The 104489-nt window shown below is 39.9% G+C and overlaps 3 protein-coding genes and 1 long non-coding RNA gene across 8 annotated transcripts; 2 read left to right on the top strand and 2 right to left on the bottom strand.

Annotated features, from left to right (window-relative positions):
- The first annotated feature begins 12913 nt into the window (after positions 1–12913).
- CENPU (centromere protein U) lies at positions 12914–40371 on the top strand. Its single transcript, XM_069493249.1, has 12 exons — positions 12914–12963; positions 15203–15320; positions 19210–19315; positions 20686–20746; positions 21268–21501; positions 24328–24397; positions 29507–29615; positions 35911–35989; positions 36223–36270; positions 37491–37552; positions 38051–38207; positions 40258–40371. Exons 6-12 carry the CDS (start codon positions 24349–24351, stop codon positions 40369–40371), a joined length of 618 nt encoding a protein of 205 aa, XP_069349350.1. The 5' UTR covers positions 12914–12963; positions 15203–15320; positions 19210–19315; positions 20686–20746; positions 21268–21501; positions 24328–24348.
- A 322-nt stretch (positions 40372–40693) lies between these two features.
- On the bottom strand, positions 40694–72636 carry PRIMPOL (primase and DNA directed polymerase). Of its 2 annotated transcripts, XM_069493527.1 has the most exons (15): positions 72521–72636; positions 72253–72299; positions 71500–71575; positions 67036–67274; positions 65296–65393; positions 63012–63141; positions 61657–61804; positions 56761–57048; positions 54091–54253; positions 51245–51333; positions 49369–49458; positions 49183–49291; positions 44177–44259; positions 44049–44095; positions 40694–41128 (listed from the first exon to the last, which is right to left on the bottom strand). In XM_069493527.1, the coding sequence occupies exons 4-15, from the start codon at positions 67213–67215 to the stop codon at positions 40877–40879; spliced, it is 1677 nt and encodes a 558-aa protein (XP_069349628.1). In that variant the 5' UTR covers positions 67216–67274; positions 71500–71575; positions 72253–72299; positions 72521–72636; the 3' UTR covers positions 40694–40876. The 2 variants fall into 2 exon arrangements, with proteins under 2 accessions (XP_069349628.1, XP_069349627.1); XM_069493526.1 differs by lacking the exon at positions 72521–72636 and having other exon boundaries at positions 67036–67271; positions 72253–72500.
- Positions 72637–72806: 170 nt separating this feature from the next.
- Positions 72807–97209, top strand: CASP3 (caspase 3). 4 transcript variants are annotated; one of them, XM_069493530.1, is made up of 8 exons: positions 72814–72829; positions 87600–87673; positions 88372–88439; positions 90609–90733; positions 93471–93599; positions 93794–93969; positions 94262–94382; positions 95529–97209. In XM_069493530.1, the coding sequence occupies exons 2-8, from the start codon at positions 87614–87616 to the stop codon at positions 95756–95758; spliced, it is 909 nt and encodes a 302-aa protein (XP_069349631.1). In that variant the 5' UTR covers positions 72814–72829; positions 87600–87613; the 3' UTR covers positions 95759–97209. The 4 variants fall into 4 exon arrangements, with proteins under 4 accessions (XP_069349629.1, XP_069349631.1, XP_069349630.1 ...); XM_069493528.1 differs by lacking the exon at positions 87600–87673 and having other exon boundaries at positions 72807–72829; XM_069493529.1 differs by lacking the exons at positions 72814–72829; positions 87600–87673 and having other exon boundaries at positions 90613–90733.
- Positions 82244–92494, bottom strand: LOC138399058 (uncharacterized). Its single transcript, XR_011236081.1, has 3 exons — positions 92317–92494; positions 90355–90427; positions 82244–82367 (listed from the first exon to the last, which is right to left on the bottom strand). It is a non-coding gene; the product is annotated as an uncharacterized lncRNA (long non-coding RNA).
- Positions 97210–104489: the final 7280 nt, after the last annotated feature.

The raw sequence follows: 104489 nt of genomic DNA, 5'->3' as shown, positions 1-104489 counted from the left end.
GCTGTCATTTATACATTTAAAGCAAATGTTTTTGGATATGTGAGAGTACATGTATTATACAAGCACAACAGGGTTTGCACTAAAGAATTGTCATTGTAATAACACTATTTGGTAGCCTAACTTCATATGTATTCTTAATTGCACAAAAGTCAATAATTTGTCACATTGGGGTTTTGAATGTTTGCTTTAAGTGTTGGCTATTTCTATGTTTTATAAACCAAAACAGAATTTCCAAAAACAATGAAGGAAACCAAAATAAATATTTCTGCATTTCAAGTGAGTGAAGCATCTCTTTTAATGTCAGGTTTAATATTCCAGACAGCCTGTGATGTGAGCAAAGAGCAAGAATGGCCCTCAGCCTCCAAATTTTCCCCACTGTGTCCTCCCCTTACTTAGGTCACCCTCTTCCAACTCGGTCATCTCTGACACCAACAGACAGTGTTGTCTCTGGGCAACAGGCCTAAAGTTTCGTGGAGAAGAAAATCATGATGTGAATAATAGGGATAGTCCTAGAAATGCATCTTCTTTGCTGGAAAGCTACAATTCAGGAGACATTGGCTATAATTGGTGGTTCTGTGGTAGATTGAATTCTACTATATCTTAGTAATTCTCTTACCATAGAACTGTTCTTAGACGGTGTCTCGTTTATATTAGGCAACTTTTTCTTTTCCTCTATCCCTATGCTACTCCTCGTGTTATCATTTTAAAGATTTTCTTTTCCATAAGTATTAATCAATCCCCCAGTTTCTTCCAAGCCTGTCATAGTTAGATCTGTTGTCTTCTCTTAAATTTATGTTTGATATGGTGATGTTTGTTTTCTTCCTCCAAAGCCCAAGCCCTGTGGACATACAGTATGTCCAGTAAGGCTTCCAGTCCTTTCTGCCTTTTTTATTTATTAAGATCCTTATCTTAGCCGGGTAGGGAGCCTGTTTCACTCCCGGGGAGTCAGGAAGAAGGGTGGGCGGCTCTTTTTGACTGTGAAGGAAGCTGGGTGAATGGGTGGTTTAACTGGAGAGAGGTGAGTTTTTGCTTGCAGGTAGTGGCGGTTTCTAGGATGGGAGGTACTGGAGCATAATGACACGCTGATGGGAACGATCTAGAGAGACAGAAAGTGATGATTTGGGAAAGAGGGTGGGAGGGTTGGAATTGAAGTTAAGTGGGGAGATTGGCCATTGATAAGACACTTGAGTTGAAACAGGAGAGAAAGTGGAAAATGTGGGTTAGATGCAGGCAGACCCGTGGTGATTAGGGTGGGAGATTAGGGAGCTTCTATCTGAATACTTGTGTTTCTTCAGCTAAGTATTATCTTCTTGTTACGGGTGAGGAAATGACAACTTGGAGAGATCAGCTAACTACCCAAGTTCAGACGCCTAGTAAGTGGCTGAGCTGGATTTTGCTGGACTCCAGGGCCTCTCCGTGCCTGGGTCACCTTTTTTGCTGTCCCTTCCCCTCTGTGGTGTGATGCCCAGTGCCCTGAGCATCCAGTCACTGTTGAATAAGTTTTCTTAATTAGCCAATCCTCAGGTGCAGTTAAACTTTCCCTTGCAGATATACCTGTTTGCAGTTTTAAGTGAGTCATGCCATAATGGGAAGGAAGATAAATGCCAGGGACTCTGGAATTTCCTTTTTATGTTCTAATCCACATCTCCAGCTGCTGTTTCCTTTCATGGCAGCATAAGCGGAAGGGAAGTCTGCCAATCCTTCCCTGTCACGGGTGCAGAGCAGGTGGATGGAGGGAAGGTCTTGGCAGCACGTTGGCAGGCGAGGGCCGTGGGTCCGCTAGGCTGGCCCCCGTGCCTCCCAACCCTCAGCCTCAGCCTCCACTTTTACTACAGAAAGTGGCTGCAGCTGAGTCTGAGTGGAGGGGACTCTCCCGAGGTTCCCAGCACCGAAACAACCTGTGCCGACGCCCGGTGCTGGGAAGCCTCAGCTCCAGGTTGTCGCGGAGCCTGCAGAACGGGAGACCACACCCCCACCCTGGCTGACTTTGCACCCCCGTGGCCTGGAGCAGATGCCTCGGTATGTGTCGGTGCAGATTAAAAGCACTTCTTCCCTCAGCTTGGGTGATTAGGAAAATTGACCCAACCCACTCATTATCCATACATTTAGCATAGAAACAAATTCAGGTTTTCCTTTGGACTCTAAATTCCTTCACACTGTTGACTTTCTCAAAGAATAGAAGTCTTGCTAGGCGGATTTTGCTTCTAAGCAGCTTTCTTCAGGTGTAGAGAGATTCTGTTCTTGGCCTAAAACAAGATTTTTTTTTTTTTTCCCCCACAAATATGTTTTGCAGGTAACTTCTTAACTACTCTTGTTTGCTGAGATTTTTACTGGGGAAGGGGAACGGTTTTGACTGTCAAATTTCTCTGACCAAAATTGTCCTTGCTCAGTACCAAGACTGCTGGATTTCCCTCCAAAAACACGAGGCAGGCTTCCTGCTTTCCATGTGGCTTGTTCCAAACCACAGAGTGAGTAATGCCACAGGGGCGGCTGAGCGCCTTGCACCAAATGGGACGCACACTGAGCATGTGCGAAAACCAGTTCCCTCACATTCTGCGTAGGTGACGTGTGCAGACACAGAGGGACTCTGGTTTTGGAGGCTCTTGCATTCCCACACCCACTGATACTGCCCTCCCCCACGCTGCTGCGCTGCTGCCAGCTCCTCAGCCCCGCCTGGCTCAGCTGTCAGTGGGCCGTGCATTTGGGAGCCGTTCCAGGCCTGCCCCAGGCAGCCTCAGCCACCAGCTCCTGCCCATGCCTGCTCCTATTGTCTAGCAGCTCTGGCCATGCTCTCCACTCCTCATGCCCGCTACTCAGTCAGGGCAGAGGCCATCTCTTGCCAGGACAACTACACCAGCCTCTTATTAGCTGGCCTCCCTGTCACCTGTGCTGATCTCTGCTAACTTACCCACTTTGCAGCAGGAATGATTTTCCTAAATCACAAGTCTTACCAAGTGATTCTCCTGCTTAATCTCTCAGAGGCTTCCCATGGCTCTTGAGTCTGAACTGTAGTTAGAGGAGGGCTTCGCACACTTTACTGTGCATCACATCCCCTGGGGATTTGAAAATGCAGGTTCTGGTTCCATAAATCTAGAATCGGGTCTGCAACTCTGCATTGCTCACAAACTGCAGGCAACACCAGGGCTGCCTGTTTGTGTACCGCACTTGAAGGAGCAAGAACTGAGAGGACCCCTGCTTGGATGCCTGGTGTCATCTTTTGCCCCCTCCCAACTCTGTTCCAGCCACACTGAACTGATTCATCCTGCTCTCTGCAAAGCACCCTGGCCTGGTGGCTCCTACTCCTTCAGTAGGATTGTAGGTGGCACTTCCTCTAGGAAGCTGCCTCTGATTCTCCAAGCCCTGGAAACAGAGTTGAGCCCGACTGTGGCCCAGCAGTGATGTGAGGTGGGAGTAGGGTGGTAATGATATTTATGCTAAGTGACAAGGACCACTGGGTGAGAGGAGCTGGCCAGAGGCTTTCCTTCTAGAGAGGTGTCTATGAAGTTTTCTGCATCACCTGGAAGTCTGTCTGACGGACACCATCTGCTGATTGCATTCGTGCCTGGGCAGAGAGGGTTCCAGAGGAAAGGACGCCGGTTGCTGGGAACCCTTCACACAAGGTCAGCCTCACAGCTGTGTGGGTTTTCAGGCCAACCAGAAGTCATATCAGGCCGGGAGCAGTGGCTCACATCTATAATCCCAGCACTTTGGCAGGCTGCGGCAAGAGGATCACTTGAAGCCAGGAGTTCAAGACTAGCCTGGGCAATATTGAGACCCTGTCTCTACAAAATAAATATTAAAAATTTGCTGGGCGTGGTGTCGTGGACCTGTCCCAACTACTCGGGAGGCTGAGGCAGGAAGATCGCTTGAGCCCAGGACTTTGAGGTTGCTGTGAGCTATGATGACGCCAATGCACGCTAGCCTGGGCTGACAGAGTGAGACCCCGTCTAAAAAAAAGAAAAAGCGACGTCAGAGTGAGCAAGCTCATTCAAAAGATGAAAACGTTTTCCAGAAAGTTCTTTTCTAACCACAGCTTGAGGGAAAGTTATGGAGACAAAGTCTCTACTGTAGAAATTTTATTTCTTTCCTTATTTTTCTCTCCTTAAGAAAATCTTTTTCTTTGGGATATCCTTTCATTTTCTCTTTCTCAGCTTATGCACTCACTGGGTTCTTTTATATCAGTCTGAGGTATACAATGATTTCCTGTGCAGGTTGGGAGTCTGCCATTCCTTGGCTAAAGAAATCCTGAATTTTGCTAGAATGCTTCTGCCAGGATTCCAGTACCAGACTCTCTTAGCCCTTCAGGCAGCTGGGAATGGAATCTGAAACATGTGACATTGCTTGGTCATGATGTACTCAGACCTAGTTAGCCATGTGATCTCAGCTTGGGTAGGAGCAGTGCCAGTTAGGTCTGGAAAAAGTAGAGCAACATTAGTTACAGAGCAAATAAGTTTAGCAGTTGGGTAACAGTGCCAGGGAAATGTTGAGAATCACGTGACATTGGAAGGGATCTAATGTCAATGCAGTTTGCTACAGTGGAAAAATCTCTGCCCTCTAACTTTAAAAGACACCGAGGCATACTTCCTTTCTGGATTTTATTTCTTCTTTTCCTTTTCTTTTGAGATAGGGTCTCACTTTGTCACCCGGTCTAGAGTGCAGTGGTGTCATCACAGCTCACTGCAATCTCAAACTCCTGGGCTCAAACAATCCTCCTGCCTCAGCCTCCCAAGTAGCTGGGACTACAGGTGCATACCACCATGCCTGGTTTATTTTTCTATTTTTTATAGAGACAGGGTCTTTCTCTTGCTCAGGCTGGTCTCCAACTTCTGGCCTTAAGTGATCTTGGATCTTCCAGCCTCCGCCTCCCACAGCGCCTGGCCTTTATTTCCTCTTTTTCTTCAAGAAAACATCCAAGAGAAAGTTTCCTCCCCTGCTCCTCACCCTTACCCTCCTGGGACGTTTCAAGTTTGTTTTTCAGTGTCATAGTTACAGATGTTGAGTACTTGGCCTGTTTAAAACAGATAATGACTTTTGTTTGATAAACTGCTAAGTTTAGTGAGATATTCCTGTGTACCCAATAATTAGGAGGTGCTGTAGGAAGTTAAATAAGAAAGTAGGAAAATTTGAGAAATAAATTATTTTCCCCTCCACAATAGAAAATCATATTCTTTGCCTTAAGGGAAGCTTATAGGAATGGATTTGATAAATTATGGAAGAATATCATTTACATGAAGGGAAAAAATTTGTTAAGCAAGAACAGTTAAAATATCTAGTCTTGGCTGGGCACAGAGGCTCACACCTGTAATCTTAGCACTCTGGGAGGCCGAGGCAGGACAATCACTTGAGGCCAGGAGTTCAAGACCAGCCTGAGCAAGAGTGAGACCCCATCTTTACAAAAAATGGAAAAATTAGCTGGATGTGGTGGCAAAAATCTACAGTCCCAGCTTCTTGGGAGGCTGAGGCAGGAGGATTGAATGAGCCCAGGAGTTTGAAGTTGCAGTGAGCTATGATGACACCACCGCACTCTAGCCCGGGTGACAGAGCGAGACTCTGTCTCAAAAAAAAAAAAAAAAAAATTTCTAGTCTTATTAACTTTCTTGAACTGAATCAATATTTACCCTGTCTGAAAATGAGTGTCTCTGTTCTCCAATTACATTTTCAGATCTTCATTCCTTTTCTTAATCTGCCCTCTGGTGGACACAGTGCTGAACAGAAAATTCTACAGAAACGCTCACTAGAAAAAAGCTAAGAGGCACACTAAGGAATGATAAGCCCTTAGCTGTATCTAGGGACCTCCATATTCTTTGCCTCATCTTTATAATAATCCTGTAAGATAAAGAATAATATTCTCATTTAAAATCAAACTAATAATTAAAAAATATGGAACTAATATATACATCAACCCTCTCCACAGGGAAGATATATTTCCATAGGGAAGTGTCCATGCCCGATCACGCAATTTCTCCCAAGCATCCAAGAAGTTTTGTAATTTCTTATTTTCTGTAGTTTGTATTATAAAGCACTAGTTTGGTTTTTTGGGGTTTTTTTGTTTTGTTTTTTTGCATTTCCCAAACATGAAAGTATATAATTTAAGGACCTGCTACCTACGTGTACCCCAGCATCCTGAGGTCACTGGTTCTCTGGTACATCGGAGGATCCTCAGCAGTTGCTCTCCAGGTCACCTCCAGGGTCCCCTCCAGGGCCCCCAACCCTGCTGCCTCCACTCCTGTGGTCTCAGCCCCTGTCCTTCTCTAACACCCTCGCTTCACCCTGTCCGGAACACTACCCTTCATTCCTCGCTGCCCCAGACACACTGACACAAGGCTGTTGACTTGGCAAACACTCACAAACAGCAGCGGAAAGCCACCAGCACAACACAGGCACCGTCTTAAAACAGGAAATGCTGACCACAGCTTCCCTAAAAAGTAGCCCAACATCCTCCTTGTGGGAGGGCTCCTTCTCTCACTGGCTGCAGCTTCTCCCCTGCTGCGCCCTTCCCCTCCCCGCCCCGCCCCATCCCCCTGCTTTTGTTCATGTTTTGTGATGAGCCTTTTTGTTCTCCTCCCACCCCAAACTACGCTCTGTGCCTGGCTTTGCATATCCAGAAGCTCGTGAAGGTGTTCTGGTCTCCATACTCAACAACACAGATGACCAACAGAACTTAAAGATGGCTGTTCTCACACAGCCTCTGACCAAGCAGACTGGAGTCTTCCTCCTGTGACAGTATTGACCTGCTTTATCATCTACACCAACCCGAGACCCTGGAATACCCTTTCTCTCTGACTTCCCCTCACCCAAACTGACCATCACTGTTCTAAGCTAATAGTTTAACTGAGAAAGCAGCATGGTGGGGTGGAATAAAGGTGGATTTGGGTGTTAGAATACCTGGGTTGGAATCCTGGCTTCCCTATGACTAGCTCTACAACCTCGGGCAAGTTTCTGTTGTGAATTTGAGCTGCCTGTCTTGCAGCATCCATTTCCCCCTTTCCCAATGTACAGACATCCCCGTTCCAGTGGGAATCCTTGTGGTTCCAGGAAGCTAATGAGTGTATTCCATTTCCTTGGCCCCAGGGTTTGGTTCAGGGGAAGTGTGACAGTTAAGGTCTTGTGTCAACTTGGCTAGGCTATAGTGCCCAATTGTTTTGGTCAAACACCATGCCATGAAGGTATTTTTTAGAAGGGGCTACTTTTTTTTTTTTTTTTTTTTTTTTGAGACAGAGTCTCGCTCTGTTGCCTGGGCTAGAGTGAGTGCTGTGGCGTCAGCCTAGCTCACAGCAACCTCAAACTCCTGGACTTGAGTGATCCTACTGCCTCAGCCTCCCGAGTAGCTGGGACTACAGGCATGGGGCCACCATGCCCGGCTAATTTTTTCTATATATATTTTTAGTTTTCCAGATAATTTCTTTCTATTTTTAGTAGAGATGGGGTCTCGCTCTTGCTCAGGCTGGTCTCAAACTCCTGACCTCAAGTGATCCACCCACCTCGGCCTCCCAGAGTGCTAGGATTACAGGCGTGAGCCACCGTGCCCGGCCAAGGGGTTACTATTTTAATCAGTAGACTTTAACTAAAGCAGATTGCCCTCTGTCATGAGGGTGGGCCTCATCCAATCAGTTGAAGGCCTTAAAAAAAAAAAAGACTAAGATTTTCTGAAGAAGGAATTCTCCTCAAGCCTGCAACATAGAAACTCTACCTGGGTTTCCAGCTTGCTTGGTATTCTCTGCAGATTATGGACTCAACACAGCAATATCCACTCATACCTGAATTTCCAGCCTGCCTGCCTGTCCTAGAGATTTCAGGCTTGCCAGCCTCCAGGATCACACTGGCAATTCCTTGAACTCTCTCTCTCTCTCTCTCCCTTCCCTTCCTCCCTCCCTCCATATATATATTGGTTCTATTTCTCTGGAGAACCCTGACTAATACAGATAGGTATGTCAGGCCCTATTCCAGGAGCACCGAGAGATGGCGAGTCTCTTTCTCTAAGGCAGAGTTCAGTCGTGAGGCTTGCGATGCTGGCAGGTGCAGGCTCTGGGCCAGACTCCCAGGATCTACCTCAGGCACCACCACTTTCTATCAGTAGGACTGCTCCTCAGTATCCCCAGATTACAGTGAGATTACAGTGCCTACCGTGTAGGGGTATTGAGGGGAGTAAACGAGTTAATAGATACTAAGTACCCAGAACACTGCCTGGATTATACATAGTAAATGCTCAGTAAATCTGGGAGAAGATAATGATGACGGGGGAGGACCCAGTCTGAGGAAAAAGTTGATGTACAAGAAGGGCAAAAAGTGGACTCAGAGCCCTGATGGCTTCTTGAACCTCTGGATCAAACCAAGCTTGACATCCATTCTACCTCTGGACTTCTCAGGAACACGTGCTCATGAATTCCTTTTGTTATTTAAAACTATTTGGCTGAACCCCTTTCTGTCTTGACAGTTGGATAGTGTCTTTTTTCAGACTCGCAAGCAAGTTACCAAAAGCTCAGCACTTGTCCTTGAGGCCACATCAGAAAAACGAGAAAAAATGGTTTGAGGAGAAGGAGTTTTATTAATTTGCCGGCCAATGAGGAGGATGGAGACCACTGTCTATAATGCCGTCATCCTAATGATAAGCTGAAATACAGACCTTTTAAAGGGTGGGTTCCCAGCTTCTGATGGTCCCATCTTCGTCCCATCGCTGCCTAAAACAATCTTGTGACCTCCACCCAGAACTTGCGCCCTCCTTCCAGACAGTTCTTTTGTAGCACAAAGAACAAAGGACATCCCCTACCCCTTCCGACCACTGGCCTGAGACAGGTTTTAGTTCTCAAAAACAGTGAGAAGATTTTAAAGAGACAAAACATTTTTGCTGTTTTTTTCAGGCCATTCCCTCTGCTACATATTCCCCGCTGTCGATATTTCCCTTCTGTATCTATGGGAGGAAGGGTGACTATTCTGTTATGAGCATAAAAGTTTTGACTGTACCCCTTTCTCAGAAAATGGAGCAACCTACCCACTCTCCTAACGGTGACAACTTTCAGTGGCTCCAGGAACCCTATTTCTACCCATCAATGAGGAACTACATTCAATACCTCAAGGTGATTTACCCGTCTGTGGCACTGACCCAAATGATTCTGAGTAGGGTAAACAAGCATTTCACTGAAGAGGAAACAGGAATGACCCATAAACAATGAAAAGATTCTGGTGCTCCTTGAAGTGGGGGTGGGGGGAAGAAAAAGCAATGAAAAGATGATCAATTGCAGGGAAAGGCAAACCAAAAATACAAGAAAATACCATTATAACTCACTAGATACATATAAAATGTAAAACTCTTCAAATTTCTAAGTATTTGAAAGTATGTGGGTGGGGCGTGATGGCTCACACCTGTAATCCTAGCACTCTGGGATGCCAAGGAGGGAGGATCTTCTGAGCTCCGGAGTTCGAGACCAGCCTGAGCAAGAGTGAGACCCTGTCTCTACTAAAAATAGAAAGAAATTAGCTGGACAGCGAAAAATATATAGAAAAAATTAGCCGGGCATGGTGGCGCATACCTGTAGTCCCAGCTTCTTGGGAGGCTGAGGCAGGAGGATTGCTTGAGCCCAGGAGTTTGAGGTTGCTGTGAGCTAGGCTGATGCCATGGCGCTCTAGCCGGGGCAACAGAGTGAGACTCTATCTCAGGGGGAAAAAAAAAAAAAAAAAGGTATGTGGAGCCAAGGGGAGTCTTACACACTGCTCTGCTTATGGTCGTGTAAATTGTATAATCTACAAAACAATGTGTAAAATTTGGCATTATCACATAAGACTGAAAATGTCTATAGCCTACATAGCAGTAATATCACTACTGAATCTTTCCTTAGAGAAAGACGTGTTCTGTGAGACACACACGAGATTGTTTAGTGCTGCGTTGTTGGTAATAGCAAAGGACTGAAAACAACTGATGTATCCATACACAAAAGATAAATAAAATGTGGTATATTTACCTAATGTGATCCACAGACAATGAAAATGAATGAACTACAGCTACATGTGATGTGGATACAATGTGGATAAATCCAAAAGTTATAGCTTTGAGTAAGAAAGGGCACTTGCAGAATACCTACCAAATATCATTTATATAAAGTTTAGAAACATGCAAAAATTAATACATTATTTAGGGCTATATCAAGGTAGAAAGGCATAGGAGTGATAAACAGAAAATCAGTAGAGTGATTATTCTTAGGAGAAGAAGGGTGCCATTCAGAAGGGTGCTCAAGAATTATATAAAATAATGATTTACGTCCCAATACAGTTATGGTTGCATGGGTATTTCTTTTTATCTTCACATTATACATGTTATATTCTTTTGTATGCATGAAACATGTTATGTTTTTTACTGTAAAATATACCTAACATAAAATTTAGCATTTTAACCATTTTTAAATATACAGTTCTGTGGCATCAGGTACATTCACCTTGTTGCACAACCATCCACCACTATTTATCATCCCAAACTGTGCTTTTGGTGTCATATCCAAGAAATCATTGCCAAGTTCATGAAGCTTTTGCCGTATGTTTTCTTCTAAGAGTTTTATAGTTTTAGCTTTTATGTTTAGGTCTTTCATCCATTTTGAGTTAATTTTTATATAGTGTGTAAGGTAAGGGTTCAATTTTATTCTTTTGCGTTATAATAAAATTTTGACAGAAAGAAAAGAATCAGAGACTATTAGCTCCATAAGGGACCCTGCCCATTTTCAAATGAAGATACTGGAATAGAGGTAAAATAACAAGCCGAGCTCACACCGCAGATTAAAGGCAGCAGGGTGCTAGCCGCCAAATGCAATGCCTTGCGCTAGACAACCGCCCCGGGGCCCCACAGCTGCAGCTCCCTCCCCGGGTCTGGATCCACCTGTTACCTGCTAGCCCCTCCCCTTTCCCCGCCCCTGAGATGCGGGCCCTCGCGACTTCCGGGTTTTAGAGCGAAGATTAAACAGGCTGTGCGGGTGGGAGGGAAAACCCGGAAAAATCTTTGGCGTCGCAGGAACCGTCAGCAACAGGTTGTAAGACATGAACTCCAGCTCCGTTGTGGCGGAATACCCAGGCCGTGTTTTACCTCACGCTCCAGGCCGGGGAGGAGCCTGGGCTCGCTCCGGAACGAGCGGGGCGGGGCGCGCATGCTCCGCCCGGACTGGCTGCTCTGAGCGGCCCGGGACTTGGCGGGAGCTTCAGACGGCGCCGGCGCAGAGACCTGCCCGATGGCTCCTCGGCGGCCGGTGCGGCTGCCCCGGCGTGCACGGTAAGTACTGCCGACCCTCGGAGCGCGGGGCTGGAGGCCGGCTTTACCTTCTTCCTCTCCGCAGCCGTTTGTGCCTCTTGGAGCTGTTCGTGCTGCCGCTGTGGAGTTCGAGTAGCTAATCGCTCAGGGCCTCGGTTTCCACGCCTGTAAAATGGATCTATTCATAGTCTCAACTTTCTAGATTAAAGGAGTTACGGCTTAAAACTATCCAGCAGGTAGGGGAGAAAGCTAGTGTCCTCATTACTTTGTGTAGATGAGCGAAGTCTAAAGTAGTAGGTCTCAAAATACTAGTTTGAAAACAAAGTATTCAACAAATCATTATTAAATGTCTACTGTTTGTCAGACGTGTTCTAGTGACGTTTGCACTCTGGCTGACAGTATTCGTATTTTGAAGACCCTGCTGTTTTTGTAACAGAAACTATGGACTGTAAACTGAAACAGATCTCTGGCTGGGGAGCCAAGCGGCAGCTTGTTAAGCCGGCATTCCAGGGTGGGTCAGAGCAGTTTATTTTTATCAAAAAGGGCATGTATTTAGAAATAGGTTGCAGAACTGCGCTTTAATGTTAGTCTTCATGCATTCGTGGAAAATTCCCATCCAAGGTCCGGCCTTGGCTAGTTACAGCCGGCACACGAGACCGTACACCGAGGAGTTCCTCCTGGGCGGTAGGAAGGCTGCCTGGAGAAGGCGGTGTTTGTAGGTGCAGGTTTGGGATGGAAGCTGGAGGTGGGGAAAACTGAGGCTAAACTCCTGTGGCTCGTGGAGAAGAACTGAAGACGCCCAGTGGAGAAGAGGGTTAGAAAAGAATACAGTAGCCTTGAATGTCAGCTGAAAAGAGTTCAACTGATAGGTCAGTGGTTTTTGTTGTCTTTTTTTTTTTTTTTAAACTCTGGAGTTTGAGACTCGTGAAACCTATTCATTCCTTCCCTCCAAAACACATTAGTGCACGTACAACAAAAATTTTACAGGTAGATTATCACAGTTGTCTTCATCTTTTGGAAGCCCCCACCTTCACTCAGTTGGTAGAGAGCTTGTAGAAGACGCACAACTTTATCTTTTTACCCTGTTGTCCAAAGGAGGGAGTGTGAAGGGGTGTAAAGAGGGCAGGCTCTGGATTTGAACTAATATGAATTGCAGTGCAGGTTTCTCTCCTTCTTGACTCTGTTGCTTTGGGCAAGCATACATCTGTAATGTGGGATTCACTTTCAACTTATAGGACTGTTAAGTTAAATGAGAAAATGTGTGTATGAGAGCCAGCTGCAGGATGGAACCGGTGTCAGGTGCTTCGTGTTAGCGTACCTCCCCTTTGCCCAGTTCTGCAGAAAAAGTCAATAATTGCTGATTAAGACCTCAGGGAAACAGGATAACACCATGATTAGGAGTTTTCCATGTCCCTCACGAAAGAGGTATGTTATTTTATGCACTGATGATAGGATTTGGCCTATAAAAAGTATAATTAAATTTGTAGGGTACAGGTTCTGCTTTCTAAAAGGATTTTACCATAACCTAAGTTGCATTGGCTGCACCCTATTAATGTAACTGATAAGGAAGATAATTTGGAACAGGTCACAAGTTACAGTGTTTTCCCCAATAATTTAAACATTTCCTAACTCTTTTGTGTGTGTGTGTGTGTGTGGTTTTGTTTTGTTTTGTTTTGCTATTTAGCAGTGCAAGATATTCAAAGAACACTTTAGGAAGAACACAGTCCGTGAAAGATGTAAGTTATCTTTTTATGTTTTAATGTAATTTTCTCATAATTGACAATTCAAAATAACATTTTGTGGGGACCTCAGAGTTTTGTAGACTTCACTTGGTAAGCTCAATGTTTGTTGTAGTGAAAAACTGTATTCCTTTCGCTCACACTTTTTTTTTTAATATAAAGGAGAAAATGACCTTTGTGAACATTTTAGAACCTCCTTTTTTCTGAGCCTACGTTTTATTTTCATTTACGTAATTGACATCATGTAAAAATTGTACAACTTTCTATATTTTGCTTTTTTGACTTAAAGCCATTACTCCATGTTTCAACAATTATTTACGATTTCATGAAATTCCACTTAGTCCGCATTAGTTTTAATTTTCTTTAGGATAGAGTCTTAGAATAAATAAACATATGTTAAAGGCAGGTGCGTTTCTTTAACACTCTTGATAGCTAATTCCAAATTCTTTTCCAATGGCTTGTCCTGTTGGCACCGGACTTCACATCGTGTATGATAACTGCCTATTGTTCAGGTCACCAAGCAGTTGAGAGTTCTTTCTGCTCTCTGTTCTGCTTCTGGCTTCCTCTGTCTTAGGTGGTCTCTCTCTACACTGTGTCCCCAACCCTCAGAAGATGGTTCTTTTCCTCTCTCTGAAACCCTGGGATACCTCTGCAAGATTTTGCCCAGTGCTCTGCTCCCACCTCAGCCTTGGACCACTGGTTCTTTGGTTGTCTTTCTCGGCTTTCCTGCCCGGCTGCTCTGCCCTTGGTCACTGAAGTCCAGTGTGCCTTGGGGGGATTTTGCTTAGCTCATTAGCCCTGTTCCCAGCCTTCCTTAGCTGACAGTCCAGAGTGCCCGGAATGGATTTCTTCCGCTTTCCTGTCCTCCCTCCGCAAGGAAGCTGCCTTATGCCTGGTGGGGGCCCCTTTTGCCTTAGGGTGGAAGATCTGCCAGCTCTTTTCTGGCATTCCACCCCCAAGCACTCCAGGAATGATTCTTTCAGTGAGGGGCTATGAGTGGTAAAGTTTTTGTTTTGCCAGTTTTGTTTCTTCATCTTTATATCTTACAGAATTGTCTTTTTGTCATATCTGATAATAGTATCCTTCCACATTTTCCAGAACTACTATGGAAGATTTTCTCCTATATGTTTTCATCTTTCGTTAGGATTTGGGGTAGCAAACCTTACGGGCTTGTTAGCATATTGAACTGGAAACCTGGTGTGTCTCCTTTAGTCAGTTTTTACCCCTGAGTCTCAGAACTACTTAGGAACTTTCAGATATATGGAAATATTTCTGGGGAGAGGGCCCATTGCTTTCCCTAGGTCAAGGGTCTAGGCAAACTACGGCCTGTGGGCCAAATCTTTTTTTTTTTTTTTTTAACTTTAAAATTTTAATTTTTTTGTTTGTTTGTTTAGAGACAGAGTCTCACCCTGTTGCCCAGGCTGGCATGCAGTGGTGCGATCATAGCTCACTCCAGCCTGCAACTCCTGGGCTCAGGCAATCTTTCTGCCTCAGCTTCCTGAATAGCTGGAACTACAGGCTTGTGTCACCACACCTGGCTAATTTTTTTTTTTTTATTTTTTGTAGAGGTGGGGGTCTCGAACTCCTGGCCTCAAGTGATCCTCCTGCCTCAGCCTCCCAGAGCACTGTGATTACAGGCATGAGCCACAGTTCCCTGTCACCTATGTACAGCCATGCATGCTAAGAATGATTTTTATATTTTTAAATGCTTGAAATAAAATAAAAATATGACATGTGAAAATGATATGATGAAATTAAAATTTCAGTGTCCATAAGTCAAATTTTATTGGAGTATATCCATGCACGTTCTTTTTTGCATTGTCACTGCCTGCTTTCACTCTGCAATGGCAGAGTTAGTGGGCACAACAGAAACCTTTGGCCTGCAAAGCTTAAAATATTTACTCTCTGGTCCTTTATAGAAAAAGTTTGCCAGTCCCTGCCTTAGATTATCAAAGGAGTCTGTTTCCCCAAAAAAGTGTTAAGAATTGCTTCTTTATTTATTTATTTGAACTGATGCATTATAATTGTGCCTGTTTATGGGCTATAATTTGATGTTTTGATACATATCTATGTTGTATAATGACCCAGTCAGGGTAGTTAGTGTATCTGTCATCTCATGTATAAGGATTGCTTCTTTGGGCAGCAGTGATAGCAAGAATATCCTTGTTAAATAAATCAGCTTTGTAATGTTCTTTGTGAGGGCCAATTCAGTGACTTTGACTTTATTCACTTTTAGAAAACTGGTCAAAAGCGCAAGCCTTCTGATGTGTTCGAATTTCCTGTTGATTCTGATAGCTCAAGCATTGGCAGGCTGGGTGAAAATGAGAAAGATGAAGAACCTTATGAAACCTTTGGTTAGTATTTTAAATTTTTACCCTAACGTGACTTTAAAGGAACAAAACATGGCCTAGATACAGTAAAAACATGGAAGTATCTTCAAATATAAAAATCAGTTGTCTATATATAAATATTAATATAATGTTCTGGGGAGCACTTGGATAATTTGAATCAATTTCTCTCACTTCTAGCTATGTTAAAACTAAGAACGTTATCAAAGTAGAATTCTTCTAGTAGTGTGTGTTAACTGCAATCACCTAGGGACACTTATAGTGCTTTGTAACAAGAGACGTATAAAATATATTTCTTACTCCATTCCAGCAATTGGTAGAGCCATTAACTTGAGGAGAAGAGTTGGATAATTTTCTCAGATCTTAAGCTCACTGAGGCAGGGGATGCTTCAGGAGAGCCGGTGGGAGAGCGTCACCTGTGTTCTCTGTCGTCTGAGGGGACAGGGTCGGTGCCCGGCTGTCCCAGAGTGTGTGACCTGTCCAGGTGGACTGCTGCTCTCACTGCATGTCATTGGCCACACCAGACGCCAAAAATGATGCAGAGAGTGTCAAGCGCCCCTACATCTAGAACAGTAGTAGTCAGACGTTTTTGCTGGAATAAGTTTTAAAAGAATTTTGAAAACTTAAGTACTCTCTCATATTTTTCATTTGGCTTCTGAAAATTTTCAGTCTAAATTTTTGTTAATAAAAGAAAATAATACATTTTATAAGATGAGAAGTAATCATCACCAGAATATATCTTTTATTATGACTTAATTACGTTTTAATTACTTATCTAAAAGAAGTTGAAATCTAAAAGATCTGAATCTGAAAGAAATCCCATAATTTAAAAAATCGAGATGTAATTCATACCCTATAAAATTCAGCCTTTTAAAGTATACAGTTCATTGGTTTTTAGAATATTCGCAAAGTTATATGACCGTCACCATAATCTAATTCCAGAATATTTCTGTCACGCTAGAAAGAAACTCTGTACCCATTAACAGTCGCTTCCTGTTCCCCCTTCCTTCAAGCAACCGTAGATCTATTTGCTGTCTCTACGGATCTTCCATTTCTGGACATTTCATATAAATGGAATCATAGACACTGGTCCTTTGTCACTGACGTCTTTCACTTAATCTAGTGTTTTCAAGGTTTATCCATGTGGTAGCATGTATCTATTTCATTCCCAAAATTTTTTATAGCTCAGTAATATTCCATTGTTCGGATATACCAGTTTGTTATTCATTCATCAGTTGATGTACATTTGGGCTGTTTCTACTTTTTGGCCATTATGAAAAATGCTGCCATGAACATTCAGGTACCAGTTTTGTGTGGACATGTTTTCAGTTCTTTTGAGCATATACCTAGCAGTGGAATTGCTGAGTCTTATGGTAATTCTGTTTTTAACTTTTTGAGAAACTGTTTTACAAAGCAATGCACCACTTTACATACCCACAGCAACATATGAGAATTCCAGTTTCTCCACATCTTCACTAAAACTTGTTGTTATCTGGCTTTTTGATTCTAGCCATCTTAGTGGATATGAAGTGGTATCTCATTTGAGTTTTTTTGTGTGTATAATAAAATATACATAACATAAAATTTACCATTTTAACCACTTTTAAGTGTACATTTCTGTGGCAGTTAAGTACATTCACATTGTTGTGCACCCATCACCACCATCCATTTCCAGAACCTTTTCCGTCTTTCCTAACTGTGAAACTCTACACCTGTTAAACGCCAACAACTCATTCGCATCTCCCCCCCAGCTCCTGGCAACCACCGTTCTACTTTCTGTTTCTATGAATTTGACTATGTTGGTAACCTCATGTCAGAGGAAGCATGCTGGACTCGGTGGCTCACGCATGTGAGGAGGGTGAGGCAGGAGGATTGCTTGAGGCCAGGAGTTTGAAACCAGCCTGGGCAGCATAGTGAGACCCGTCTCTTAAAAAAAAAAAAAAAAATCAGCTGGGCATGGTGGCGCATGCTTATAGTCTGAGCTATTTGGGAGGTTGAGGCAAAAGAACTACTTGAGCAATTCGAGGCTACAGTGAGCTATGATTGTGCCACTGTACTTGAGCTTGGGCGACAGAGTAAGACCCTATTTGTTAAAAAAAGAATGGGGGGGAAGCATACAATAACAGTTGTACTTTTGTAACTGGCTTATCTCATTAAGCATAACCTCTTCAGGGTTCATCCATGTTGTAGTATGTGTCAGAATTTCCTTTTTAAAAGCTGAATAATCTATTGTATGTATAGACCATATTTTGTTTATCCATTCATGTGTTGATGGCCCCTTGGGTTGCTTCCACCTTTTGACTATTGTGAACAGTGTTGCTTTTAACATGGATGTACAAATATCTGTGTGAGTCCTTGCTTTCCTCTCTTTTGGGTATACAACCCAGAAATGGAATTGCTGGGTCATGTGGTAGTTCTGTGTTTAATTTTGTGAGGAATCGCCATTTCCACAGTGCCTGTACCACTTTACATTCCCACCAGCAAGGTACAAGGGTTGCACTTTCTCAACATCATTGCCTATACTTGTTTTCTTTTTTGTTTTTGTTGTTGTGTTTAATAGAGATGGAGTCTCACTCTGTCACCCAGGCTGGAGTGCAGTGGCACGATCATGGCTTACTGCAATCTTGAACTCCTGGCCTTACGCAATCCTCCCGCCTCAGCCTTCTGAGCTGGGATTACAGGTGCAAGTTGTTTTTTGCTTTTTGTGATAATAGCTATCCGAAGCTTAGGGTGTTAAGTGATGTGTTGTGGTTTTGGTTTACATTTTCCTAATTACTAATGATGTAACGCACCTTTTCAGCGTGCTTATTGGCTATTTGTATAGCTTCTTTGAAGTGTCTGTTCAAACCCTTTGCTCATTTTTAAATTGGGTTCTTTGTCTTTTTGTTGTTAAATTATAAGTCCAACTTGTGTGCCTGGTTCATGTGAAGATTTGGGATTGGTCTATTTCTCTTTCTTCATATTATTCATGGCAGTAGAGTAAATAAATCCTTTTGCTTAGTTGAGGGCAATACAAAGTATATTACTAACTTTAAAAATTGTGTGGTTGGTATATTCTTTATTTAAGCATCTGTTTATTTGAAAAAATGCCATTGAGATTTGCACTGTCAGGCTAAAATTTGAGCATGAAGAAATGGTTGCCTGGCTCTTGCCAGACCCCCCATAGCAATTCAACTCTGTCACTGCTGGCCACGGCTTTTCCCCTAAGCTCTCCACCCCTGCCGTAGTCCTGAGGGGCATCCCTTTTGTTTCTCCTCTTTCCTGAGTGGATAAGAGCATCCTCCTCCTCTTAGCATCCCCTTTCTATACCTTTCCATCAAGGCCATTTGCCCTCCTCCTCTTCCTCATTCAAGGTAACTTGTTATGCTGTCTAAGGGTTCTGGTGATCTGGAGAGAAGTGGAGAGGAAGGGGAAGTGAGGGAGGCCTGGAGTCTCTCCCCAGGGGGCCATTCATTCACAAATACTGAGTGGCCACCATGTGCTACGCACTTTGTGAGGTGATAGAGTCACAGGAGTGGACAACCACTCGAAGCTTAGAGAGTTTATAATTAATGCAGTGGTCTCCCAAATACAGTGTAAGGTACTCAATAGGGGTGAGGAAAGAAAATGGTAGACTTCTTATTTATATTGTTTTTGTATCTCATTAAAAAAATTTATGTATAACATATAAGTACAGTAATATAGGTTTAAAAGTTATAAATATCCCTGTACTTATTGGTGATATGGTTTAAGTTTTATTGGTGAGGTATGGGATCAAAATATTTAGGATGTGGCCTAATTGATTTTTAGTTAGCCATTTAAATAAAGACTTTTATACTCCATTGCATGGGAACAATCTTAAATATTACCTAAACAACCAGAATTTTAAAGTTGTACTTTTTTTTGTCTTTTGAAGATCCTCCTTTACACAGCACAGCTATATATGCTGATGAAGAAGAATTCTCCAAACATTGTGGGTTATCTAGTCCTTCAATTCCTCCAGAAAAAATAGCAAGAAGAAGGTACAGTTATATTTCAACCATTTGTTTATTTATGGTTAATGGGATTTCTGAGGAACTCTTTAAGATAGAAGCTAATAAAACTAAAGCTTTTTAAGATCTTTTGAGCCAACTTGTTAAGTGTTTCTTCAAGAGAACTGCTGCCTTTTAGGGGCTCCCCATTTCCTGTATGGCTGCCATAGAAGGCCCCTGTGCCAGTTTGGATCCTTGAGTGAGTAGACGCTAAGGCAGTCAGGCATGGAAGAGGTTTACTAGTAACGTCTGTGAAGGTTAAAGTTGGAAGAAGCAGCACTGGGCAGAGTTGGCTTCAAATGGAGCTACGGCACTTACGGTTCTGACCAGCCTTCTGGGGAATCTCGCGGAAAGGGTCACTGTTAAAGGAGGCCTGCGCCGGGCAAGTGGCCAGGCCCCAGTGCTCACCAGGCTTAGTTACTGGCTGGAGACGGCCCGGTGCTGCGTGGGCTTGCTGGCTCTGCACGGGAGGCTGTCCACTCACTGTAGGGAGATCTGTGCCGTGTCCTGGATGGCTGTCTCCCAGCCTCTCTGGTCACATCCTTTGACTTCTTCCTACACTATCTTTTCTTGAAAAATAGATTGTGTCTGTATTCTGCAGTTTCTCGAACATGCCAGGCTTTACACTACCATGCTGTTACATTCACTTTTCCTTCTGCTTTAAATACCCTTCCTTCCCCATACTTGTGTTCCTGGAAAAGTACTTCCACAAGTCAGCTCAAGTGTCATACCCACGGTGCCTTTCCTAACCCCTCAGCCATGATCCGTATCATCTTCTCTGTCTGATGTTTGCTGAGTCCTCACTCTACGCTATCTTTGGCCTTCCTACTAGACAGTGAACCCTTTAAAGGAAAGCCTTACGTTTTTAAGGTAATATTATTCACCATACTTTGCATTTTGAGACTGGTGTTAAATAAATGTATTGAATTAAATGAAAAGATGAAAGAATTTTCATCTCCCATGAGAAGTTGAGGTTATTTTTTTCGTTTTCAAAGGATAAAAGAAAGTATTTCCATTTTTATCACCTGATGATGGGCCTCATGGATTAGATTTTAGTGCAAATAATGGCCCATACTCCTGGGACTGGTCACTTGGAGGAAGGTGTAGTTCTCAGACACGACCACAAGGTGCTGCAGTAGCGGAACACTGGTACTTGCTTGCCTGGGTGACCTGGCATGGCCTGGGTGTCGGCAGACGTGGGAGACAGCCAGTAAATCTGGGAAGGTGGTGGCTTGCATGTGACAGCAAAGTATCTCCTCATTAAATTGAGTCTGCTTTCATATCGGACAAACAACTTATAGAAGACATGTAAATAAAAATGGAGTGTGTGCAAGATATTGATGGCTTGTTCTTTGGTACAGTTTGAACACTTCTGAAAGTGAAGCAAGTGAAAACGAATCTGTAAAAATTAGTGCAAAAAAGGTATGTAGGAGTGTTCTCTCTTCTATCTTAATTTATAAGAGTTTAAATTATGTTTTGATTGGATGCAAATAGAGAAAATGTTCTGTAAAATATTCATTTCCAGATAGATTGGAAGTAGATAGAAAAAATATTCTGTAGCAATGTTTTTCGTAGAGAAAGTATGTTATGTTTTAGAAGATACTTTTACATTTTATAGTAAAAAGCAAGATATTTTTATATCTGAAGTGTTTTTCATTAAAGAGGTCTCAAATCTCTTTATACTTTGTCAGTTTTCATAGCATGCGTGGAATATGTTTAGGTTGTGATTTACCAAGGCAGAGTGAGTTGTTGGGAGTGTAGATTTGTAGCTCTTTAACCTAGGTTTTTTGTCCTAGGCACTAATTATGTTGCCATCTTCCTATTATGTTCACTTTTGAAGTTTAGAAATGAGAAATAATGGACTTCATGGTTTTCTACTTTTCTTAGTAAGAATTATCAGCAGTTGTATTTCCTACACCGGTAATGCTGTTTTCTTCACATAGCTGGGAAGAAAATGCAAGCCCGTTAGAGATGAGTCTGACAGCACTGAAGAAAATGATGTGAGAAGAAAAGTTAAATTAGCAGAGAAAATAATTACACAACATGAAGCTATTCCAACTACAGCATCTTCAGACCTTTCAGAGAAACCAGCTGAATCGGTCACTCCTAAAAAGATAGGACCACTTACTGCCCGGCCCTCTGTTGAAAAAGAGACCCTGGCAACAGAAAATCGACCGGTAAGAAGGTGTCTGCCATTCCCTTGGAGAGGAAAAAAAGTTTATTGAAAAATGTGTGAGAGGAAAATATAAAGCATTTTCTCTCTCCCCTTCAATCTTTTAAAAGATAAATTTTATATTTTTCTTAACATAATAAAAATACATGTTTAATAAAAATAGCCTCCAAAAGAAGCTGACAAATCAGGAAGAGGGAGGGGGAAGGGTAGTGGATGCGTGTAGAATACTCACCAAAGGCGTTTTTCTAGTCTACGCCAAGCCAGGTTTTTCAATCAAGTTACTAAGCACTGTGGTCAACACTGTCCCACCAACAGAGATGGTGCAAGAGGGGCCCGTGGTCCAAAGGGGACTGTGCAGCCTGGAGGGCACACCCCTACGTCCGCCCCACTGGCAAGTGGCCACAAGGGTGGTCTTGCACAAACCCCCAAATTTGTTCCCGCCCACCTGGGTCCTTTGCCCACCACCCTGTGAAGGCTAATACACTACGACAGCAGGAGTTGCGGTGGAGAAAGAGTTTCATTTCGCAAGGTGCTAGGCAAGGAGAGGGGAGTAATTTCTCAAATCTATCTCCTTGAGAATTTGGGGGGGGCTAAGATTTTTAAAGGTGGTTTGGTGAACAAAGGGCTAGGGAAGTGGGTCTGCTGATTGGCTGGGGGTGAACTTACAGAGTTGGGAAGCAGAAATTGTCATCTTGGCTGAGACATTTCCTGGGTAAATGGTTGCAGGATGCAGAGCTTGTTGGCTCGGTTCCCACGTGTGGCCACTAGTCTGGTTGATGTCAGTGGGTTCCCCGAATGCAGAGTCTGGAAGACATCTCAGACCAGTCGTAGGTTTTGCAATAGTGATGTCATCTATAGAAGTGATTGAGAAAGTCATAAATTTTGCACCTGTCAAGGAGATGTGACCATAAGCAGCGGGCAGTCGTAGCAGTAGGGAAGTTAGGGAACAGTGGCTAGTTAACTTTTATAGAAATCAGACTTTTATCACTATTCCTGCCTTACGGCCTTAAATTGTTTTAATATAGACAATTTCACTGGGTTGGACCTTGATGGGGGTGGTAATAATACAAGTCATCTTAGAATCTGCTTAGCACAAACTCCAGTCTGTGTCTCAGTGGTGGATCTGGTCAGAGGTTGCTTTTAGGCTTCGTTTAGGGTATGTCTAGGGTAGGCCATACTCTAGGGCAGTATTTACAGAAAAAAATCCAAACTCTGTAAAATAATTTAAAGAGATTTATTCCGAGCCGAATATGTACGACCACAGCCTGGGGACCCACACCCAAGAAGTCTTAAGCATGTGGTCTTGCTGTGGTTGGGTTACAGTTTGGTTTTATACATTTTAGAGAGAAAGGAATTGCAGGTAAAATCATAAATCAGTACATGGAAGGTGTACATTGGTTTGGCCTAAAAAGGCAGGACATTCGAAGCAGGAGTTTACAGGTTATATATGGGTTTAAAAATTCTTTGATTTGTAATTGGTTAAAGAAATGAAGTTTTATGTAAAAGCTTGGACTGTCTTAAGATAAGGAAGTCTGTTAATCAGAGACAAAGCCCCGATAAACCTACTCAAGTGATCTCAAGCAAATTGGTGGCCTGCAGGTGATTTAGCCTTTGCTCTGCATGGCGTTACGTCCTGTTTATAATTTAGTATCTACTGTCCAAGGCATCCAACCTTGCTTCCCTTTGTGGCCATGAGCTCAGTTTTAAGGTTTTTCTGGGGTCCCCTTGGCCAAGAAGGGGTCCGTTCAGTCTCGAGGTGTGAGGCTCAGGATTTTATTTTAGTTCACAGCAGTGTTTCTCGATTCTTTTGCATTCTTGCATCCCTAAGAGACCTTTTTAGACTTCTTTCCCCCTTCCCTCACAAATACAATTAAATTTTAATCCTACAAGTGTACTGTGTGTCTGTTTATATACTGGGTCACAAACCATTTTAATATCGAAGTTTTGTTTGTTTTTTTTTTTCAACTCCTCCCCCCCTCCCCAAGAACCAGTTGTTGCCCTGTTGGAACAATATTGACCTGAGCACGCTAAGTGTGGTCTTTCTGCTGAATAGCTGGGTGTGAGGTCTGCATTTTCTAACTTTCCCCAGTGCTGTTTGTCCTCTCTCATCTGTTACGTTGTTTCCCATGATAGTCGCTTTCTGGTAGACGTTATGTCTCACCCAGCACATGGACAGTGCTCAGTCAAGGACTTTGGGGTAGCTTCCCGACCAAACGCCCACGCTCCCCCCCCCCCCCCCCCCGCCCCCCGGGCAGCTTATTCCAGGTGCCGCCTCCGCTGAGTGGGATTTCCATGCTCTGCATGGACTTGCTTGCTGTGCCCCCATCTAGAAACTGTATGTGTGGGGAGGTGGCATTCCTGGGGCTCACCTTCTGGGTTTCCCTTTTTTTAGTCCCTTTTTTTAGGGAGCTCAGTCTTGTGTTGCTGTTGTCCTACGCCTAAAGAAAGTTGCCACTCCCAACCCCCACTTTATGGTTGTTTATGGCAAGAGAGCTAGTACAGAAGCTGTTGCTTCATCACAGCTGGGAGCAGAAATTTCAGCTGATTACACACATGGTTATCTTAAGTAATAAAAGTTCAAGTTCCTCCAAGGCAACGATTGTTGTAAGTCAACTGAAAGTGTTATTTTCTTTTTATTTTGTGATGGTTTTATTTAATTTTTTGCAATATTTCCTTATATTAATTTAGATAATTTATATTAATACAACTATTAATTTAGAACTAAATATGAATTGCTAAAGTATTGAATGGCAGTGTTTGATAACACTGTCTTAATCTTTATGTTTTAAGAGAAAGAAAACTTAATAAAAACCTATGCTTTTTCTTGTAGAAAACTCAGGAAAAAGGGAAGATGTCTCGTGGCACAAGGGAGAAATCAAGTAGTGAAACTACAGACTCAGGTACAGAACGGTATTTTATACTTTGTCACTCATTCAAGAATTCCATGAGAAAAAAAACTCTATTCTTAATTTGTGAAACTAGTAAATTGTAAATGCGTAAAATTGCCTCTTTTAGAAATTAAGAATATGTGACTTTGGAGTAACATTTTTTTTCTAACATTTTGTCATGAAAATTTTCAACATACAACAAAGCTGGAAAAATGTTTTAGTATATATTCATATATCCATCACTTAGATTTTACAGTTAACATTTTATTATACTTGCTTTGTTACCTATCTATCCACTAATCCATTTTAATTTTTTAATACATTTTAAAATAAATTAGATGTCAGTACTGAAATACTTCAGCATGCACATAATTAACTAGAGTCCAATGTTTGTTTACACTGTTTTGTTTGAATGTAAATGTATATACTGTTACAGCAAGTGTTACAGCGGGTGGTATCGAGGACAAACTGAGCAGCACACGGAGAGTCGGAGAATCAAGGCTTATTCGCCAGCAGGCTCAGAGGGGTCTCACCACCAAATTCTGAGCCTCGTCTCCCAATTTTTCCCACTTCTATTAAGTTGGGGTGGTCCGAGGGGTGGGGTCTCAGGTGACTAATGCCCGCCAGGTAATGGGTTTAGTGTTATGCTGATGTGCCAGGTAATAGATTAGTTGATGTGCCAGGTGTTAGGTTAGTGTTATGCTGATGCGAGTCTTCCACGAGGGATGGGGGTCTCAGGTGGCTGCTGTGCCAAGTAATAGATGGGGGTTTTTCTTATCAATACAGCACAGTGAAATGCCCAACTCTTAAGTGTATAGTCAATTGAGTTTCAGGAAATGCAAACACCTGTACTATAGTTTTGCCTATTCTGGAATTTCATATAGATGGAATCACATAATATGTACTCATTTTGTTTATTGATTGTTTTATTTTTATCCACTTTCTGTCAAAGGAAACATAGTATGTACTTTTGTATAGGTCTTCTTTCAATTCTTTCACTCAGCATAATTTTTTTTTTTTGAGAATTCATCCATGTTATTTTGTGTGATTTTTATTCCATTGTATGATTATACCATAGTTCATCCAGTCTCTTACTGACAGACAACTGAGTTGTTTTTGGGTTTTGGCTATTATGAATTAAAGCTGCTATGAACATTCTTATACACATGTTTTTGTGAACATGTTTCCATTTCTCTTAGTTAAATAAAAAGGAGTGAAACTGCTGAGTCATAGGGTAGGCATATGTTTAATTTTACAAGAAACTGCCAGACTTTGGAAACTATATTCCAAAGGTAGTTGTATAATTTTATATTCCCACCAGAAGCTGCACAATTTAAAATGTTATTAAAAATATAATGAATGGCTTCATAGGAGGTATAATTTCTGGTGTTCTGTTGCACAGTGAGGTGGCTGTGGTTAACATTATTGCATTGTGTATTTCAAAATAGCCAGAAGAGAGGATTTTGAATGTTCTTACCATAGAGAAATGATAAATGTATGAGGTGATGGATATGCCATAATAAATACCTGGATTTGATTTTTATACAATGTGTACATGTATCAAAACTGTCCTCTGTAAATATGTACAATTATTATGTGTCAATTAAAAACAAAAAAAGAATCCAGGGCCTCCAAAAAAATAGATGAAAAGGAGACATCTGCTCTCCACCCCTGACTTGCAGCACCTAAATATCTAGAAAAACTCAAGGCTAACAAAGCTGGCTTTTGAGGGAAAAAAACTAGAATAATCCTATGACTATCAAATTCAATCAGTAGTTAAAAATCTTTCTATAAAAACAAACTAACAAAAAATGCCCAGTTCCAGATAGTTTTATAGGTGAGTTTTAACAGACATTTAAGGAACAGTTAATTCTGATCTTAATGACAATGACACGGAAAGGTAGACCAGAAAGAGGCCCATGCATATGTGGAAACTTGATGAGTGCATGACAAGGACAGGCTTGCTGCTCAGTGGACTTTTCCCTGTAGAGAAATGAAATGAGACCTCCCTCTGACTGGCAGCATAAACAAAAAAGCAGTTCTAGGTGAACTGATGACTTAAATGTCACAGGTGAAATTGGACAGTTTTTACAGAAAATATAGGAGTATTAATAAAAAGGCAACCTCGTAAAAAAATGGGCAGATGACACCAACAGATTTTTACAGAAGAGGAAACAGTAAAACATTTGAAGGGTGTCCATTCCTAATTACAGATTATAGTTACAATGAGACACCTTTTTGCACCTACTAAATTGGCAAATAGTTTAGTGTCTCAATTCCAAATTTAATGAAGATGTTATCAGTGGGAATCCTGCACGGCTGCAGGTATAAAGAGCTGTAACCACTTTAAAAATCATTTTGGCATCTCTCTTGTAAAGTTCAAAATAGGCAGACTTCGAAACCTAGCAGTCGCTGTGGGTGTATTTACTAGAGAAATTCTTGCGCGTGTCCATGAAACGTGTACGTGAGTGCTCCTAGGACTACCTGTGGCGCTAGCAAAATACTGAAAACAGCCTATCACAGTAGAACTGATAGATGAAGGAATCGTGGTATATTTGTGTGATGGAATGGAATACAAAAGCAAAACCTTTGCTGGTCTATTAACAAATATAAAAAGATCAAAAACATGCAAAACTAAACTCTGCATCACTTAGGAATATATTCACATTTGGTACAGTTATAGTGAAGAATAACATAATAAACACAAAATTCAGAATGGTAGCTACTGACAAGGTTGGCAGGGGATGCATTCTAGTGGGGATATGCAGGGTGCTTCATTCAGTGTCTTGTTGATGTTTCTTAAGCTGTACTGTGGTCCCAGGCATGTCCCTTTTATTATTCATCTTTATATATTACACACAAAAATGTTCTTGGTGTATAAAATAACTCATAATAAATCACGATGCCAAAATTAAAAATGTTAAATAAGAATGGATAGGTTAGATAGAATGGTTCTTAATTAAACTCTAGCTAGACACAGTGGCTCACACCTGTAATCCTAGCACTCTGGTGGGCCGAGATGGAAGGATTGCTTGAGTTCAGGAGTTCGAGACCAGCCTGAACAAGAGTAAGACCCCATCTCTACCAAAAAGAACAAAAAAAATTAGCTGGGCGCAGTGGCTCGCACCTGTCGTCGCAGCTACTTGGGAGGCTGAGGCAGGAGGATCACTCGAACCCAGGAGCGTGAGGTTGCAGTGAGCTATGATGATGCTGCCGTCCAAAAAAAAAAAAACCCAAAAACTTATTAAAAAATCTTTCTATTAACCCTGAGAGCATAAGTAAGATTTTATTTGGACCGATAAGATCTTCAGATATTGTGTCTTTTACGAAAACAGGACTACGTTTTACAGATTTTTCTAGAAGTCCTGGTGAGCTGAGCTTAGGTAAGCAGGGATCTGGGACCCAGGGGTAGCGGCTGCACTGGGGTGAGCAGTGTCGTAGGTTTGGCCCTGGATGCATTGTCTTGGTACCTTTTACTAACTTATGTTCCTGTTTCTGTTTTGTAAATAAATAGCAACAAAAACAACGGAATGTTTACTGTGTGCCAATCATTCTACTGAATGTTTAATGTCATCCTTTTTCTAATCTTTATAATAAACCTATGAGGTATAGGTGCTATTTCATATTTTCTCCATTTTTGAGAAAATTGCGATTAGATCAAAAAACTTGTCTGAGCTTGCACAGCTGTAAGTGGACTCAGCCAGTGTTTCAGGTGTGTATTAACACATCAACTACCCCAAAACTTAGTGATTTAAAACGGTGCTCAGAAAACGATTGTCTGCAATCCAAATTTGGCCCATTGTCTGCTCTGAAAATAAACTTTCATTGGACCACAGCCAGAGTCACTCGTTAGTGTATTGTCTGTGGCTGCTTTCATGCTGCGGTAGCACCGTTGAGCAGCTGGCCCACAAAGCCAACAGTATTTACTGTCTGACAGTTTTCAGAAGTAGTTTGCCAACCCCTGATGCACAACAACCATTTTATTTGCTCACGATTTTGCTTTGTGCAATCTGCTCATTTGGTGCCTGAGCTGGGGTGAAAGGTCGAAGGGTCTCTGTTAATATGTCTGATGCCTTGAGCCCCCTCATGTGACCTCTTTTCATGTGGCTAGCTTGAGCTTCCCTGTCGTCTGGTAGTCAGAATTTCACATGACAGTTGACTTCCAGGAGGGAGCATTTCAGGAGGTGAAAAGCGGCAGAAGCTGCAGATCTCTTAAGACCCGGCCTTGGAAGTTGCACGGTATCACTCCGTATGTTCTTTTATTCAAGCCAGTCCTGGGGCTGTCCCAGGTTCAAGAGGAAGGAAAATAGGAAAGGGTGGCAAAGAATTTGTGGCTGTTATTAATCCACCACAGCCAAGAGTTGTGCTCAGGTCGGTGTGAATCCGAGATGAACTCTCGGCATGTTTATCGGTTTTGCAGTATTAAATAAGAAACTAATTATGGAAGAAGAGTGGACTGTCCTTTCAATGAATCATGTTAACAGTATATAGAAAATTTGAGCATGCTTTAGAAATTGACTGATTATAACACCATACAAATGTATAGTAATTTATAGTTTTGTAAATAAAAGGCAGAACATGTTTTATTTCTTCCATTTAATTGAGGAAACTGAGCCCCTAGAAGGTTAAATGATCTGCCTAAGATCTCATAACTAGTAAGGAAGAAGTTCAAACTAGAACCTAGGTCTTCAGATTCCTGTCCAGTATATTACTGTGTATTACTATAATTATTTAAAGTAATACACTGAGTGATCTTGATGTAGTCTACACATGGCCTAATAGATTAAAATTCAGCAAATATAGCTTACAAAGAGGGGCCTTATCTCCAGTAGTGTTGATAACAGCAGACCATTCAGTAAAGGCACCTCAAGGTAATTAAAAGGCAGCAGTGCTTTTTGGTTGCTTCAGAAATGGGAGAACCAACAAGATAGCAGTTAGAGTATAGACAGGGGTTTGTGAGACTGTGCCCTGGGATAGGAAGAAGTAAGTAGTGAGTCCTATCCAATTCTTCCGCTATAGCTATCTTTTACAATTTGGTGGGACTGTTTTTGTTTCAGGCTTTTAGAACCCTGGACCTACAGCAAAATCAGTATATTAAATTGACTTATCTTAATATTCTAGATACTTCCAACCTTGTAAATATCTGGTGTCTAGAAGGAAAGAAAACCAGTGATATCATGGAGTTGGATATCGTTTTGCCTACATTTGAGAAAACCCTCCTACAGTATAAGTAAGTCTTTTGATATTACGATGTGTGCACCTAATAAATTTCCCTTGTCAGAAATTTTTGCTCATCCCACAGTTTTTGATATGTATTATTTCACTAACATGGTGAAATAGTTTTAGATATTTTTACATTTTCATTATAACTTTAATCCTTTGCATTATTAGAGTATGTTTTTCTATGTCCAAATATGTGACTTTTTAGTTTAAATTTTTGTATTAACCTTCTATCTTAAATACGTGGTGGTAAAAGATCATAGTCTGGTGATACCTTTTTTTTTTTTTTTTTTAATTTTGAGGCTTTCTTCACGGTCTAGCATATGATTATGTGGAATCCCTAATTGTTGGATCTACTTAGAATGTCTAATTATTGGATCTATGTGGAATCTGTGATTATTCAGTTTTTCCTGGTACTTCTATCAATTTGTGCTATATATCTTTAGAGATTATTGGGAACATCATGTTTAAAAATTCTGTCTTAAAGACTGAACATTTTATCATTATGTAGTGACCCTCTCCATTCCTAAACATGCTTTTAGGAATGTTAAGATCTACTTTACCTGATGCTAATTTTTGTCATTAGCTTTCTTTTGTGAGCATTTGCCAGACTTTACATTATTTTTAATTTCTTTTACTTCCAATCCTGTGTGACCTTAAACCTTAATGTTTCTTATATTTTTATTTTTATTTTTTTTAATTATTATGAGTACATAATAGTTGTATGGGTACATGTGATGTTTTGATACAGGCATACAATGTGTAATAATCAAATCAGGGTAATCAAGGTATCCATTACCTCAAGCATTTATCATTTCTTTGTGTTAGGAACATTTCAATCCCACTCTTATTAGTTATTTTAAAGTATGCCATAACTTACTGTTGACTGTAGTCACTTTGTTATGCTATCAAATATTATTCATTCTAACTATATTTTGCAGCCTCTGAATCTTTTTAAATCCTATGTGTCTTTTTTTTTTTTTGAGACAGAGTCTCACTCTGTTGCCCAGGCTAGAGTGAGTGCCGTGGCGTCAGCCTAGCTCACAGCAACCTCAAACTCCTGAGCTCAAGCGATCCTCCTGTCTCAGCCTCCCGAGTAGCTGGGACTACAGGCATGCGCCACCATGCCCGGCTAATTTTTTTTCTATATATATTTTTAGCTGTCCATATAATTTCTTTCTATTTTTTAGTAGAGGTGGGGTCTCGCTCTTGCTGAGGCTGGTCTCGAACTCCTGAGCTCAAACGATCCGCCCACTTCGGCCTCCCAGAGTGCTAGGATTACAGGCGTGAGCCACCGCGCCCGGCCCTATGTGTCTTTGAATTTCAACTGTTGAGTTTAGTCCATTAACATTTATTGTAATTATCAATATATCTGGAACAGTATATTAATATATTGTTTTTACTTTAAAGTTTTTGTTCTACTCTTTGATATTTTTAATCCTTTTTAACTTAAAAGAAGTGCATTTATAACTCCTCACTTTTTTTTTTTTTTTTTGAGACAGAGTCTCACTCTGTTGCCCGGGCTACAGTACCATGGCATCAGCCTAGCTTACAGCAACCTCAAACTCCTGGGCTCAAGCGATCCTACTGCCTCAGCCTCCCAAGTAGCTGGGACTACAGGCATGCGCTACCATGCCTGGCTAATTTTTTCTATATATTTTTAGTTGTCTGGCTAATTTCTTTCTAGTTTTAGTGGATATGAAGTCTCACTTTTGCTCAGGCTAGTCTCGAACTCCTTCGAGTGATCCTTCCACCTCGGCCTCCCAGAGTGTTAGGATTACAGGCATGAGCCACCACGCTCGGCCTCCTCACTTTTAATATTAGAACTTTGGCATGAGCTCCTATCCCTTGGTCTTTTTTCCATTTCTCCCACTCCAAACTACATCATGTTTATGACACCTGGAGACTTTTAATTCTGGATTAAGGTAAATAAAACTTCCTCTTTTATTGTCTTATAGTAGCCATCCTAATGGGTGTAACATGGTATTGTGGTTTTGGTTTGCATTTCCCTTGTGATTTGTGATTTTGAGCATCTTTTCATGTGCTTGATGGCCATTTGTGTATCTTCTTTGGAGAAATGTTGGTTCAAGTCCTTGCCCATTTTCGATGAGATTGTTTGGATTTTTGTGGTTGAGTTGTAGAAATTCTTTGTATTCTGGATATTATCCTCTTACTGTAATAGATAAATGATTTGTAAATATTTTCCTCTGTCCCATGAGCTGCCTTTTCATTCTTTTGTTTCCTTTGTTGTGCAGAAATTTTCAAGTTTGATGTAATCCCATTTGTCTATTCTTTTGTTGCCTGCACTTTTGGTGTCATATATAAGAAATTATCGCCAAATCCATCATGAAGCTTTTCCTCTACATTTTCTTCGAGTTTTATAGTTTTGGGTCTTATGCGTAGGTCTTTAATCTATTTTGAGTTAATTTTTGTATGAGGTAAAGATCCAACTTCATTCTTTTGCATGTGGATATACAGTTTTCCCAGCACCATTTGTGGAAGAGATTATCCTTCTCCATTGTGTAGCCTTGACACCCTTATTGAAGATCATAAGCCATCAGTATACATGAAGGTTCATTTCTTGGTTCTCTGTTTTGTTGGTCTGTGTGTCTGTCTTTATGCTGGTACATCCTGTTTAGATTACTGTAGTTTTAGTTATATGCTTGGAAATCAGAAAGTATGAAGCTTCTCGCTTTATTTTTCTTTTTCAAGATTTTTTTGGCTATTTGGGTTCCTTTGATATTCCATATAAATTTTAGGATTTTTTTTTTTTCTATTTCTATAGAAAATGCCATTGGGATAGCATTGAATCTGTAGATTGTTTGGGGCAGTATAGTCATTTTAACACTATTAAGTTTTCCAATCCATGGGCGTGGGATGTCTTCCCATTAATTTGTATCTTTAATTTTTTTCAGCTATGTTTTGTAATTTTCAGTGTACAAATCTTTCACCTCCTTGGATAAATTTATCCTAAATATTTTATTCTTTTTGTTATTGTAAATGGAATTGTTTTCTTAATTTCCTTTTTGGATTGTTTATTGGTAGTACATAGAAACACAACTCTTTCTTTTTGTTTGTTTTGTTTTTGAGATAGTTGTCTTGCTCTGTCTCCCAGGTTGGAGTGCAGTGGCACAATCACAGCTCACTGTAATCTCCACCTCCCAGGCTTAAGCAATCCTCCTGGCTGAGCCTCCTGAGTAGTTAGTACTATAGGCACACGCTACCACACCTGGCAAATTTTTAAATTTTTTTGTAGAGATGGGGTCTCACTGTGTTGCCCAGGCTGGTCTCAAATTCCTGGCCTCAAGCAATCCTCCCATCTCAATTTCCCAAAGTGCTGGGATTATAGGCATGAGCCACTACACTTGGACACACTGTTCTGTGTGTGTGTATTGATTTTGAACCTGGCAACTTTACTGAATTCATTTATTAGTTCTAACGGGCTTGTTTGTTTGTTTTGGTGGAATGGCCAAATTAACCTTCTGCCTTAGGAAACTAGAAAAAGCAGCAAATTAAATCCAAGGTAAGCAGAAGAAAATAAATAATAAAAATTAGAGCAAAAATCAATGAGATTGAAAATATGAACTCAGTGGAGAAAATCAACAAAATCAAAAGCTGGTTCAGTAACCTAGCCAAGCTAAGTAAGAGAAAAAGAGAGGACACAAATCACTAATATTAGAAACAAAATAGGGGACATCATTACAGATTGAACATTAAAAGGATAATCAAGGAATAATATGGACAACTCTATTCCCGCAAATTTGTTAATGTAGATAAAATAGACAAATTCTTTGAAAGCTATAGTCAGTCAAAATTCCCATAAGAATTTAAACAGACTATCTAAATAGGTCTATATCTGTCGAAGAAATTGAATTAATAGTTAATGACCTTCCCAAACAGAAATCACTAGTGGGCTTATTAGTGAATTCTACCAGACATTTAGGGAAGAAATTATACTAATACTCAGAAAGTTTCGGAAGACAGGAGCAGAGGGAATACCTCCTAACTCATATATGAGGCCAGCATTATCCTAATATTAAAATCTCATAAAGACATTACAAGAAAACAGACCAATATCTCTCATGAAAATAGATGCAGAAATACTCAACAAAATATTAGCAAATTGAATCCAACAATGTATAAAAAAGAACTATTTTCTTCAATGTTCCATGGAGGCAAAAAATGAAATTAAAAAAAAAGAAAAGAAAAAAAAAGAATTACACACCACAACCAGGAAGGATTTATCCCAGATATGCAAGGCTGGTTCACCTTTCAAAATCAATTAATGTAATACATCATATCAACAGGCTAAAGAAGAAAAATCACATGGTCATAGTAGATTCAGATAAAGCATTTGATAAAATCTAATACCCATTCATGATAAAAACTCAGTAAAGTAGAAGGGAACTTTAACTTGATAATATCTACCAAAAAACCCTTTACAGCTCACATCATACCTAATGGTGAGAAATTAGAAGCTTTCCCACTAAGATCAGGAACAAAACAAGGATGGTCCCCTCTTACCAGTCCTTTTCAACATCGTACTGGCAGTCCTGGCTAATGCACTAAGACAAGAAAAGGAAGTAAAAGGCATACAGCTTGGGAAAGAAGAAATAAAACTGTGTTTGTTGTCAGATGACATACAATGTCATCTATTAAGAAAATCTGAAAGAATTAGACCAAAAAAACTCCAGGAACTAGTAATTGATTACAGTAATGTTGCAGGATACAAGATAAATATACAAAAGTCAATTGCTTTTCTATATACCACCTATAAACAAGTGGAATTTTAAATTATAAATACAATACTGTTTATATTAGCACACCCCCTCGAATGAACTACTTGGGTATGAATTTAACAAAATATGTACAAGATCTATATGAAGAAAACTATAAGAAGAAGTAAATAAGTAGAGATATTCCATGTTTGTGGATGGGAAGACTAAATACTGTAAAGATGTCGGTTCTTCCCATCTTGATCCATAGATTCAATGCAATCCCAATCAAAACCCCTGCAAGTTATTTTTGTGAATATCAACAAACCAGTTCTAAAGTGTATATGGAGAGGAAAAAGACCCAGAATACCTAATTCAATATTAAAAGAGAAAAACAAAGTTAGAGGACTGATCTATTCAACATGAAGATTTAATATAAAGCTTCAGTAATCAAGACAGTGTGGTATTGTTGAAAAAATAGACAAATAGATCAATGAACAGAATAGAGAGCCCAGAAATAGACCCACACAGATGTAGTCAATGATAGTATCTTTGACAAAGAAGCATACGAAATACAGTGGAGATGAGTCTTTTCAACAAATGATGTTAGAACAACTGGACATACACATGCAAAAAAAAAAAATCTAGAACACAGACCTTACACCTGTCCCAAAAATTAACTCAAAATCAATTATAGACCTAAATGTAAAATGCAAAATTCTAAAACTCCTAGAAGATAACATAGGAGAAAATCCAAATGACCTTGGATTTGGCAACAATTTGATCATGACAGCAAAGGCACAGTCCATGAAAGGGTTGATAAACTGAACTTCATTAAAGTTAGAAATTTCTGCTCCACAAAAGACACTGTCAGGAATGAAAAGACAAGCATAGACATGGAGAAAATATTTGCAAAAAGTGATATATCTGATAAAGGTCTATTATGCAGAATATACAAAGAAGTCTTAAAACTTGACAGTAAGAAAACAAACAACCCGATTAAACTGGTCAAAGACCTGGCAGAGTGTGTGCTGCGGCACCAGCGCTGTAGGTCTGCCGGCCAGCCGTGAATGAGCCAAACTGGGAAAAGCACAGCCTCGCCACTAGATCTCTTCTTCCTGATGACAGGGACCTGAACCAGTGTCTTTGTTTGAGTCAGCTTTATAGTTTCTGAAGAACTAGAGTGCTGATTTATGGCCATTTACAGTTATTCTTGCAGGTGCTAACAGGCAAGGAGGGCGGAGGAAAGTCTGCTGGTGGTTTAGATCAAGTGGTAGGAAAAGCCTGGGATTGGCTGTAAGCATTTGCGGATCACTTGGTACTGTGAGCTTGGCCAATGTCAGGGAGTTAAGAGGACCTCATGCCAGAGGGCTCAGGGAAAAATATTTTTGTTCTTTTTCTTTCACTGAGACACGTTTCCAGTATTTTGTTTAAGCCTAAGGAAGGGTTGCAGGCTGAACTTTGCCATCTTAGATATTTTAAACAGTATATGCCAAATTGTGTGTGTATGTTTATGTGGTAAGCAAATGAAACACACCTTTCAAAATCCTTTATGGTACCTTTTTTTTTTTTTTTTAAACTCCTCTACAGACGAAGAATAGAATCCAAAATTTGTAAGGAAGCCATCGACAAATTTTATTTTAATGTTAAAGAGGAACTCATCAAAATGGTAAGCTCACTGACATAAATCTGTTGGTCTAAAAATTTTTTGACTAATCCTGACGCAGCATGCTACATGCAGTCTTAGAAAAGCTTGCATTTGCTGGCAATGTGGTAAGAAACTCATTAGAAATACCCATATTTCACAGAACTGTTTTTAAACTAAATATGTTACTATGTAAAGCTAATTTAACATTTAATTTTGGCAAATGCATGTGAATATTTGTTTTTTGTTTTGTGTAGCTTAAAGATGCCAAGATGTTGAAAAAGCTGAAAAGGAAGAATGCTAAGGTAAATCACTTGTGTGATTAGAGTCATAGTCATACACGATACTAACATACATAGAGTTAAGTAAATTCTTGACCTTGGGTTGTATAACCTTTAGACGTTATAAGATTTTTAAATCTTTCTAGTCAGGATGTTATTTGGTTGATCATGTGGTTGATCTGGCAAGTACTAGGCAAGCTAAGGAATGGTGGGGGTCCTAGTCACCTTTGTTTCCTAAAGCTGTGCAAACGTCTAATTATTTTTGTAATTGAAGACAGAAATTTCAGCCCTTTTTAATGTCCCCAAGTTGGCCTAAAAATGGCTATCAAGTACAATATGACCGCTTATGTGGATAAGTATTAAGTAATGTGTCTTTATTGCTTTTGTGGATGTCAAAAAGCAAAACCTTTTCGAATAAAGAACTGGTAAAAGAACAGGTAAATAAAAGAACAGGTACAAGGACAGCCTGGGAAGGACACTGGGTTAGGGATGAGGAGACCCTCATTTCTAGTCCTGGTTCTGCTGCTTCAATGTTGCGCCACCTTGAAAACTGTCCACCACGAGATGTGCAGCCGGGGACGAGCCAGCCGGCTCTAGACCCTCCCTCCTCGTCTGTAAGGCTGGACCAGATGACCTCAGAGGCGGGTACAGGGCTGGACAGCCAGCCCCACCTCTACATTTATTATAGAAATGAGCTTGAAATGTATACATTTTCCTTCCACTGATTATAAGCCTTAGATTTTTTTTGTTTTTCTTTCATTCAGTTTTAATCTTATTGGTCATTTCTGCATGTGGTCACATTCTGTCTGAAATGGAATCTTAGGTAGTCCCTAAAAGTGACGGCTGAGTTAGTAAAATTTATGATATTGAAATGTTCTTTCTAAAATACAAAGTGTATCATGGCACTTCCCTGCCTCGGTATTTTCCTAGCACACCTAGATAAAATCTCCCAGTTCTCACCTTAGAGGTCACAGGGTCTAATGAGGACCTGGCCCCCACCTTCCTCTTCAGAGTTGCCCTGAAGTAGATGTCCCTGCTGTTCTTTTCCCTTATAGAACATGTCACAAGTTGTCATCACGTACTGTTTATAAGTAATGTCTGTCTTCCCCATTAGACCAGAGTCCCATGGCGGTAAGAATTGGCTCTGTCTTGTTTCCTACTGTACTTTAATACCTGGCACAGTGTACCTGAGAGTGCTAATATTTACGAAATTCATTTAACACAGAAATGATTGTATTACTTAGATGATTTCAGGTATCGAAAAGAAGAGGCAGCGTTTAATTGAAGTCCAAGATGAACTGCTTCGGTAAGATAATATCTCCAAATCCTGTTTGAGAACTTACTTAGAAAGATACAATTGTGTCATTTGGGGGAGTAATGTTTGCTGCCCTGTCATATTAAAGCCCCTGGCCATCTTTGAGGTCGGATGCTCAGTGAAGGGTGGCCACGCTGCCTAGTTGCAGAACCCTTAGCAAAGGAGAATTCAGCACTGATCTGTCTCCTAACAGATGTCTCAGCCCTGGCCTGGGAGGCAGCCTAATTAGAATTTTAATGTGTAGACTCTAGAATTCCACTGCCTGGGTTTGAAACCACACTCTGCCATTTCCTGGCTATGCAACCTTGGGTGAGTTACTTAACCTCTGAGTGCCTCAGTTCACTCTTTTGAATATAGACATACTACCTACACCTCACAGGGTTTTGTGGGAATTAAATGAATAAATACGCAGAAAGTGCTGAGCATTAAGGGGTACTAGGTGCTGTTATACTTATGTCATTTGTTTTTGGAAAAATATTTTGGTTTTAGGTTAGAGCCACAGCTGACACAACTACAAACAAAATATGATGAACTTAAGGAGAGAAAGTCTTCTCTTAAGAATGCAGCATATTTCTTATCTAATTTAAAACAACTTTATCAAGATTATTCAGATGTTCAAGAGAAAGAACCAAAAGTAAAGGAAACGGTAACTCTGATTTTTACTCTTTACTGTGCTTCCCAGCGTGATCAAGGGCATTTACGTGCTAGAATACCAGAGGCTTTGAGGAAAGATACAGGCAGATGCAACATGAGTCCACCCAAAACAGCATCACTATACAGCAGCGAAGATTTGTTATACCCTCACTTTTCTTAGCTATTTAATGAAGGCTAGAAGAGTAGGAAAAAAATCCAGAATCACTGATTTTGTTTTTTTAAGGTATTTACACTTCAGAGAACTGAATTTCGTCAAGGGAAGTATATACCTTGTGTATAAGTCTCAGTTAACGCCACATCCTGCTTTATGAGACCACTCAGACATGTTTGGAAGACACTCTTTTGTTCTTTGTCTTCTTTGTACCTTGTTCAAAGTATCTTTTGTATCTGAAAAGCCATTATCCCGTATAAACAGTGTGATTTTAGAAATTGAGAAACAAAACATAATAGTCGGAAAAAATGTGGAATATTATTGTTTTAATAAATTTTGTAGTTGCTTCTGGGTTTGTACTGCAGGCCGTCCAGCAAAGATTAATAGAAATGTTTACATTATAGAAAAAAGTGTATATTTCTATACCTAATATTTTATATAAGATATATATAATCAAATATAATGTATACATGTATCTTATCATCAGATTTGTATTCTAAATTCAATTTTATGATTTTGACACTGATCTAATTCTCCTGAGCCTAAGGTTTATATTATGGATCAGGAAATAGAATAGTTTTGTTTTTTGGTACTTAACTAGTTTTATGCTTATTATTTGGAGTTCGGGATTTATTAAATTTGGAGAAATTAATAGTATCATTAATTCAACTTCAACATAATTTGGTTAAAACTGAGAGTGACTCTGCCTTGTTTGGAATGTGCCGCTCTTAAGGAGCCTCCTAGTCTTTGCATGCCCAGTAGCTTGTACTTCTATTGTAGCATCTGTCCTTTTGCCTTATAGAGTGTAGGTATTTGGGTATATGTCCTACCTTGTTTCCTAAACATCTAGCACCCCCCAAGTGGGAGTTATTCCCTTACCCCTCCCTGAGAGTGGGTGTCCATGGCATCTTGGAAACATTAGGCTCTCAGATATTTAAGTTGAATTCTCTAGTAACATGGTAAGTTGTATGGCAGGAAAAAATCATGAGTTGGATTTTGTGTTCTATTTCTTGTTGGGTTTGCATTCCAATTTTGTCTTTAATCATTAACATCTGGATTGGCAACCTTTAAGACATTAAATTGATCTTCCCCAAAACTAATTTTTCTAGATGATGGACATTAGGTTTCTCTTTTTTTGTTTGTTTTGAGATAGAGTCTCAAAAAAAAAAAAAAAGGGTAGGGTAGGGTACAGTGGCATCATAGCTCACTGAAACCTCAAATTCTGGGCTCAAGGGATCCTCCTGCCTCAGCCTCCCAAGTAGATGGGACTACAGGCACGTGTCACCACACCCTGCTAATTTTTTCTATTTTTAGTGGAGACAGGGTCTCACTCTTGCTCAAGCTGGTCTCAGACTCCCGAGCTCGAGCAATCCTCCTGCCTTGGCCTCCCAGAGTGCCAGGATTGCAGGCATGAGCGACTGCACCTGGCCAGATGTTTGTTTTTTCTTATGAACTTTTATAGACCTGGTATTCCTGTTCCATCAGTTCTTATAGTAAAAGTAAAACCTACCTTGCAGTTTTTTGTGTTTTAAAATAGACACGAGATCAAGCAGACCCCACAAGCAGAGTGGCCCAAACCAAGTCTTGACCTGTCTCAGGCATGATTTTCTCTTTTAAATAATTTAAACAGTTCTCTGAACCAACTAGTTGTTTGGGATGAGATCAGTTCAGGCTTTGCTGAGCAGTTCCCTTGCAAGTTTATATTATCAATTATGTCCTAAGGAAATGGATAAAAACCACCTTTCTCAATGGGCCTAGTTTAAAAAATGAAAGTATTATAGTTGATGGAAAGCTCTATAAAAATGGGCATTGGTTATAAGACTGAACTATGTAAAGCCAGCGTTATAAAAGTTTTTGATACTTGTTAATCTAAATTATTTTGTTTCAACAGTATGATTCATCTAGCCTTCCAGCTCTGTTATTTAACACAAGAACTGTTTTGGGGGCTGAAAACCATCTGCAAAATATCAACCATCAATTAGAGAAACTCCTTGACCGAGAATGAAAAGACCAGTCTACTAAAATGTGCCTGTATAAAGATGAGTCTCATGCTATTGTCTGTTACCTTCTGAAACTGTACTTTTACAAATATTCTTTTTGAAGAAGTACAGCCTAGTCACCAGAATTTAATATTACTTTACCCAAATTAAATGTGAACAATATCAATAATGTCTAATAGTTTTAGAGGCCATAATCTAGTGTCTTGAGTAATTTTAAAATGTTGACACCTGATCAATCGGCCCCAGACATCTAAGAGTTTTAACCTATAAATAAACTTGTGTGAACAAAAACTAATTTTGGTTAATAAGATTTCTACTGAACATAAGTACACCAAGGCTAATTTTCAATAAAACTGGTTTATTTTAGTAAAAAAAAAAAACCTGAAAAAGTGATATAACTTAGTTGATATAAATATGTTTAATAAGTTAATATAATTTAATGTTTATGTTATCAAACATGACATGACTTTGAGCAAATTATACCCTGGTTAAGTGTCCATAGTTAATTAGCTACTCTTGTAATACTTCTATAATTAGTTCATCAGGAATTTCATCTACTGTACTATTGTAACTGAGAAGACTGTTCTCTGCAGCTTCAGCGAATTCAGCATCTTCAGTGGCTTCTAAAAAATAAGCATCATCAATGCCATCATCCCAGTCCACATCAGAAGATGTTGATGACTTATTAGGTGACTGTTCCTGAGGATTCTTGGTTTTATTGTTCCTAGTTTCATCTGTTTCATCTGCTGGAAACTCCTCTTCCTTTATTTCAATGAAGAAAGGTGAGGGAAAGTGGGATAGAAAAATAAAGGTTTAATCAGAATACTGATGATTTCACCATATACTCAATCTATATTGAAGAATTGGTCATTACTTAATTCAAAAGGTATTAAAATGAATATGCTGGAGGACTACTGTCTCCAACATAGTCACTGTGGGAATGAGCGCACTCTTTCAAATGTTGCTGCCATTCAGCTCACTCTTAAAACTCCAAATTTGAAATTACCTGCAGTTCTGTGACACTTTTCAGTGTCCCAAGATGGGGATAGAGCAAGGGCAGATTTAATTTTTTAATAATTGGACAGTCCAGCTAAAGACAAATTGGAAAAAAACATTTGACAATGGACTTACTTCCCTAATTTTAAAGTATTTTAAAAATTAAGAACATGGATTAAGAAAATTGTTACAAAGAACAATTTTGGAGCGATTGCCAAAATAGGACTATGGATTATATATGAGATAATAGTATCATATCAATGTTAAATTTCCTGAATTTAATAATTTTACCATCGCTATGTACAAATGTCCTTATTCTTCAGCTACATGCTTAAATATTAAGAAATGGAGGATTTTGATGTCTGCAATTTATTCTCAAGAGATCCATCAAAAATAATAACGCATATGTGTGTGGTAGAGGGAGAAAACAAATGTGGCCAAATGTTAACAAATGGCGAATCTAGGCGAAGGACAGGAGAATTCCTTACTCTTGTACATTTCTATAGGTTAGACATTTTTAAAATTTCTAATCAATATTTAGGTGATCAGTACACCTATAAGATGATTAATGCAATAGAAATGTAGGTAAATAACACTGGTAATTTGGTTTAAAATACTTAAAAATGGATGAAGCAGAAATGATCAAATGTTAACTGTTAAAACTGATAGGTACATGGGTGTTCATTATATTTTAGCTTGTATTATTTTAAACAAGTTATGTTCCAGTAGCAGTAAAAGTACTTTCAACTTGGCATTTCTGATGTATTACTGGATAAGCAGAAAAAATACTACTTAAAAATCCACTGAAACCACACTCATCAAAATAACACTCTAACAAGGATGATACATTCCTACCCGTCTTAGAGACAAAGTTTATTTTAAGAAATGTAATTTGTTCTTGGTTATTTCAAAACACTTTTTAACCTAGTAGTTAAAAAGAGAATTTGGCTATCATTTTATGTCCAGGTCTTACAGACCAAGGATGGAATTTCTACCATTTCAAACTTGGATGGAGTTTTTGCAGGAGACATTTTTAAAATCAGATTGAACAGATACCAGGTTGAGTTTTCTAGAATATAAACTCAAGCACTTATTCAGCTCATAGCAGGTAACTTTTATTCTAACCATAACACTATAAAGGGAAAGACTGATAGGTGTGTAAACAAAATTTAAAATTTAAACACATTGACTGCCACACTAGAAAAAAGATTTTTTTTCCCTGGGGCTATAGTGTTTATTTAAACAAAATGATCCTTTCTAATCTGTTACTTTTTGTTTTCTGTGCGTGAGTTATATGCAATGCAATTCATGTTTTTAGAATTAAACTGTCAATTGTGACAATAAGAACATCAAGTAAGATTTTCACGAACCAAATGCATGGTTTTGCTTCATGAGGCCCAAGGCTCAAAACTAGCGTGAATTAAATACAACTCACATGGCAGTTAATGTGTTAAAATATGTCCAAAAAAGTACTTTAAAAAAAATTCTTGCAAAAAATACTAAGATATTATAGAAAAATAGAGGACAGGTACAGGCAATTCAGAATAGAAATAGAAATAGTAAATCTGGAAAAAGTTCATCTTCATTAAGGAAATGCAAATTAAAACAACTAAAATTCCACTTTTTGCCTACCAGGGTGGTATCGATTAGAAGGTAAACATAAGCAATGTTGGCCAAAGTATGGGTTGATAGGTGCTCTCATAAATTAATTACTTGTGGAAGTCTAGTATCTTGTAATTTTTATGGAAAGCAATTTGGTAATAGGTACTACTGAAAATACTTGTGATACTTTAAGTAGAAAAATACCCTCCAAATAGTATGTATACTATGACTAAAAAAAAAAAAAAAGTATACATAGGTATAAATTCTGGAAGATACATCCCAAAACATTTATATAGTTTTCTGTGGCTAAATTACAAGTGAGGAAGAGTCTTTCCCCTTTTGCTGCTTCTCTGTTTTCTAATTTTATGTATTTTCTAATTCATTTTATAATACATGTTAATTATCTTGGTAAATAAAAGTCTTTATATCTACCAAAATTAAAACTGCATATATTCTTTGGCAAAATTCTAGAAATTCGTTCTACAGATATAGTTCAAAGAAACACAAAGATGAGAATTTTGGTTTACTGTATAAAACAAAAATATGAGAAACTTCATAAATGTCTGGGACTGGTTAAATTAATTATACAATTTCTCATGCAGCAGTAAAAGAAAAAGAGGTGCATATCATCAGATATGCGGTGAGATGGGAAAATTGCTACAGTATTATACTATTGTACCACCTGGTTTCACATCTTTCTATAATTCTACAATAATCAAGAGAGTACAGTAGTATAAAATTAGATTAAAATTAATCAATGGATCAAAAATAAGAGTCTGGAAATATACCCCACATATACAGTTAATCTGTTTTCTCTGGAATGCTGGCTATGTCTTTTTAGGAAGAGTGTGTATATATACAAAAGAGCCTATTTAAAATACCAGCATTTTAGTTTTCATTCTATCACTTGCCAGCCATGTAAACTCTCTTCTGAACCTTAATTTCTTTCTTTGTAAGATGGAGATATTAATACTCATTCTTTTCTGCTCCCAAACTTAAGGTAATATCAAAGAGAGTAATTAAATTATATACTGTTGTACCAAGAACTACTTTGTAATGAAAAGACACTAAAAATTGCACTTACATCTTTGAAAAGAAACAGGAGACATACTTCAGCAGGTAGTGGAAAACCTGAATCAGAAAGATGGTAAACTGTTTTTATACAGATGCCTAAATTTTACCTTGAGAAAAATGTAAAAATTAATAACTCACAGTCAGATTTGAAGTTTTCTGCTTTACATACAGGATCATGACATTTTTGATACCAAACTTCATTTTTCAGATCAACCAGAATCCTTTATTTCCCAAAAAAAAAAAAAAGCGTTAGTACCAAGACTAGATAGAAAACAAAATTCAGCTGCATAATGTTTACAAGAACTATGCCTAAGACAAAGGAAAAAAAAAAAGTAAATGGATGAAAGTAGACACCAACCAAAAAAAACTGGTTCCCAAAAATATCACAAAAAACTTCAGGGGAAAAAAGTAGATATTGACGAAAGTTCCCCCCAGGAAGATAAAACAATTCTTAACCTGTATCCTCCAAATAATATAGTTTCAAAATATGTGAACAATCCTAGCACTCCAGGCATGGTGTAGTGCACACCTACAGTCCTAGCTACTTAGGAGGCTAAGCCAGGAGGATTATTTGAGTCCAAGAGGTCGAGACTGCAGTGAGCTATGATGAGGCCACTGCACTCCAGCCTGGGCAACAGAGCGAGACCCTGTCTCAAATCTTTTTAAAAAATGTGAATACAAAACTATAAGCATAAATCTACCATAAATCAAGATTAAAAAAAAAATTCTTGGTAATTTATAGATCAAATAACAACCAAAAAAAAAAAAAAAAGCTCAGTGAGAATAAGGAAAATGTGAATGACAAAAAATAAATTTGATCTAATAGGCATATGTGAAACAGGTCTTTATAATCATATATAAAATAATAATAAAATTGACTCCATGCCAACTATAAAGTGAATCTTACCAAATTTAAAAGCATCAATTCACATAGAACACATTCTCTGACACAAAGCAAATTTTAGAAATAAAAAGCTAATAGAAACCCATAATTCAGAAATTAAAAAACATCTCTAGGGCGGGCGCGGTGGCTCATGCCTGTAATCCTAGCACTCTGGGAGGCCAAGGCGGGAGGATCGTTCAAGGTCAGGAGTTCGAGACCAGCCTAAGCAAGAGTGAGACCCCATCTCTACTAAAAATAGAAAGAAATTATATGGACAACTAAAAATATATATAGAAAAAATTAGCCGGGCATGGTGGCGAATGCCTATAGTCCCACCTACTCAGGAGGCTGAGGCAGGAAGATTGCTTGAGCCCAGGAGTTTGAGGTTGCTATGAGCTAGGCTGACGCCACAGCGCTCTAGCCTAAGGCAACAGAGTGAGACTCTGTCTCAAAAAAAAAAAAACACATCTCTAAGTAACCAATGGCTCAAGAAAAATAACAGAAATTAGAAAACACTTAAGACTTGAGTGGAACTGGAAATCTACAATATTAAAAATATGTGAAATGCAGCTAAAATGACTTGAGAGGGACATTTATAGTCTTAAAAGCTTACATTATGAAAGAAGAGTGGCTTAAAGAAATGAGTTAACTAACTTGGAAAATGAGTAATAGCATAAACCCTAATAAAATAAAAGGAAGTAGTTAAAAGCTAAAACTTTCTGAAAAGAATTAACGAAGTCAGAGTTTGAAGATAATGAAATTATAAGGTTGATCAAAAAATAAGACAGACACAAATGTTATTAGAAATTAAATACATCATACATAAAAATTTAAGAATATCATGGCAACTTTTACCAGTAACTGAAAATTTTGGTTGACAAAGTACTAAATAAAATATGCCAAACTAAGCAAACTTAAAGGTAACAAAAAACCTAAACCACCCTATAACCAATAAAAATAAAAACCTCAAAAATTTGATTAAGTAGTTTGAAATCTTCCCACATTTACAGAAAAGGAAACATAAAACAGCTTACGTTCCGTGGGGCAGTCGGTGAGGTGGGGGCAGGGGGTAGGGAGGTGGTGAGGGACATGTGCCCAGGAGAGAAGACAGCAGGGGACCTAGTCTGATCTCCTCATGAACATGCTAATAGCAGACTTTCTAATAAACCGACTACTGCCGCAGCTCCCCAGCTACACCAAAGCACTCTGGGGCACTAAAGGATATTTAAATCTTTCTAGAAAACACAGTGATACTTTTGGCATTTGTCAAGTACCCGGAAAACTACTTGCTTGCAGTTCCTGTCTTCAATATTGCATCACACTTCATTCCTTTCAATGATGTTCCCACCTTTGAAGAGCTGGGGGTTTTGGTGGTGGTTGTGATAAAAAGTACCATCAACGTCGATGTGGAGGGAGATAGGAGGTGGGGGTGAGGGTGTCCAGTCTGATTCCGAGGTTTAGAGGTTATGCAATACCCCAAAGGGCACACATCCCATTAATAAGAGTACTTAAGAATGAAATAAAAGTATTATGTTCTTTCAATGTATGAATATTATTTTTCAAACAGCTACTAAATTGTTAGTACATAAATACTTACCAAGTTGTTTGCAAGTAATGCATTAACAGAGCTCTTAGGCATTGCTTTTGGCCTTGGAGCAAATGTGAAAAAAATGACTAAGACATCAGGGGCACCAGAAACCAAGAAAATTTGGGAGCCTCTGGATCAAATGCTAGGAGCACAGTCCCTATCTACAGAACGCCCTTTGTAGGATATTTCTAATTTTAGGATTGCATATGGTAAATAAACCTAGAGTCTACGGATTTATGAGGCATGGTTTCCTGGAACTGTCACCCATGCTATGCCACCGTATGGGTGTAAGTACGGATATCTCACAGCCTCCATGCTCCCTGCTGTGTGCAGTGACTGCTCACTCTGCCAGGTTCCCCTGAGTCAGAGAGCAGGAGGGACCTGGGGAGTCACGCCAGCTGTCCCAGGCCTTGCCCTGCCCCACCTGCGCCTTTTCATTCCTTACATCCTTCACATTATTAGTAAAGCTGGACACGGGGTAAGATCTCTGATTCTCGGGAGTGTGCTTCAATAGCCTAATCCTCAACTTCACTGGTAATCAGGGAAATTCCAATGAAGACCACAACATTGTTTTACACCTACCAGATTAGCAAAACAAATTTTTAAAACCTAACAATACTAAAGTGGTGGTGAGAATATGGAGCAGTAGAAAATCTCAAAACACTGCTGGCAGGAGTATAAATTACCACAACCACTAGGGAAAACAATTTATTATCTAGTAGAATTAAACATGTACATACTCTATGACACAGCAATTCCACTTTTAGATACATGCTTTGAGAACTTCTCGCACATGTGTACTAGGTGATACGTACAAGAAGGCTCATAGCTTCATGGTTTATAATAGCAACCCAAATGTCCAATGTAGGACAACAGATAAACTGTGGCATATTTATATTTATACAATGGCATAGCATAATGAAAAATAAACAAGCAACAGCTACTTGCTGAGACATGGATGCACCTCACAGATACAATGCTGACCAAAAACTAAGTGAAAGGATGCAATTCAAAAACATGTGTAATTGAGGGGATGGGTGGGGGTCCGAAAAAAAAATCCCCAAAACATGTAAAATATATTGTTATAAACATACATGCAAAAAATCATAAACAAAAGGAGATTAACACAAAATCCAGGATAATGGCTATAATCTCTGAGGACAAGAGAAAAGGAAGACAATGGGATTGGGCCCACAAGGTGCTTCTGAGGTTTGGTCAAGTTCTGTTTCTTAAGGGGAGTGGCAGATAGGACAGGTGTTCATATTAGTGTTAGTCTTTAAAATGTACATAACCTTTATATATACTCTTTATATGTATGATGCATTTCACAGTTAAAGAACAGTAGATTATGGGCCAGGCGTGTTGCTCACGCCTGTAATCCTCGCACTCTGGGAGGCCAAAGTGGGAGGATCACTCAAGGTCAGGAGTTTGAGACCAGCCTGAGCAAGAGCAAGACCCCGTCTCTACTAAAAACAGAAAGAAATTATCTGGCTGACTAAAAATATATATAGAAAAAATTAGCCAGGCATGGTGGCGCATGCCTGTAGTCCCAGCTACTCGGGAGGCTGAGGCAGAAGGATCACTTGAGCCCAGGAGTTTGAGGTTGCTGTGAGCTAGGCTGACACCACGGCACTCTAGCCTGGGCAACAGAGTGAGACTCTGTCTCAAAACAAACAAACAAACAGTAGATTATGGATACATAATACAACTTGGTGTGATCATCGAATGGTAGTGATGTTTTGGTAAACTAATATGCACAGAAAAAAAGGATAGAAAGATACATCAAATTGATAACTAGTTATCACTGGTTTGTGGTGATTTTTTCCTTCCTGCTTTTTTGTTACAGCTTTGTGTACCGAGCATCTAGTTTCTGAGGGTGTTTTCCTAAACTGAGTTAATCTGAGCATATCACGTACGGCACTGGATCCTGCTACCCAAAAAAGCTGCAGGATCACCTCCCCATGCGTGGCACATGTGCTGTACATGCCTGATTATACAGCATCTCTGCTTTGACATGAAATACAAAACACGGCAAAATTTCTCATATCACAACTGAAAACTACTGGGTTTCTTATTTTATCTCCATTCTAACTATATGCCTTTATTATTTAAAATTCTATTTGTATTCTTTACTCATTCTTTACTTCTCTTTTTGCCAGGGCATTTTAAAGAAAATTCCTAAAACAGGGCCTGGCATATACAGCAAGCATTCAATAAATATTAGTTCCTTCAATATCATGCTGTGTCGTGAATGAGTTAGCACAACCTGAACCTCTCTTCCGCTTAACACTCACTGAGGAGTCTCCTTGCCTAAATCTGCCCATCAACTAGATTCTGTAAGGTGTCAAGGGCCAGTGGCAACAGGGAAGGAGAGACGCACTTTCCATCATCGCTTCTTCGCCTGTCCCCTGCGTTCTCCTCTCCAGCCCTACTCAACTCCACCTTAGTCATCTCAAGATACACTAAAGGGTTATTTTACCAAATATGATACAAATAAAACTGACATGTGCTAGAAGCAAAGCAATGCAAATATTGCAAAACACCAAATTCAACAAATATAAATTACAACTAAATTTGTTACAAAAATAAAATTTTTAGACTCTCAACTTTAAAGTTATAAACACCTAAAATATAATATTGGTTAAATATACACAAATCAATAATATTACTTACATGATGTTATTACTCTTGTGGGCTCTTCCAATGTTTTCACACCAGCGATATTTACAAATATCATAAACCAATAATTCTTCTGGGAAAAAGTAGTTCCAACGTCGAATTCCTAAAATGCAAACAATGTTTCTAAAGGCACTGTTACTCTATTATAGAACAGTTAATGAAGAATAAGATTAGATATACCTCCTTTAATGCCATTTTTATTCACCAAAGAAAGAACAAAATGATCAACTTCAGGATAGGGTGAACACTGAAAGCCTTCAATGGTCTCTACTGCAACAGAGAGAAGAATTATTATAAATCACAATAGCTAAAAGTTAAGAAGTTAAATTTTGATTAAATTGTTGTTCAGTACAATAATGTGCTTTGCAAACCCTCGGCTCTTTCTTTCCCTTTTTGCGATTTGCCTTTCAGTCAGTTCATGGGCTTTTGTTACCCTACATCGAAGCAGATAAAATTCAAGCATCTCAATTAGATCAAATGTTAACTAATTTTCATAGAAAACATCTGAAATACTTTCCACTGCTGTCTTCCTTCCGGCCGAGAGAAAAGCAGCCCCCGCCCCCGTTCGGGAGGGGCCTCGTTCCATCTGCCAGGCCTCGGTGCGCACGCCTGGGCTGTGGCCCTCTCCTGACACGCATAAACGAGCTCACAGAACTGAAGGCCACGCCGTGGTCATGACGATTCAAGACACAAACAAGACCACTCTGTAATCATGTCTGAACACAGATAAAACAGGAACATTTTCCAAACCACAAAAATGACCAAACTCCCCCTATCCTAGCTAGCACGAGTAACTGCTGCTTCTTTACCGACTGCAGCATCAGGCTGTCTCTACTCTGCCTTGCTTGCTTCAAGATAAGGTTTATTAAGATACCCAATCACAGAATCGTCCCTGACAACACCGAATTCAGAACAAACCCCACATTTCCTGGTTTACTCCCCCAAATCACCTATTCTGAGCCAGGATCCTATAAAGTCCTTTCTGACACCCTCTTGCCGAAATGCCTAACGGTTCCCAGGGTTTGCGTTCTCCATTGCTTCCTGAGAAATAAACTCGGTGCTCACTACAGGTGTGTGTCCTGTGGGCCTGAGCTAGAGGGCGCTGGCAGTTCCGTTATACTGTGTATCTAAGAATCTACCGCAATGATTTAGAACAACCAATTTAAAATATTTAAATTTTAAAGACAGAAAAATCTAGTGTTCTTAAAATGAAGTCTATATTTCACTTGCAAAAGCAACATGCATAATTAGAGAAATATGAGAAAATATATTAATGTAGAAATGAGAGAAATAACTCCAAATCAATGTCTACAAATACATGGCAAACAACCAGAAGAAAATTAACATATAAGAAAATGTTACCCATATTTTTCAGTAAGCTTGTGATTACACCATACATATAATTTTAGAGTCTACTTTTTCTCTTAACATCATAAATGGGTGTTTTCCATATTACATACGCTTTATAAATTTAAATTTAATGGCTACATTTCATAGCATGTAACCAATCCAATTTAGTTGTACATTTGGATTGTTTTCTGTTTTTCACTATTATAAGTAATGATATACCAAAATATGTGTATAAAAATGTTTACTGGAGGGTTTATATAAGAAATCTTAGGAAAAAACGATTTGTTCTTCAGTACGGAAATGGCTAAATTATGATAGACTCAGACCATGAAAAACCATGCAACCATTAAAAGAATGAAGAAGATCTCCCTATACTGGAAATACAGGAAAAGCTCTGCTGAGTTACGTAGGAAACGACTGTAGTGGCTCCCTGTCTTTGACAGGGAAACTGTGGGGAGAAGGGTAAAAGAATTTTTAGTTTTTGCTATGTGTTTATTTTATACAATAAACCCACATTTTTGTACTTTTTAGAAAACACCATAAAATGAAAATTAGTGAATACTTTAATAAACATCTTTTTTACATTTTGGATAGAAACGTAGAAGTAGTTTTAAATGATTAATGGATATGAATACTTAAGATTTAAAGGCAAAATAGATTTTTTGATCCTTAAATTTTGACAGAAAAATTATTTTCTTAAAATTACCTGAAGTGCTGTTACTGTTACAGTATTCAACTCCCTTTCGTTTATTCTGAGGTGTGTCACATGTAAGAATTTTTAAAGTATCTGAGAATCTGAAGAAGAAAATATGTAAAAGAAACAAAGATAACATTCTATTAGAATTAAAGAGGCATAGCTACAGAAAGGAAACAAATTTCAAATAGTTCCATATTAAAATCCTTTGGGCCACGTGCAGTGGCTCACATCTATAATCCTAGCACTTTGGGAGGCTGAGGTGGGAGGATCGCTCGAGCCCAGGAGCTATGACTGTATCGCCACACTCTAGCCTGGGCGACAGAGCGAGAACCTGTCTCTAAAATAAATAAATAAATAAATAAAATAAATAAAAGTTTATAGGAGGATGTGCATAGGTTATGCAAATACTACACCTCTTTTATATCAAGGACTGGCACATCCTTGGAGTTTGGTATCCACAGGGGTGCTGGAACCAACCCCCTACAAATACCAAGGGACAACTTCATAATTTTATTCACCAAACACAGAGGCTTTGAAATTTTTGTTACGATAATTTTATTATAAAAGTGTGACTAATAGGAAGAAATGAAGAAGGAAAGAGGAATGAAAGCAAAGGGAAAAACTGATTAAAATTGGCTGAGGAAAAGGTACATTCATAATCATAAAGAGTTTAGCCTTTATTTCAGGAAGTAAAATACCTGGTATTTACTTGGATACAAAAAAGGCAATTTAAGGTAACCCTGTTCAGTAGCCCAACCCTTCACTTTTGTAAGATTAATATTGAAACTACAAAAGAAATGGGATTTCGTAATCAGGAAATTACCTACACTTCAGGCTGTACTGCAGGCTAAAAATACTGCTTTCCCCATACACGGTAAAAAGAATGTGACCTTATTCTGGTGCCAGCAACAGGGGCAGCAAAAGTCATATGATTTTTATAGTACCTCTGTATCACTGCTACAATCTGGGATACTGCTGCTACCGACTGACATCTACTGAGCAGACATCATGGGCTGGGCACAGTTGTAAATGTTTTACACATGCAGTTCTAACTTATTTAATTCTCTTAACAACTCCATGAGATAGGTGTTATTACTATTTTCATTTTAAAAGTAAGGAAACTGGCCAGGCATGGCAGCTCATGCCTGTAATCCTAGCACGCTGACAGGCCTAGGCAGGAGGATCACTTGAGCTCAGGAGTTCGAGACCAGCCTGACCAAGAGCAAGATCCAGTCTCTACTAAAAACAGAACAAAATTAACTGGGCATGGTGGGCGCCTACGTGTTGTCCCAGCTACCTGGGAGGCTGAGGCAGGAGGATCAGTGGAGCCCAGGAGTTTGAAGCTGCAGTGAATTATGATGATGCCATCGCACTCTAGTGGGACAGAGCGACTTAATTAATTTAAATAAATGAATGAATGAGTGGATGTAAGGAAACTAAGACTTTGACCTTATCTCTGAGACATGTTATTAAAGGAACTCAAAGAGTACAAAAATATATGAAGAAAACAATCCGTCTTCCCACCCTCCTGGGTCATGGCTGTTAACTGTATATCTTGACACAGCTATCCCTATAGCAACGTATTTTAAATATTATCACAATTAATTTCTATAGAATTTTTCCTTAAAATTATATTTAAGGAAGGCAAAGGGAAAAGAATTATAACAAGTTAATGGGAAGTCAGTGGGAACCTTAACCACGTGTTTTGGGCTCACGAAACTGCCAGCCCAGAAAAAAGGGAGATGAAGGCAAATACAGTAAGTCCTCACTGAACATCATCAACAAAACATCATTAAGTGAAACAACTACAGCAGTGCCTTAAAGTATATCATTTTGTTCTACATCATTTTGTTATAATGTTGGTAAGGGAGGACTTACTATATTTCTGTTGAAAGATGACTTTCACTCTTTTTAAAAATGAAGAAAACATGGGAACTTAAAAGTTCAACAATGGAACTGACAATAAATAAGAGTATGTCAACGTAAGAGAAAATCATACAGACATTAAAAGTCTTGTGTACAGTTAACTGTTGGCAAATTATTAACTTGGCAAATATTCATCACACAATGTTGAGTAGAAAAAACAGGTCACATAACCATATAAATAATGATCTCGGCCGGGCGCGGTGGCTCACGCCTGTAATCCTAGCTCTCTGGGAGGCCGAGGTGGGTGGATCACTTGAGGTCAGGAGTTCGAGACCAGCCTGAGCAAGAGCGAGACCCCGTCTCTACTAAAAATAGAAAGAAATTATATGGACAACTAAAAATCTATATAGAAAAAATTAGCCGGGCATAGTGGCGCATGCCTGTAGTCCCAGCTACTCGGGAGGCTGAGGCAGTAGGATCGCTTAAGCCGAGGAGTCTGAGGTTGCTGTGAGCTAAGCTGACGCCACGGCACTCACTCTAGCCTGGGCAACAAAGTGAGACTCTGTCTCAACAAAAAAAAAAAAAAAAAAAAAAAATAATGATCTCAAGGATATTTTTAAATAAAGGAGCTATGCAAATTATATATGTGCATATACGAAGAGAAAATGAGACATTAACAGTAATTATATTTCCTAGTACAAGTCATATTGTTTTCTTCTTGATAAAAGTGATAATCATTTTAGAAAAACTGGAAAATATATTAAATATAATTATAAAAAGATATAAAGAGAAAACTGGTTAAAAATTTCCTTTTCCTATTATTTTTTAGTTAATGGAGAAAACAGTTAACTTAGAATTTTAAGAACTGACTTTCTTTTACTTAATGTAGAATGAATTTGCTTAATTTACGTTTTAGTTAGTACACAATGACATTCACTATTTAATACATATTCATGAATATACAATGGTTTGATGCTGGTACCACATACCTGACATTGCTGACCAAAGAAGAAAGAAAATACTGATATTCTTTGGAAATATATTTTGATTGTAGAGGAAAAAATTTGTTATCTTCAGCAACCTCCAAAGCCACGCGCTTTCCTATTTTTGATGATTTATAGAGCCGAAAATTTCTATTTCTTGTATAAACTCCTACATCAAAAATTAATAAAACAAAATTAATACATGTTTTCTACCACTAGTTTTACAGTCAACAAATATTATTTTTGTACAGAATTACTAGTAGAAACTATTATTTTCTATACACAGCTATAAACAAAATTAAAGCCGCACAGGCAGTACCCAGGGTTTCAAAGAGAGAAGTTCCTGAGAATGTTTTTAGGTCGGGTTTGTATGCAACTCAGATCCCCGATGAACGGTACACATGCAGTAACAGTAATAACAATAAGACTACTACAATGGTTCATATGGAGTAACAGTAACACACTGTAATACTGTAATAATAATATTACTACTACTGTCCCCATACTGTAGTGAGAAGCTACAGAAACTACTGTGCTCTTTAAGACCTGGGCTAATAGGAAATGTTACACTTATTCTGATCTTCTAACCAAATCAGTAACTTTTCCATTTCAATAATTAACCCACTATGCTGCTCAGTAATAACCGATGCTTGCCTTTCACATGTTCCCATTATCCTTCTTTTACCCTTTATAATTGTTCCGACAGTCGAGCAACTGAAGCCTAATCTTTCCCAATGAATGATGGCGTCAGGCCTTTCTCTAAACACTTAGTTATTTCTACTTTTGTTTCCATTCTGATCACCTTTCTCTCCACTGCAGGCCCCCCTGGACTTGCAGTGGACTTTCACTTTGGAGGCACAGTCATAAGGGTAACACAAACTCACAAAATTGACTGAAAAAGTTAAGTTAAAAGTGACGCTATACGGAAACAATGAGACTAGCTGTGATCGTGTAGATGCTGCGCCAATGAACCACTTACGCCATGAGGCCTGTTTACAGGCGCGGAAGAAACTAGCTCCCGAATTATTAATTTAATTATAAATTACCCTTATGGGGAGCCTTAGGAGCCCGTTTATAAGTACAAAATGCCGAAAGTCAGGTAGTCCTGGTGAGTTACTTCTTGTCTTGGGTGGTGTGGTGACAAGCGTTGTCCATTCCACAATAACACCTTGACCCAGGTACTCACCAATTATGTATTTTTCTATATGGATGTTGAGCTTCAGTAAAAAAGTTTCTTAAGAAGATTGTGTCATGTACCATTAAATCTCTGAACTTCTTGAAGGACAGTTTAGGGAATGATTTCCCCATGCTCTTTTGGCACGTAAATAAATCTGGGTATACTGCTGAAGACATTTCAAGAATATCAAGCAAACTTCCTTGCAGGTCCAGTACCCTAACTGCCAAGGACAGAGCTGCCATGACCCGGGGACTCTGTCTGGGGTCTCTAACACGAGGCAGAGTGGAGCATATTCACCGGCTAACGCTGCTCTCCCGGCATCGACTTTCTGCCGTGCCTCTTCCCTAGTTTACTACAGGCTAGTCCAACCTGGAGATGGCGTCCTGCCAATAAACAAAACCTGTCATTTGGAAGAATGCTCCCCTACACGTAACTCATGATTGTTCCACCTGGCATTCGTCTGACTGTATTTCCAAATTCTGGCATTTGATTGCCAGAGGTACCAGAAAGATACACAACACACAGGAACACTTCTCTAATCTTGGCACCACTGTTGGCCTGGGAATCTTGCCTATAACTTAATCCTACTTCCCCTTAACTGTTAGACATTGAAGCTCTCGGAGGCGCTCAGGCAATGGCAAAAATGCTGCTCTTACAGCTTTTTAGTTTTTCAAGGAACAAGGTGGGACCTCAGTGTAAAAACGAGGCTTAGTTCACCAAATTGGAGCTGTTGCATTCGGGGTCCTGGTTGGCCTGTATGTCAAATCAGGCTGCAGTCCTGTCAGCCCGGCGCATCCTACATGCTCTGGTTCCGAGACCAGGGCCAAGCAGAGCCAATGTTGAGTTGAAAAAGTCATCAGTTTGATCATAGCAAGAAAGTTGAAGAAACAGCTCCTGCCACTGTCACAGAGATCTTTAGTGAAGAACACACGCACGCTTACTGTGCTACATGTGTTTTTATAGTGTGTCTGCTTTTAAAATTTATGTAATCTAATTTAACCTCTCAGCAGTGTTGGAGGGTGCTGGTCCAACAGGCCCCTGTCAAAACTCCCTTGACAAGCTGGGCATGGTGGCTCACACCTGTAGTCCCAGCTACTCAGGAAGCTGAGGTGAGAGGATTGCTTGAGCCCAAGAGTTCAAGGCCAGACTGGACAACACTGCAAGACCCCATCTCCAGAATTAAAAAGCAAAACAAAACAAAAAACGACTCCCTTGACGGGAATCTTCCGGACACTTGGAGAAGTCAGCCACAACCATTGTCTTTTGGAGCTTGGGTCAGCCTGGTGCTTATGTTCCACAGGGACCTCTCTAAGGTCTCTGAACAGAAACCTCGTAGATTCCCAGCACCTGAGATCACTGGTCACATCCTGCGAGTGGCTGGACTGTCACTGTGGAGCAGCAGTGGATGTGAGAATTCTGAGCACAGTAACTAGTGGGCACTGACTTGTTTCTCAAAAAAGTACCAATGACAGTCTAATAGAGCTGCCAATTTTACTTACCTAGATCCACAAAAAGATGCTTTTCTCCCATGTTGTTCTTCACAACTAAAAACGAAAGCTCAGGACTGCTGTGCTCAGCTGACTCCCTCCTCTCCAGTTTCTCTGAAGTGAACGTCCAGCTCTCTCCTATATCCTTATCTGTGGACGTTTTGTTAAAGGAAATTCCTTGTTCTATTGGTGCTTCGGAGAAATGGGGAGATGCATGGCCTGCTGTCTCTGGAAAGCCACTGTCATCCTCGCTGGCAATTAAGTGAAGAGCAGGCTGCAAAATTTTTCTCACAAAATTACCTAAGGAAAAAAGATACAATGGTTAATCTGATTCTTTTTTTCCACAAACCATTAACTTAAGACCTGGGCACAAAACTACACATGACAATTTTACACACACAGTAAGCCTTCTTTTCTTCATTTCTGAATTTGAAACTGAGCTGTCACCATAACTATAACATGCCTCTCCTGCTACTTCCTTCCTCTTATGCAATCTTACTTTTTCAATTCCTGCTGACATGGGAGCTTGGTGCCAGCTGTCAACAAATCATTTCAGAAGGAGAGGTTGATATGAGAAGGTGTGTCAACGTTGCCAGTACAGGCCTGAGCCTAACATGCTGTCTCCAAGAAAACATCACTTTTATTAACACAAATTGAGTGGAGTTATCTTCACAACCATTGAGTAAAGAATGGAGGGTTCACACGAGGAAACTGCTGCTGAGGAACACTGAGAGAATCTCTGCCAGGCTCTTCTCAAGTCAAGACGTTGCAAATTTCTCAGGAGCTTATTCTCTCTTCCACCTGCTGAGACATGCCCCACAAGGCCAGACTTCCACAGCTGGCAGCTCCAAGGTGGTAAAGTGGTTGCTTCTCCCACCTCGCTCGAACTGGTCACAGGATGGACTACGGCCTTGGAGCTGGAGTCCAGAGCTAAAGCAATTCAATACGTTTACTGTACTTCAATGTTTATCCTAAAAACTCTGGACAATAGGGGGTCCTACCTGTACCATGAAAAGTACGTAAGACAATCTGGGACTTCTTTAAACTGACATATATTATTATGCAATGAAATCAAGTAATAATTTGGCTGTGAAGTTGCTTTGTTAGGTAGACAGTGAGGGATTCTGGTCTCCTAGGGATGAAAGTGGATGCTGTTGCCCCCGTCTTGGTCCTGCCCAACCCCAACTCTCCATACCAGGGGCAGGAGGGAATACCCTACCAATCTGCCAATCAGAACGTGGCGCACCAGAAGCAACAGAGTGCAGAAGACTCTCTAGCCTACAGGCCAAGCCTATAGGCACCACTGAGTCCGGAAATTGAACTAGAACAACCTGCATGCATAGTTCAGGCTCAGGTCATACAACCCCCAATTGTCCGATCAAAGTGGCTCCTTTTTGCGCCCTTCCTTCCGCTCTCCCTTTGCTGAAACAATAGGTCCGGTCGTCATCTGCGGTTTATGTACCATGCTCTGTAAACCCATATCTTGCTCTTGCCCTGTAATCCTATCATTCTCTCCTCAGTAAACCTCATTTTCACGCTTGCCTAGCTTTGGTGTGTCTGGCCATTCTTCAGCCTTGGGCGCGCCAAGAACTGACATTTCAGACCTGACATTTAAAACCTGACAGCTTCGTGTGTAACAATGCTGGAGAAATGCAATACTGTAGGAAAAAATTAATTTTAATCTCTAGAACTATCATAGTCTGGGTTTATTCCTCACTTTAGTTACCAGAAAAGCTTCAACTCTTAAATCATAACTTACGCATGGTCTAAATTCAAAATTCTCTTTCTCCAAATTAGAGTTAATTACTTCCTTACTCAAAGAAACAAATCCAATTTCTTATAAAGCACTAAACGTCAAATTGAAAGCAAAAGCATTTGATCTTTGCAACGATATGTCTGTATAGACATGTCTGCTTCTGGAATGTGGCAGAGAAGGTAAACACTGAGTGAAAAGAAATCACAGTATCAAAGGACAACAAAGCAACATAAACATAAATTGATAGGGTTAATTTTCCTGGAAACTTAGAATTACATCTCCTTGACCCTAGGCAATAAAGTAAGGCTGGGCATGGTGGCTCATGCCTGTAATCCCAGCACTTTGGGAGGCTAAAGAGGGAGGATCACTTGAGCCCACGAGTTCAGGGCTGCAGTGAGCTATGATGATGCCACCGTACTCTAGCCTGGGTGACAGGGTGAGACCCTATCTTAAAAAAAAAAAAAAAAAAAACAAGTAAAGTGAACGCATGGTTGCAGAAACGGCTGTGAGGGTGGCACTGAGGCGGCCAGTAGGACTTTGAGCCTTGGCAGGGAGCTCATGGCCAGGACAAGATGATAGTCACCAGCATCAACACTAACACACTGGCTCCCAACAAACTACTCAGCTTCCTACTTCCCTTCTCTCATCGCCCCCAGCCCTCATTAAGACAGGGACTATCTTATTAGCTGGAATAACTCAAAAGAACCAATCATAGAAATTTCAGGTAGGATGGCAAACTGGCAGAAGAGTATTTTTAGGTAGATCAAGTTCTATGACCTCTTCCATGTAATCTACTTCCCCTTTCTGCAAGGCTGACCACGGGCACTGGAAATGCCATCAGGGATACACTGAGGGAGAAGAATCGGAGGGAAACCGTTGCATACTTCCTAATTCTCGGCATCTCTGACTCCAGCTGTTCATAGTTTCAGAGGCAAGCACCTTAGATGACACCCCACTTTCCAGGCCTCAGTCTCTCACTTCAGCCACAGTAGACTCCCACTGCTCCCCAAACTAGCAACACGTTCTTATCATTTTGCTTATGCTGTTCTGACAGTAAAGCCTTTCTTACCTTTGTTTGTATGATGATACCTTACTCAAAGCCCAGGCTGAACATCATCTGCTTTCAGAAGATATCTGTAGCAGAGACTGCTAGTTACCTTGCAAATTCTGTTCTCTTCTTCCTGAGCAACAGATTCTCAGTTTTTAGCTTGTGCCTAGTAGTCGCAAAGCAGAGTGGAAAGAGTAAATAGGAAGCAAAGAAATAGCTTGCTTAGGACTCGGCCTCCACACCCTGACAGCAGGGCCTCCTTATCATCCATGCATTTACTCAGCAAATGTTTATTTAATGCCTACTTGTAATTCTTAATGTTGCATTTGTTCTAATGTTACTATCATTGATAACAATATTATTAGTATGTGCTAAGCTCTGGAAATGTAATAGTGAGTAAGAAACAGTCCCTACCCCTAAAGAAACATTAAGTGGAATAGAGGAGATGACAAAGGCGACAGGAAATGGCCTCAGGAAGTGGTAAATACTTTGACACAATGAACACTGGACACTCTCTGCAACCCAGAGGAACTCATCTAACTCTTAGGGTTTGGATGTGAAACAGCTTCTCAGATGACTTGATAGCTATGCTGAGTCCTAACAGACCAGGTGAATCTGGAGGCACACCTGTTTCGGCAGCAGCACCAAAACGTGCAAAGGCCCAGGGACCTGAGAAAATGTGGCCACAGTGCAAGCAGGTGAGAAGGGCAGGGTGGTCAGAGATGAGGTGGGAGCACAGGGCACCTCTCCATGCACTCTAAGACAGGTGCGCTTCTTCCTGAAGGCAATCAATGACCACTGAAGCATGTGGCACACAAGCAGTGTCATCAGCTCACTCCAGCTAGCCGACGAAATAAGTGGGTTGAGACATTGAGGTTAAAGATGACACTAACATTTCTGCTTGAGTGAGTGGTGACACCACTCACTGATACACACATCACAAGAGAAGGTTTTGAGGAGAACACGAAGAGCTCAGCGTAGGACATACTGAGTTTGAAGTGTCTGTGTCGGGCAGTTTGGTAGCCAGTTGGCTGCATGGGTCTGGCATCTAGGACAACAATCTGGGCTGAAGATAAAGATTTGAGAGTTAACAACACAGATGATCATCAAAACCATGATAGTGGATGATTGTCAAGGGTAAGGATATTGTGAGAAGAGGGTCAGGGACAGATTCTACAATTACTAATACCTAAGGGATGAGAGAAAGAGACAGAGAAGGAACATCTCACTAAGCTAACAGAAAACAGGGAGATAAGAAGGAGCCCTGTATACATAGCAGACACTAGGTCTCTGTGACCAATGTTACCCTAATCCAGCAATTAGGTTCCTGAGTTTTATGCCAGTCCCTTAGTGACCATGTTTATGTTTTACCCTAGATGGCCATGAAAAACTGTAGACACTTACAGCTCTGAAACAGATGACCTGTCACCCGAGCTTCAGTCAATCCTTTGCTGTTTGGACCCAGGAATACTTGCCCTACCCTTGCCTTGATAAGCATTCAGGATTTTGGCTTCTGTTCAGACTCTGGTTTTTGGTATTCCCATTCTGCCTACGTATTCTCTTCTGGACTGACTTTGTTTTACACCTCAGCCTGTATCTCTAAATGCCCAGTCCTGGGACAAAATACTCAGGTTACACTTTCAGCCTTAGGCATCTACACCTCCCATCCCTGAAGTTCGGCCTAGAACAATAAACAAGTCTTCCCTGATATGACCTGAGATCCAAGTCCCAAAGCAAGGCTAAAGAAAAGGTCAGAAATCCAGATAAGAGGCGTGATAGATAAGGCTTGAAAAGAAAAGTCCTATCATGAATAATCAGAAATGGATCCTGTTGGAGCAGAAACCAGTACCAGGACATGCATGGCCATCCCAGTATCTATGCTGAGAGGTGCTAATGCCAAAGGTGTGCTGAGTAGGTTAATGTGCCTGGAACAGGATAAGTCTAGAGCTAAGGGCAAATGCTGAAAACATGAAAAATCATGTTTCCTTTTTTTAGGATAGGTTACCAACCATAAAACTTGATAAGCACTTACAAAATTTTGAGAGGAATAGGAAAATATGAGTTTTTAATACAACGCCACGATTTTTAAAAACAGTGTACTTACCAACATGAATGTTATCTTTAAATGCCACATCATGGAGTTGAAATATTAAATGACGGCTAAATTTATCATCGGTGCTAGAATCCAAGTTCAAAACATCTTCAGCTGAGCAATTAACACTATATAACTCTTGAAGCGCTTTACACACATGCTAAAAACACAAGTTAAACATAAATAATTTACACTTTGTTTTAAAATTTTTCTATGAGCAAAATTCAAAAGTCTTGGTACAAGTAAGTCTAATGTAAAGAAATAAATAGATTTTGATTCACTATCAGAATTTCTACAATATAACAATCTTACCAATTTACTTAAAAATTTAAATATATTTAAATTATTATACATGTTTATGTTAAAAAATTCATAGGTTCTCAAGATTAAATCACAGGGTGGGGGAGGGGCAAAAAAACTACCTAATGGGTACAATGAACACTATTTGGGTGACGGGCACACCTACAGCCAGGACTTAAGCATTACAAAAGTGATCCATGTAACCTAAAACATTTGTACCCCATTAATATTTTGAAATAAAAAATAAAAAAAAAAATGGGTCATCTACAAAATTATTATCCAGTTAACATCTAAAAGAAAAACTAACTCATCAATAAATGTTAATAGCTACTCTGAGGCCAAATAATAGTCAATACAATTTTAATACAACTTTATGCAATGAAATCTTAAAATTTCTTTGGAAATAATTGTAATAGAACTTAACTGCATAAGCTCATATTATTCCTTTTTTAGTAACTCCTGGTTAACATAGCTAAGTCAAAAATAAATACTAGAACTACATTCTTTTCACTTAGTTAAAAATAGTGGTAACTGTGTTTGTAGAAAAGGTTTTACTCAGTACGAGTTAGTCTCTTCTAGGTCTTAATTTCCTCATTTTTGAAAGGATAAGATAAAATAATTTCCAAAATCCCTGCCAGTTGAAAAATTCTAATACTATTTTCAGTCAAAATTTTCTTAAGGTTTATCTCCGTACCCAATTTTCACAGTAAAAATTACTGTGCCTAGCCTTTACCAGAATCAGCAATTTGTAATGAAAATCAGAGAATTACTACATAATTAAAAACAGAAAATTCCCAAACTGCCATCTTTTTCAAAGCTTTTTTTTTTACCAGATAGAGTAATATTATATTACAAAATATATGAACATAAACTGAAATTTCCTTCCTTTTCACAGTTTACTTATAGAAGTGACATGAAAAATGAAAGTCAAAGGAAGAGTAGCAAGAAAATGGAGCAGAGATAGGAGCCTACATATTACAGAGGCTGAGCTCACTGAGTGAATGAGTAAGTGAATGAAGAGATGAATGGCTCGAGAGGAGGAGAAAAATCTCCAGTGTGCCATGTACCTCAATGAGTAATGCAACCATCTTTTTCCCATCAGCTCCTGGATTGGTAGGTTTCTTAAATTCCAAGTCGAAGTAAAGTTTGCACACAGCATTTTCAGGAATAACTTCATAGCAGTGCAACAGATTTTTTCTAAATTGAATAATTTGAGATTAGACTTATGTATCGTATACCTTTTAAATCATCGAAGTTGAACTTTTATCTCAAGTATGGTGTTAACTTTGCTTTAACTACATACAAGTATGAAATAATGACATGATAAAGTCAACGTGTTTACCACAGGTTTATGGCCCATAGTAATAAGAATTTCCATCAAACAAGATGTAACAATTGTATTCTGTAACATTATTTACCGGGAAAATACAATCTCATAGTGTTTCTTATTCTCAGATGATTCTGCTATTGTATAATACCTCTATGTTTGTTTTTGGTGTAAATGTTCCGGCAAGTGTTACAGCGGGTGATCCCAAGGACAAACCGAGTGGCACACGGAGAGTCGGAGAATCGTTTATTCACCGGTGGGCTCAGAGGGGTCTCGCCACCAAATTCTGAGCCCCATCTACCCAATTCTTCCCACTTTTATTAAGTTGGGGTGATCCAAGGGGAGGGGGGTCTCAGGTGACAATGCCCGCCAGGTAATGTTTAGTGTCTGCACCAGGCAATAGGATTAGTGTTATGCTGATGTGCCAAATGTTAGGTCAGTGATATGTTAATGACCAGGTGTTAGGTTAGTGATATGCTAATGTGAGTCCTCCGTGAGGGGTGGGGGTCTCAGGCGGCCGCTGTGCCAAGCAATAGAAGGGAGTTTTCCTTATCATCACCATGAAACAAATTTTGAGAAAAGAATGTTCTTTCTCAAACTGGGATCCCAGGATCACATATTCTCGGGATTCCATGAATTTTCTATGAGAATTTTTAAATTTTTTGTTTTCATTAGGAAGATAATATTGTAAAAATTTGTTAAAGAAATTCTGAATCACCTGACTTTAATAAGCTTTCAATGTTCATGTCTTCAGTTACCTTCTTGCTGGCAAGAAGAGAACGGACTTTGACATAGGTTAACAACAGAAGCCAACTTAACACGGAAATGATAATTTGGGCTAAGTGACGCTCAGATGGCATCCTACACAACTAAAGAATCTGTAGTAATTTGGAAAAGGAAAAAGGATAGGGGAATTTATTATCATGTAGCACAGGTAGTACAGGAACTCACTACTCACAACACACACACACACACACACACACACGCACACAGCCTGGAGCAGTCAGTACCATATTTACATTGCAAGATGAGATTTAGTTTCAGCAAAACATGTCATAATTTTAATTCAACTCTAATGTTGCATGTTTATAAATATAAATAAATCTAGTTTTAAATTTGAAGCTACTTAAGCAACATTGTAATAAAAGGGTTTTTTCCCTACTCCCACCCAAAATACTTATAATACAGAGCATCCACAACAATTTGGTCTCTTTTTCCATACATTTCTCAAGTCTGAGAAATAGCTGAATAGATCAATCAGTTAAAATAATAACTTAAAATGATAAACAATAAAGATAAAGCAGATATTTATTATTAGATAATTAATAATGTAAGTATTCACTTGTGATTAATAGTACGCTTGTTTACAAAAGAGAAACTTCAAAATTCCCTTTGGGTGCATCCATGTATGTGTGTATGCCTATGGTTATTTTCTCCCGGCACCTGGTGAGATAATCAAGTGTTGCTGTAACAGGGGAATTCCCGAACTCAATTCCAACAGTAAATGAGTTGATAAGGAAAACCCCCATCTATTACTTGGCACAGCAGCCACCTGAGACCCCCACCCCTCACGGAAGACCCACATTAGCATAATACTAACCTAACACCTGGCACATTAGCATATTACTAACCTAACACCTGGCACATCAGCATAACACTAAACCTATTACCTGGTGCAGAAACTAACCTAACCTATTACCTGGCGGGCATTAGACACCTGAGACCCCTCCCCTTGGATCACCCCAACTTAATAAAAATGGGAAAAATTGGGTAGACGGGGCTTAGAATTTGGTGGCGAGACCCCCTCTGAGCCCGCCAGCAAATAAACCTTGATTCTCCAACTCTCCATGTGCCGCTCGGTTTGTCCTCAGGACCACTCGCTGTAACACTTGCTGTAACAGAGTAACTAATCATGTGCTCAAGAACTGTGAAAGCCAATTCAGCCTGAATTAATTTCATCAAAACTACTAGATGAAGGAAATGCAACTTCAGCTTAAATGTGTTTTCTGTTACACACTACTTACCTGGATTTATAGTAAAACCAAAGTTCAGTATAGGTTGTTACAAGGTAAATACGTTGTCCATCTTCCACTTTGCATTCCAAAGCAAATACATGAACGTCCTATGTAAAATCAAAAATAATATTCAAAAAAATTCACAAAATGCAAACCTAAATTCAACTGTTGCTATTAACCGTTCATAAAGAATATCATTTACATTTTCAGAAACTGGAATTTGAATACTTACTAAAAACAGGACAGTCACTACATCTATACCATTCAAAATCTAATTATTTTTTAATCATTCACATAATACATGCACAAGGTAAAAATAATTTGAATATGCAGATTAAAAAGAGAAAAATAGAAAAATCATTCTTTATTACTCTAGTTTGACTTCCTAAGATAGTTTTATTTCTTAGTTTATGAAATTAAATCTATTTTTCAAAACTACCTAAACAGTATTATAAATGATCTGAGCTAAAATTAATTCTCTGGTATATATAAAATGTGGGAACCAATTTTTTTAAAGGTTAATCATTATGGTAATGGATTAAATACCACTGTTCATGACTGCTGCCATAATTTCTTCCAATAATGGAATATATACACAAGTTCTTTTGTTTCCACTTAGGTAAAGGTAGCTGGTGAGCCTATTTTCATGCATGAGAAATCACACAAGGACTCAAGTGCTTGACTCTATTAAAAATCTTTTTGAATGAATTTTAGACTGGTGATTGGGAAGTCCAGCAAGCATATACTCTTTTTAAAAATTCAAGTTCAAATGAATCTGTCAGTATTTTAATTTCTGATGCCTTAATTAGGTTTACACAAAATGAATAAGAAAGGTAACTCTTTTATTTCCTATTCTTATGAGATTTGCATGAGTGTCTCTTTCCTAGGAAAAGAGGGATCTTTCTTTCTCCTAAGACTTCTAGCACTTTGAGCTTTTCTAATAGCATCAAGTGATCAGACTCACAATACATTTATGTTAGATTTCATATATGCATCTTATCTTTTCTACTTCTTTATATTCCCCCCACCCCCGCCCCGTGACCAACAAAAAAAGAATGTGCAATATACATCTGTTGCTTTATTGTTTTTTGAGCACCATGCTCTTTGCAAGGCTGGCACGTATAGCAAGCACTTCTTTCTCCCACTTACTTAATGTATTGGCAATAAATATGGTCATCCTTCCTCTAAGCATAATCTTTATTTAAATGTCACTACAATTTTTTTTTCTTTTTAAGACAGGGTCTCGCTCTGTTGCCCAGGCAATAGTACAGTGGCGTCATCATAGCTTACTGCAGCCTCAAATTCCTGGGCTCAAGGGATCCTCCTGCCTCAGCCTCCTGAGTAGCTGGGACTACAGTAGCACGCCACCACACTTGGCTAATTTTTTTTATTTTTCACAGAGACAGGATCTCACTATGTGGCCTAGGCTGGTCTTGAACTCCAAGCCTCAAGCAATCCTCCCACCTCAGCCTCACAAAGTGCTAGGATTACAGGCATGAGCCACTGAGCTCAGTCTATAATTTTTTTACACTAGTCGGCACTAGATATGCCATTCTTTTTCATTACAAATTAAATGGTTACTGATTGGTAGAGATATTTTTTTTAAAATCCCATGATACTAAGATTACCATTAAATTCTCTTGGTAGAGTACATGGCCTGAAATGAAGAAAAATAACAGGTTTTTGTTATTGTTTGAAATCTTAAGTTATAGTAGCTCTAAAAAAAGAGAAAGAGAATGAGGCAATTACTTCTTTACAGCTTCTAACAAAATTAAAGGCTTGAGTTTGTCGATGAAATAGTTTCCAAATGGAGGGTGGTTCTTCTGGCTTGGATAATCTTGGTCTATACAGTGAGGACAATGGTTTCCTCTCATAATGAGATGCTCGTTCTTCAATTTGCTTCAGTTTTGCTTCCCATTTTCTGTTCATTGGTTCCGAAGTATGGGGAGAATAAATCCTATCCCATGCAAGATTTCCATCAATTACTACTAAAACAAACAAAAAAGGCCATTAATTTCTTTGTTTAGAGCATATTCTGCCTGATAAAATTTCAAAACTCATTTCTTGGTTTACTTTACATTTTATTCTTTGCATGCAGTTTTACCATAGAATAAGAACAGGGTTGGTTATCAGAAATCCTTGGAAGCTGGCTCTTCCATCTAACAATGTGATGACCTTGGACAAGTTAATAAAACTCCCTGAATCTTAGTTAAAGTAACTGCAAAATAGAAGGTCAATATCTTCTTAAATACTTTACATACTTACCTTGAGGATAAATGTGGTAAGATATATACAAATGTTCTCTAAATTACAAAGCCTCATGTAAAATATAAGTGCTTTCTGTTTCATTACGGTTTTTATTATAACCATTTTATTGCATCACACGGTACCTACCTGGCCCCGCTGGTGCTACCACCTCACCCACCATTCTTCTGCTGTTATTCTCAGTGCAGAATTCATTTCTAAACATCAATGTGCAACTCCTAGTTCCCCATTCCTCTGTTTCTCTCCAGTTCTCCTCTTCTCTCCCAGCACAACTTGTTTCTTTCAGTTGGGAGAATAACTCCATGTGTGAATGGAGATCATGATACTGGCTAGTTTTGGGCGTCTATGGTAATGGGTGATTTTTCTTTCCATATAATACTTCCATGTTAGCCATGCCAAGGTAAGGGGCCACGCAATACTCACCCAATTTGGGATTAAGATTTATTTACAAAGGAAAAAGGATGAGTTTTTAGAAAGTTGGGGGGGAGGGGCTTACACTGTAGATTAAAAACAGCCACAAATCCCTTGCCATTTTTCCCTTCTTAGATGAAGAGATGTCGTCTAAGCTCACTCTCATACAGGCCCTGGGCTTGGCCATATCATATGACTTGCTTTGGGCCAATGTCACATTGACAAATGTGAAGCAAGCAGAGGTTTAATATGTGCTTTTGCATCAGATTCGGTTATCTTAGAGTCCTGCCCTGAGACGGTCATGCTATATACGGAGAAGAACATACAGATAAAAATCTGCTTTTAGATAAACCTAATTGAGAAACTGACTTCTATGAAACTTGCTTGTAACAAAGTCCATTGTATTTTCTTCATTAATGTATTTTCTTCAAAATGTATTTTCTTCATTAATGAAGAAATCGTATCTGATTTCTTCAGATATGCAACCATATCTGACAACATGCAATCATATCTGAATCACAGCTAGTATCTAACCAATAACTGACTAGAAATGACTATGTGGATGTTCACACTTGGGGACACTGACATCAGGAAAAATCTTGATTTTGTAAACTCCTGACAGGACCATGGGAATGTGTCATACATGAATATCATGGAGTCACTATGAAAACCAATTTAAGATTCACTGGATGGGGGAAACCTGGAGCATCAAGAGAGGAAACAAAAGAGAAGTTCAGTATGTGTCATGCCCCTGTGATCTTTGCACAGCTTGACAATTTTAACAGCTGGGGTGAGGATCAGAAAACAACTGGTACTCCCGCTATTCCAGCAGGAGGGCTGAATGACAAAAGCAAAGGAAATGGAGACCAGGAAGGCAACTGGCATTCTAGCCGGGGACTATCATATTCCTCATCCCTACCCTCTGGGAGAGTATGTCACCATATTAGAAATGCTTTTAATTCCTGGTGGGAAAGAATGCTGTCTTTCTTTTATATAATTGTGTATCAAAACTCCTCTTCACTCAGGAACCATAACTATTTTTGGTAATAGTTTCCAAGTTCCAAATGAAAATATTTACTGTATTTTAAAAGAGTAGATTTAAAGAGCTCTATTCTTTACTTCTTAACAATTGCACCAAATGCTTATTTAACCATGTTCCATATCGATTTCACAACTAAAGGTGGTCAAGCTAGAAAAAAGGCTGGGTTAGTCCTTTTTTTAAATAACTGTAGTGGGAGAAGGGGAAATGGAGATGAAAATGGAGTGATGACTCAGAACTAAGGAGCCCTGGCTTCTCTGGTCTATGTCCAGACTTGCCCAGCTGTGACACTTGGTAGCCTGGTTCCCAGGAGCAGCTGGACCGGGGGCACCAGCTCTATCATCACTGGCTTTGGGGGGGTGGGAGGAACTGAAGCCGGCCTGGCCATGGTTCTCTCTAGCTCACTTCTCCCTCAATCTGTATTCTTCAGCAGGGCAAGGTAGCTCACCCCTATAATCCCTGCACTCTGGGAGGCCAAGGCGGGTGGATCACTCGAGGTCAGGGGTTCGAGACCAGCCTGAGCAAGAGCAAGACCCTGTCTCTACTAAAAATAGAAATTATCTGGACAACTAAAAATATATATAGAAAAAATCAGCCAGGCATGGTGGTGCCTGCCCGTAGTCCCAGCTACTTGGGAGGCTGAGGCAGGAGGATCGCTTAAGCCCAGGAGTTTGAGGTTGCTGTGAGCTAGGCTGACGCCACGGCACTCACTCTAGCCCAGGCAACAAAGCGAGACTTTGTCTCAAAAAAAAAAAAGAAAAGAAAAAAAAATTTGTATTCCTCAACTCCAACTTCTCCCTCCATCTGAGATTAGATTCATCAGTATTTTGTGTTTTCTGGCAATACTCTAGTCCTAGTATTTAGTAATATTCTGGTAATTGACAATGTTTTCTTAATATAATTCCTTTTCTGGTCCCTTGCAATGTATTTATACTATTTCTTCCATGCTAAAGTATTCATCAAAAAGTATGTTATCCAAGGCCGGGCAGGGTGGCTCATGCCTGTAATCCTAGCACTCTGGGAGGCTGAGGCGGGCGGATCATCTGAATTCAGGAGTTCGAGACCAGCCTTAGCAAGAGTGAGACCCCGTCTCAACTAAAAAATAGAAAGAAATTAGCTGGACAACTAAAAATATATAGAAAAAATTAGCCGGGCGTGGTGGTGCATGCCTGTAGTCCCAGCTACTCAGGAGGCTGAGGCAGTAGGAGGCCCAGGAGTTTGAGGTTGCTGTGAGCTAGGCTGATGCCACAGCACTTTAGCCTGGGCAACAGAGTGAGACTCGGTCTCAAAAAATAAATAAATAAATAAAAGTATGTTATCCAAATTCATTTACAGAAATATAATTACATAAGTTTACTACCCAGGTTAATAACATCTCTTTAAAAAATCAAATACAATAAATGACCAAATTTTCTTTTTATTCCTCACTTTAGTCACTTTGGCTATCTATGCATGAACAGAAGTAACTCATAGTTAAATTTCCCAAAAGCCTCTTGTAAGAGGTAAGAAAACATATGGCAATACACTGTTGTTTTCCAGTTCCTCCTGTCTATCCTCCCCACAGGATCTCCTACCCAAACAGCACATCTTTGCCAGACTAATCACCCTTAAACCACTTTCATAACTTTTCAGAGGGATACTAATTTATGATTCATAATGTGAACTAAAATAAAATCTTAAGCCTCCCAGCCAACTGAATGGACCCCCTCTTGGCCAAGAGGATTCCCCCACAACCAAAAAAAAAAAAATCTTAAAGCTGAGTTGTTGGCCATGAGGAAAAGGGAGGTCAGACATGCTTAGTTATGCCCTGTCCCTTTTGGAGTTATTTTGTGTAACAATAGGATACAAAATCATTAACAGGCCTAAGGCCATGTAAGACCAAGCTTAAACCCACCTGCAGGTCATCAATTTACTCAACAGATCAACTGAGCTCCTGCATATGTTCTAGCTTGTCTCTGATTAACAGACTTCCTTAACTTAAAACGTTCTAAGCCTTTCACAGCTTCATTTCTTTAACCAATTACAAATCAAAGAATCTTTAAACCTACCTATAACCTGTAATCCTGTGCTTCGAGATGTCCTGCCTTTTTGGGCCAAACCAATGTACGCCTTCCACATATTGATTTATGACTTTACATGTAATTCTGATCTCCCTGAAAGGTATAAAACCAAACTGTGGCCCAACCACAGCAAGACCACTTGCTCAAGGTTTCTTGGACGTGGCTCTCTGGGCCATGGTAGCATGTATTTGGCTCAGAATAAACCACTTTAAATTATTTTTACAGAGTTTGGGTTCTTTTCCATTGATAATAGCATCACTTAATTCACACTACAGTGTACCTCATTAAGTCTAAGCTCCCCTCTAGAATCTGGCCCTCAGTCACTTAGCTGTTTTATTTTTTAACGTTCATGTTCAGACTTCTCAATAAATAAATGGTAAAGACCTCTTCCCCGCTCCTGGAGCACTCCGGAAGCCCCTTTGCACATGTTTCTCTCACCTGGAAGGCCCGGCGTTGCCCTTCCCGGATTTGTCCCCTTCCAGGCCCAAATCAAGTTGTCACCTCTGGTACACCTCTGTAAAGAGAAATTACTGGGCTTAGTCAGAAGACACTGCCTCCAGCCTATTTTGTGCTATGATTAAAATTTCTCTAGACTAAATAAATTAGCATAATTTACAGGAAAACAGAAAACAACTGCTGGTGCTTTATCACTTTCGTGAGACAGTTTAGCACAGGAAGTGGTCTGGCCCTCAGAATGGGGTAAGGAGGTTTTGTTCAACATGTTATGCTAGTCCCCACCTGGCGAATCACGGCCTGGCCAAGCCACTGGTAGGTTTTGGAGGCAATCCTATTCCTCAGTTTTGAGGCAGCAGAAAAATGACTGCCAAACACTGGTTTTCCCCCAATTGGGAGGGATTAAAAAAAAAAAGGCCTAAGTTTTACTCCTACAACTCTCCTTTTAGCAAGAGCAAACTACTTAACCTCCTTAAACTTGGAGAGGGACCGGAATCCCTACCCTGAGGGATTGTTGAAAGGACGAAATAAGAAAATGTTATTATGAAAATGTAAAAGCACGGAATAAGCACTCAAAAATGGTAGCCATATATCTAACTACGTACATTTATGTACGGAATATAACCTCTGACTCGTACCCGAATAGACACAAGTGCTGGGACAGGCTGGTTCTACCATGAGGTTCCTGACTTAAAATACTACGAACTCCTTGAAATTTGATGCAGAATTTGTGCTCACGTGTGTTGGTACAGTCTTCTGCGACGATTCACAGTTTGTGTCAGGGTCTAAAGCAAGTTCGTGACACAAAACAGGCCGGGAACCAGCAGGGCAGTTAAGGCTTTTGATTTCAGGGCAGGGAACCGGGGGTAACCTAAGGCAATGCGAGGGGAAGCAGAGATTGCCAGCGCTGGCCGGCTCCCCGCATTCCCGAAGCTCGCGCTGGGCGGCAGGCCCACCCCGCCCCGCTTCTCGGTGGGGCGCACCCTCCAAACCCCGACCTACTCACCGCCGGAAGGCCGCGCCGGGGCGGAAGCCGCGCTCCTCGGGTTGCAGACGCGGCGCGGCCCCCCACGGGGCGAGGAGGGGCGGGGCGAGCCGCGGCGGGAAGGCGGCGCCGATCCCAGCGGGGCGGAGCTCGAGCGGGATGGAGGGACGTGTCAAGGCGGAGCGGGGCGCGCAGGGTTCCGAGAGGGGCGGGCCGGGGGCGGCGCAGATGGGGGCCTGGCTCCCGAGCTCACCTCTTGGGTTCGCGGGCGGCGGAAGCCTCTAGACGCGGAGCCAGGCGAGCGGCTGCTGGCTGTGAGGCGGCTGTGCGGTGAGTGCCGCCCTCGCCGCTTTTGGCCGTGGCGCCGACTGCCCTGGGCCCGCTGCCACCGTCCTCCCAAGCCCGGCGCCGCCCCGGGGACCTGCCCGGGGCTGCAGCTGCTGCAGGGAGCCGGAGGAGATGAGCACGTCTGGGCGGCGGATCCTTTGTTTTGCCACCATGACGGGGACGGGGGCAGGCGCTGAAGCCCGCGGAGCAGGAGATTGGCCCGGGGAGCTGGAGGCTGGGCCCGGGGGCCGAGACCCGCGGGATGGGAAGCCGGGCCGGGGCACCGAGCTCGGGGGGTGGGAGGTACGGGCCCAGGGACACCGGGCTCGGGGGGCGGGAGGCCGGGCTGGGGTAGATGGTGGGAGGCCTGGCGGCCGGGCCAGGGGCCCAGGAGCCTGGAACTGGAAGCGGGAGGCAGCCGGATGCTGGAAAAGCGACCCGAAGACCCAGGTGTGGATCGGGAAGGGAGGAGCGGGCGGCGGCCCGGTCCTGACAGCGAGGCACTGGCCCTCGAGGCTGATCCTCCCTTTATTGGACCAGGGTGTTTGGTCTTTGCTGCCTTCTGTGTCTGGAGCCCAGATTTTCTCGTATTGACTGTGTGATTTAGTTCTTCTAGAGACCTAATTCGGAGCATTAAACTCCAATTGTATAATAAATCCCTCCAGCTCATACCTGTGGCTATGTATCCAAGGCCAAAGTCGGACGTGGGCAGCCTTGAAATCCCTTAGGCCACGTTGAATTAGAGTGCTTTTCTCACTCTTGTCACTCGTGTTTTCAGTGGGTCTGCTTGAGAAGTAAGTGGGACCCAAGCAGGAAACGAGAAACCATCCCTCTTAGCTCTCTCTCGCCCACCCCGCTTCTTCCCCAGTTAGTCACCAAGCCTTGGTGACCTCCACAGTGTCTGCCAAATCTGTCCACTCTCCCATCTCTGAGGTCAGCCACACTGGGCTCTCTCCCGACCACAGCAGCCTTTGTCTCCCCACTTCCAGTGCATTCTTTACACACAGACAGAGGGAAAGCGGGCCTGGGAGAAACCCAGCCCTTAACTGGTTAACAGAGCCCGGCACTGGCTGGGTCCTGAGAACCCTCCCCTGCCTTTATCTTCATTTTGGCACAGGTTCCCCTCAAACCTTTCTCTGCCTGAAACACTTTTGCATTCCCTTTCTTACCCCATCACATGTGCTTAGAATAGGAGCTCCTACTTACGTTTCTGCTCTCATTAAGCAGTTCAAGGCACATGTCATATCCTTTGCAGTTGTTTGTTTGCTGTCTTCCCTACCAGATGGTAAGCAGATGCCATGAGTGACTGACTTTGTTTATCATGGTGCACCTTATTGTCTTTCCCCAAATCCAGGGGCCTGGCACAAGTGAATGCCCATCCGTTTGTGTTTTTACTATAGTATTATTCTTTTTAATAACTATGCCTTATTTGGAAAAAGTAAATCTGTTTTAGGATTATTTAGCAAATTATAATTAAAATGTGGATTAGAAAAGAATGGTAGAGGTGAAATATGGAGTCACTGTAACAGTGTGAACATGCAGGATAGCAGGAGGGGCTAAGCAAGGAGGTTAGACCAGCCTGTATGAAAATGTGCTCAGCCACTTTGTGCTCTGGTTACAACCTCTGAAAATGACATGTAAGGCTTAAATCATCCCTATCACAGCATGATAGTTGAGCTTTGGTTTTGCTTTGCTCTTTTGCAAAAGAAGGCTTTTGAAAGTGAAAATGTATTTTAAGGAATGAATGAACAATTTATTGGAGTGTGGTTATAAAACCTGTTCAAAGTAAAAGAAATGAAACATTGGACTTTATTGAATCAGATTTGCTTTTGCTATCCTGAAAAAAGGCCTTGCCTCCTGCCATTTGAAGAGACTGGCATCTTATCTGATATAGGCAATTACAATGCTGCTTTACTGTTTTGCTTTCAAACCAGTTTACCATAGTCTCCTATTGCATCATCCACCTTTTAATGTTAAAAAGCAATCTTTATTTTCATGAATGACATTACACTGATTCTGGTGCTTAGTATTATTAATAGATAGTTCTTCAAGCTCTTCCCCAAAGATAGGAAGCACTGGTATTTGGGCCTTAAACAAAATGTGGGAATTCTTAGATTTATGTAATGTTAGTTATTTCACTGCATGTTTTGTTCTTGCCTTCACATATTGCCTATAGAGCTTCTATATTACAGTAGAGTAAGATAGTTATCTGGTTAAGTATTGAACACAGTCTGGCACCTGCTTTGTTTGTTGAGCCACTTTTCAATACCAGTAAACATTGATATTAAATATAAACCCTGAATAGGGATAGGGTCTTTGTGTCTTCCACTGCTTTATACATTCAGAGTCTAATACAGCATTCTGCACATAGCAGTGTTCAGTAAATTATTAATGGTGCAAATATCAAATGAATAAATGCTGCTAACTCTGACTTTTGACAGTTTCAAACCTTCTACAGGCGGGATTTCTTTAATCAAGTGTTTTTAAATCTGAATCTAATTCTACAAAGCAGTGGTTCTCAGTGGGAGTGATGAGGCCTTTGTAATTTTTATAAAAGGCATCCAAGATCCTCCATTCTACACTTACTTCATACAAAATATTTAGGTCTGCAAGGACTTTCCCATTTTCTCCCTTTATCATCTTAGGACTTCATTTGAAAGAGGGGACTACAGACCCCTCTCATACAGTAAGTACTATGTTCTCTCTGACTTGTGGCATAAACTCGGAGGCTTTGAATAGTGGGGAACGTTCTAGTCTGTCTTCCTGGTTATGTGGCCCGTGCCAGAGAAAAAGAAAGGATGGTTTATTTGTTCGTATGGTACAACTGAACTTGGTTTATTCTGTATTTAAGTTCACTTTCCTGTTTGCTTGCTTTTCTAATAAATATTAACAGACTGACTTCACCAGGCTCAATGACAATAACCAGTTTGGTAATTCTTATATGTCCCCAAAGAAATTCAGAGACCAGATGGGAAAAGATTTCAATAAAACCTCTATACATTACAGGAAAAGTGTTTTCTTATCCAAACTATTGTGAAACAGATCTTCTTTCTGTTTCATTTACTAAATCTGAAAATGTGACTGCTTTTGAGACTGTCCTGTGATAGGTAATAAATGTAACCCTGATCTTTTTCAAATTGTTTGACAGAAGTGTAGTCTTCCCAGAAGTCATACTGGAAATGCTTCACCTTTCTTTTAGAGGCAAATAGAGACAGAGAAAATGTGTCTTAATGACTTATACTGAATGCTGAACATGAAACTGGTTATTTTACTTTTAGAAGTAAATTATCCAGTGGCATCAGAAATGCCACAATCATTGCATGTTTTTTGTTAATTAGAATTAAGTGTACTATATGCTATTTTGTATCTCTGCAGTCAGTTTCTATCATGTTATTTATGCTCGTTATCTCATCTTAGAGCTTCTGAGATTATGGATTTTTGTTTCCTTCCTTGAAATTTAGTAGTGTCACTCCTGAATGGTATTAAGTGGTCTATAGTATAGTGGGCACTGCCTTCTTGAGTCAGACAGATCATAGTTTGAATGCTGGTTCTGTCACTTAAAAGTTACTTAACTTCTCTAAGCCTCAATCATTAAACTATAAAATGCGGATCCTTATGCTCCAGAGTGTCATTGAGAGGACTAAGTAGAAATACCTGTGAACATTTTTGTTCAGGGACTCGCTATATGAGCCTGCAGCAAGGGGAACTGTCTGTATACAGCAGTTTGTGCACAACACTTGAATCACATGTGCCATGGTTCCTTTTCTTTGGCTACTGTTCTATCTTATACATGTTTTTTAAAAATATTTAGATTCATAGAGATGATTCAGAAATGAACCATTTTGGATCACTGTCTCATTTGATATTTAAAAACTCTTAGGGATGAGACCAGGTTTTATTGCTTAGCTCAGAGATTCCCTGGTAGGATAGGCACCAAGAACAGCCTAATGATGGGAGGCAGATTAGCTGATTAAGAATCTCTAAAACTGGTTATACTAATTTAATATCTCATTTTGAATCTTCTACCACAGGCACACTTTCAAACTTTCATTCTTTCATAACGAATTGGGGTTTTTTTCAAATCGTTAATATTTATAGCTTAATACAGAAATTTCAATTTTAGAAATTTTTATTCCTCCCCCCTAGGTCTGTAGATAATGTATTTTGCTTTACTTTGTTATTGTAATGAATAATTGGCTGACCACCATGTAATTAGGGAAAACATTCCAACTTTTTACGTCTTTAAGAAAATACAGCTTGAAATGTTTAAATATCTATTTTAGAGGGACAGTAAATTTATACTGGCGACATTTTTTAACTTTTGAAGATCTGACCGTTGTAGCTTTGATGGCAAGTGTTGAAGGGATTCCAGGAACTAGGGAAGTGATCGTGAGACCTGAGTCTGTCTGTTGGTCTACTTAGAACTTGGCCATGACCTAGTATATGTTCAGAAATTTGCTTTCTTATCATCAGCATCCTGAATTGACACAAAGAATTACACACATCAGCACAGTTAGAAGGAATTAGTGTTAAGTCCATTGCTGTGCCAGCATAAGTTTTTTAAACCCCAGTTATTTTCCCTATTTGTGTTTTGCCAAATGAGTATGTTCTAAGAACCTAAACTCCTGTTATCATTTAGGTCAGTAATTATGTTCCTTAGAAGATAATTTTTTATCCTTCTGAGATGAGATCACCATCTCCAGAATAATTTGTATCCAGCTGGGCATTAGCTAATGGAGGTGAGGTAATGCTAAGTGTAACACTTACGTGTGCTCTGCAGGAACTGAAGCTCTGCTCCCAAGAGGACAGATCTGGTGCTTTCACGTGGAAAAAGCAGATGATGACAAGTAGAGAACAAATGTGCACATGTCTAGTACTATAAGGATTTTATTTACCATCATACAAATTTTTAGTAGTATATCAAGATCAACTAATAACTGTAGCCGTATATGTTGTTCAGGTACCAATAATGAAAGAAACTAAATACATTATAGTATTTGTTCCAGAGAAATCCTTATAAAATACTAAGGCATTATTTTAAATCCCATTCTAAAAGAATTCATGTTTTTCTTTCAGCCACCAACTACATTACTAAAACTATGGTGTATCTAATATCAAATGATTACCTTATAATTGTATTGAGATTGATGCATCTGAAATTTTTCTTAACTTTTAATAATTGATTAGAAAGTCAGTTTGATGTATAGAAAGGAAATTACTCTTAATATTTAGATGAAATCTTACACAGGTCTGAGCTAAGAAGCAAATATTATAAAATTCTGGAAAGCTGGTCACTATGTAAAGCTACTGTTACCAGTCACAAAGAGGGAATGATTTTATCCCACAGCTTTATTGCTGGCAAGAGACAAAAACTTATTAAAAGTCAGTATTTCAGCCCAAGAGTTACTGCATTGTTTGCAGAAGTATTCCAAAGGAGACCTTTAGGGCCTTGGTCACTGGTGGGAACTGATGGGCACTCGGGTGTCCTAAGCACATACTGGGAACCCTGCATTTGACAATCTCATTCAAAGGGCCAATTCAAGGGAAACCATGGGACTGGAAAGGACACTGTCAGGAGCTTCAGGTTCATATTCAGAAATTATTATCTTTATTAAGTCTTATTTCCTAATTTTTTATTACCCTTTATTTTGTAGAGCAGTTTTAGGTTCAAAGCAAAATTGAGAGGATGCAGAGGTATCCACTATGCCTCCTGTCCCCACACATGCACAGCCCACCCGGTTATCAACCTCCTGCACCTGAGTGGAAGATTTGTTTCACATGATGAACCTACACTGATACCTCGTTGTCACTCGCACTCCCTAGTTCATATTAGGGTTCACTTCTGGTGCTGTACATTCTCTGGGTTTGGACAAATTTTCAGTGACATTTATCCACCATTATAGTATCATACAGAGTAGTTTCACTGCCTTAAACATCCTCTGTGCTCTTTATCTCCCTCTTAATCCCTGGCAACCACTGATCTTTTTATTGTCTTCCCAGTTTTGCCTTTTCCAGATTGCCATATAGTTAGAATTGTACAGTATATAGCTTTTTCAGATTGGCTTCTTTCACTTTGTAATAATGCATTTAAGTTTTCTCTGTGACTTTTCATGGCTTGACAGCTCATTTCTTTTTAGCACTGAATAATATTCCATTGTCTGGGTATACCACAGTTTATTTATTCACTTACTTGTTGCTTCTAAGTTTTGACAGTTATGAATAAAACTGCTATAAATATCTGTGTGCAGGTTTTTGTGTGGACATAAGTTTTCAGCTCCTTTGGGTAAACACCAAAGAGCACATATTTACCATATGGCTGGATCATATGGTAAGAGTATGTTTAGTTTTATAAGAAACTGCTAAACCATCTTCCAAGATTGCTGTACCATTTTGCATTCCCATCAGCAACACATGAGAATTTCTGTTGCTCCACATCCTCACCAGCATTTGGTGTTGACAGTATTCTGGATATTGGCTATTCTACCAGGAGTGTAGTGGTATCTCATTTAATTTGTATTTCCCTGATGACTTGTGGAGCACCTTTTCATAAGGCTTATTTGCAGTATGTATATCATTGATGAGGCCCATTGTATTTTCACTTCATTTTCTATAGTTTAGAAATAAAGTCTTGAAACAAAGATATTTTCTCATGGGTTGCAATGCAGTATCAATAAACCATTTGTTATGTATTCACCTGTGTTTCCGGACTTGGTAGCCACCCTGTAGTGTTCTCTCAGTTAACCAAATTAACCACACCTTGTTCCTCAACCACAGATGGATAATTATTTTGTCTTGTGGTCTGCTCACTGGAATGGACATGCATAAGGACAAGTTGAACTCCACAGTAATTATGGTTCAAGATTTCCTTGTACCTAATACATGTTTATTGTATATATGAAAGAAAAAGAGAAAGGCGGGTAGACTGGAGCACAGTACAGAGCATGGTGCAGACAAGGAAGGGTTGCTATTATTCTTCGATAGCAGTAGAATACCCCTACTTTTGTCACTCCTAAAACTGGGCTGAGAGTTGAAATTGCCTAGCACAAACCTGGTCGATGTAGTCTGCCTTTGTTGATATTATTTTATAAAATAATATTTGTTGCTATTTTTTAACTTTAAAAGCAATGCAAATGTTATAGAAAAATTAGAAGATAGAGAAGAATATTAAAGGATAAATTGCCAGTAATCATCACCAAGAGATAGCCACTGTTAATAAATATGTTAATATGTAAAGAGATTGTGTAAGTAACACAACCTTGTGTATATTTTCATTGAGATGATGCTTTTTTTTTTTGACAGAATCTCACTCTGTCACCCAGGCTAGAGTGTAGTGGCATGCATCATCCATAGCTCACTGCAACCTCAAATTCCTGGGCTCAAGCGATCCTCCTGCCTCAGCCTCCTTAATAGCTGGGACTATAGGTACGCACCACCACACCCAGCTGATATTTCTATTTTCAGTAGAGACAGGTACTCACTCTTGCTCCGGCTGGTCTCGGCCTCCCAGAGTGGTGGGATTACAGGTGTGAGCCATTGCACCCAGCCTGAGATGATACTTTTTCATAGATTGTTTTCACTTACCCTTATATTGTGAGCATTTCCTATGTCCTTGGTAAGTTCTTAAAAAAAAACTTATGTCTGTATTAGTCATTGTATGGACACACCAGAACTATTTCTCTGTTCTCAGGGTCTCAATTTTTGAGTAAATAATGCATATTCTTTCCTTACTACCCCCAGCCCCTGGGGTTATTTTCTTAGGATGCATTCTTAGTAGTATAATTTTACCAAATCAGAATTTAAGGTTTTTATTAGGGAGTAGGGGGACATGTTGTCAAGAGAGTCTGAAGAGATCTCACCAGTTTATGTTCTTTTCAGTAGTGCATGAAAATACCTATCTCATGCACTTTTGCTAGCCTTGTGCAGGATTAGTTTTTGGTATTACTTGGTAAAGTTGATGAGTAAGTGCACATGAGACTATAGAATGAGGACATTTTGGGATTCTTGTCTCATAGTTTGTCTTCTAAAATACAGGGAAAATTGGTGCAATCATATGAGATGTACCTCATCCTCCTTTCTGTCGGATTCATCAGCCTTCCTGTGTTGTGTCAGGGTACCTTGTCTTCTTTCCCATTCCAGTGGATGGGCTGTCCCCGTTCTCATCTGAGGTGAATTCTTCTTCTTAAGCTGGATGCCCAAGCCTTTTCTATCCCTTCAGGAACTTCACTGTCTACTCCTGCCTTATTCATTTCTCACTTTCTCATCAGCATAAAAACAGGCCTTAACATGGACTGTCTTTAAAACAAAACAAAACAAAACAAAACAAGAAAATTCCTCTACCCCTTGTCTCTTTTATTAAATAAAATTTATAGGAGCTCCAGGCGTGGTGGCTCATGCCTGTAATCCCAGAACTTTTGGAGTCTATGGAGGGAGGATTACTTGAGTCCAGGAATTCAAGACCAGCCTGGGCAACATAACAAGACCTCATCTTCAAAAAAAAATAAGAAATGTTAACTGGGCTTGATGGTGCACACCTGTAGACCCAGGTACTTGGGAGGCTGAACTGGGAGGATTGATTGAGCCCAGGAGTTTGAAATTGCAGTTATCTATGATCACAGCACTGTACTCCAGCCTGGGCAACAGAGTGAAACTCTGCCTTCAAAAAAAAAAAAATCATAGGAGACTGTTGGTTTGGGCCTAGTTCCTACACTATACCCAATAGACCAAACCAAAATGGAGCTACTTGTGCTCAAGTTCCACACCACCAATCTAAAACCAAGTTGTTTATCTGATTTTCCAAGAAATCAGTAGAAAGAGATAATCCCCAAACAGGCCAGTTTTAGCTGGTATGATAAGGAAATCCCCTCTGCCTTAACCTTTATAAAGAAAGTAACATTGAAACGACCAGTGTGCTTTTTGTTCTCTGTTTCTGCTTTCTTCGGTCCCTTTCTTCTTATTTTTTTTACAGGCAATGTCTTGTTCTGTCTCCTAGGCTGGAGTGCAGTGGCATGGTCATAGCTCACTGTAATCTGGAACTCCTAGGCTCAAGCAATCCTCCTGCCTCAGCCTCCCTAGTAGCTAGAACCACAGGTACATGCCATCACACATCACACCTAGCTAATATTTTTATTTTTTGTAGGGATGGGGTCTTGCTGTGTTGCCCTGGCTGGTCTCAAACTCCTGGCATCAAGCAATTCTCCCACCTCAGCCTCCCAAAGTGCTGGGGTTATAGCCATGAGCACCTGGCTGCTTCAGTCCTTTTCTGTCTATAAAGCTAAACTCTTCTGCTCTTCAGAACACTCAATTCTATTTTAAAGAATGAGGTGTTGCCCGATTCTAAATCACAAATAAAAGCCAATTCAATCTTTAAATTTGTTGTAATTTTGTCTTTTGACACCTACTATTCTATTTTTCCTTTGCCCTTCATAGCAAAACCAGAAAGGATTGTTTCTACTCACTATTGTCTTTATTCACCTTTGTTCTCACATTCTCTCTTCAACCCACTGCAGCAACATTGGTCCTTTTCAGAAAGTTAAAAACTTGGCTGTCATACAAATATAAAATGAACATGTGTGAAATAATTTTATTCAATTAACAATTACAGGCTCATACCTGTAATCCTAGCACTTTGGGAAGCTCAGGCAGGAGGATCACTTGAGACGAGGAATTTGAGACCAGCCTGAGCAACATAGCAGGACCCCATCTCTTCAAAAAAATAACAAATGTTAGGTGGGCTTGGTAATGCACGCCTTTAGTCCTAGCTAATTAAGAGGCTGAGGTGGGAGGATTGATTGAGCCCAGGAGTTTGAGATTGCAGTGAGCTATGATCATACCACTGTACTCCAGCCTGGGCAACAAAGTGAGACCCTGTCTTAATAATAATAATGGGACCAGTACGATGATAAGCCCAGTTCAGAGGAGAATTTGAAGAACAAACATAGATGTAGACAGTTGGGTATGATGAAATGAATATGATAATAGATACAAAACTGGTTGATATTCTGTAAGGCCATAAATTTAACGGGGGGGAGGGTCAGTCTTTTCTATAGCATGGAAATCATTTGCATCATTACAAGACAAAATCCATTTTCATTGTTATAGACAAGGATCATTTGCATAGCTATCTATCCATTTTCTATGGATTAACTTCCTACAGAGTTGTAAAGTAGTCTAGTGGTAGGTTAGTCAGAAAGAGTACAACCTATAGAATCAGATAACCCCTCTAGATCAGGGGTCTCCAACCTATGGTGAATTGTATTTTTTTTATTTTTTTGAGACAGAATCTTGCTCTGTCGCCCGAGCTAGAGCACCGTGGCCGTCAGCCTAGCTCACAGCAACGTCAAATTCCTGGGCTCAAGCAATCCTCCCGTCTCGGTCTCCCAGAGTGCTAGGATTACAGGTGTGAGCCACCATGCTCGGCCTGTATAATTATTTCATTATATTTCATTATATTATTACAATGTAATAATAAGAGAAATAAAGTACACAGTAAATGTAATGTGCATCCGTGGGAAAATTGTCTTCCATGAAAACGGTCCCTGATGCCAAAAAGGTTGGGGACCACTGCTCTAGATAATGCCCAGCTGTGCACACTGAAATGATATCCAGTAATTCTTTTTGCCCATTTCCAAGTCTTGGACAATTTTTCCTGATAGACCCCACCATACCGGTGACATTCTTGACAAAGCCTGTAATTTTCTTTTCTCATCTGAGTTGGCTTCTTAGCAAGATTTGAAAAGCTTGGACTCGCTTTCCTTGGAGAGACTTCTGCATTCACCTGCTTTCTCCTGTTTCACCCGCTTCTCTTTAATCTCTTCCTGGCTTTGATTCCTGTAACAGACCTAAATACCAGGAAGCCCCAGTGTATCTCTAGCCCGATCTGTACCGAGTTCCAGACTCCCTACATCCACTGTTCAACTGTAATTCAAGCTACCATCATCTCTGTCTGGACTATTCTAAAAAGCTTCTCATTGGCCTGTTTGCTTCCATTCCAGCCTCCTGCAGTTGATTCTGCACTCAGCAGCCAGAGTAGTCTTTTTAAAGCATGCTGTCCCTCTTCTGCTTAAAATGTGCCATGCTTTCTCCTTCCTCTCATCTCCCAAGACCTTATTTGGCCTTTCCCTTCCTATGTCGTCTCCCTTTACTGCTCCCCTTCTTTCAGCCTGCACTAGCAGAACTGGGCTGCTTTCTGCTTGTGAATACACCAAGCTCTTCCAGGGCCTTTGTCCTTGCTAGTCCTTCCCTGCAAGGTCAGCCTCAATTGGCAGCCTCTGTGTCACTGAGATCTCAGTGTAAATGTCACCCCGGCGATGACTTCCCTGACCACCTTAGCTAAAGTAGCCCGCACTCCCAGTTTATTACTTTATTGTATTTTATTTTCTTTGTAGCTCCTACCAGTACCTGAAATCTTAGTATCAATCTACAGTAGTCTGTCCCCCCCATCCACAGTTTGACTTTCTTCGGTTTCAGTTACCACGGTCAACTGTGGTCCAAAAATATTAAATGGAAAATTCTAAAAATGAAGAATTCATAAGCTTTAAATTATAGGCCATTCTGAGTAGCTTCATGTGCATCACGCTCCGTCGCACCAGGGACGGGAATCATCCCTTTGTGCAGCATCTTCACACTGTGCCCTCCGCCCGCCTGTTAGTCACTGAGTAGTCACCTCAGTTATCAGATCAACTGTCCAGGTATCGCAATGCTTATGTTCCAGTGACCTTTATTAGTTATTATTGTTAATCTGTTTGTGCCTAATTTATAAATTAAACTTATAAGTTTATGTATGTATAAGGAGAAACATAGTATATACAGGGTTCATAGAGGGTGCAGTACTATGAGGTTTTTTAGGTATCCACTGGGGGTCCTGGATTCTATACTTCTTGGGTAAGCGAGGACTACTGTGAAATTATTCTCTCTAGTGTGAACACTTCTTTAAGGTAGGAACTTTGGCTTGTCTTCCACTCTGTCCTGGTGCCTAGAATGGTACTTGCATAAAGTATGTAAATATTTGCTTACTAACTAAAAGATGATTCATCCCAACTGTGCTCACATCCTCCCTTGGTTTTCTGGAAAGCCTACAGGAAGTAGGATGGTAGAAAAGCAAGGAGCTTTTTATAGAAATGCAAAACATGGATGGGCTTTAGGAGAAAGTACAACATTCCCCTCTTTGGTTAAATTGAAATGATGACACTTAACTCTTCTCCATATTCTTTCCCCGTCATAGCTGCACACAACACTGGGGGAGAAGGGAGGAAGGAACTTAGCTTTGAGAAAGGGAGCAATTATGTTTTCCAAGAGACTTTGAAAAGGGGGCCCTTGGAATAGAGTGTCATTTTAGGAAGATACAAAATTCCAGGGATGGATCACAACAGTGTGACTATACTCAATGCCACTATACTGTACACTTTAAAAAATGGTTAAAATGGTAAATCTTATGTATATTTTACCACAACTTTAAACATTAAAATTAAGTCCGGCCACTGTCCCCACTGCTGTTCAACATAGTGCTGGAAGTCCTTGTGAGAGCAGTCAGGCAAGAGAGCAGAATCAAGGGGGTCCAAATGGGGACGGAAGAGATCAAACTCTTACTCTTTGCAGATGATATGATGTTATATCTAGAAAACCCCAAGGATTCAACCAAGAGACTCCTGGAATTGATAAATGAATTCAGTAGAGTCTCAGAATACAAAAGCAATACACACAAATCAGAGGCATTCATATATGCCAATAACAGTCAAACTGAGAACCAAATCAAAGACTCAATGCCCTTCATGATAGCAACAAAGAAAATAAAGTACCTAGGAATACATTTAACTAAGGAGGTAAAAGACCTCTACAGGGAGAACTATGAAACACTGAGGAAGGAAATCGCAGAGCACGTAAACAGGTGGAAAACCATACCATGCTCATGCATTGGAAGAATCAACATTGTTAAAATGTCTGTACTACCCAAAGTGATCTACAGATTCAATGCAATCCCTATTAAATTACCAACATCATTTTTCACAGATATAGAAAAAATAATTTTACGCTTTGTATGGAAACAAAGAAGACCCTGTTTAGTAAAAGCAATTTTAAGCAATAAGAACAAAATGGGAGGTATTAATTTACCAGACTTCAAACTATACTACAAGGCTGTGGTTATTAAAACAGCTTGGTATTGGCACAAGAACAGGGACACAGACCAGTGGAACAGAATCGAGAATCCAGATATAAAACCATCCTCATGTAGCCATCTAATCTTTGACAAAGCAGACAAAAACATACTCTGGGGAAAAGAATCCTTATTCAATAAATGGTGCTGGGAAAACTGGATAGCCACATGTAGAAGACTGAAACAGGACCCACACCTTTCACCTCTCACAAAAATCAAATCACGGTGGATAACAGACTTAAACCTTAGGAGTGAAACTATTAGAATTCTAGAAGAAAATGTGGGAAAGACTCTTATAGACATTGGCCTAGGCAAAGAATTTATAAGGAAAACCCCAAAGGCAATCACAGCAACAACAAAAATAAATAAATGGGACCTGATTAAATTAAAAAGCTTCTGCATAGCCAAAGAAACTGTCACGAGAGTAAACAGACAACCTATAGAATGGGAAAAAATTTTTGCATGCTACACATCCGATAAAGGACTGATAACTAGAATCTATTTAGAACTCAGAAAAATCAGCAAGAAAAAAATCAAACAACCCTATCAAAAAGTGGGCAAAGGACATGAACAGAAATTTTTCAAAAGAAGACAGAAGAATGGCCAATAAACATGAAAAAATGCCCAACATCTCTAATCATCAGGGAAATGCAAATCAAAACCACAATGAGATATCACTTAACTCCAGTGAGAATGGCCTTTATCAAAAAGTCCCATAACAACAAATGTTGGCGTGGATGCGGAGAGACAGGAACACTCATACACTGCTGGTGGGACTGCAAACTAGTGCAACCTCTGTGGAAAGCAATATGGAGATACCTTAAACAGATACAAGTAGACCTACCATTTGATCCAGCAATCCAATTATTGGGCATCTACCCAAAAGAATAAAACACATTCTATAACAAAGATATCTGCACCTGAATGTTTATAGCAGCACAATTCACAATTGCAAAGATGTGGAAACAACCCAAGTGCCCATGAATACATGAGTGGATTAATAAAATGTGGTATATGTATACCATGGAGTACTACTCAGCTATAAGAAACAATGGTGATATAGCACCTCTTGTACTTTCCTGGAAAGAGTTGGAACCCATTCTACTAAGTGAAGTATCCCAAGAATGGAAAAATAAGCACCACATGTACTCACCATCAAATTGGTTTCACTGATCATCACCTAAGAGCACATTTAGGAATAACACTGATCGGGTGTTGGGCAGATGTGGGTGAGGGAGGGATGGGTGTATACATACATAATGAGTGCGATGCGCACTGTCTAGGGGATGTACACGGTTGAAGCTCTGACTGGGGCTGGGAGGAAGGGGGCAAGGGCAATGTACGTAACCTAAACTTTTGTACCCCCACAATATGCTGAAATAAGAATTTAAAAAAACTAATAATAATAAATAAATAAAAGATTCTTTTAAAATTAAAAAAAAAAAATTAAGGCCAGGCACAGTGGCTCACACCTGTAATCCCAGCACTCTGAGGCCAGGAGTTTAAGACCAGCCTGGGCAACATAGCAAGTCCCCGATCCTACAAAAAAAAAAAAAAAAAAGATTTTTTTATTCTTGCTTTTTGTTTTGTGTTTGTTCTTGTTTCTCTATCTTCTTTATTTAGGTAGGTGGATTACCATGGGAAATACCTTTGCTTCTGGAAACCCAGAGAATACCTGGCAGAACTCCGGAAGCCAGGTAGAAGGAGCTGGCTTCTTTGGAGGCAGTATAGCAGAGTGGGAAGAGAAGCTCATCACTTAGCTTGTGACTGCTGACAAAGTCACTTAACCACTAGAATCTGGGTTTCCTGACTTTCAGAATTATTGGGAAGATTACAGATGAGAGCTTAGCAAAGTACTTAGTATATATTAAGTGCCCAATGAGTGGTAGTTGCTTTGCTTATAAGGACTGTTTCACTGTGTAAGATACAATTGTTTGATGGAAGAATGAAAGCAGAAACTTTAGTTCTTATTTCTAGGTTTCCTAGGCCATTCCACTACCCTAAATGACAGTTGGGATTCCAAAACACATTTTAAGAGTAAAGATTATATGGAAGTTTGGGATTTTTGGTACTGTATCTCTTGGGAATCCTCTATCTTGATCTGGTGAGGGTATACAAATATAAAAATTCATGAAGCTACACACTTCCATCTGTGTACTTAATGTAATTCAATATGTATAATTCATAGCTCAGTTAGAGAGAGAGATGCTAGCTACATTGTATGTGCTATTGCAAAGGATCCTTTTCCCCAGATCTGACTCAAAGAAATCTTTAATAGTAGAGGTGAAACTGGGTTATTAATTTGGAGAAATAAACACTTGAGATAATTAATATAATGCAGTGGTTTTATTACTGATTTTTTTTTTCATTAACTTCCATTTTCTTTATATTCTAGTTAATAAAAGTATCCATGGAGAATACTGAAAACTCAGTGGATTCAAAATCCATTAAAAATTTGGAAACGTGAGTATTTAAATGGAATCCTCTATAATCAGAGAAAGATGGGTATGTAAAGAGTATAGCAAGCTTTGAGGAGTGGGAAAGCAGAAAGAATATGGGCTCTCAAGCCAGGGAGACCAAGTGGACTTCCTACCTCAGACAGCCACGTAGCTTTACATAGATTAATTTATCCTCTCTGAACCTCATCTATAAAACGGAGGTAAAAAACTTTCACAGAACCGTGGGGAGGATGAAGGGAAAGACCCACAGGTAGACACCTGGTCCTGGCACCAGAGGAAGGCCTCAGGAGAGGCAGAACTCACAAGTCTGGTGCTCTGTACCTTCCCAAATCACTGTAGGTTTAGAGCTTTTATGTTTGGGGGTAGTTTTTTAGTTTTTTGGCCTCTGGTTTATGAGGGGTTTTTTTGGGGGGGGGTTGTTTTTTTAATTATAAAGCCCATACTACAGGATACTATTTATGAGTTTTTAAGACTAAAATGCAATGCCAATTTTCAGTCTAGAGAAGAATTGACTAGTTATGGGTTATTTTTTACCTGTTGTTTTTTTCTTCCTTTTTGGAACAGTCTGCTTATTAATGCTTCTAATAACTAGCAGAGGGGGAAAGGAAGAAAATAAAAATTCAAACACTCTTCGTTTAATTCAGGTCTGTTATTATTCATTTGGGATCTGTTGTAATACTTTTAATTCTAAAAGTTTATTTCTAAGACCCAGTAACATTATTCTGGACCTCCCTGAGAATTGCAAACTAATTTTATTTAAAGCAACAGTATTACAGAAATACTATTAAAGAGTTACCAATAAGGATTTCATAATGTTTAGCAAAGGAATTTTTCTAAACATTAAACCTTTGAAATGCAATCCCATTTTAGAGAGTTTATCTGTATGACCAGAAGATCAAGTCACTCAACTTTCAGGGTTTTGGTTTTCTCTGTAAAAGTTGGGATTCTTCACCTCTACCTAAATGTAATAGCTCTTTTGTGACCTTGACTCCTTTAATATGCTACTTTTAATCTTCTTCCAGCAACATTTTAAAAATTGTGTATAATGTGAAATACTCTAAAATTTTTTTTTTTTTTTTTTTGAGACAGAGTCTCACTTTGTTGCCCAGGCTAGAGTGAGTGCCGTGGCGTCAGCCTAGCTCACAGCAACCTCAAACTCCTGGGCTCAAGCGATCCTCCTGCCTCAGCCTCCCGAGTAGCTGGGACTACAGGCATGCGCCACTATGCCCGGCTAATTTTTCTATATATATATTTTTAGTTGTCCATATAATTTCTTTCTATTTTTAGTAGAGACGGGGTCTCGCTCTTGCTCAGGCTGGTCTGGAACTCCTGACCTTGAGCGATCCACCCGCCTCGGCCTCCCAGAGTGCTAGGATTACAGGCGTGAGCCACCGCGCCCGGCCGAAATACTCTAAAATTCAGTGCATTAGTACAGGGACTTTAAGTCTCAGTGTTTGGCTGTTCCTAGACCTACTTTTTCCTGATTCTTGGTCTAGATTAGAGGTCAGGCTTGTGGTTTGTTTTTGTCAAGTTTTATTGTAATACAGCCATACCCATTTATTTACATATTGTCCTGAGCTAGTTTCACCAGCAGAATTGAGTAGCTGCAACAGAGACAGGTGACGTCCAAGCCTAAAACACTTAATATTTGGGCCTTTAAGAAAAAGTTTACTGATCCCTGGTCTAGATAGTAGAGGTTTTAGGATAAGTGACTTTTTATATTTGCATTTTGTTGATTTCCTGTCATTTCAGGATAATTTTTAAGATTTTACTCTTACCTCAAAGAATAAAATATTTCATAAAGTTATAAGAAATTTTTAAATTATAAAAGATATTTGATGAAATTTTACTAAAATTTAGAGGAAAACATAAAGCATAGACATTAAACGGCTGAACTGTGAAATCCACCAGATGCTTACCTTCCTCCTTGGCTCCGACACAATATCTGCGTAACCTTCGGCATATTACTGGCCCTTGGCAGGTTATTTCCTCCTGTTAAATGTGTTGGTGTGAAATTTAAATGAGGAAAGGCTTGTAGCACAAAGTACATAGCACGGGTACATAACACTAAACAACTGTCAACTGTTCTTACGAGTTATAGAAGTTGTATTAATGTAAACGGAAGGGTTGGTCATTTCTGCCTTTTTTACACTACTGTTTGATTTCCAAACAGAAAGATCATCCATGGAAGCAAATCAATGGACTCTGGAATGTCCCTGGACAATAGCTACAAAATGGATTATCCTGAAATGGGTTTATGTATAATAATTAATAATAAGAACTTTCATAAAAGCACTGGTATGTATCTGACATAATTTTTGATCCTTTTCAAATATTTGTGCCATGTATTAATACGTTTGATATAATATAAAAAGCAGTATTGATGTGTGATTAGACAGTAAGCCAGGACACAGAGTAGTGTGAGGCAGAGATAGGGCAGTGCCCCGCGGGTCCTACAACACCACGTGAACTCTTAACTCGTCTACCCAGTTCAGTCTCCTCCTCCCAGCAGCCGGCCTGTCCCCGTGCTGGGCCCCCTGTCCCTGTGCTGGGCCCCCTCTGCCCTGCTTCCCTGTAACCCTTACTACTTTACCCTCCTGCCTCCGCTTTTATCCCAGTGGAAGGTTCTCTCCAAATAGTAAGTGGTAGGACTGCGAGGCACATCACAGATACTGTCTCACTTCATTTTTACAACAGGAAAGTAACTCCTCCTAGGTTAAAAGCCTCGCAGTCACACAGACAGTATAGCTGCAGACTAGGATCAGAGCCTTGTTCTGCCTGACTTGAAAGCCTGATCCCTTATTCCACCTTCTGCTCTGCTTTACTTCCTTTATCTTCACGTGGTCTGTTCCTTTCCCCCTTGCCTGCAAAGCTAACAGGGACTCCTCATCTTAAAGAGACCTGTCTTTTACCTGCTTCTCCTCTGCTATTTCTCTCCTCTCCTTCTTCAATTTTGAATACTTGTAATTTAAGCTGGCCCTTGTCCCTTTTCCCCATTCCCTCTTGAATCTTTCTCCACCGAAACTACTCCCCAAATGCACCGTGGCCTGACTGCCAGGTCTGCTTCTCAGCCTGTGTGCTATGTACAATTTGAATCTAATAATATATTTTAGAAATTTTTTTAGAAAATATAGAAAATAAAATCCTTCACAGTCCCCAGAAAGCTAATTAACATTTTGGTGTTATTACTTGATATTTTTTCTTGACAGTTTTTTTTTTAAAGCTTGATTTTATTTGTAACATGGAAGCAATATTGTATCCTGTTTGTTCCACTTATGGCATTTTCTTTTCCGTGTTGCTGCACAATTTTCATATCTGTTACTATAATGATTATATAATACTACAGGCCCTAAATATAAATACTGTTCATTTACTTTGCATAATTTCCCATTTGAATGAACATTTTAACTGTTGCCCTGTTTTTCATTTTTAAGTTGATGCTGTGATAATTCTTTGAATTGGCATATTACTCATATTAGAATTACTTTTTAATTAGAGAAACTAGATGCAGTAGATCTAATTTAGGGCACTCCCTACCAGAATGGTTTGAAAATGGAAGAAAGCCAGATTACCCTGGGGAGATAAGCAGAATTTGGTGTTAGATTCGTTATAAGGAGTGAGAGGGGAGAGTTGAAAATAGGTCTCTAAATGGCACCATTTTTATCACTTTTGACTGTAAGTTGAGATACCACCTTCAAGCATTAAATTTAAAAAACTTGTTTATTTTTGCTTTATGAATTTTATAATTCTACTTAGTTGTGATGCCGCCTTCCTATAGAATTTTGCCCTGTTTTAAAAAACAAACAAACAAACAAAAAGCATGTCATTCCACCACCACCTGCCCCCCAAATATTTAGACCAGTAGTCTGGATAGTACGTACACTGAGCTCCCCTTCGTTTGAAGTTTGGAGGCCAGGTTCCCACAGCATCTCAGGCAGTCGGTGTTTTCTGTTCTGTGCTGCCCACAAACCTTGTCACAGCTGCACGGTGTCCTCAGCCTTTCCAATGACAAAACCTTGATGATCTCATTTTAATTTGATAAAAACAATGTATGCTCATAATAGAAATTTTAGAAATTACAGATAGGCAAAAAGAGAAGAATGAAAATCTCTCATAATCACACTATCCAGAGATAAGCAATATTTTGGAGATATATTTAAACTTTTTGTATATAGCCTTCACACGTGTCAAATTTACTCAGTTCTGTGGTGTGTACAGTCCCACCAACATTTTAAGCATTTTGAAATCTAGCACATCATACAGTCACCCTGTACATTAATGTGAAAGGTGCTATAGAGGAGCGTCAGGAAGCCGAGGAGCCCCGGGTACAGCCCCAAGACCGGCTATGTTACTGTGGACCAGTTATCTTACAGCTGCATGTCTCATATCTGTGCAAAGGAAGCCAGCAGGGATAACTGTCTCGTGGTAGTTGGAAGGATGTCAGGGAGATTACCCATAGCAGAATGCCTCATGACAGTATTAATGTTTCTGTTTTTTCCCCTGGAAAGATAATATGAAAGTGATAATACAATCTTAAATTTGTTAGGAAGTTAGAATCAAAGAAATGCAGTTCCTCTGAGTGTGTGAGATGTGTGCATGTATTGCATATATAATTTTTTCTTAAAAACAGGATCACGTGTTTTCTGGTCTTTTTTTTTTTTTTAAACAATGACCATTTGTTGGCAAAATTTTATCTACAAAATGACAGCATGATACCCCGTTATATAAATAAATCATAATTTATTTTTTCAAACCCCTGTTAGACATGTAAGTTGTTTCTGTTTTTTACTGTCTGAGCAGCTGTGAAAGATCGCCTTGTGGCTATGACACTGATAAAGCTTATAATATGAAATGTCTTATAAGCTAAGAAACTAAAGAGATTTTGTGTTACCATGATCAAAACAATTAGACTTTTCTGAGCATTTAAAGGGAGGAATCTGTTGTGGATTTTGTGAATTGCTGAATAGTTCATTTCATTTCGAAGTAGTTTTTCTTCTGTCGAAATGCAATTAAAAGTAATTCTTTCTGTTTCAAGGAATGTCATCTCGGTCAGGTACAGATGTAGATGCAGCAAACCTCAGAGAAACATTCATGAACTTGAAATATGAAGTCAGAAATAAAAACGATCTTACACGTGAAGAAATTGTGGAATTGATGCGCAATGGTAAGAAATAATTACCATTGACTTTCGTTGTTCAATTTTATGTTATGATCTAGCTATATTTGTACATTTAATGGAGTGTGAGAATTATGGAATTATACTCACACTGTCTCAATTTCTTCATCTTATTCCCAAACAGTATATCTAAGCTTGTTGAATAAAGTTGGGTTTCTTCTTATTTGTAAATATCTTTCCAGTCTCTAAAGAAGATCATAGCAAAAGGAGCAGTTTTATTTGCGTGCTTCTAAGCCATGGTGAAGAAGGAATAATTTTTGGGACAAATGGACCTGTTGACCTGAAAAAAATAACAAGTTTCTTCAGAGGGGATTATTGTAGAAGTCTAACTGGAAAACCCAAACTTTTCATTATTCAGGTAATGTGTAATTGAGCAATTTGGCTATTGAGGATTAATCAGGGGTTAATTTACTAAGTTGTAAATTACCCAGGGGATTTACTCTTCTTCCTGAGGCTAATGAACTGTTGTTACTTTTTTATTCATTTAAACCACCACTTAGATATGGAGTAAATTTTAATTTTAGACTTATATCGAAAAGACTCAGCATAATTAACATCCACTGTTACATAGCCCTCCCATGTCTTAGAAATAAGTTACGCGTGTGCACACAAGTATTTTTTAAAATAAATCTTTATTGTCTAATGTCCAGGCCTGCCGAGGTACTGAACTGGACTGTGGCATTGAGACAGACAGCAGTATTGACGATGACATGGCGTGTCAGAAAATACCAGTTGAGGCCGACTTCTTGTATGCATACTCCACAGCACCTGGTAAGAAAGTTACACGTAGTGTTCCCTGTAGATTTTTAATGAATTACAGTGTGACTAACTGTAGAATTAAATGATCAAGAGTATGTTCCAGAGACTGTCAAGATTTTGATATCTGTAAAGAATAGCTAACTTGTCTGTATTTTAGCGTACCTTAATCATGGAGAAATCTCAAAAAGTTGTCTTTAGCCACAAGTTTGGCTAAAAAATATGCATATATAAGAGTAGACTAACACAGTGTCATCCATGAACTTAATACCAGATAGTATACTATGTGGCCACAGAGTAGAAGAGAGGTGTGTTTTCCAGGAATTCTTTGGAAGAGAGGAAATAAAAAACATAAATATGTGACTAGTATAAGAGAGGATAGAAGTTACAAATGACATACAAATATGCTGTTAACCTCTCCTTTTTTGCAGTTGTGTTCCACATCATCTTAAAAATAAATATTTGTTGATCATACAGCTAACTCAGAATCTCAGAGAGTTTAGAAGCTTAAAGTTAGATGTATTTGTAAACAGTGTTAACATTTTTAAATATGCCCAATATGGTTTCCATTATTTTCCAGTCATCTTCCTGGGCGAAGTACTTCTAAGTTAAAAGCAATGGGTCTAATAGCTAAGCTGAAAAAAAGTACAATAAATATGCTATTTTCTCCTTGGGACTTTTTGAACTCTCTGCAATGTGTTTATTATACTTATTCAGATGCCCTGTAGACAGACAGGACACTCAAAGCAATTTATTTCTTGGCTAAATCAGTACTAAAATAAGATGGCATCTGATTGAAACACTATGCAACCCATAATGGTCCTTCCTATTCATGTTTGTTTTTGCATCTTCTTATCTTCTGCATGTTTACCATTCTTGCCTATTGGAAGGGGAGCCCAGAAAGTAAAACTTTCAGTAATTTAATGGTGATGTCAGTCCACGATTCTCTTTTTTTGCTGAAAGCAGAGGTGTATGCACAGCACACATTTTCTTCCCCTATAGCATCATTTCTCCGGAAACCAAAGGTGTAATTTTCTGTTCTTTTGACTAATAAAATCTGTGGAAGTTTATACTTATTTCTACCTTTCTGATTACATAATAATCTATAGAACCAAATAAAATCAGATATTCATGGTATCTTGGTTGTATTTGCCCTTCTAGGTTACTATTCCTGGCGAAATTCAAAGGATGGCTCCTGGTTCATCCAGTCACTTTGTGCTATGCTGAAACAGTACGCTCACAAGCTTGAGTTTATGCACATTCTTACCCGGGTTAATCGAAAGGTGGCAACAGAATTTGAGTCCTTTTCCTTGGACTCTACTTTTCATGCAAAAAAACAGATTCCATGTATTGTGTCCATGCTCACAAAAGAACTGTATTTTTATCACTAAAGAAATGGTTTTTTGGGTTTTTTTAGTTTGTATGCCAAGTGAGAAGACAGTACAACTGATACTGTATTTCCTGCTCACATTTAAATCTAATCCAATGCTCCAGATGGTACTTCAAAACATAACCACTTCCATGGTAGTAGAACCAATACAAAGCTACCTCAGACTCAAAATCAGGTAGTTGAAATTGAATTTAATTAGGAATAAATAAAAATGGATAATGGTGCAATCCTTATGAAAGGAAATGATTATAAATTTACAACTTTCATAATTAGCAATAAATGCTATGCTATGAATTTTTAAGTAATCATGAAACATTGCAGTGAGGAATTTTGACGACATCCTCCCACTTAGGAAGGTGCGTTTTAGTTTTTGTCAAACTATAAAAATGATTATGTGGAAGAACTTAGGGACCCGTGGGCACAGTCAAAGGCTCAAACCTTTAGTTTAGAATTGATGTACAAAGATGAGTCAACTGTGTTTTTAGACCATTTATCTAAGGTTACAGTTTTGTGATGTTTGTCCTGAGCACGTCTTTGTTATAAAAAAAAAAAAGTCATCGTTTACTATTGAAAAAGAAAGTAATATTTTATTTGAGAGGAAGTACGAGCAAACTAAGTTGATGCTCTTCAGGGTAAAATGTAGCATTTATGAGGGGACGGAGCTACAACCATAAGGTGCTGAAATGCAGCTGATCTGCCAGCATATAAGTATTTGTTCTGTGCACATCAGTTGAGCTTCACATACCAGCAAAATATCTGAAGAGCTATTATGTAAAAACCTCAAACTGTTGATTATTAACAGGATGACATGAAGAAATTCTGTAGGAACATACTAAAATATAACTTATAGCTCTCTGGAATTAGAGAGCAGGTGGTTGGAGCCTGAGCAGAGACAGGCACAGCCTGCCCCGTGGGAGGCACCTTCGGGAAAGACCACCAGCTAGTTTCTTCATACGTACTGGTGTGCGTGGAGGATGCCCCAAGGCACAAATCACCAAGTAAGAAAGTGAGCCAGATCAGAAACTTCTGGAATGGAAATTTTTTTCAAAGGTGGTACATCACAATAAAAATTACAGTACTCTTCGTAGTAAAATTTTTAATCATGTTAAGTTATTTTTCTGTTGAAGTTTATAATCAAAGGAAAATAGTAGTACTGTTTTATACTGTTCGCTGGCATAAGAGGACCATGGCGACAGGACTCTAGAAGTCATCCAGCCAGAGCCCCTCCTCTGGCCACTGCCTCGCTCCTGGAGGCCCAGTCTGGCATTTCACCTGAGCTTTCTTTTTGCTTAAAGAAAGGAATTCACATTTGTAAATGACAGCCACTTGTTTTGACTAGACCTGTAACTTTTTCTAAGTAAGTGCAGCATGGAATGGTATCTTGAGATGTGTTCCTGTGTGACCATTTTATAAAAATTTATTTTGCATTTTTATTTCAAAATACACTTTCAAACTTAAAATTACCACTGTGTTTGAGTTTTTTGTTGTTGTTGTTGTTATTTTTGGAAGTTAAAATATTTTTAACCAAGAGCTTAATTCAGAAGAGTGGAAGAGGAAGCACCAGAACCAAATGACATTTTGAGGTGGTGGCAGTCACTGAATAGGGTGAGCAGAGCTCTTAGGTGTCCCAGGTCCTCTCAGAAGGTCCTGTGCCTAAAACCACTGCAATGCCAGGAAGGATACTAGCTTTGCCTACATCTGAGTCCCTAAATATGACCATGTTTTTGAATTTGAAACATTTTCCATCATGTACATTTTAAATAGGGATAATGGGGGAAGGGGAGGAAAACAGCCCAAGAGGGACACACGGCAAAGCACTGCTGGGTGCCCTGGGGAGGGCGCCGGGACGACGCTCCCTGGTACCCTACATGCTTAGAAGAGGAACATAGGAAAGTGGAGCTGTGGGTGGTTTTAAATTTCTTCCAATATTTCCGTAATGAACATACATTACTTTAAATCAGAAACAAAATATTAATAAAATTGTCCTAATTAGGAACAGGGGGCTCCTGTTTCCGAGGAGTAGAGCGTGTCATGAATGAGTTCTTTAAGCCCCTGTTAAAGCTGTGGTTCTGTAATGTATTGAGGGAAATCTGGCCTGTTCTAATCTCCCTGCTGTATAAAGAGGTCTCAGATTCTAAAAAGAAAAAGACCAACAACCTAATAGAAGAATGGGCCACGGGCATAAACAGACAGTTCACACAAAAAGCCCAAATGCCCCTCAAACCCAGGTAAAGATCTTAATCTCCATCTTAATAAGAGAAATGCAGATTAAGGTATCATCTGTCATCTATCAGATTGGCAAAAATCCCAAAGTTTAACATATTCTGTCGGCAAGGCCATGGGGAAACTACACTCATGCTGGTGGGAGTGAGAAATGGTCACGTTCCCTATGGAGAGAACCTGTCACATTACTTGTCTTTGCAGCAGCAGTCTTATTGTCACAACCACAAGGAGCTTTCGGCCTAGGTCCAGTTGCTCATCACACAAAAATTCAATTATTGAGACAACGAGAAATGCCAAGGAAGAAAGGAATTTTTAATAAGACAGACGTCAAGTCTTGTAGGGAGAAGGGAAGATGCTGAAATCCACTTCACAGAATAAGGAAGATCATGGGCTTTTAAAGAAGGGGCCACGTGGCTTGGGGCAGGTCATCTGGTAACTGACAAGATGGGGCACATTATGGGGGTTGGGGAATCTTGCTTTCAGAATGCCTGCCCAGGGGCCTTCAGAATCTCAGCTTCTTTGTCTTGCAGAAGAGCCACCATTTCTGGGAAACAGCTCAAAAGGTCAAGTAGTTAAAGGAGAGGATTATTAAAAAACATATAGGGGTCATAGAGATTGGTTTATAGAGCCAATTACATTATTTCTTAAAATCCAGCCTACCCACACACCTGTATGCATACAAAATTACATACGAGCTTTTCATCGCAACGTTGCTTTAATGGTAAAAGTGGCAACAACCCAGCTGTAAAAAAGATGGGTTAAATACACTGGTGCATCCGTACAGGGGAGAGAGGGAGGGAGCTAGAGGGGAAGGTGAGCTGAAAGGGTTTGGGGTTTTCTTAAGTGGGAGAGATTTGTGCATGTTGAAATGCGATGGCAGAGATCCAGCCAAGAAAAAGACTGGAACTACTAGAGGGACAGTCACTGACAGCATAGTGTTCCTAGGAACCCCAGTAAGGGTAAATCCGAGCATAGTTGTGTAACAGTACTAAGGATCTGCAAAAGGCAAAATGTTTTACGAGTTATCTCTTTAAACCCCTCACCCTTTTTGAGGAATTAGAACCTGCATTCCTGCCCGAGGCCAGTGATCAGAGGGGCAGAGGAGTGTTCTGTGTTCTAGTATCTTAAGCCACAGGAGAGGGTTCGATGAAACTATCCAGAGGTCAGGAGATCATCTTCCCCGGAGATGCTATAGTTAAATGGCAGTAGCCCTGTTAGATTCGTCTGTGTGGATGTTCCCTGGTCCCCAGGTTCCCAGTGTCAGGAATGAGTACTGGTACCAAGTCCAGCCAATGACAGAGTGTCACAAACACAGCAACTTAATACAAACAGTTTATCATATAAAAGAAAGAATGAAAGTAAAGGAAGCTACACAAAGGGAAAATACGTTCCAGAGAGAGTGGAACGGGTCAGTCTCCAGGAGTGAAGAAAGATCCAGAAGGCTGAGCACTTGCTGCCCTTTATAACCCCACTAGTTTGTCCCGCCTTTCCCCTGGCAGGATTGGTTGCCATTTCCCACCTTTGGGGGTGATTGACAGGTTGGTGTTGTACGACAGATCACACAACAGGGTAGGTTATACAGCAGTTTCCCTTTCTGTGCATAGGAGATTTTTACTGTGTATGTTCCCATGAGGGAACAGTTCTAGGTGCAGTTTGGTTTCTAGCTACAGTTTAATGCCTGCTCTCCACCCTTAGCCACCTCCTTGCCGCCTGTTTACCCTCCACCAGACCTAACTGCCTGAAGCTGAAAAACCCCTTTAAAAACCCTGTATTTCTGCTTTAAGGGGGAACATGCTTCTTTAAGATGAGAGTCTGCCATCCTCATTTGCCAGCAAATTAATAAACTTCTCTTTCCTTTCTTCAAACCACTTGTCCTCATTCTTTGTTCGTCCTCAGGGACAAGTACTGACTTTCAATAACGTTTGGGGGTGGCAGAAAGAGAACTTTTTTTTGACAGGGAAAGTATGAGAGGCTGGGTGTGAATGAAGCTAAATGTGTAGTCTTTATAGCAGGAAGTTCCCTTATGACGCTTCTGTCTTTTCTGTGAAGCAGAGGACAAGGACTGTTCAAAGCTAGGGAGGTGATAGTGAGATCGAGGGTTAGAAGAACAAGGAAGGTTTGAAACAATCATTGTCACCAGTGGGAATGAGTTGACCATAGAAGATTAGTAAGATGGCTCTGCAGTGCTTGGGGCCCAGTTGAAAGCAACGATGATGAATGCACATTGGTACTAGCCTCCTGTTGTGTGGTTTTATCCAGCAACACTCAGCTGCTCAGGTATTGACATGGATATCTCATATTCCTCTTGTAGGCTTTTGCCCACATTTAATAAAACAAGACAGAAGCCACAGATTTCGGGGTACTGCAGAATGACTTACTGAATTGATGAACCACAGAAAATAGAATGGGTAGACAGGGAAATGAACACAAAAGGGGACTAATCATAGGGAATAAGAAGCGGGTCCATGGTGTGATGGTCCAGGTGAATCTGAAGTGTGGTGGGAGCGGTGGAACACTGAGATTGATGGAGATTGGTCAGAAACACATCTGAATGGAGGTGGGCAAACCTGATCACGAAAAAGATGGGACTGACTCAGGGGAAGAATAAAGTGGCATGGAAGGGACAGACCATTTTGGAAATGAAGTCATGGAATTAAGGGGTGGGAATGTTTTCAACATTTCCCAACATGGGTGTTCAGCAAGCAATGGAAAGCTCATGCAGGACAGGAACACACCTTCTGGGCTCTGCCCCATGCAATACGGAACCTGTGGCATCCCTGGAACCTCAATACCAGTGGCACCTTCTCAAGCAAAGTGGCCTTACTAATACCCCAAAACCTCCCCTACGGATATCACCCTATTAATCAGAAGGAGAAGGTGGAAAAAAAGCAATTGGAAGTTCATATTTAGAGCCATCTTTCTCAGACCTAGAATATTGCATTTTGGGGCTAACTCCTGGGAACTAAAAATCTTAAGTCTCCCAGCTGACTGAATGGACCCCCTGTTGGCCCAGGGGACCCCAGAAATACCCTAAAGCTGAGTTGCTGGCCATGAGAAGGGAGGTCAGACATGCCTCATCGTGCCCCCTTCCCTTCTTGGAGATGTTCTCTGTATTAATAACTCGTTAACAGCCTAAGGCAACACAAGACAAAGCTTAAACCACACCTGCAGGTCATCAATTTACTTAACAGATCTCTTGAGTCTGGGTATATGTTGGGGGCTTGTCTCTGACTAACAGACTTCCTTATCTTAGAACATTCCAAACCTTGAGACAAAGCTTCAATTCTTTGATCTCTAGGGATTCCTTATGAATAACAAAAGTCACTCCCATCACTCTGGAAATTCCAAGGGTTTTAGGAGCTCTGTGCCAGAAACCAGGACAAAGACCAAATATATTTTTTATTATACCACAGGTATATATCAAAGCCCTGTAACTAATAACTCATCTTTGTACCTGTAGGCAGTGCATACAGTGATTATTTTTAGCACCAGAATTGGCCAGAGCAGAAGCAGCTTGGTGAAGGTGGAGGATGGAGGAAGGAGGACCCTGTGGGGGAGGTGGTAGAAGTGATCAAGACTTGGAAACTTGGGGCCGGCGAGGTGGCTCACGCCTGTAATCCTAGCACTCTGGGAGGCCGAGGCGGGTGGATTGTTTGAGCTCAGGAGTTCGAGACCAGCCTGAGCAAGAGCGAGACCCCATCTCTACTAAAAATAGAAAGAAATTATCTGGCCAACTAAAATATATATATAGAAAAAATTAGCCGGGCATGGTGGTGCATGCCTGTAGTCCCAGCTACTCGGGAGGCTGAGGCAGGAGGATCGTTTAAGCCCAGGAGTTTGAGGTTGCTGTGAGCTAGGCTGACGCCAGGGCACTCACTCTAGCCCAGGCAACAAAGCGAGACTCTGTCTCAAAAAAAAAAAAAGACTTGGAAACTTGGAAGATGGCTGCAGGGAGACACAAGGAAAGAGACAGAACCTAATATTCTGTGAATCGTTTGTACCTAATATTATATAACAATCTTCCACTTATCTATAACAATCTTTCCATATTATCCTATATTCATTTATAGTATTTAATTTCTTGACCTTCAAGTTCTCCAAGGCCCTTGCCCATTTTTCAACCTTTCAAAAAATAACTGATGATTCTGCTCAAAACCTAAAGATAAGTTTTTTGTTTCTCGTTTTCTAATCAGAACATAATATAGCACCATGTAGAAACAGTTCTGTTTCCAGCCAATGCTGCTGTGTCTCTGTTCTGAACATTTGCCTCCAGAGCTCTTGTTGTTGATGCAAATTCAGACAGGAAGGACTGAGAAATAAAATTTGCAAGTGGTTTCTGTTGAGAGTTTCTATTATGTGTAAATATGTGAGAAGGAGTTGCATTGCCTTGGGGGTGGGTGCTGGAGGCAGGCTGTAGCAAAGCTCTGCTGTGCTTCTACACAGTCTTGCCCTGCCTCAGTTTCCTGTCTGCTTCCCTGGCCCTCTGTCCCCTGCTATGAACTGGAGACCTCGGAACGAAGCAATTCAGATTTGTCTGGCGTGTGCATATCAACTGCGGTCTCACCACCTGACGGAAACCAAATAGTTCACCCCAAAATAGACTTCTTTGACATATTTTGAGATGGCTATTCAGAGGGCCTGCAAGCAGACATGGCCCCGCACAGCTGTCTTTTGTGAGGGAGACGTGCATTTGTAGGGAAAATCTGCACTGATGCAGCCAGGCTGTCTCTGAGGCCCTCCCTTGTGCAGATCTAGGAAAGATTAACTGAGACACATTGAAAGGTCTGAAAGAAAGTTACCATCTATTCTCTCTGAGGGCTGCTACCTGTTGGGCTTCGTCTACGTACGAGACCACCTTTGCTAACCAGGCCCTCTCTGCTCTCCCTCCCATAACCTGTTTTATCACCATAACCTGGTTTTGGCCTTGCGCTGAGCCCCCATTCTTTCTGTCGCCTCAAGATGGTATAAAAGCATCAATCATCTGACCATTTCTTTACATTCTTATATTTTGTAAGACTCCCATACACATTAATTAATTTGCTTTTTCCCCTATTCATCCATCTTTCCTGAGTTGATTTTTAGTGAACCTTTGCTTTCCAAGACTACTAAAACAAGATGCTAACACTAGCTGATCAGGAACCTGGCCACATAAAAACCAGACCTATCCGGATTCAACCACCTGAAGCCAAAAGGAACCCCTACACTCACTTTACCCAGCCTTGTCCCTTATTATAAGCGCATTTTAATGCTAAAAATCATGGCTGGGGTGGAGATTTAACATGCTAATGAGACATGCAATGCAGGAAGAAGATGCGATAGAACTATGCAGGCGCAAGACAATCACCACCTCTACATGCTTACACATGACCCTTTTCTGCCCAAGCCTCTTTAAAACTCTCCGTGAACTCCCCTCAGGGAGGCAGCCTGAGGGTTTTTCCTCTGTGCTGCCTCCCTTGTGTTCGAACACAAGCCCCAACAGAGCCCTGTCTAGGACTGCTGTATGGCCTCTTGTTATTGAATAATTTCTATTACGTGGAGAGCTCAAGGTAACAGAACCATGGTAAGTTATTCTAGATATCCATCACCATTTGACATTGTCATTGAAAATGTCAGTAAGACTAAGGATACTTTTATTTAGCAACATTTATGTAGCTTATCAATACTTACATAGCTCTGCACTTTGTGCCAGCCTCTATGCTAAGTGATTTATAAATATTAACTGATGCAATCCTCTTATCAACCTTATGAGATGTCCCCAATTACGGAGGGGGAAGCTGAAGGAACTTGACCAAGGTCACAGTGCATTATTAAATGTCAGGGTCAAGATTTGAACTCAGTAGTCTTGCTATAGAATCTGTGCTCTTAACCACTATGCTAAGACACCTAGAGAGTGAGAGAAATTCTGCGTGATGGTGGCGGCGGGCTTAGCAGGTTTAGCCCTAAACGTGCAGACGTTCCCTGGGGTAAAGTATTCATTCAACATTACTGAATGCTTGCAATGTACACCTCGGGCATTGTGGTAGGTGCAAGGACTGCGGAGATAAAAGACACATTTCATGCCCTTGAGGAGTTTCTCAGATGGTTGTTGAGACGAACAGGGAACACCTGTATGATATTGTAAACTATATATTTGGTCTTTGATCCTATTTCCTGGCAAACAATTCTTAAAATCTTTACAATCATCTTTAGAATCTCCAAAGTGATGTCTTTTCTATGCTAGTGACTGACTGGTGGCTGGCAGCCCCTAGGTAGCTCCAGGATGGGGCTTGTCACCAGAAAGACCAAGGCAGGATTAGAGGGTTGGGATGTTCAGCCCCTCACCCCAACCTCCAGGGAGAGGAAGGGGCTGAAGTTTAAGCCGATCACCAATGGCCAATGTTTTTTAATCAATCATACCTAATAATGAAGCCTCCATAAAATCCCAACAAGTACAGGGTTTGGGGAGCTTTTGGATAGCTGAACACAAGGAGGTTCCTGGAGGGTGGCATGTCCAGGGAGGGCATGGAAGC

The sequence above is a fragment of the Eulemur rufifrons genome, chromosome 18, assembly GCF_041146395.1.
Source record: "Eulemur rufifrons isolate Redbay chromosome 18, OSU_ERuf_1, whole genome shotgun sequence".
NCBI classification, from domain to species: Eukaryota; Metazoa; Chordata; class Mammalia; order Primates; family Lemuridae; genus Eulemur; species Eulemur rufifrons.
This window is presented reverse-complemented; position numbering and strand designations above follow the sequence as displayed.

Excerpts from the sequence above, each read along its gene's own strand:
- CENPU (XM_069493249.1), top strand. The coding sequence starts at position 24,349 with ATGTCTCGTGGCACAAGGGAGAAATCAAGTAGTGAAACTACAGACTCA. Across the intron at positions 24,398-29,506 it reads TAGTGAAACTACAGACTCAG|ATACTTCCAACCTTGTAAAT; the intron begins GTACAGAACGGT and ends TTAATATTCTAG. Across the intron at positions 29,616-35,910 it reads AAAACCCTCCTACAGTATAA|ACGAAGAATAGAATCCAAAA; the intron begins GTAAGTCTTTTG and ends ACTCCTCTACAG.
- PRIMPOL (XM_069493527.1), bottom strand. The coding sequence starts at position 67,215 with ATGAACAGAAAATGGGAAGCAAAACTGAAGCAAATTGAAGAACGAGCA. Across the intron at positions 65,394-67,035 it reads TTGTTAGAAGCTGTAAAGAA|GACGTTCATGTATTTGCTTT; the intron begins GTAATTGCCTCA and ends GATTTTACATAG. Across the intron at positions 41,129-44,048 it reads TCCTGTTTCTTTTCAAAGAT|GAAGAGGAGTTTCCAGCAGA; the intron begins GTAAGTGCAATT and ends ATTGAAATAAAG.
- CASP3 (XM_069493530.1), top strand. The coding sequence starts at position 87,614 with ATGGGAAATACCTTTGCTTCTGGAAACCCAGAGAATACCTGGCAGAAC. Across the intron at positions 87,674-88,371 it reads GGCAGAACTCCGGAAGCCAG|TTAATAAAAGTATCCATGGA; the intron begins GTAGAAGGAGCT and ends TTTATATTCTAG. Across the intron at positions 90,734-93,470 it reads GAACTTTCATAAAAGCACTG|GAATGTCATCTCGGTCAGGT; the intron begins GTATGTATCTGA and ends TTCTGTTTCAAG.